Here is a 144,179-nt window from a genome sequence, read left to right as displayed (position 1 = left end):
ATTTTGCTAGAATCTTAACATCATTTGACAAAAGTGAAATCGGGCGGTAAGACTCAGGGTACAACAAATCTTTCCCTGACTTAGGCAGCACCACCACTATTGCCTCTGCCATTGAAGGGGAAAGAGCGCCAATCTCACCCAGCTCGCTGAATGTATCCAACAACCTAGACACAAAAAAGGGCCGGTGTTTTTTATATAATTCAATTGGGATTCCATCTACTCCAAGGGCTTTACCATTAGGGAATGACATAATAGCTATATCAATCTCTTCAAGAGTAAAGGGTGAGTCCAAAAACTCCCTACTATCATCGGAGAGGACAGGAAGGGAGATACCATTCAAATACTGCTGTAACGTATCCATGTCATATCTGACCTGTGACTTATATGTATTTGTGTAATATTTATGAAATACCTCAACAATATCAGGCATCAGATACTTCTTAACCCCACTGTCATCACAGATAACCGATACTGCCGCATCCGCCCTCTCCACCCTTGTCAGATAAGCCAGGAAGCTACCATTTCTATCGTCCTCTGCATATCGTACATGCTTAGAAAACAGAAATTTACGTTTGGATTTCTCAAATACATACTCTACCCACTCTCTCTGGGCCAACTGCCATGTTCCCCTTGCAACCTCAGTTTTGTCCGCAATGTATTGTGCTTCTAAGGATTTACACTTTTTCTCTAATATCTGTTCTTTTTGTCTGGACGACTTTTTAATTTCAGCTATGCCAGCAATTAATGTCCCCCTTAGGAAAGCCTTAAAAGCGTCCCAAACTATAGGTGGCCTTGCTGTTACCAGATTATCTACAAAGAAGCCTTCCCACTGTGTCACCAAGGTCGCTCCTGTACCCATCAAGGAGAGCCAGAAGGGATTTAATTTCCAAAAGGACTGGCCTCTATCAATTGCAAAATCAATAGATAGGCAGAGGGGCGAGTGGTCAGAAATTCCCCTAGCCCTATATTCCACGCTCCTTACCAGCGGTACCAGAGAGTGTGACAGCAGAGCCAGATCAATTCTTGAAAATGCATTATGTGATGTAGAAAAGCAGGAGAATTGGACATCTTCTGAGTGCCTCAAACGCCATACATCTACTAACCCCATTTCCTCAACCAGAGCAGAAAAAGCCGACTTAGAGTTGCCAACTACAGCATTTTTCTTTCGCCATCTGTCCACCTCTCCATTTATCACATTATTAAAATCCCCTATACAAATGGCTGGAACATCTGGGAACAATGCCATGAATTCTCCACATTTCCTTAACACCTCACCATTATACGGTGGGGGTATATATACAGCTAACAGAATCACCGGAACCCAATTAATGACAGCCTTCATCAGTACAAACCTTCCCCCTGCATCCACTTGAATTTTTTCCAAGGAGAAGCAGAGACATTTATGTACCAATATAGAGACCCCTCGAGAATTAGTCGTGTACGTAGAGTGGTATGCCCTACCTACACATGCTTTTTTAAGGGCGAGTATTCTATCACCGTGTAAGTGAGTCTCCAATAGACAAACAATATCAGGATCATTTTTTCTAATTTGTCTTAGTACAAGAGAACGTTTCACAGCATTATTTAGGCCCCGCACATTCCAGGAGAGAATTTTCAGCTCCTTATCAGATGTACCAGAATACATATAATAGTAGTCCCTCTTATCTCACTACCCCGCATCCCACACCCCTGCAGAGCATACATTGACATACTTATAATCACATATAATCCTTGTCTATATATTTGCGATAACATTAAAACTACCCACAACTTAAATAACTTTAATACTAAACCCATACCCCCACCCTGTATACTCCACCCAACTTAAGTATACCTTAACCCTTAACTAAAATTACCTTAAGATATTCAGCAGGCCAGCACACTACCAAAAAAGGTCACCCGCCAACCCGCAAAATACCAGAAGATAGAGGAAGGAAAAGGAAGGAAGGAAAAGGGGCGAATTGAGACAAGAGAGGAAAAGAACGGCCTTAAAGCCATGGGCTCTCCAGCCCATTACATATTTTTTTTTTTTTTACAGTGGACCTTTCAATATTAGTTTGAAAATCACAGACCCCACCTGAGCGAAATACATTTTTTTTTTTTTTTTGTACCACAGAAGAGAAATTACAGTATGTATAGCAAATACCATGCATAATATCAATGACAAATCAGCAATGTCCAAAGGACTATCAGGAGAGACATAAAAAAGTACTCATCCAGTATCAGCGTCCAGCAGCAGCTAGGCGGTCCAACCAAATTGCAGCCTCTCGGGGAGTATCAAAAAAGGATGTACGGCCCTCCGAAACCACTCTCAACCGGGCAGGGAAAATCATGGCATATGGGATCTGTAAATCTCTCAATCTTCTCTTCACCGGAATGAATTGAGCCCTGTTCTTTTGTACATCCAGAGCGAAATCAGGATACATTGCTACTCGCTGACCATTGTATTCCACTGAACCTTTCTGCCTAGCCAAGCGTAGAATGGTATCTCGGTCACGATAGTGCAACAATTTGGCTATGAAGGTGCGTGGGGGGGCTCCAGGAGGGGGTGCTTGAGTTGGAATACGGTGGGCCCGCTCCACTGCGAATTGGGCTGTAAATGAATCTGTACCAAACAGTTGGATTAACCACTTTTCCAAGAAGGATTCTGGGGAGACACCTTCTGCCTTCTCGGGCAATCCAACCAACCGAATGTTGCTGCGACGCAAACGCCCCTCCATATCCGTAAGCTTTTGTTTAAACAGAGAGGCTTGCGACTCCAGACTCTCCAACCGGCCCGCAACTGGTGCAGAAGTGTCCTCCAATGTAGACACACGTGTCTCCACTTCACCCACTCTCTCCCTGATTTTTTGCAAGTCTTGCCGGAGAAGAGAGAGGTCCACCTGCACCTCTCCGATTTTATTCGTAACACGCTTTTCAGATGCCCCAATGGCCTGCAGGACCTGCTGTAATGTAACTTCAGGGTCCGCCTGTGGAGCCGACAAAGGGGGGGTAACGGGATGTGATGCATCTCCTGAACCAGAGGCTGTAGTGGAGGAGCGAGCAAAGCGGTCCAATTTTCCCGCTGCGGTGGACTGGTTATGTTTGCCCATAATTTCACAGGAAAGATGGGATGATATATATCCTATAACCTTATATGCAACCCTGTAACCTGTATAGCTTTAATTACATATAGGTGTACAGCTCAGATTGTATTGCTAGCAGTGCATTGCAGCCAGTTATCTTCACAGAGAAAGGTATATCTCCTCCAACAACACTGATAATGATAATCAAATAAGTCCAGAGCCCAATTCAGTTACTCCTCACTTGTACAAGGATATAAATGTACCTGTATCAGATGGATATCACAGGCTGTGTTCACCTAGGCCAGTATGTGGTATTACAGAGGCGCTATATCCCAGCAGTCATCAACTGCCACAAACTGCCACAGACTGCCTGTAGTATTTCTCTACCCAGATGCTCAACTCTTTCTCTCCCAGTCTCGGGTAAAATGGCAAGAGCACTATCAAAACAGGTACATAATGTACAGCAACTATTTGGATGTACAGTTTTGGGTCCAAAAGTTTCTTTATTCCACTATAACGGAGATCAACAGGATATCTGGGATGGAGAGCTCATAACTGTGCTTGCTACTCCATGCTCGTCCAGGCCACCAACTATGTTACTATTTTACATTCCATCACTTCCAACATATCTAGTTATTATCCTTCCTCTGCTATAATATATTTGGTTTATTAATAAAGTATATTAGTATTACCCAAGGAACCGTGTTCTCTATATCTAAACAGAGGAGGGAAGAGGAGACACACTGAGCAGAATTAATTGATGTGGCAACATGTTGGTGAATTACACTCATTGTATAATGTCAGAATAGATATTTGTAGGTGGTTCTTTCTTTTAGGAGACATCTATCCATCATACTCTTTATCGATATAGGAGGTAGCTAGCTGTGGTATTACCAATGATAGAGGGCATATGAGACAGTACATGAGGGAGATTCTATCTATCTATAAAAACACAACACATTATGCGTTCGTCCTGCAATAAAATGTTTTTCTACTTGGGGAAGCACTACGCTCAACAGTCAGTTAGTGGTGGGTCAATGACAGTTCTAGGGACTATAGAATGTTTGGGATTTCCTGCCCTGGCAACCATTGTTAGTCACAGACAGACATTCCGGAATCAGAGCTCTAGGTGGCTTACTGAGGTCAGTAGAGCAGATAGTATTGATCGAGAGACGCTAACTCGGCCAGTTTGTGTGAGCAGAGAAGAGAAAACTGAGGATAATGGTGGACTTTTTAAAAGATCTACCTGTGTATGATGAGAGAAACTTTGGCAGATTTCAAGTAGACCCAAACAGAAGGCTTCCTGTTTACCTTGCCACAAGAGATCTTCCTTCTGACCAAACCATAGTGACAGATAACACGCATATACTTTTGCGTTCTGTACACCGAAAACAGGGTGAAAAGAAAGCTGGAAAGAAAAGGAGCTTGGAGCAGTCAGAAATATTCAAGACACCCGCTCCTCCAGAAAAGACTGCTCGGAGAGACAAGAACTGAATGAATAAGTGCCCTTGAGAACCGTCCATCACCCTTCCAGCTTCATCCTACAGCTTAGTTTCCTCCTCATGGCACAGGATCATTTTATACCAGGCCATAGAGCCAAATTTGTATTTATTTATTAATAAATCAATTATTTATTATTATATTATGTGGTTTGTTTATTTACAATGTACAAATGTGCTATAATGGGCTGCAACCAGATGCAGTAAAAATCACTTTAGTACTAATTTAGACTGATGAATGTAAATATTGGGTAGATTTCTATAGGTATTTTTGCCAGTTGAAGCATCTTAATAGAGAAGTATTCAACCCTTTCCCTGTGGAGTAAAGGAAATATATTTAGAGGTATTATCTCTCTCTCTCTCTCCTCTCTCCATAAATATATATATATATATATATATATATATACACACACACACACACATATATTTATATATATATATATATATATATATATATACACACACACACACACACATATATTTATATATATATATATATATATATATATATATATATACATATATATTTATATATATGTATATATATGTGTGTGTGTGTGTGTATATATATATATATATATATATATATATATTGTGGCAAGAGCCCGCTACTGCAGAAGCACACGCGTACAACTTCTTCCTTTTTATGATTCTTTATTGTCAGGATGGTAATAGTGTATATATATATATATATATTACTAGGTGAAATTGCACAACTAGGTCACATTTTAATTATGGGGGATTTTGATTATCCGGACATTGATTGGAGTATTGAGACCTGTGGTACAGCTAGGGGAAATAGGTTTCTGAGCACGCTAAAAAAACAATACATGTCCCATTTAGTAGAGGAACCAACTAGGAACCGGACTATACTGGACCTACTAATAACAAACAATGTAGACGTAATAGCAAATATTCAAGTAAGGGAGCACTTGGGAAACAGTGATCATAATATGGTCTCATTTGAAATTAGTTTCCAGAAGCAACGATATAAGGGATCAACTAGGACTTTAAACTTTAGAAAGGCAAATTTTAATATTCTAAAGGAGTCTATAAAGAGCATAGACTGGGACTAAGCCTTTGAAGGAAAAAATACAGAAAAAAAGTGGGTTCTCTTTAAAATGTTGTTAGAAACATACACGTATAAGTTCATTCCTATGGGAAATAAATGTAAAAGAATTAAGTCTAAACCAATGTGGCTAAATAAAAAGTTAAGGGAAGAAATGCAAAGGAAGAAGCGTGCATTTAAATTGTTTAAGTCTGAAGGGTCAGAGGAGTCCTTCCGTAGGTACAAGGAATGTAATAAAACATGCAAAAAGGAAATTAGATTGGCTAAATTAGAAAATGAAAGGCAAGTTGCAAAAGAAAGTAAGACAAACCCCAAAAAGTTTTTTAAGTATATAAATGGCAAAAGGATTAAAAAAGATAATATAGGACCCCTAAGAAGTGAGATGGGTGAATTGCTAAATGATACTTAGGAAAAAGCAGAGGTATTAAACACTTTCTTGTCTTCAGTATTTACTAGAGAGGAACAAATGCTAGGAGTAATACATAAAAATGGAAACGAAACCATACCATTAATTAACACTTGGTTGTCAGAGGAAGAAGTCCAAAGGCGACTGAAGAATATTAAGATAAATAAAGCTCCAGGTCCAGATGGCATACACCCAAGGGTTCTTATGGAGTTAAACTCGGAAATAGCTAAACCGCTATTCTTAATTTTCAGAGATTCAATCCCATCAGGCTCAGTACCAAGGGATTGGCAAATAGTAGATGTGGTGCCGTTGTTTAAAAAGGGGACGAGATCACAACCAGGGAATTATAGACCTGTAAGTCTGACATCAATAGTGGGGAAACTACTGGAAGGTATTTTAAGGCATAGTCTTCAGGATTACTTGGTGCGCAATAAAGTTATTAGTGGGAATCAACATGGATTTGTGAGGGATAGGTCATGTCAAACTAATCTAATTAGTTTCTATGAGGAGGTCAGTGGGAATTTAGACCAGGGCAGCACAGTAGATGTGCTATACTTAGATTTTTGCAAAGGCCTTTGATACAGTGCCACACAAGAGGTTGGTTTACAAAATAAGGGAACTGGGTCTAGAAATCAACATTTGTACTTGGATAGAAAACTGGTTAGAGAATAGGGAACAGAGAATTGTGATAAATGGAACATTTTCTAATTGGTCAAAAGTTTTAAGTGGAGTACCTCAAGGTTCTGTGCTGGAGCCACTCATTTTTAATATATTTATTAATGACCTTGGTGATGGTTTAGAGAGTAAAGTTTCTATTTTTGCAGATGACACTAAACTTTGTAAGGTAATAAAATCAGAGCAAGATGTAGCTTCTCTGCAGAGGGACTTAAATAAACTAGAGGATTGGGCGGCCAAATGGAATATGAGGTTTAACATAGATAAATGTAAGGTTATGCATTTAGGGATCAAAAACAAGAATGCAATCTATAAATTAAATGGAATTAATTTAGGAGAATCTATAATGGAAACGGATTTGTGAGTGCTTGTAGACAGTAGACTTAGCAATAGTGCTCAATGACAAGCAGCAGCTGCAAGGGCAAACAAAGTATTAGCATTCATAAAAAGGGGCATAGATGCAATGGAAGATAGCGTAATTTTGCCACTGTATAAATCGTTGGTAAGACCTCATCTTGAATATGCAGTACAGTTCTGGACACCACTCTTAAAAAAGATATTCTGGAATTAGAAAGGGTTCAGAGAAGGGCGACAAAATTGATAAAGGGTATGGAGTCATTAAATTATGAGGAAAGGTTAGCCAGTTTATGCATGTTTACTTTAGAAAAGAGGCGTCTAAGGGGAGATATGATTACTATGTACAAATACATTAAGGGTCAATACAGAGAACTTTCATTGAAACTTTTTACCACAAGGATTATACACAGGACACGCAGTCACCCCCTAAGGTTAGAGGAGAGGAAATTTCACAACCAGCAAACAAAGGGGTTCTTTACAGTAAGGGCAGTCAATATATGGAATTCATTGCCAGGGAAGGTTGTGATGGCAGATTCAATAGATATGTTTAAGAAAGGGTTAGACAAATTTTTAGCGGAAAAGGGTATCCAGGGATACGACCGTTAATTAAAATGAAGGATAGTAGTGGATATAGGGTAAAAATAGGACTGCAATTTTGGGTCTGGGGGGATTTTCACAATTGAAACAGATTGGCAGTTGCTTACTCTGGATTAATTTCAAATATAAGTGCAGGATCGCAGGAGATCCTAAATAGGTTGAACTTGATGGACTGGTTTCTTTTTTCAACCTCACCAACTATGTTACTATTTTACATTCCATCACTTCCAACATATCTAGTTATTATCCTTCCTCTGCTATAATATATTTGGTTTATTAATAAAGTATATTAGTATTACCCAAGGAACAGTGTTCTCTATATCTAAACAGAGGAGGGAAGAGGAGACACACTGAGCAGAATTAATTGATGTGGCAACATATTGGTGAATTATACTCATTGTATAATGTCAGAATAGATATTTGTAGGTGGTTCTTTCTTTTAGGAGACATCTATCCATCATACTCTCTATCGATATAGGAGGTAGCTAGCTGTGGTATTACCAATGATAGAGGGCATATGAGACAGTAGATGAGGGAGATTCTATCTATCTATCTATAAAAACACAACACATTATGCATTCGTCCTGCAATAAAATGTTTTTCTACTTGGGGAAGCACTACGCTCAACAGTCAGTTAGTGGTGGGTCAATGACAGTTCTATGGACTATAGAATGTTTGGGATTTCCTGCCCCTCAACCATTGTTAGTCACAGACAGACATTCCGGAATCAGAACTCTAGGTGGCTTACTGAGGTTAGTAGAGCAGAACTTCGCTTACAGGCTGCACACATCGTTCTGTGAGAGACGGTATTGATCGAGAGACGCTAACTCGGCCAGTTTGTGTGAGCAGAGAAGAGAAAACTGAGGATAATGGCGGACTTTTTAAAAGATCTACCTGTGTATGATGAGAGAAACTTTGGCAGATTTCAAGTAGACCCAAACAGAAGGCTTCCTGTTTACCTTGCCACAAGAGATCTTCCTTCTGACCAAACCATAGTGACAGATAACACGCATATACTTTTGCGTTCTGTACACCGAAAACAGGGTGAAAAGAAAGCTGGAAAGAAAAGGAGCTTGGAGCAGACAGAAATATTCAAGACACTCGCTCCTCCAGAAAAGACTGCTCGGAGAGACAAGAACTGAATGAATAAGTGCCCTTGAGAACCGTCCATCACCCTTCCAGCTTCATCCTACAGCTTAGTTTCCTCCTCATGGCACAGGATCATTTTATACCAGGCCATAGAGCCAAATTTGTATTTATTTATGAATAAATCAATTATTTATTATTATATTATGTGGTTTGTTTATTTACAATGTACAAATGTGCTATAATGGGCTGCAACCAAATGCAGTAAATATCACGTTAGTACTAATTTAGACTGATGAATGTAAATATTAGGTAAATTTCTATAGGTATTTGTGCCAGTTGTAGCATCTTAATAAAGAAGTATTAAATACACCGCAACCCTTTCCCTGTGGAGTAAAGGAAATATATTTAGAGGTTGTCTCTCTCTCTCTCTCTCTCTCTCTCTCCACACATATACACATACACACACATATATGTATATATATATATATATATATATATATATATATTTATGTATATATATTTATATATACACACACATATGTATGTATATATATATATATATATAATCAGTTATATATATGTACATATATATACACACATACATACATACATATATATATATATATATATATATATATATATATATACACACACATATATATATATATATATATATATATATATATATATATATAAATATACACACACACATATATATATATATATATATATATATATATATATATATATACAGACACATATATATATATATATATATATATATATATGTGCAAACACATGTATGTATATATATATATATATATATATATATATTTATTGTGGCAAGAGCCCGCTACTGCTGAAGCACACGCAAACAACTTCTTCTTTTTTATGTCGTTTTATTGTCAGGATGTTAAATGTTTTGACACCGTACAGATTTCAGAGCAATTCTTAGAGACCCTAAATGCTAGCTAGACATAGTTCAGCTCTCATAAGAACAGCCAGCTTCCCCAGCGTTGGTCTCCGTGCACAAATGATACAAACAAGCTTTTATACCTGATACTCCTCCCCCCAGTCTTAGCTTGATGGACAGGTGCCACACCCACCTTCTCTTTAAGATAAAACGCCCAGCCCTCGCTCTGTTTACACTAACAGACACACCCTGTCTGTTTTCTGAGAGGAAGGATTTTTAAATCATGTAAGTTTAACCAACTTTAAACTATTGCTTTTCATACATAAGTCTTTACAGTCAATCTAGGTGCATTACTGCACAAATGTTTTACTCTACTTCCCTGCTCTCTCTGCATATTGCCAGCTAAATGCCTCTTTTTGTTACAATATATATATATATATATATATATATATATATATATATATACACACACATATATGTATGTATAATTAATGCTGTACCAAGTACTGTTCTATATTAAAAAGAAGGAATGTTAGTTCCACATATTGCAATATATGTTAAGCTGACCAACTCACGTTGTTTGGAGAGTGCAGAATTTTCCTGTTTTCTTGTCTATACAATGTAGGCAACCCCCTCTAGCACCCCAGTCTGTACATGGTGAGTGCAGAGGATCTATGTTTTTGTTTATACAATGTAAGTCCCGTGACTCTTGCACCCCATTCTTTACATTAATTAATTCCAACCTGTGTCAGATGAGTCCCAGGTCTCCCATGGCTGCTAGTGCTAGCAAAAGACTTGCCTTTAAAAGCTGTGTGCAGGTAAGCCTTAAGCCCAGATAAAATAGCATAGCATTTGATCATGTTAGGACTGACCAGAATGGGAAGACTTTGGCGTGAGTTGGTCAGCTTAGCATATATTGCAATATGTGTAACTAACATTCCTTGTTTTTAATATATAACAGTAATTGGTACACCATTAATTATGTGTTTGGAGAGTGCAGAGTATCCCTATTTTCTTGTCTATGCAATGTGGGCAACCCCCTCTTGCACCCCAGTCTGTACATGGTGAGTGCAGAGGATCTATGTCTGTTTATGTCTGTTTTTGTTTTTATATATATATATATATATATATATATATATATATATATAGTAAGATATATATGGTGAAGGGCGGCGCCTTCAGGTGTATACAATGTATATAAACATATAAGCATATAAGCACAGATGTACACAAAGTAGTCCAGAGGAGTTAGAACAGGACGGTGTCTGAATAAATGCACCGCAGGTGACTCATAAATACTGTAGTGCAGGATAAAGTTGATCTGTAATTGATCATGCAGAATAATAATAGGTGGTGTGCGTACCAGATATATAAAATCAAACCGCTTATCTGTAAAGTAGCTCCTTAGAAATCCCGGAGTATGATCTGCAACCAATTTTCCTTAACGATGGATAAAATGTATGTTCTAAAACACCTGGGACACCAAACTTATCCGCTCATCATAAAAATAAATATATAAGAAGCCATATGGTATAGTATTTTATATAAACATTTTATTCAAGTATAGCATTTAGAGTGCAAACTCACAATATATATGCTTTAAATAGGCTTATCTGTAAGCAGCTCAAAGCTGCTGAATTCCAGCCTCGATCGTTCATTGACTGAATGAAACGCGTTGAGCCCCTATACCATATCTGGAAGACTACTGGCTATACTGCTATACCCTGAGACACATACCATTAGAATATCCTGCACCGAGCTTCTGTGTGGAGCCTGCTGAGAGATTTCTACTACCTAAGGGGATGAGACTGCAGACCAGTCACTTACAGATAAGCCTATTTAAAGCATATATATTGTGAGTTTGCACTCTAAATGCTATACTTGAATAAAATGTTTATATAAAATACTACACCATATGGCTTCTTATATATTTCCTTTTATGATGAGCGGATAAGTTTGGTGTCGCGGTTGTTTTAGAACATACATTTTATCCATCGTTAGGGAGAATTGGTTGCAGATCATACTCCGGGATTTCTAAGGAGCTACTATACAGATAAGCGGTTTGATTTTATATATCTGGTACGCACGCCACTTTTATTATTCTGCACGATCAATTACAGATCAACTTTATCCTGCACTACAGTATTTATGAGTCACCTGCGGTGCATTTATTCAGACACCGTCCTGTTCTAACTCCTCTGGACTACTTTGTGTACATCTGTGCTTATATGCTTATATGTTTATATACATTGTATACACCTAAAGTCGCCGCCCTTCACCATATATATCTTACTATGTTTATCGGACTAACCATCCGTTTTTGAGGTTGGCTGCCACACGCACGTTGTGGAGGTGTTACTGTTACTATTATATTTATTTATTCATTTATTTATTTATATTATATACGTATATGCAATTTTGTATTTGTGCTACCATCCATACATTGGGTAAGCGCCACCTGTAGATATCTGGTTTGTTTTTTCTACCATATATATATATATATATATATATATATATATATATATATATATACACACACACATATATATGTATATATATATATATATATATATATATATATATATATACTAGAGATGGGAGGGCTTGGTCCCCCGAGATCCGACTCCATCTGAATTTTGCCACAGGCTATATCAGCGCAGGGACAGAGCAATAATTGGACACATTATTGTTTCTATTCTATACAATTCTAATATTAATACCAATTGTTAGAGCAGTAAGAGAGGAGGATAGAGGAGGTTTTTTTTTCTGGCACTCCAAGTGCTTTTGGGGTGTCACTTATTCCCCAGTGTGAAACACTAATTTTTCTGGCTGTCAAAAGTCATATCTGTCAGCAGTATCTAAAACAATATTTTGCACTACAAGTGCTTTTGGGGTCTCCCATATTCCCCAGTGTTTTACAGTAATTTTTCTGGCTGTCAAAAGTCATATTTGTCAGCAGTATCTACAACAATATTTTGCACTACAAGTGCTTTTGGGGTGTCCCATATTCCCCAGTGTTTTACAGTAATTTTTCTGGCTGTCAAAAGTCATATTTGTCAGCAGTATCTAAAACAATATTTTGCACAAGTGCTTTTGGGGTGTCCCATATTCCTCAGTGTTTTACAGAAATTTTTCTGGCTGTCAAAAGTCATATTTGTCAGCAATATCTTAAACAACATTTTGCACTCCAAGTGCTTTCGGGGTCTCCCATATTCCCCAGTGTTTTAAAGTAGTTCATCTGGCTGTCAAAAGTCATATTTATCTAATACAATTTTGGCAATACAAGTGCTTTGGTCTCATTAAAATGGATTCAAAGCAGTCCACATATGAACAGAATCAGCAACTCGGTTCTGTGACCAGTCCTGATGGTAGTGTTCCCAGTACGTCATCTGGGAAAGGCGATGTCAAAGTACATAGTCTTTTTAAATCAGGGAAAAAAACAAACACCAAAAAAAAAAATTACCGTGTTCAAGCGAAAAAGAAGTGTAACTGAGGAAAAGTTAAGTGCCGATAAAAAAAAATTGCCAACATGCCATTCTACACACGCAGTGGCAAAGAGAGAATGAGGCCTTCGCCTTCCTCTATTAGTGACAGATCTAAAAATGTTACCGAGCCTTCTTCTTGTACGGTCACTCGTGACCAAGCAAGACCAAGTAATTTTGAGTCTAAAAGTGGTGCACAACTACTGTTACGCGTCAAAGCCGAGCTGCAAGAAAACAGTAAGGCAGTAATGGATAATGTATGCTCTGAATCAGAAATGACAACAATCCCTGTGGAGAGTCCATCCACCAGTGGTATGTCTAATCGTGAGCATTCTGATAATGTACCCATAAAGAAGGGCCCTTTCAGCAGTTCTGCTGATGTGTGCCTGAACAGCCCGAGTGTAGCCAGTGATACAACAAGTCAGGATGACACTTTGGAATTAGAAGAGGATGAGGGGGAGATTTGGGTAGCCGAGGAGGGCGCTGATGAGGATGCTGTTGATTGTGTAAGTCCTGTACCAGTGGCAGCAGGGTGGCACCAGTGACAGCAGTTCTGGCACGTGAGGTTCTGGCACCAATTTGCACTTTCAAAACACAAGCAGGGATGACGCAGGTGGCAGACCACAACAGTTTGACATCTGGGCTGGTTTGAAGGATTTGACAAAAAAATGTGTGACCTTGCCCATAACTGCAACCAATCCTACTATTAACATGCAAAGAATGGTGGAGGGCCTAGCAGGGATTAAACTGTATTTTTCCTAATTTGCACTAAAACGGTTTGGGTGTAATATACACCCAAAGTCGAGTGCTCAATTGCTTAGAGTCATTGATAAAGAGGAGGACAAGCAGGCTTGTCTGTAGAATTTGCAGGCAAATTCTACTGCGTTATATAGGTAACACCCAAAGAGAAGAGCTCCATTGCTCCATTGCTAATTGTAATTGCTGAAATAGAAATAATAGGGCTGACAGTCTTGGTCTAAATCTGCAGTTACATTTTATTGTACCATAGCTCACTCAGAAACAGGAGAGGTGGCAGGGTTCAGTGCTAATCTTCCTCAAACAATACTAATTCATCCCACCATCATAGAAGTCTGTGTACTATGATGTAATTGCCGATAATGGCCTTCCAAATGGAATTAGTAGTTCATTTTAGGGCAGAGCTGTCACGATTTTTGGCCAATTCTTTTACAGCAGAGCAAATATCAAAATGTTGTGCGGAATCATCTACATCACCTCTGGGTGTCTTGGGAAAGCAATTTTTTGTACAACAAGCAGTTGCCAGAGAAACTGAAGGAGAAGACGTGTAAACAAGATGTTGATAGGTCTTGGATCCTTGCGAAGCAAATTAAGTATTTGTCTACAATTAAAATATAGTTAGCACATTTACTTTGTTTTATTTCACATGTTAAATTTCTGTAGATCCTTGTCAAAATGTATTATTAAGGCAATCACTTGACTCAAGCTAACCGTGTCTGCACTCTCTTCACAGGTGACAACTTCGCTGGACTAAAATACATTCCCCTCAAATGCTAGTCTTCTTGCAGCTGTTGCATTCTCCTAAATGTTTCCGGACACAAACAGCATCTCCTGCATGTCATTTTTTAAAAGTTCTGTAACACCAAGTTGATTGTGTGTGCAAAACAGGAAATGTGATGGAATTCAACCCCGCTGTAATGCTTGAACAATATTGGGGTCGTCATCAGAAATGACATATCCTCAGGAGAGTCCAAGCAGGATTAGCCATCTTTCAATGACATCCCTTAATTTTTGGAACAGATTGTCAGCTGTATGCCTCTTAGTGAAGCTGCTGATACGTGGAATAGCCTATTTCTGAAAAATGTGACGTACTTGGGTACATGCTGCTGCTGTCCCTGCTGGTGAAGGCGAATGACCAACCCAGTGGGCTGTCACAGTCATATAATCTTTAGTTTTCCCACTTCCGCTTGCCCACATATCTGTGGTTAATTGTACAGTGGGTAGAATGGCAATTTGTAGCCCAATGTTTACATTTTCATGAACTTTCTGGTAGAGGTGAGGAATAGCTTTTCTAGTAAAATGGTGTCATGATGGAATTTGGTAATAGGGACAGAAGACCTCAAGTAACTGTCTAAAACCAGCTGCATTAATAATGGACATTGGATGTAGATCTAATACTAGCATAGTCCTTATGATGTCTGTGATCCGCTTTGCGACTGGGTGACAGATTTCATACTTGCTTCCTCTTGCAAAGGATTGTTTAACTGTAAATTATTGGTTCTGGGGATATTGATGATGAAGGTGTTGGGGGGGGGGGTAGATTCCAGGTGTTGGGATGTAGATGAGAGAAGGGAGGTAGATGATGCTGGACTGCTTGTTGTTATTTTTTTTAACCTAAGTTTCTGATTTTCCCAACAGCTTTCCAAGAATTCGCTGAAAAAAGAAGTAACATGGATGAGGATCCCAGATGGTTAAGGTCCCTACCTCTACTGAGTGTGGCTTTAAAAACGCTACAAATGGCTAGACAACTGTTGTCAGGATTTCTGTAAAAATATTTCCACACTTAAGAGGTGAATTTTTGGTCTTATGCCCAGGCATGACAATGGCCTTTTTCTTATCACTGGCAAGAACTGCAGCAATTTTTCTTTGAAAGTGTATGAAAATCATATTGTAACCTAGGAGGTGGTCAAAATTGAATGTAAATGACTGGAAATTAGTGTTAGTGAGGTTAATTATAATGTAGGTACAAAATAATACCTAAATTATGTTATTTTAGCCCCAAAAAATGTAATTTTTTTTAACAAATTGCAAAACAAAACCAAAACCAAAACCAAAACACGCAATGGCGGTTTGGCAAAACCAAAACACGACGGTAATCCAGATCCAAAACCAAAACCAAAACACGGGGGTCAGTGAGAATCTCTAGTTAAACCTCATCACTATTGTCACGAGCCGCGGCGATACGCAGCATCCTGGCATGAACTAGCAGCCGGGCGTGTTTTTTAGTTTCTGTGGTCTGTTATTATCCTTGTGGCTTAGATGTAGGAGGGTGTAGGGACAGCCTCATATGATTTAAACTGGTTCGCTTATATTTTTATACATGCTTCCTGGTTATGTTATTACCTATGCTAGTTCTAGCTAGTAATTAATTAGCTGCCTCCTGAGGCTGATTGTCAGCCCTATCCTCCTCTGTCCTGATTGGCTCTTAGTACTATTTAAGGCAGTGAGATCTGAGCCTCACTGCCGGTTATAGCGTCCTGTTTCAGTACTGCTGCCTGCTCCTTTGTCCCTGTGTTTGGTGTTTAACCTAAGATTGATTCTCTGTGTATGACCCTTGCCTGTTCCTGGATTCTGAACCTGTGCCTCTGACCCTGATCTACTGCCTGAACCCGGATTCTGATTCTCTGCTAGTGACCCTGATCTTTCGCCTGTCCCTGGATTCTGAACCTGTGCCTGTGACCTCTGACCTTGGTTTGTTCTGTGGATAAACTTTCTGCTGCCGGCACCGACTCTGCCTGGACCCCACGCTGCTGTCCGCCATAACACCCTATTCCTGGGTTTTCCTTAGCCAGTACACAACTCTCGACCATCTGTTAGTCTGCGGCCAAGTCTGTCCCCACCACTAGGGGCTCCAGTGAACACCAGGCTTTCGGAGCAGACTCCGGGTTTTGTTGTACCGGCTGGAGGGGTTCCTAACAACTATAACTTTCTTAGAGAAACAATTGATCATTCTGCAATCACTACGGGCATCTCTCAATGGCTTCCTCACTTCCCATCACTTACACTACCAACCCTTATATGTACACTGACAACTTTCTGTAAGCTTTTAACACAAGCACCTAGAATGAGCTATTTATAAATGTATTCCGTAAAATCTCACACCACATAAGATATTTCTTATGGGTCTCTCGCCATCTCATTTCTGCCCCAAATGTAATCAAAGTAGGACAGACCTCTATAACTGTCTCTGGGATTGTCCCATTGTTTGATACTTTTGGCTGAAAGTGAAGACTCATGCACAATCTTATTTAGTTAATTATGTGCCATTTACACCAGAATGGACACTGTTACTAACTAAAGGAAGATAACTAAAGGGGGATGGAAATGCCTGTGGCTATAAGTGTAGCTTCCAAAAATGCAATCCTTCAAAATTGGATTCACACCAGCCCTGCTTCATTCTCTTTTTTATAAGGAAAAACTGTTTTCCATTTTCTCAATGGATTGGGTGATTATGTTTTAAAAGGAAAAATACGCGGAACGCTTCTTTGAAGTATGGGAAAGTTATATTGAGATCCTCCTTGTTCATTTCCAATCTCAGTTCCAAAACTGCGGATCCTTCATTTAATCCTTAGGAGTTCACCTTACCTCACCCTCTGGGCATACTACATATATTGCGTTCTTTCAGTTTAAGAAATATTTTACATGTAATTATTATAATATTAAAATGCTTTGTGGACCAATATTGTAAATTTTTGTCTGAATGAAAAGTCTGTAATGTTGGATTTGTATACATTTTTATTAGAATTGAATAACTGTTACAATATAATGTTTTATGCTTCAATAAAAATATAGTAAAACAAAATAATCTTACATTTGTCTTTAAAATAACTAACAAATGGCTCATAATTTATTACATTTACAAGTCATGTGAACTATTTGCCTCTATCTGTCATAAAACTTCCTCTTCTGCTCAATATTGTGAAATCCAGTAAGCTGGTACAGTTTATCCTTAAATGGAAAAATCTGACCATAGGGTATTTATGAGATATTTAGAATAGAGATGATAATTAGTTGATTTTGGCTACTGTAAAAAAATCTGTTTCTACTTTATAGTTTGATTTAGCAGTCATTTCCATATAATATTTTCCTGACAAAAGTCAAACTATCAACAATATGGAAAAAGCAATTACACATTTGAGTAGGTAAGCCTTATCTCAAGCTTAAACGACATTTCCACTATCTAACATGTTCTTTGAAAAATAAATATCCCCAATGTCTGTAAAATTGTTCCTTTATAAAAAGGGAAACTCGGCTGTCAGAGAGGGTCTTTTGAGGTCAATCATATCATCCTGCTCTATCAGCAAAAGGATATTTCAAAATCCAACCCCAACAGTGACCATGCTTGGGCTTTTTTTTTATTATTTCTTTTAAACATCATTAGTTTAGAAATTATATAAGTTGCTGTTAAAAGTGACTTTGTCTGCCTCTGAATTTGTTGGAGATTTTTAAAACTATTGACTCTGAGAGAACACCTTTCCCATACTTTAACAATGACTTTACTACAGTCATCCCCAAACCAGGAAGGGACCACCAACTAGTCACATCCTTCCTAACTAGTCACATCCAATCACCTTATTAAATTCCGACTTCAAGCTGATGGCCAAGATACTGGCTGACCTCTTGCAAGATATCCTTCCCGCGTTATTAACTGACCATCAGTTGAGCTTTGTGAAGAGGTGCCACTCCATCCTGGGAATCCGGGCGTCCTTGGCAGTGGTTATATCTGCATCTCAACACGTAGCCACTTCTAATATTTTGTTAAGTTTAGACACCAATAAAGCCTTTGATATGGTGTTCTGGTCCCATATTTAAGTAGTTCTGAAGGCTAGGGACTTTGACTCTACTTTTGTCCAAATGATTGAATATTTTTGTACTAAGCCCACAACAGCCATTTTGTTGAATGGTTCCAAAAGTGCGGTGGTCACCATGAAAATGGGTACTCGTCAAGGTTGCCCTTTATTGTTGTTACTCTTCAATCTAGCTTTTAACCCTCTCCTTCAAATATTACAACACTGTAATACTTCTCAAGGCATACTGATAGGCACCAAACAAGTCAGAATTTGGGCATTTGATGATGATTTACTTCTTTATATATCCAACCCACAAAATACACTTACCCCAGTCCTGGAGAGAGTTGAGGAATTTGGCTGAGTATCAGGTTATCAAGTAAACATGGATAAATCCAAAGCCCTGTATCTCAAAGTAAGAGTTGGTTGCCACTCCTGGGGTCATTCAGCCAGACTTCGGTAGGCAGCCCATCAATTTATGTATTCAGGAATACAAATCCCTGAACTACTGATGCGCCTTTATAAGGATAACTTTTCTAAGGCAATTAGGGATGTGGAGCTTGATCTGGAGAGTTGGATTCGTCTCCCTCTGTCTTATACTGGAAGGGCAAATTTAATCCCAGATTCTTTGTTTCCCCCAAATTTTTTTATCTTATTCAGTACTTGCCATTACTATTAACACAAAGAGATTGGACACATTTGAATTTTCTATACCGCAAACTTATTTGGAAGTGCAAGAGACCTAGAATTAGCTTACAGAACCTTCAACAATATAGAACTAAAGGAGGTATTAAGTTTCCGAATGTAGCCTCGTACAACCAGGCAGCTATCCTCTGATATCTGGGAGATTGGTTATGTGACCAGAATGTATGCGCTAACACCCACCTAGAATGTCCATTTATCCCTACCATTGACTTAAAAGCCCTATTGCACCTACCTGATCAAGAAGTCCTGTTTGAGTTCAAGGATAATCCACTGTTATGGACTACTCATAAAATGTGGCACATCCTTCTTAATAAACATGGTAAAAATGCATATAAATCACTTCATTTACCCTTGCTACATAATGCAGACATTTATAGGGTATGGCAAATTACTCATTTACAATCTGGCAGGCTGCAGAAATTACCACTATTTCACATTTGGTTAACAAATGAGAACAGAGACCAATGACATTTTTAGAGGCCTCCAGCAAATATGAAGCTATGCGGGCCTATGTCGTGCCTGGTGTCTCTGCAGGCACGACACTATGTTACTGGTGTCCTTCGGACGTTCTCAGATGCAGATTGGGGCAACCCTTTGGATCCCATACTTTCTTCCCCTTCTCCTACATGCCAGGCAATAACTACTGTGACCGGAAAAGCTTACTTCGCCATATGGTCTGTAAGGGGAAGAGGAAAGGAGGGATGTTCTTTCTGTACAGTTTATCTTGGTTTCCTTCTCACTGTAAGTAACCAACTGTTTCTGACCACTCCTACCGGTGTCACCTGCCACCAGATACTTGAATGCCAACTGTGCAATAGTTGTAAAAGAAATCGACCGCCACCACTGGGCACCTTTGCGGTGCCCAAAACCGCTTACTAATGGGTTATCTATAATAGCTGCTACAGTGCTTCTTTGCTGTACGCTGGCTGGTACCTCCAGACTGCTTACTACAGATCGGTACTGCTGTGTAGCCAACAGAGTGTTGACACAGAGACGCTGGGTTTAACACAAGAGAGCTGGGAAATGGATTAGAGTGTAAGCTCTTATCTGTTCTTCACAGGAAACAGCAGGTAATACTTGCAGGCAGAATCTTCAAGCAGTTTTTTTTTAGCTTAAGAGCCCTGTCAAGGACTTTTACATACTAGTTTGAGGTCCTACAAATTCTCCAGAAGTTACAGATGGAATGATAGATTATATGATCAAACAGTGCTTTTTTTATACAGTTTGGAGCCCTAGCCTGGCAGGAGGTAACCCTGCCAAGCTAGGGCCCATTTCAAAAGTTTAATGCGTAAGTGCTTGTCTACAAAAGAACGACCAGGAGGAGGAGTTTTGAAGGAGGAGTTCGTCAAAGCCAGAATTTTTAAAGGGTTGATAATGGGTTTAGCAGTAACAGAAGACGTGACATCAGATGAATCGAAGGATCTGGATAAAGCATCGGCACGAAAATTCTTAGTACCGGGCCGGAAGGTCAATATCAGTTGGAATCTGTTGAAGAATAACTACCAACGGGCTTGTTGAGGGTTCAGACACTGTGCAGACTGCAAGTAAGATTCTTGTGCTCTGTAAAAACTGTGATAGGAAAGCGAGCCCCTTCCAATAGGTACCGCCATTCTTCTAATGCAGTCTTAATGGCAAGGAGTTCTTTGTCGCCAATCCCATAATTGGCCTGGGAGTTCAGCAGCTAAGGTCCGGAATTGCACCGCATATTGACAAGCCGTGAGAGAACCCTAACGCATTCCAAGGAGTCCAGAAGCGGCAGAGGAAACCCGTCCGGGTTCATCAAACACTTTACGAAGCATAAAGACCACAGAATTCTGAAGCGAGGGATCATCCCGCTCCCATAACGGAGAGGCCCAGGCTAGGGCTTGTCCGGAGAAAAGAGAAATCAGGTATGCCACTTTGGCCCTTTCAGAAGTGAAATTCTCTGGTGCAAGTTCGAATTGTATAGCCCATTGGTTCAGAAAACCGCAACACTTCTGGGGATCACCATCATATTTCTCAGGGGAGGGATGCGTAGGCCTCTGGCGGCTACCGTGCTGTAAGAGGTAGAGGGAGCAACAGTAGTAGTTGTGGGTGTAAGAGCTGCTGTGCGCGCAGGTAGAGACCCTTGTAGGGAATCCAGATGAGAGACAACCCTTTGGATACATTGCAGTAACTGGGCTTGATTGGATTCTTGCTGTTACACTCTCTGTGCCAGATGTAATAATAGATCACGGGCCAAAGGTTCGTCCGGTCCGCTCATGGCCAGAGTAGTCTGTCACATTATCACAGGAATTCCTACCAACTGATGTTAGGCTACTAAACTATTGGATTCCCCGTGTACGGACCCTGCTATTCCCTTGACGATTCTACAATCTTCCTTTAGCTCCGGACTCAACCTTGCCACAGGTACTATTGACTGTTTACTTATATCACTGTGTGCCTATATTGTAGTTACCCCTGGCAACCGACTAGGAACTGTTTTCCTCCAATCTACAGACTCTCACCGGTACTGTGGGTTGCAGTTACCCCTGGCAACCGCCTAAGAACTATTTCCCTAAAATCTCCGGACTCTGACCGGTACTGTGGGTTGTAGTTACCCTTGGCTACTGCCTACGTTCCGTTTCTCATCTTTACCTATCACTGCAAATTCCGTTCCTTTCTGGAAAAGCACCTGTACGGAAGTCGCTGTGTATCAGGGGACTTCTCTATCAACTGTTCCTTATTTATTCCAGTGGCCACGAGTGATATATCAGTCTTGACAGTGCACAGCTCACGACCCTCTGTTTGTCTGCAGCCAAGTCTGTCCCCACCACTAGGGGCAACAGTGAACACCAGACGTTCGGAGCAGACTCCGGGTTTTGCTGTACTGGCTGAGGGGTTCCTAACACCAGTAAAGCTAAGGAATTGCTGTTTGGGAGAAATAGAATCGAGATAGAATTTGGTAGCACTGTGGACACATGACTTCAACTAATCTGCTAATAACCTGATGCATTGATGGCGGAAATTGGATGCACATCCATTGCTAACATAGGTTATGGCTTTAGTGAACCACTGTGCAACAGGATATTGGCTGTCTTACTTGGTTCCTCTTGTAAATGCTTGCTTCACAGACAATTGTTGTTTAAAACTATGCTTACACTTCTAGCTCACATTCTGTATAGAAGTATCACCCCCAGCAGAAGCAGCAGCTGTAGCATGCAAAGATGCCTCTTGGGAATCATGGATTGCATTAGGGTAGTCAGTTTGCATTTGAAAATTGGATTCTGGACTACGTACTAATAATGAGGAGGTTGATGATTAAGGTGTTGAGGGTGAAGATTGAAGTGTCTAATCATTCTGCTACTAGCTGATGCTGGACTTCTTGTTTCTATACACAATCTTCCATCTTTTTATAAACTACTGGAATGACGTAACAGGGTGCAGGTGACTAGATGATTAACGTCTCTACCTATACTTATGACGTCACAACGGCTACAAATGCCTTGGCAAATGTTGTCTGAGTTGGAATAAAAATATTTTCAAACACAAGAGGTGCCTTTTTTGTTGTTATGCCTTGCCATGACAATGTGCTTATCATGGGCATGAGGTGGTAACACTGGTGACTGCCTTACTTGGACACAATCATCATTATACTCCTCATTTTCTTGTTCAAGTACAACAAATTCATTATTTTCATACTCACAATTATCACCTCATCCTGTTGCACATTAGTAAGTAATAAAGTAATATCCTTACCTTCTATGTCTAAATCATCATCATTACAACTAATCCTCACATTTTCAAATGTCTTAGAAATTTGGAAAGGAAGCTGCTCCATAATTACAGTGTCAGAACTGACACGTCACACTCACATATAGCAATCATGGATACTCTTAGATCGTCCTTTGGATTCTGTGAGTGTCCAAGTTGTTCTCCAGCCTCAGGGATCTTTACATGCATTTATGTGGCTGTTTTAGAGGTGACAGACCTACACTCAGAGCGAGAAGGTGGTGCATAGGTGGTGCAAGGCAAGGTAATGAAGACTATGCTGGGTACTCTCTTTTGCATTAGCCAATCTAGTATGTGCAACAGCAGTAGCAGGACCACTACTTGCAAAAATTGGGCATGGTCCAAGCCTTTTCTTGCTACTGTGGGTGGTGTTTGGAATGTTAACTATTTTCATGGTTTTTGACAAATCACCACACTCATTAGAAATTTTTCCCCTAATCCTTACATCCAGGACTGATGTTTTCTTTGAGATTGACAAACAGTGTTTGGATTTTGAGCATGCATACTTCTTTCATTTCTTCTTTCTTTTTTCACTTTCTTCCAACATGACATTTTTTTACTAGTAGAGATTGAAAAAGTACTACTACCGCCAGAACTGGTAGAAGGATGCTCCTGATCTGGAGACATAACCATGGTTGACAAGAGAAGTAAATCTACTGGAAGTTGGAGTTACGAGCTACTTGTAGCTGCCACCACACCAGGTGAATGCCCAATGAGATATGGAAAGGAGGAAATGTTCCCTTACAATTCTTCTGACACTGCTCCACAATATAATTCAAATGTATACAATTGGTTCTTAAAATGTTTTTGATTTTTTTGTGGAGTGTGCTGCTCTTTTTCTGTATTTAAATCCTCACCATTGCGCCCACCACCAAGGTCTGCCAGGATCAGACACAGTGCTATTCAGCACTGGGCTGGACCGCCCTGGAGGGGGGCTACACGTGTTTGATCACTTGCTGACCAGTTTGGGGCTGGTATCACATTATGACTGGAGGAAGACTGGGAAGACTCAGAACTCTGGCAGTGAATATACAGGGGTGGCAACCTCCTGAACAGAATAAGCCTGGAACTGGCCCTGGACAACTCACAACTCAGAACCTGAGTAACATCTCTGTAGGTCTCTCTGTTATACTGTGATCACTTTATTATATCCTGCAAATTTGCTTAATCCAAAGAAAGGAGATCAGCAAAGATATTCATAGAGTCAGAGAGTATTCTGATAAAGGTTTGTATAGTAGGCAGACCAGAAGATGCAGGTTTCTTATAACTTAGTTACAAGTGCATCATATGGAAAGAATGAAGATTGTACTTCCAAGAATTAAGGTATACAAAGTATATCATTCTTCTTTTGAAAATGATAAAATAAACCTCCTCAAGTGGCATGCTAAAATCAGACTCATATGGCTTTGTTTAGAAAATAGTCATTAAAATGAATGGGAGTTTATAATAGCTTACACTTAACACCACCGCATAGCATGCCTTAGCAAAGAAATACCTACGCGTAAAAATAACTGTCAGTCCTTATAATGGACTTAGCAAGAGTATATTAAATCACTAATGGACTTCCGAGTTCTGTACTTGTTTGCATTAATGTGTGTAATATACTTTTTTAGGAAGTTTGTTATACTATATCCCATAGCAATCAATTAGACATTTCCTCCCATTAGTCTATGGTCCTAGACTAAATAAAGTAAACATTGATTGTAGAGATTAGGAAAGCTGCTATTACATTTCTTGTGAATGTAGTTTTGCAATAGCACAGACCATTTCACAGAGGTGCCGAGAACTAGTAATATAGGGCCTGATTCATTAAGAAAAGTAAAGCAAAAAAAATGAGTAACTTTTCACCTGGGCAGAACCATGTCGCATTGGAGAGGGAGATAAATTAAAAATGTGGGGACAGATTTATAATTGGGGTAGGACATGTCCGAAATCAACTTTAAATGTCAGTGTAAAAATAAAGCTATCAAGTATTTATGGCCCACATGAAAAAACAGCCAGTATTTTCCTTGTGTGCAAAATAATAAACTAATTTGCGCCCCTTGAATTGTAACATGATTTTGTCTAGGAGAAAACTTACTCATTTTTTGCCTTACTTTCTTTAATGAAAGAGGCCCATAATCTTCAGGATCCGCTTTTATTTCCACACTGTAGGCCTGAGTCATTAACAAGAGCAAAGCATAAAAAGGAGTAACTTTGCACCTGGGCAAAACCATATTGCATTGGACAAGGAGATAAATATAAAATGTGGGGACAGATTTATAGTTGGGGTAGGGCATGTCCTAGATCTACTTTACATTTCAGTGTAAAAATAAAGCCATCAAGTATGTGTGTGCTACATGAAATAATAGCCAGTGTTAACTTATGTGCACAATAATAAACTAATTTGCACCGCTTGCATTGCAACATAGTTTTTCTCAGAGAACATTTACTCCTTTTTTTGCCTTACTTTCCTTAATGACTCAGGTCCTGCGTCTGTAAATTCCCCATTTTGCGGAATTTATAGCATTTAAATGGGGGTGACGATGGTGTAATTTCATTCTGCTCTGTGGTGTGGTATGGGAGAAGTCCTAGTGGAACAGAAATGACAAACTTAACGGAAGACTAAACTTTAATTTTGAGCCAGTACAGAGTTGGCGGTCTTTGGACATTGTCCATTACTTTTAATGGGACCTGTTTAGCGCCTCCATGATGCACTGCAGTGGAAAAGCATATCTCCAGGTACACTCAGAGTAATGTAATAAAAAGCTTCACATACACAACATTGCCACATGTAAACAGAGTAATATCTTAGGAGAAAGACTGAAAATTTTATTTATTGAAAGAGGTGGTACTAAAGTGGTTGGCGGTTGGACTTTGATGTGACATTTGATCCTTTTCATAGTATGGAGCTTAATATTTTTCTGCCCATCCACACACCTAGGCGCTCTTCTAAATTGGGGAGGCATCTACCAAGAGCAGAGGGTAGCCTTATATTTTGATGTGCACTTGAAGGACCACTCAAATGCAGTGGTGAAAAATTAAGGTGATTTCACCGGCTGCTTTGTAAATAACCTCCAATGAGTTCAGTCAAAAGATGACAGCTCACATAGTCAGATCCGGTCATAGTCCCAATCAGAGGTTGACGTGGGTTTATAGTATTGTTGTGGCTCACACATGCTATAATATGTGGCCAATTAAGTCTAAAGCCACAAAATTAGTCAGCAGAACCTCAGCACAGATGAACACCTTTATGCCTAGAAATTCCATACATGCTGGTTTTCTGATGGCCCACAAATCAATTTGCTTAGGAGCCAACCCTGACTATCAGATGTCAATCATGATTGATGGAAAATAAGTGCATAGAGTGTCATTGTCCAACCACACCTGGTCTTCCTATTCCACACAATTGCCAAACAGCCATATATTTTCAATTTGGCCGGACTTGTCCAATGTGGACACAGATATGGCCTTGTATGGATACTTTCAAAGACAAAAATCGGATTAAAATCTTCCCCACAATTACAACTTTATCACTGTTATTCTGATAAGCTATAAATTCCTTTAGTGTTTTTATATTCTTGACAGTTATTTACATAAGGTAACATGTAATTTAGTTTATTAATCCCTTTGAACAGCACAAAACACGCTCCGGGCTTTCGTAACTTTGAGGTGTTTGCTGTATAAGGTTACACACAATTCCAGCACTCAGCCTCTCTACCTATCACACAGGTTATAGACCTGCTGAATCGCACCCCAGCAGCGCTCTCACAGCCCCACACATTTCAGGTTTGCCACCAGAGCCCACAACCAATCAAAGGGTTTTAATGCGAGCACACACTATACTTGTTAGTCAAATGTATTACCAAATCACACACTGGCCTTCAAAGGGTTAACTTGGTCAAGCTATATTCTTCTTAACAAGATAATTGATTCCTTAGAGTATCAAGGACGTCACTAATATACAAAGGTACAGGGCATTCAGAAATAAAAAAACAATTAATAAACACATGACATAACAAACACAAGCAAAACAGTTTAAAATAAAAGGGATTTAATTCAGAGTATAACTTACATGAGTTGTACAATCTGTGCCATGGGAAATTGGCTATAGAAGATGAACAGCTTATCAATGTGGATTGATTTTCCCAAAAGACTGACCATTTGCCCCTTCCCTACACAGACTTTTTAAGCAAGATGAAATGGCACAGCCTTCACAGGGGCAGTGTTAATACTAATAGGGGAACATGGATATCACCTGGGTGTCACTATAGCTTGCTCACAAATATTCCAAAAGTTCTGACTTTTGGTAACTCTTCACAGATATATCCCAGAGACATAACTCCCTCTTTAATAAACCGGTCATAATCTCCCGCACATTCAAATACCAAACATGATGGAATTATGACAATGTGACATACCTTTCCCAAAGACATGTGATAATAGCTGTTCCCTGATACTGCCAGTACCTGTCATTCACAACCCTGGTGTGATTTCTGGTCCTCAGTATGGAGTACACACGGATTTCCCAAAATATGAACAATGAAGTAATTTTCTTTGAAGTTCATATTTCTATATACCTGTATAGGCAAACTTCAAATGATGATTTTGTTTGCAAGGGTGTCAAGTTGTGAACAGCCTCACAAAGTCTATTCAGGTGTCCAAAAAAACTAACTTGTGTCAGGATATAGCTCACTGCAGGGCCCTTTGAAGCTGCTACAGGTGACACTGCTATCTTCTTACAATGGGATGTGCAGAGCCACCAAATAAATATACAACAGACTCTCTGGCTTCACATTTTACACTGCAGTTATGATTTAGGCCTTGTTCCATTATGTGATGGGTTAACCCTTATAAATAACTGTAGGTTCTCTATGTTCACGACACACAGAAAATTGTATTTCACCCATTTAGGACAAATTGAAAGGGGATGTGCACTGTTAGACTAGTTCCTGCTACTTCACCTGATTCCCCCACCCCTAACCCCATGTAGCAAATCACTCTATAGAGTCTTTGGCTCCAAGTAGCTTCTGACTTTAGGTAATGGATGTAGGGGTACCCAGAGGGTACATTTTCTACATGGGAGAGTTGCAGTTAGGATAGCAGTGATTTGTCAAAAAAAATGCCTTTCAACCTTAAAGTAAACATGAAAAAAGTTCAGTTGAGCCATGAAAATCACATTTAATTAGCATTTCATGTAATTATTCTTTTAACTGTCTTCTTTATAACTAGAGCTGGGTTATCTGCATATATAAGCACAGATTCCTGCCCACACTTGGAAACTTGTTAACCACTTCTTTACCGGAGGGTTTCACCCCTTCATGACCAAGCTAAATGTTTTAAATTAGTTTTAATAAGGCTACATTAGGGAAAATGTATAGAGTATAAAAATACTAAATGTGCATTTTATTTAAATGCAATCAGGCTGTAAATGTAAACTGTGGAACTTATTTAAGACGCACACTGGATGGCCTCATTTAGACATAGGCGCAAAGCAAAAGGACAAACCATTTTGTTCCTAACTCTATGGACCTGATTCATCAAGACACGTATTCTGAGTGCAACTCGCGCTTAGTATTATATGTACGCATTTAGGCTTTGTGTATTCTCAAATTCATCAAGGCATGGATCTCAAGATACATGTGCTTTTGAAATCGGGGGCAGTTCTGCTGTGCTCTACTACACAAGACGCTGCAGGATACGACCAATACTTATGTGGATTATAAATTCGCTAAAAAAAGCACAGGGAAAAAAAAATACTGAATTAAAGTCACCTGTTATTAACATAGGCATTAATGATAAAACAGGTTAAAATATGTTTTTCTTCAATGAAATTTATCAATTGGATGCTATCAAATTGACCCTAGTCTCTCTCAATGTATGTTAGGGAATTTAGACTGTAAGCTCCAATGGGGCAGGGACTGATGTGAGTGAGTTCTCTATACATCGCTGCGGAATTAGTGGAGCTATATAAATAGTTGCTGCTGATGATTTATTAGAATGGTTTTAACATCTACTGAGCCTAAAATAAGTTTTTACAGGCGCTCGTGATCGCAAACACATGTTAAAGCATGTATACAAGACTGTCATCACTACTGATTAGGACTTAGACTAGCCCTGCATCTGGAGCAAGAGATACAGCAAAAAAACAAGTAACTTTGAGATGGCCAGAGCTGGATTTGAACGTGGCTGTGTGCATTTGAGTTTGGCACGCCCCTGCAGTAATTTCACAGCAGCTAAACGCCCCTTCAGCCCAGTTTACTCCTTGAAATCGTAGGCTGTAGTAAGTGTCCTTTGTGTTCGAAGATGCAGCAGAGTTGAGTTCATGGCTGCATCTCCCGGTTTTTTGCCGGAAACCTCCAGAGAATAGAACTGGTATTATGGGGAGACAGAATATCTGTGAACAGTTGAACTGTGCAAAAGTGTAAACTGCACATCCAAGTGCATCCACCTATCATTCTAGAACCACCCCTTTCATTAAGTAAGAAAAATCAGTTTTTCCCATAAAATATTTACTGAATTAGCCTAATTTATGCCTTAAATTAATTATGACAGTAAGGGGACATCAGGCCTGCTTTTAATACATTTGATACTTTGTGTTTGAAGCTTGTCAGTTTTTCAACCTCACTCGGAACTGAAATTCTCTGCCGTTAATCTGGCTGGAGTTGTGGGCCCCCACAACTTGAAAGTGTGTAAAAGTGTGTCATCTTCTCCAACGTTTCCATTCCTGTTATTAGTAGGGGTGTGCACCGGCCACTTTTAGTGTTTTGGGTTTTGGGTTCTGATTAGCTTGAGGTTTTGGGTTCTGATTTGTTTTGCCAAAACACCCAACGAAAGGTTTTGGTTCTGATTTAGGATTTTGGGTTCTGATTTATTTTTAAAAAAGCATAAAAAGTGCTAAAATCCATTTTTTTGTTTTTTTTCACTCCTACGCTATTATTAACCTCAATAACATTCAATAACAATCATTTCCACTAATTTCCAGTCTATTCTGAACACCTCACACCTCACAATATTGTTTTTAGGCCAAAAGGTTGCACCGAGGTAGCTGGATTACTAAGCTAAGCGACACAAGTGGGAGGCACAAACACGTGGCAGGATCAGTGGACTTAAACAGCAGTACCACTGGACTTATACGGCAGGATCAGTGCATTGCTTGCAGTCTCCTAGGTAATGCAAATAATCTGTACAAATATGCACACAGGGGCATGGCCAGTAAAATATGGAACACATACTTTATGGATAAACAATGTCACTACACTTCATGCCGAGAAGCTAACCAAATAGTTTTCTCCAAACAAGATACTCCCAACTATTCACTGAAATACCTAGCTTTTATCACCACGTAAATGAACTCAGCAGTCAGATCCATAATAAAGTGTGTCATCACACAAGTCAGGTTCGGGATAGACTCATCACAGTTCAGGTAAATTTAACATGTCCAAACAGATCATTGTGTATCTGTAGTTCTGTCTTGTTTTTAATGTGATTTTTGTGTTTATTAAGCCATGAATTGAACATGACAAGTGTATATGTGCGAATGAGCCCTAAAATCACATATAAAGAGATTACAGATCTGTGTTTAAAGCTTCCCTACAATCTTACATTACAAGAGCAGTGTTATGGTTAGGATTTGGATTTCACAAATGCTTTCCTTTAAGTAAATTTACCTCCTTTAAATGTAGTGCTAAAATGACATTGCTTTTATAACCTGTTTGTGTAAAATGTTGTTTTAAGAAAATAAAAAAGGGTTTCTAACCTTCTCGTAGCTTCACATTTATATCATTTGTTTGGTTTTTTTTGCAGGTTTTTTTCTTTTGCAGGATTATTTATTCTCATTAAGAGCCGTGCCTATGGGACCCCCTTGCCCGTGGGGCCCCTGGGCAGCTGCCCATCGTGCCCAATGGAAAAGATGGCCCTGCCATCTTGGGATCTCCACCCGGCAGCAGTACGTTCCTTCATCCTCCTCAGTCACCCCAGTGATGGTCAGGGACACGTCCCCCTGTGATATGCTCCCCAATAACTGGTATCTGTCAGATTTCCTCCAGGTCACCCTGCTGCCGTCTGTTCAGATGATCACATTGTTACACTTAGAGGATCTGTAATACTGTCTCAGCAGTTGTAAGGTCTGTGGCGCTGTCTCTGTAGCTGTAGTCTTTGCATTATTGTCATAGACTAAATCTCCTTACTGTGATCTGCACTATTTTTCCTATTATTTATGCTAATTCCTAGCAACAAAAACTTAGTTTGCAGAATTATTCCACTAACACATTCTCTCTCTCTCTCTTAGGCTACTCTTTTTATGAGTAGACCTTTTTCCCAGTGGATCTTCCTTTGTCACAAATCATCACACTATTTATCACTCAGTCACCTTTCCCAAATGTTTGCCCTCATTGTTCCTTCAAAACTTCCTTCCTTTTCCAAGTCTCGCGAGATCCGACGCGAGACTTGGATGTCAGAGCCTCATTTTGAGTTCGTTTTTCCGCGGGAAATACCCGAACAGTGCTCGGATCCCGTCGGATCCTCACTGTTCGGGTGGGCTCGGATTAGCGCAATCCGAGCCCGCTCATCTCTAGTTATTGGTTACGAGAAATTTTGCCTGTCCTGAACCTGTTGATGGAGTGAATTGAACAAGGGAGAGCTCCAGCTACATAAAGCAATCTTACAGATAAGCGCTCTATTATATATATTTCTGGTACGCACAAGCTAAGGTGGCTGGGCATATATTGGCTCTACTTGTTTGATGTTATTGAATTATTGGTTTTTCTTCTCTCCGCATGAGTATACAAGACTGGAGTGGATCCATATGATATAGTGAAGTACCCAGACTTCGTGTACTGATGAGCATGTTTGCAAGTATATATTCGGTACGCATATGCACACACTTTGGATTTTGGGATTATATCTCCTAAAATACTACACCATAGGCGCCTTTTCCCCTCTGTTTTACTTTGTAGGTTTCCTTATCGGCTTTACCATCAAAACTTTGAAGGGAGGCTGCCACTTTGCATGAAGGAGGTGTCCGGGTGTGATTAAAGATTAAAAATCAAACTATTACCTATACAATCTTGAATTGAGCGCCAGGAGTATTGTGATTGGTCTTTTGATGAATATATTAATATTTGCATTAGACAAATAAATAGGGTAAATAAAATATATAGGGTTAGTGATCCTTTAATCTGTAATAGTGTTTTTTAGGGACCATATACCAGTGTTCTTGCCTGAAAAAATAAGTGTGTGTTACATCAAAGTTATGGTCTTTTCAAATAAGTTCACTAAAATTGCAAAGCAAAAATATTTGGAATTTATTTCCCCGAATGTTCTCAAATGCAGAGTACTGTTTTCTAGCTTTTTTTTCGCAGGCCCATCCCTTGTATTCTGCAGGTAGTGATGGTAAAATAAAGCAGATTTGCATCACAGGTGGTCGGAATTAAATAGAACAGCCAATGCCTCCCACTCTACCCTCCTATCTTTATTTACTACAGAGACAGGATCATGGGGGAGGAAGGAACATAGCAGTCTTTCCATGAGAGATATTTCACAATTAACATGTTTTGATAGTGAGATCAACTGTTTCCAAGTCAACCCGCAATATGTATTATCTGGCAGAAAAGGCTTTTCTTTGTGTTACAATTGGTAAGTTCACTCCTTCTATGGAAAAATCCTCCCTGATTACAACAGAAGTATTTCGTCTCACCGCTCATGGCCTCTCGAATTTTATTACTAAGTGCTGAGATCTGTTTAAGAGTTACAGAATTCTTAACCGTAAAAGTAAATACACAGGCGTAATCCTGCATTAAAAACCGTTTGTGAAAATATGTCTAACTTCCGCATCTGGAAGACAAATCTAATTTCTATAATTAGAGTTTGAGAGTTTTGAGTCATTGTGCTCTGACCTCTTGTATTATTATAAGTATTCATGTTGTACTATTTTATTTATACCTGCAGCATAGAGAAGTACTAAAGACATAGTGTTGGGAGTTAAAATCATTATTATCATCAGCAGCAGAAGCAGCAGCTATTTATAAATAAAAATCCAAAGAACTCCTTGCTTGTGCCATTTTCATATAGAGAAGTGTAGCATGTGACTGTTAGAAGAAACGGCAGGCTGGGCTGGGGGGGCATTTCCCCCCAGGCCGGGCCCATAGTGGGCTACCTTGGGCTAGGTCACTGGGCCATCTGCATTTTCTTACTTTAAAATGTTCTTAATAGGCTGCTTTGTCAAGTTTTTCCCCCCGGGCTAATATTTGCCATCCCTTCCCTGGTTGCATGCATTGTGTACCATAGAGGATTTTATAAACAGTCAAAGGAAAATTAAATGGGCTTTTGTTTTTGATTGTAACTCCTACATTTCCACACAAATGCAGTTGATGTGCACTGCAAAACGTCTTCGCTTTTTACTGCTGTACTTAAACGGTCTGCCCAGGGCACATCACGGTCACACATACCATTTGCTTTCGAGAGATGTGTCTGGCTGTCTGGATAGGTTGAAAAATCAGAAGAGTCTTTCTGTGCAAATCGTCACATGCAGTCCAACATTCTGCAACTTTAGAAACACTATGTTTAGCAAGAAAAATCTTTCAGGTTTTTTCCTCCTAAAATACTGTTTTTTCCAGCCACATTGGCTTAAATGAATACTGACAGTCAGGGGCCTAGTGTCTTTATAATACATAGTCATTTTGTGTGTTTAAAGCTGTGTTTTACATTGGGCACAGTGGACCGAACAATGTGCTTCTCCAAGGAAGTGCACCTGAATGGCAGGAAATGTGTTCCATTAAAAATATAGGGTGAGCCCCAATCTTATCCAATTTAGAGATGGCGCAAACTCAAGTCCTTTTGTGGAGAGGATGTGGTTGTGAGCCCTATCGCGCAGCAAGGAATACGCCTAAAAAAGGTCCCTCTCCATTCCTTTGTCCCTGACCACTTCAACCTCTTCCACTCTGGCCTTCCTCTTTCCTGCCTCTCCCCACTTCAATACATCCTTATGAACGCTGCTCAACTTATTGTCCTCCCCTGTCACTCTGCATCAGCCTCCCCTCTCTGCCAGGAGTTACACTGGCTCCCTTTCCCATGCAGAATTCAGTTTAAACTTCTCCTCCTCACCTGTAAAGCCTCACCCAATCTTCTTCCACTACATCTCCAACCTCATCTCACTCCACACTCCTCTCTTCCATGGTCATTATCTCCTCTCTCACTCCCGCCTCCAAGACTTCTCCCACGCTGTTCTCCACTTCTGGAACTTACTCTCTCGTCCAATCAGGTTCTACATTACTCTCCAAGGCTTCAAATGGCCCTCTAATCTAATTTCTTCATCAAAGCCCGTAAGCTCTACTCCTAACTCATCCTTACTGCCCCCACATTGACTCACCCCCTCTGTGTCACCCCACTTTTTCCATCCTTCCCCTGTAGATTATATGATCTTATGAGCAGGACCCTCTTCCCTCAGAACGTCCTCCTTTTATTACCTCCATCATCAGCACACCTCCTCCCTGGGCTCTCAGGATATTTAAGCACACAACGCTACCAAAAAAGATATTGCGCTGCACCTCAGCCATTTTGTAATTTTTAAATGAAGTTTTCATTCTGTTTCATTGACCAGCTGAGCTGCTCAGACAGAAACCTAGTTTAGCCTCTAAATCACCAGGGGACAGGAAACATCAGACTTTCCGCACCCTTCCAGCGTGTTTCTAATGAAGGACAAAAGGGGCATTAAAACTGGACTCACTAGAAGAGGGGGGCAATCAATACACTTTGCAGTAACATAATATGGGTAAGCGCCTGGATAGTAGATGCCCTAGAACAGCGTATATAGCAACCTGTTTCCTAAACCAGGAACCCTTGATTAAAAGAGGGAGAATCTCTTATATCCATCCTCCCTCAGCATAAATTGAAAATAAAGAAAAAAATATTTTTTCATGTACAGCTCTCTGAATAAACTTGATATAGTCTATTCTTATTGTTTTAGAGACAGATAGTTTTCAGCCTGACTCTTCATTAAACATTATTTGAATGAATGTTCTCATGCATAAATATTTGTTGTCTTATGCAGTAAAAAGAGATTTTTTGCATGTCCATAAAAACATTTAGAGGTTCAATCCAGAAAGATAAGGGATTTTTTCACTCACACCAATATACCACACAAATTTCAACTTATTGCACCTGATGTTTCACCCAATGCAATTGAATTACCTGTGTTGGGTTTGACAAGCAGAAAAGCTGGACACAAAACTAAAAGTTTCCAAATGTGAGGAGTGCTGATTCCCCGGGTCTTTTTGTCTCAACAATTGAGGAACTGCACCACATTCTCCAGCATGCACTGGCAGTCATTGATTGGAAGCGTCATGTCTGTTGAACCAAGTTGCCATAGAGCACTTTTGTGGGGTCTTGTTGTATTGGACATGGATTAGTGGGGATGTAGAGCCACTAAAAAACTCACAGAGTAAGCCACAAGCAGGTGTCTAAACAAGTTTAGAACAAGCCCTACAGTCTTGAACCACGTTTTATGCTATCTTACACATTGTCTAATATCTATTTATTATTCTTACATTATATTTATTTTTAATTTGTATTATTTATTACTGTGTATTCCTCATTTTATATTAATTATATATATTTATTATTTCATTTTTTTTCCTTTTATAATTTTTAATTTTATATTCCTTTATTTTAATTTCATTTCATGTTATATACCCTATGAATATTGCTTTCTAGTTATTGTTTTAATACATCGTGACCTGTTTATTATTCACTATTATTTTACTCTATTCACTGTCACTTGTGTTACTACTGTCATTCCTTCATTTACTCCCTAGCACTACCTTTAGCCACAAGATGCAACACTACAAAGTTATCAGACAAGACATATCTACCCCCTTATATACTGTCACTCACTACCTCTTAACCATAATCTTTAACCCCAACTTGGCCTACACACCTACCTTATACACAGAGCCGGATTTAGACCTCATGGGGCCCTAGGCAAGATTCTGGTTTGGGACCCCCTCCCTGAAAAAATCCATAGCACTATAGTTTGTTAGCATAACATATACCCCTATTCAGTGGCTGGCTGGCAGACTTTAGCCCGGGGGGGCAAGCATATAGCACTGGCCCATAAGTATCAGCCCATTTTTAAAGGGTGGTCTCACTGCCGGCCCTGGGAGGACCCTCCGGGGACCACTGGGCCCTAGGCAATTGCTTAGATTGCCTAGTGGTAAATCCGGCCCTGCTTATACAGTAAGGGCATGTTTGAGCAATTGCATACGGGTTCAGACTGGGATGTAGTCACAGATACAACTGAAGAAGTGGTTTTATTACAGATGGTCAGAGGCAGGTGTAAGCAGGGTCGGACTGGTCCGCTGGGGGACCGGGCTATCCCCCGGTAGGCCCCGACCCTGTTTGCTCCCCTCTTTGTTGGTGGGGGGAGCGGAAAACATTAAAAAAAATACTCACGTGACCGCGGCGCCCCTCCTCTCTGCTCCGTTCGCACTGAATGTTGGGCGTGACATCATCACGCCCTACGTTTAGTGAGGAGTGTCGCAGAGAGGAGTCGGCAAGAAGACAGAAGACAGAAGAGAGAAGAGGGGGGAGCAAAAGCAGCATGGCACAGGGTGATGAAGGGGAGGCAGGAGAAGGGGGGGCAAAAGCAGCAGGGAGGGCGCAGTGTGATCATAAGGAGGCACAGCAGGGTGATTAAGAGGTACAGTAATGTGTGTGTGATGGCACAGCGGGCTTGTGGCAATGTAAAGTGTGTGTGGTAGGTGGTGACTAAATAATGGTTGCTATTTTGTTTGTAGGGTGAAGGTGGGGCAATTTAATTTTATAGTGGGGAATATTAATTTAAGATGGGGTAGTTTGGGGGCTATTAATTGAATGTGGGGCTGAGTTTGAGGAGCATGAGGTCTATTTATTAAATGTAAATATGAATTATTTAATGGCAGTGACGTTTGCAGGAAATAGGTATATTTATTATACATAAATGCAATTAATTTATTGCAGGGACTGTCTGAAGGGAGGGAAATAGGTTTATTAAATGGGAATACTATTACTTTAATGTTGGGGCTGGAGGAAGGCCTAAGTACTATTGATTTAAAGCCGGGGCTTGTTGGAATTTTCTAAATGTACCCAATTTTTTTTCAAATAGGGCCCCCAACATTCCAGGATCCAGACAAGCCGCAACTAAAGAAACCAGCAGCCACAGGTGGTAAAAGTGACAAGAACAGGTAGGACAGTCTGTCAAATGTTCTGAGTCTAGTGCAGGCTTGGCTAACCTGTGGCACTCCAGGTTTTGTGAAACTACAAGTCCCAGCATACCCTTCCAGCAATAAGCTGCTATATATTGGCAAAGCATGCTGGGGCTTGTAGTTTCACAACACTTGGAGTGTCACAGGTTAGCCAAGCCTGGTCTAGTGGGACAATCCCGATTTTTGGTGACTGTTCTGCCCAATCTAAGGGACAGGTCAACACTGTGTACTCTTTATACACACACTGCATTCTTTATATACTACACTATGGTGCTAGTTGTCCTTCGTGGGCTGACCCCTCCCCCTCTAGTGTCCCCTCCGCCTCTAGTGTCTGGTTTCGCCTCTATGATGGCTGGCCACACCCCCTCTGGTGGGCCCCAAGCGTTGCAGTCTCCCGGTGGGCCCGTCATGCCCCAGTCCGACACTGGGTGTAAGTAACAGATGATGGTGACAACAAACTCCCAAACTACTGAACTACTTGTAATTAGATCTTTGTGAACGATTCCAAGAGGTTTATTGAGACTTTAATTGTCAATCTGCCACAGATTTGCAGAGGTGTATTGGAGTAAAGATATTTTTTATTTTTCCGTACTCATGTCGGGAAGTTGCTCCTGCTTTATTAGCTAGGTTATTCAAGTTTAAAAGATGCTTGATAACATTTGTGTGCATAACATGTAAATAAAAAGTTTTTGTACAGAAATTAGACATAAGGGCCTGAGGGGTGTCAAGTGGATGTATCTGCTACTTATTCAGACCTGAGCGCATCTTCAACTCTGATTACATACACATTCACTTCCGTGAGACTTTTTCAATAACAAGTTACGCTTGCTCTTGCATTCCACTCTGTATCAGACTCTTAGGGGGGAATTCAATTTTCTGCGATGTTCTGAGGAACATCGCGGCCGCAAGATTTTTACAAATATCTCAGCTGATTTTTCTTCGCACCTCTATGGGGGCGGAGATTTTACCGTAGTTACAGCAAAAATGCGCAGCCATGATGTTCTTTAGAACATTGCGGCTAATTGAATTCCCCCCTTAGTGTACAGTTATATCGTCATTTATAAGGGCTTTTCTCCCATTGGATTCAAAGACAGAGGAATTTCACATTGTTTTGAAAAGACAGAAAATGTTCCCATTGAATAAGAATAACATAATAAGAGAATAACAGAATAAGAACAAAGACAATTTTATTTTCAAAATAAACTGGGGAAGGGGGTATTGGGGAGTGTTTAGTTAAAATAAACTTGTGTCTGCGTCTATATTTATTTACTATTTTGGTGTAATGGATAAGGGTCTTAAGGATCATATGGAGATTGATCCATTCTCCATTATGCTGGGATCACTGGTGACAATTCAAGGGTCTTAATCTTGGGATAGGCTGGTAGTTTCTGAGAGGGGAGTACACTGTTTTTCACACACCCCTCCATAAATCCTTCACCTTGGTGCTTGTTTGCACTATTGCATGGGGACCCCATGCTTGTTGTCCCCTTGTTATAGTGTGAACTAACCCAAGCTGTCCAGCACAACTTTTGGTTATAGATTTTGTTTTTGGGTGGGGAGACGGGACGGGACACACTCATTATTAAATTATTTGTTTATAATTATTTACTAGGAGAATTCACTAGCCCATTCAGTGAGGTTTCTTGCACACTGGAAAACCTACTGGAGCTTGCATCTAGACACAATTCACACAACACAAGCGAACTCATCCAACGCATATGAACCATGGGATTATTGCATGCGAACCGCATAACAAATTATAGTACTTATGTGTCTTTTTATATGCAGTTTGTATTTGCTTTGTTGACTCAAACACTTTGACAGTGGGCAACTGGCCTAAAAGACCTACACTGAAAAAAAAAATGATTTAATCAATAAATCATTTGTTTCAAAGTTCTCTTCTATTACTACTATCCAGAGATTGCACCCTAATTCTCAATAAAACGTTTAAATATATATCACATCTCAGCAGCATATTTTATCATTTATTATTGTTTATTTATATAGGCATTAACAAATGTAATTGTATGGTTGTAGGTGTTTTTTTAGAATTTATGGTCCTTTATGAAAGACAAACAAAAGCATTTGTCAACTTGGTCCATTATGTTAAGTAACATCATAATTTACCTTCTATGTAAACAGCTTAGTTTGTTAGGCTTAGTATACACAATGGCAGTCAACCAGTGTTGTGATTAACGTGATGATCTATATATATATAAGCTTTTCTTTTTTTTTTAAAGGAGGAATGTTTATGGAAAGATTCCTTCACACAGAATGATTTCATAATTGCCAATTCATTTCACTGGTGTATACAGGGAAATTCCCCTGCCCACATTCACAAATTCTTCAGAAGCCCATGACATTGTTCAGATGAAAAGCTTCAATGAACAACCAGGATTTTTTTGAAGGAGCGTAGAGTTAATTTTCCAGCAGAGAATAGAGTAATATAATGGCTATCAATGGGTAAATATATATATATATATGTACATACATTCATGTATATACACAGCATAGGCAGTTCCGAAGCCCAAACAAGCCCACAATGCACACATGCTGGCACCCGAGCATGCTCAGAATGATGAAGAGAAGTGCTACACTCCGTCTCAGTAGTCCCTGGTGGTTTAAGTACCAGAAGTGGGGCGCTGTCAGGTTCCGTCTGGCTTGACCTACTGTTCAGAGGATTCTCTTGTAGTTCCCGGCTCTCTCTGTGTGACATCCGGCTGAAACAACACAGTGACTGTGCTGCATAGGGGGCACATAGCTAAGTATTTAGCCAACTGTTTTTTCATGTAGCACACAAATACTTGATAGCTTATTTGTACACTGAAATTTAAAGTTGATATTTGTGTGCTACATGAAAAAACAGTCAGTATTTAACTTATGTGCAAAACAGAAAACTAGTTTGCACCCCTTGCATTGTAACATGGAGACTGAAATAAGATACCTCTTCATTTAAGATCCTTAATGAATCAGGCCCCTGCAGAGTAAATGATCTTTTGTGTGGTCATGTGCTCCTTCTTAAATTAATGTGCTAAATTTTGCACATAAAACATACTTGGAATTTGCACATGAAAGGGACAGTGCCTGCAGAAGTGCAGCATTTAGCATGATCTGATGGGAACAGCTGTGCGGATCGGGCCATTGAAAACAAAATGAGCAGACACGTGCAACTCATGGTACCTCTATATGCAAAAAAGAAGAGATAATAAAGTTATATTTAGAAGGTGGAAAGGATGCCTTTACGGGGGCATTGAATAATTTGTAGGTGGACAGAGAGCTTTTTTCTGGTGCGCAAATGGAGAGGGAGAGGGTTGTTGGTTAGAAAATAGAACCTAACCACAGAAGGGCAACAATGCTAACCATTGTGCCACCCAAACATAAATACATCATACATAAATATAACAGGAAGGTAAATGCATTGTTCTGTCTTACCCTGACTTTTATTGTATCTGCTCTAAAAAGTGAACATTTTCAATCGCACTAAATAACAGTAAATCTCAATTGTAAAGAATATTAGTTATACCTGCAGTGACATCATCATTCACCAAGCCCCACAGCAAAGTCTGGGTGCAGGGCCTGTCAATGACGCTCCATCCTCCAGCCACCCAGCCCTGCTCAGCATGGGCTAACGAATGCCCAGTGATTATTTATATATGTTATTTAATACAGTTAGACATGGACTCATATATCAACTAATGCCCACTAGTGGAGGCATGTGCTAGGTTATTTTGAAGGTCTAGGTCAGGGTTGTCCAACCAGCATGCCTGTTAATGTGGCCCAGAAGGAGTTTTGGTTGTGGCAAGGGGGCAGCACTGTTAATGGAAAAAAAAAAATCCTGCAAAAAAAGAAAAGAAAATACTTACCTTGTGGTCACGTCAGCTGGTACTCCGGCTCCCTCCCTTGTCTCCTCCTCCGTGAGGTGCTCGCAGTGAATGTCGGGCGTGATGTCATCACGCCCAACATCCATTGCGGAGCGCAGCACAGAGGAGTCACCCACGCGAGAAGAACAATCAGCAGCACAGAATTGGAGAAAAGAAGAGAAGAGGACAGGAGAACAAGCCGATTAAAAGGTAAGTTAAGGGGAATTTTTTATTATTATTTCAAGGGACGCTGACCAGTGAATAAAAGTCACCTGGTCCTGGAGCATCATAGACCTTATCTCCCTGCTACATACTTCTACTTGTAATACTAATGGGGCATTATATATTATTCTCTTTGGCCCATTATAAGTTGTTATCCCTTAACTAACATAGTCGTGTAATTAGCAAAACAGGTCACAACTTGGGGTCACAGTGATGTTTATGTCAGGTACTGCAGGCCTGGTCAGGGCACCCTGATATACAATGCCTGGCTTAAATGCACTTTATTGATATTGCATCGAAACAATACAAAAAGTGATTATAGTATAATAACTAGAGAGGATTTTTTGAACAGGGCGATTGAAAGGTAAGTATAGGGGTATTTGAAAAAAAAGTGATATATATATCAATCACTTTTTTTCTCATATATATGTTAACTATGTTTTCTATGGTTTTTTGGATGATCAGCTATCGTTATTGTTAGTGTATCTTATGTGCGGCCCAAACCAACTCGTCGTCTTCCAATGTGGCCCAGGGAAGCTAAAAGGTTGGACACCCCTGGTCTAGGTTATGATGTTTTATCATTGTTTACTATAAAATAATCTTTTCTTAAAGTTTTACTAAATTTTTTTACATATTGGAACTGACTATGAAAAACCTTTATTGAAACATCATTTAAGATGCAATTATTAATACCTTTGAAAGTCTTGAGACAGTAAAATGAATTTTTGCCCTGATCTCTCCCATATACATGGAAAATCATAAAACCTCAATTGTTGTCTTGCACAAAAAATTGAAAGAGACTCAAAATTTGTTTGTTTAGAACAATTATTTGGAAGCCCACACTTTGCGATTTGGTTTAACTGGACCCATATGAGTACAACTTAACTCTTCCCTAGAAAAGTGCTGTGCATTGTAACATACAGTATACTGAATTGGATCATATAAGAGCAGGAATGTTCAGTTAATCATTTATTTCCTGAGTGACCAAAGCTGTTTTGACAGCTCACAATATTGTTTTGTGTTAGCTCCACCTTAAAACATCTTTATTTTCATGATTACAAATAGAAAGCACAAAATGATCTTTGTACGCTAGCTTTTATTGCCTAGAGATTATACGGTTTGTTTCTCTGCATCCTTTGTAGGATGTAATAAGACAATAATAAATATGCATAAAAATAACCACATGTGAGATAGGAGTATGAAACTGCATATTTTTGAAGAGACCTTCCCTTATATTTAGATTCCATTCACTGTCAGAAAGGCCTGTGTTGTACTACAGGACAAGCCCATGCAGGCTTTCTGGTAGTGTGGACCCATATATGTGACACAAGACTCCCTGTATTCAACAGTACAGTTCCTGCAGTGTACAGACTTTGCATAGACCAAATACTGGAGATTGGGAAAAATACTGGGACTGTCTTTTGCATAGCAATGGTGATCCATCTGTACGTGGCTTATCTGGTGTAATATGTAAATCTCGTTAAGGATGACCTCCTGAAAGGTGTCCTTCTTAACTGATTCGGACTTGATTTAATCCATAAGATTAAGGGCACCATCTGTATCTGCATTCATCCACTTTCCGTTTCAGGTGTCATGAGGGATGTAATGTGCCGGACCTGTGTTATTTTCTTCACTGCTGTTTTCAGAAGTCGCTTTAAATCTCGGAAGGCTGCCTCATCCCTGCAAACACAACATAAAGTAAATTACATCAATGGGATCTGCAGTTGTTTCCAGTAGACCAAGGCACACAAACACACACACATATATATATATATATATATATATATATATATATATATATATATATATGATCAATGAAATATCATATACCATTAAAATATTTTCCTGCAGAGATTTTTCTGACTTCAGAGTAGTTTTTGCAAGTGCCAATAGCTTTTTATGTGTAGTTGCTTATAGGTGGTTTTATGTTTCCTTAGATGGATAGTAAATGCTATAACAGAGAGCATGCTTTCTATATATATATATATATATATATATATATGTATATATATATATATATACACAAGCACACAGTATCATCTGCAGGATCATAATAATGGAAATTAATCACTTTTTTAGACAACAGAAAAAATGTACTTATGGTAGATAGTAAAACAACTAGTTGTTGTGCTGATAAGGATATTCCAGATTCAGCCATACTTAAAATTAGACAGTGGAATATCCCTACCATGTGCATATGTAAGGATGTTATGGATGTATACAGTATATCATTGACATAACCAATATGGCTTTATATTGGAATTATTCTGTTTGCTCACAGCCCTGTGCCAAAAACTCTGCACCAATGATTTAGTAGCAAATACAAAAAGATACCAATACTTTTATAGCTGTCTGAACATTGAACACTATAGAACACTGGTTCATGGTATTTTGTCAAACTACCTCTTTACCCACAATACACAAAGTTAGAATTTTATACCAAATAAGAGCATCATAAAATCATAAAAAAATCACAGTCCTGAAACTAATAATTACTATATATCACTATTATGCCTTTAAGAAATAAGACATTTTGGGGTTTGTTTTCTACAGCTGTATGCAGCTGTTTTGGAAATATACAAAGAATTGCAACTTTTCAATAATTCTTTGAAAAAAATTGTTTTTTATTGTTGATTTCTGTGGTTAATACCGTTTCATTTAATTTGATTGAGTAGCACAGGGTACACTATATCGTAAGAAGAGGCATGGCAAGGGAAAGAACTAGAGATGAATTTAATGGCGAGTCATTCAAACAGCCTCTAGTGTAGAGGTATGCAACCTATGGCTTGTGTCCCAGAAACTGTATTTGAGGTTCCTATTTATCAGATATTCAATATATTCCCAGAACAATAGCACAACTGACACTTTTGGTTCCATCTTAATAAAACGGTTGAACACCATTGCTCTAGTGTAAGCTCCCCACAACCTAGGAGAATTTAGTTAGGAGCTAGAGCAATGTACTAATTAGAGGTAGAGAATAATTATAGAAATATTTCTCCTTCCTCCCATTCAGTGGTATGGTACTCATGAACGCTCAATGTTATCACAAGGGCAAGGTTGTGATGATGCAAGGGCTGGGTTGTTCATGAATATTGACTGCATTATAAAGATATATACCTGAGGTGTTTAGGTTTAGGTTAATACTATTACTATTACTATTTAAACACTGGCATTGTAATTCTGTGTTTAAGATGCATTTCTATGCAAGTTAAGTGCGTGTATGTGAAAATAAACTAACTGAACAAAATGAGACCATATTTACAGGGTGGTCCATAAGTGTGGAAACATCCTTTTAAAATGCAAACGAGTAAGGAAATATTAATCTAGTGTCTACACATATGATCTGGAATCTGATGATGATCTGATGATGGAAAACGACCCTAAAACGTATTACACCACACCCACACCCAGATCGTATGTGTAGATGTGTAGACACTGGATTAATATTTCTTTACTCATTTTCACACTTATGGACCACCCTGTATTTCCCTTTTTATTGGTGCATTGTACTGCAGTGTGTTTTCAGCTCTTACATTCATCTCAATAGGAACACACAGTGAATGCAATGAGATGCGGTTAGGAAGCATTAAATAAACATTTCCACATTTGGCTGGCTTCAACATGTTAACAATTTCCTGCTTTGCACATGTTTAAAAAACATAGATTGAACACATTTGTAAATGCATCTAATTACATATAAAATGCTTATTAAATGCATGCATGAAACTGAGCAGAGTGGTTTATATGTGTTTTTACTTGCAAATTCCAATGTGTTGCAGCCAAAGGTAGTTTAGAGCACACATTACTAGATTAGGTTAGTAAATTAGGACTTGTCAATGGGGAAGGTTATATTTATTAATATTATAGTCCGTATTAATATTTCTAGGTAGGATTCACTGTGTATGATCATGTTTTTGAACAAAAGACACTTCACTTTTAAACAAAACCTCCAACCTATCACCACTAAATTTTTGTGACAAGGTCACTGGTGCAGTGATATTATGTTAATATGTCAATCAGTTTTATACTATGACAATAAGTAATACAGTGCATAGGTTCTGAAACGTGTGAGTCCATTGTAACAGACACATTAAATGATTCAGAATGCCTTATCTGTCAGAGGTCCCGTACATAACCAGAAATTACACTACATGGCAATTGTCAGAGGAAAAATGTATGCCCTTATGACAAAATGAATAAATATTGTATGTCCCTTATTTAGAAAGTCACTGCATTGACATATAAAGTTGTATTTGTGTAATAAAAAGTAAGTACTAAGGACTAATCCAGCTTTCTTTCCTAAAGCAATGTTCATTTTGTTCATTTTTCATAGTAATCAATAAGCCATACTGCCATTATTTAATTTGCAACCAGCTGAGGATAACGAAATAAAGTTACACACATTTTATTTAGTCAGAGCAATCTCTGTGTACTTATCCAGAACAGGGGGATTTAGGAACACAGAACAACAATTTGTGATCCCAACAGGACCAAAGAAAGGATGTGTCCCAAACAGACCATCTCAAGATGGGTCAGAGAAGTCATTATACTAGTATACAAGAGAAGTGGACATAATGTGCCACTCAACAAGTGCAGTGGTAACTTCTTTGGTAAGTAGGGCTTCCATATATTCATTCATACCTTCACCAGACATTATCTCTTGGACATAATATCATCTGCCTGAGAAACATATCCTCCACATGGTATCTCTACCAAGAAGCATCATCACAAGGTAAAGTACTCATTGTTATTTAATACCTGGAGCACTAGGCGATATAATTACTTGTTCAATGTTGGCCATAGCATTATTTGGAGGGACTGACTTTAGTGAAATTTTCACCAGATTTCCATTCAATTATTTTATAATGTATGTATCATAGGCTCTCTGGATTGACACAATCCACCATTATATGTATTTTAAAACCAGAAATGCATAAACATATGAGATAAAACAATAAGACAGTTAACCAACCTAAAGAAGGACAACTATGGTTTAAAAATATGCCTAAATCCTGATTATTTAACATAACATATGGGATAGCCTTTACAGATAGATACAATTCAACTTGGGCTGCCTTACATTATAATTATTATCATTATGATGTGACCTACCAGAGACATTCTAAGAACAATTGTTTCTCCAGAGAACAAAAGCAAAAGTATATTTTAGAACATTTCCCAGTAGTGACACCATTCAATAAGATATTTCCTGATGCCAAATTCCACTCACTCCCCCACTCTACCCACCTTTACCTACACTCCCCAATCCACCCTTAATTCATTCTCTTCAGTAACTGAAGATGAAGTCTCTGCACTCCTCTCTTCATCTCATCCTACCACCTGTCCCCTCGACCCTATTCCCTCCCAACTTCTCCGCTCCATCTCCTCCACTGCATGCCCACCTCTATCTCACCTCTTCAACTCCAGGGGCACATTTGACTCTACCCTCTGTTTTATTCCTCGCATCCAGACTCTTTCCTAGTCCTGTCAACTACACCTTAAAAACTTTGCCAAAATACGCTCTTTTCTTACTCAACATGCTACCAAAACTCTTATGCATTCTATCATCATCTCCCGTCTTGACTATTGCAACCTCCTGCTCTCTGGCATTCCTGACACCGATATATCCACACTTCAATCCATCCTAAATGCTGCTGCGAGACTGACCTTCCTCTCTCACCCCTCCACATCTTCTGCACCACTTTGCAATCCCTACACTGGCTCCCTGGGGGGAATTCAATTCCCCCTGAATTAGCGCGGCGTTAAATGTATTACCGTTGTTACGGTCATTTTAACCTGGCTTTCTGCTCGCAGCTCAGGCAGTATGTCCCTGTTCTATGTATGTACTGTTTTCCCTACTGTACGGCGATGCAGAGCACTGTGGCTCCTTAGAAATCTACGATAATAATAATGGTATACTGTGCAAAAACATACATACATAATTCCATTGGTAAGTGTAATAATTAATAAACAGTGGACACAAAATGAAAGACCTGGGTAAATGACCCCAAGAATTCTGAAAGCAAAGGCTTCCAGACATGTGTGACTCATAATTAAGCAAATAACATGATGAGGGTCCTGTTTGCCTATACCTTTTGAAAGCAATGCTGCAAGAGTGACTTTGAAAGAAGGATTATACTTGGGGTGCATTTATCAGGAGCTATAATGACCAAAACAACTGAACTTGCAAATATTTCACAAGCAGCCGTGTCTAAGATGATGTCATGGAACTCAGAGCAAAAAAAATATCATCACAGGAAAACAGTAGGTAGAAGCGTGTTCTCCAGGGTCATGATATCATGGCATTAATTTGAACTCCACAGAGCAGGATGTAGTAGTCGAGTTACAGTGCCTAAACAACTCTTCACATCTAGCAATGTATGTTTGCGAGTTCAGGGTTCAATGAGCATAGGCAATAGAGTATTGGAGGAAGGTGACACGGTTGGATGAATCATCCTTCCTTTTCTCAAAAAACAGATGAGGACACATGTGGTGCCAATCTCAGAATTCTAAAGGCCTGAGTATTTGTTTCCATCAGTGAATGGTCCTGGTGGTTGCATAATATTGGGGGAAGGTGCTTTTTCTTGGCATGGTTTAGGTGCAGTCATTCCCTTAAGGCTTCTCAATAGTACTGGATGATCATCTTCACCTCATGCTGCAACATTTCTTTCCCAGCAGGAGGAGTGTCTTCCAGGATGACATCCACAGCACATGTGAGGTAACCCAATGGTTATCCATGTGTCATGGACCTCTCGGTCACCAGATCTGAACCCAAGTTGAGCACTTCTGTTATATTCTGGAGCAACGCCACCAGCAACTTAACGTCAGTTGAATGACTTTCTTGTGGAGGAACGGTGCTGCATCTATCCTGCACAACCTCAGAAATTGGTAGATTCAATGGCACAGTCTATTTTTTTGTCCGCTAGCTTGATGTTCACTTGAAACATTTTCAGGTACATTAATTACAATGTCTGATGAATTTCATGTTAACAGGTCAATGTGCTCATACAGACACTAGACAAGTGGTCAGAATCTGTGCTGTATGTCTTTGGTTGTTCTGGCAATATACAATTGTCCCAGGTAACATCTGTAAAGTTATAGAATCTTGTATGGTGTTTTGTTATAAGAACAAAACCTCTATTGATACCAGGCACATCAGAAATACTCTGGAGAGCAATATCTTGCTTTAGAACTGTGCAGTAATCAGAATTTTTACCTATAATGCCGAATAAGAAAATTGTTTGTTTGAACATAAATTTAGATCTTATGTATGGATAATACAATAAGTGCTGCTTATAATTCCATTTAGCATCTTCACAAGTACCAAACTCATATGAGTATTGTTAACAATTCGGCTGTTTAACATATTATTGTCAGACAGTATACTGACTGTTATTGCATCCTAAAAAATGATGCATATTTCATAGTACAAATAATAAATGTGTTTCATATATGTACAAGTTCAGTATTATTAATGATATTTTAAACATTCCTTATATATAAAATGTGATAGAGCGCTGGGTATTGAAATTATTTTGTATTGTTGAAAGGCTGGTTACCTACCACCCAAAGCAACCATCACATTTCAACACCTGAGATTCTTAGAGCACTGGTATTGGAAATTTACTGTTTGCTGCAGGATGGGCCTGCAACATTGCAATATCCTCAAAGTTTATAACCTTCCTGTACCCAGATATAGATCATACTCATGTATTTAAAATGTTTGGGTTTCTATCCTTTGTAAACACAAATATCTAATGCTTTAAAATGCCTCTCTCAATTTAATGGATACATATGTTCAAATATGAGATACAGATAATTTCAGTACTTCAGGGGGTAAATGTATCAAGCTGAGTGTTTTCCGGCGGGTTTGAAAAACCAATCAGATTCTAGCTATCATTTATTTAGTGCATTCTACAAAATGATAGCTAGAATCTGATTGGTTGCTGAAGGCAACATCTCCACTTTTCAAACTCTCAGCTTGATACATTTACCCCCAGGAATGTATGCATGATCTTGACAGAGATTCACACCTTGATAATCTCAATATAAGAAACGCTATGATATAAGTGTTGCACATTGGAATCAATTACCTTCTTTTCAGGACCATCTAAACTGACTAACCTTCACTGTAATATAACAAACAGCAATTAAACTTTCCCAATCTAAAATCTTCTCCTTGGTAGCTTAGGAAGCTCATGGAAAGTACTGTAAATTAAGCAGGTACTGGATGCTTTCCCGATTTAAAATATGCCTTCACAATAGGGTTATGAGAAATAGGTGTACAGGTACGTGAAACTGAAGAAACTTGATTGGCCAAAAGTCTCAATGCTTTTGATCGTTGTCCACTATGCCTTAGATCAGTACAGAATCTGCTCCTCTGTTCTTTTCTCAGCTAGCCGCATCTGCAAAAGCTGAGCAAACAACAAGAGATATTGTGGACAGTCAGTTAAAGCACCAGCTCCTCTTGCTCAGTTTCTCAGACACATACAATTTATATTGAACATACCATCATTCGTTTTTTCCCGTTTTCTGTTCATCAGTGAAAGGAGATCTCAAAACATTAGTTAATTGCGTTTTTTTAACTTGTAAAGTGAGCTAAAACTTAGTGGATAGAGTAACCGTGGGGATGATCAAAAGACAAATTAGCCAAGTTAGGTTTCTAGGTTTGGTGTTTGAACTTGGTAGGTCATAATGACTCAAAGTCTTTACTTACGTAATAATAATAATAATGCAGATTTATTTTGAATGGGCTTGTTTCAGAGTCTGGTGCCTTAAGAAAAATAATGGTTATCCTTACTTTTGTCATTACATTTCATACTATTGACCTGTTTGGCAGAATTGTCTTTTGGCCAACAAGAAGACAAAGGCCACAATAGAACTTTTGCATTGAGAACCTCCTGATTATTGCTAAGCAATTAGGAGAAAAGGTGTCATTAGACTGCAGGAGCATTTGACACAGATAGCATGTAATGTTATACATTTTCATGCATAACATTACCTCAGATATTCTTCCTTGCAAGTTGCTTTTCTGCTTTTCTTCTTTTGAAAGCGGTTATCTCATCCTGCAGCAAACCATGACCCATTTGCCTGTGAACGATATCAAAATAGTGACGACAAAAATAAAAAAAAGAACAGTTAGGTGGACAGCAAGAGGATATCCTGCCCCTGGACTACATGGTCTCTCCGCTTACCCTGACTTGATCACTGGTGGGACAGGTAACGGTTTTCTAAAACCTTCTTTTCCAACCAGCCAGAATGTCTCTTCAATACCTTTACCCTTATCCAAAAGAGACAAAGGACATAATTACCAGGTGGCTTTGGAAGACGCCCGGTGTTCCACCAAAGTTGGGCTAAAGAAGCCTTCAGTCCAGTTTAAGAGATATAAAAAAAGAACAAAATCTAGTATTTTAGAGCAAACTGTCAATTTCGAACTATGGTATCCACTGCATATCAGGAAAGGGATATGTATATGTAAGAGCCTAACCTACGAAATCAGTGAATTATGTTCAATCCTGATATATGAGCTTATTTATATAATCTAACATCCTTCATCTTAATTTTAATATGCCCATGAAGTGGATACATGTAAATGACTCCCCCTATACACCAGTGTGATATGATAACTTTATATGACTATAATAAAGTTCCCATAACAACATAATTGGAAACATGTATGAATATTAGAGCACAGATAACTGTCCATGAGCCAATAATGAAGGCACCTGCGTTTGGTTTACTTTCTATAGAACTTTATAAGTGGTGCACTTCTTACTTGGCTCTTCAAAAAAAATGCTATGTTGGGTCCCAGAGTTGCTCAACAGGCTATTAAATTCCATATCTGTTGGTCCACCCTTACCATAATATGATATTACCCATAATGGGGCAGCAGGGTGGATAAGTGGTTAGCACTTCTGCCTTACAGAACTGGGGTCATGAGTTCAATTCCCGACCATGGCCTTATCTGTGAGGAGTTTGTATCGTCTCCCCATATTTGCGTGGGTTTCCTCCGGCTGCTCCGGTTTCCTCCCACACTAGGTTAATTGGCTGCTAGCAAAATTGACCCTAGTCTGTGTGTGTCTGTGTGTGTGTTAGGGAATTTAGACTGTGAGCCCCAATGGGGCAGGGACTGGTGTGTGAGTTCTCTGTACAGCACTGCGGAATTAGTGGTGCTACATAAATAAATGATGATGATGATAAGAGACCTGAAAGGATCCATGTACATTTCTCAATATGTTGTCAACGCTGTGAGTTGTGATTTACTTGATAAAAGTACTATTCCCCCTAACTTTCTTGATTAGGTTTTTGCCGCCCAAACAGGTGACAGGCACCAGCCAAATGTGCTAAAATATGTAGAAAAACAAGATCAGTGGCCCAGAAAACCACTGAATTTCTAGATGTGAGCTGATGTAAGCTGATGATGGACTTTGTGGTGGGAAGGACTGTGCTGGGAAGAGCCTTCGTATGGGTTAAAGTACAGCTCTTATTAGACCAAAAAAATCAGTATATAGCAGTTTTTAAAATGTACTGCTTTCATTTGCTTGTTTGTGGCAACATAGCGGCAGCTGTCCTTTACATTGTATGCTGAGCTTTGTATTGCCGTTATGAAGAGAACAGTGTGTTTCTCTAAACTACAAGATGTAAATGAACAATAGAGGTTTTCCTAATGGCTCCAGCATAAAGCAAGTTATATATAATAAAGCAAAAGTACAGTGGACATGGTTAACGTCAGAATATAATGGGATGGATATTATGAAAAGATTGTTTACAAATATAAGTTTGAGACTAAAAACAAGAAATATAAGAAAACAATATAATACATTTTCGTACATAATAAATAAAACATAACAACAACACTGAAGCCATTTTGAAAAACAGGAATAATAGTATAAGACTGAATTGTGTACATCAATGACTGTGTCACAAATATTACAATATTTAACATTCCTGAGCGCCATTCCATTCTGCTATACGTATAATTGTATTTCATATATGCATAATATTAATAAAAATATTTAATAAGTTATCTAAGAAACAAGAAAATTAGATAGAACATATTAAATCTAATTTATATTACATGTGTAAAATACATGCTGGATATTTGGGGAGAATTCAATTGACTGCTCGGGTTTACGGTATAACGAAGCGCTTATTTTTGCTCGCACCTCTTTGGGGCGTGGGCAAAAATGAGGGATATTTCTGTGAAAAAAAATCTGCGCAAGGCGTCTCGCGCCCGTTAAGGAGACACCTCGCGCAGATTTTTTTAGAATCGAATCTCCCCCTTGGAGTATAAAATCTTGGTTGTGGTCAGCAAATCAGTGGCTCATTGGAATAATTATCAGAGTCCTCCTGTGAATTAACAGGACGATTCGGCCACATGGCCTATACTATGAAAGAGCCTTTAGATCACTGTATGAACAAGTATTATAGACACTAGGGGCCTGATTCATTAAGGATCTTATCGGTTAATTCCTAGAACTTCCCTCAGAAATGACCTCAGCAATAAATCTGAACAAATAACGTATGTGATGTCTTACAGGGAACAGCGTGCATGATACAGAGAAACAGGCCACTTACCTTCAGCTCTGTCCTTCCTCTTAATTCCAAAAGATATCCCTCATTTAAAGATCTAAGTGTTTTGACAGTGCTCTGATTGACATGGATTCGATAGGCTGGAAAGGAAAACAAGCATTAACCAACTCTGTGACGGTTAGAAATACACAACGTAAGTGGTATATTATTTTTTTTTCTTCTGATAATATAAGCTAGTGATTGCTGACAACCTAATGAGGACTGTTTATTGGACATGAAGGCAAGTTGACAAGTGAAGCATCACATCAAATATTTTGTCAGGTTTTCTGTCATTATGATTCAGATTCAAAAATACAGAAACATCTGACTCACCTAGCTTAAATGAGGGTAAAACACTTCTGTTTAACACTTAGAAGACATATTTGCTTTTCAATGGAAATACAATGGATATTAAAAGAGCCCCAGAATATGTCAATCTCTTTAATCCACTTGCTAAATACATTACTTGGACAAAAGTTCAATAAATTCCAATAAAATTCAATAAAATCTGTTTTATAACATCGTGCCTACCAGTACTGAAAATAAAGACACGTAAAACATAAGATAAATGTCATTTTTCAGTTGGCATCTGGAATAAAGTTGTGCTGATGAGCTGCACAGGATGATTAGAGTGTCTGCATCATTTCTCTACTCACGTAACCCAGTTGATTCCATGCGGGAAGCAGTATTCACTGTATCCCCAAAGAGGCAGTACCTTGGCATTGTTAGGCCCACTACACCAGCAACCACAGACCCTAGGGGTGGAAGTGTCAAAACTCTTAATTAATAAAATCATCTGGTAGAATATTATACAATGTGGGCCTGATTCATTAAGAAACGCAAAAACAAACGCAATGTGCCTTTTTTAATAACACACGTACACCGGGTAAGCGCACATATGTTTTCAGCAAGGAGCGGATGTAAAGATACATCTGTTGATAAATACAGGTTTAGGTCCAATCTGACTACGGGCATACGCCCCATCCCCCCTCGGTTCCACCCATCAAATCATAGGCTGCAGTAAGGGCCCTTTGCGCTTGAAGATTAATTGAATGTTTCCACATTCTGTGTATGGTGCAGTTCTGGGCATGCGCAGAGTCATTGTCCACATTATACGCAACATATAATTTACGCTCCTAATTGAATCAGGCCCTGTAACAGCGCTTTGTTGTTTTATAATCATCTGACTGACAGATACATTTTAATAACCCATTTTATATATCTACTCCATGAGGTTCATGTAGAGTTGGACATATATCTGTTTTGTTTTCGTGTTTTTAAATATGCATTTCCTTACTGCATGTACACTGCAAAAATGTGTATGCCTATGTCTGTAATCAGATTTTGGAACACCTTACACTTATGACTCTTTGGGGCATATTCAATTGTTAGCGAGACGGGGGAAAATCCCGCGCTCGGAAAAAAAACAAAACCTGCGCTCGTTTTTTCCTGTTCGAGCGCTCGTTTTAAAAAAAACCGCTCAATTCAATTGTTAACATTGCATCCACCCCCTCGCGCTCTATTATTGGTCCTAGCGAGTTTGAAATGAGGAGTGGTTAAGGCAGTCATTTTAGTATAAAAAATTAATGCAAATTAATACAATCAAGAAGGGCCCCAGCACTGCAAAGGAGATTGGGCCCCTACACTGCAATCAAGAAGGGCCCCAGCACTGCACAAGAGAATGGGCCCCCACACTGCAATCAAGAAGGGCCCCAGCACTGCACAAGAGAATGGGCCCCCACACTGCAATCAAGAAGGGCCCCAGCACTGCAAGCAACAATGCCCTCCCCCCCCTGGACAGCAGATTTAAAGATTTTACAAGCAGGTAAATTTTTTGCCATTCACAAACATTTCTTGAACACTGGCCAAGCATGGACATTTGCAAGGTACAAATATTTGTGGGACAGTGGGCAAACTGGACATTTCTTCGAAGGTACAAATATTTGTTGGGACTTTGCGTAAATGAGTGTGTGTAGGTAAAGCATCAGAAAACTGAGGATTTCGTCCATGGTGAGTATTTTGTTTTTTTTTGTTTTTAATAAAAATCTATGGTGTACATAAGGGTGTTTACTGTATTTCTTGGGGTTTTATTATTTTTAATAAAGATTTGTGGTTGGAATGAGGGTGTTGTGCATTTATTTAACATTTTGCTTTGTGGAACTACAGATCACAGCCAGCCGTGGGTGTAAGAGCATGTTGGCACTTGTTTTTCTACAAGTGCAAACATGCCCTGGGTGCCATGGGTACGCTGGTGCTTGTAGTTAGACATGTAGCAGTATGCCCACACTATTTAGGCCAACATGGCTGGCTGGGACATGTAGTTCCACAAATCAAAATATATATTTTTTGGTTTTTTTTTAATACAAAATCCCCATTTATTACCCTACTACCCACAGCCCAGGGGTAGTAGGAAGAGCCCTAGTGCTATCGGCTGGGTGTCCCTAGGGGGGTGGCCCGCTTACATTTTTCAGTGGACCACACTCCCTAGGGAATCCAGGCCAGCGCTGAACAGTCTGTGGGTGTTTAGTCATTATGGCCGTGGGACCCAAACTGCATTTCCTCCCCTGCCTGCTATAGTGCCTATCACCCCGGCTGGTTTGCCTAGTGCTGGTCCAATTAAAATAGGGGGAACCCTAAGCAAAATTTTTCAAAGATTTTAAACACACACAGCAATAGCCTGCCAGCACTAGGGTTAAGACTAAATAGAGTGGGGAGCAAACACTTTTGGTTTTAAAAAATAAATAAATAACATGCTACTTTTCACAATTTTGATGAGAGCTGACTGAGGTCAGGCACAACCACCCCCACCCCCACCCCCTCCCCCCCTACCCCCCCTACCCCTAAAAAAAAAAAAAAAAAAAAAAAAAAAGTTTAAATACATGCACCACTAATGGATTTTTTTAAAGGGGGAACTTTGAAAAAATTATTAATTATTACACTGTTATTTGTTTTAAAAAATAGTACTTTTCAGTTTTCAGGTTATTTTAATGAACCTTTACACCTATTTTTTCAGTTTAATTTATATTTTTCTTAACTTTAAAATTTATTTTTTTCTTTGAGCAGACCAAGGAGGTGCAAGATGAACAGCAGATTTGCCTGTTTCACCCACAGCGTTAAAAAACAATTAAATAGCTTTTTCCGCTGAGGGTTCGCATCCAGCCTATACTTTAACCTTGACAAACGTTTGGAGCGCGATAAGACCGTTTCGGTAAAAAAAAAAAAAAAAAGATTAGATTTGCGGGAGAAGTTTCCGCGCTTGAAAATAATAATAAAAAAAAAAAAAGACTTAACTCGCTCGAAATTACAAACTCGCTGACAATTGAATACCCCCCTTTATGACTGAAGAGACGGAATGGGGAAAGGGGCGGGGACTTGTAAGCTTAGTATAGCTTGTACAGGTAATTGTGACTGAGGTAGACCTGGACACATAGACACAATTCAGGGGGCTTAAGTCTTGCAGGTACTGGAGGGCTGGTGCAACAGGGCACAATGAGGATGATGATGATCGGCAGCACTCTGATTGGCTGATGGATGGTGTCTTGACCCCTACCACTATAGTAGTGGTAGTACTTAATTCAGTAGTGTGGATATTATAATATAGGAAGTATTGTCTGTCTATTTTTATTACTTAATTGATATTTCCATTTGGTCTGCAGCAGGAAAGAAGATTTCCATTTGATTTGTTAAAGGGAAAACAACAGTTGTTTGTATTTTATTGAATTTAATTGTTGTTTTTATTTTTTATTGTGCATTTGTAATTTTTTATTGTGCATTTGTATTTTTTTATTGTGTATTTGTAATTATATTTTATATGGTAAATGCAGCTTTTCATTTATTAATAACACTGTCCAGAAATTATTCTCTCTCATGCATATGACACTTCACAATATTAGATTGTGTGCAAATAGGGTCATGCGACTTTAGCTTTTAATAATACTAATACTAATACTGTCAAGCCCTACACTATCCCTAGACTTTCTGTACGCTGTTGTGGTGCGTAAGCTTACACACTTGTTACTCCAGCTACTGACGTATAGCTGGTGGTACTGCAGGATGCGTCCAACTGAACATATACATGTAAATGTGCTTTTTTCATGCGTATGTCTCTTGCTTACATTCAGGGAGCAAATGCTGCATGAGTCGCCATATGTTTTAGGCAGTAACTAAAATGATATACACATTTAAAATAAATTAGATAGACTAACTTTTAATTCATACTTGCCAACTCTCCCGGAAATTCACACCATTTTGGAGGGTGGGAGGGGGCGAGGCGAGGCCAATCGCATTTTGGCCCCGCCCCCTGCGCCGTACAGTACAGTTTTGCGTGGGGCGGGGCCAAAATGACGCCCCCTCCCGCCCTCCAGTCACGCCCCCAACTCCCGGAAGCAAGTTTCCGGGAGTTGGCAAGTATGTTTTAATTTAATGAATCAATTGTTAAGATATGCCCTAAGCTGGTGTTTTTTTATTTTGTTTTGCCACTAGCACATAGCAAATATATAAACTGTATTCCTATGACCATAAAATGGCTGCCGCCATTGTGTGTATTCATGAACTTTAAAGGGGAGGAGAGTTACAGACTAAATTAAAATCAGTTATATTAAATTTTAAATAAAAAAAAAGAAGAAAAAAATCCATACATAGAAAAATGTAAGACAAATGTATCCGTGAAATTTAGACATGAGATCGGTGGTGCTCTTGTTGGTAGCGTGTTCTATGTATGTTTGGACAGCAGTAGCTACTAATATGATGCTAGAGAATTTAACAGGATGTAAACAATGATATGTTTGCTTTTGATCCATGAGGAAAGCATATTACCTGAATGGAGGCCTATACGAATCCTGACAGGGACATCAGGCATGTGTCTCATTTTGAAAGATCCCACCGAGCTGAGAATATCCAGGGACATGTTAGCGATCTCTGCTGCGTGCCTATTGCCATTCCTCTTAGGAAGGCCTGATGCAACCATGTAGGCATCTCCTATTGTCTCTACCTGTCATCACAAAACCCAGAAAACAAACCTTACATATTGCTAAGACCAACAACATGAAAACAGTCATGTAATAAAAGGAATAATACATACAGTATGTCAGGTAAAAATAATGGCCTAACCATATTTTATAACAGAGAAAATTCTGGGGGTACAATCAGGAATGGACCTGACCTACCTAACAACTGATGTGGTTCCCTTATCGTGCCTTACATAAACTATCATATAAAATTGTATTAGTGCAGTGTACAAGTACTCTCAGATGATTCATTATACCATTTACCATAAAGCTAGAAAACACTAATTTCCAACTATGCATTTTTTCATTTTATCCCCAACATTTTCCTGACCCAATATCACGCGCCGGGTGATCGGGCTGAGCACCCGACACCCGGCAGACTTACCTGTCTCCGGCGCTCCGCTTCGTGCTGGGCGCCGCCATCTTGGATCCGGGTCTGCGCATTCGCAGACCCGACAGCTGTGATAACTCCTCTCTCTCCCTCTCATTGGTCCATAACTTTGGCGGCCAGTTTAAAAGGCACCTCCTCACTACCTTCGGTGCCTGTTCTTTGAGTCACCTCCTGGTGATAGAAGTGGCTTCCCTGCGTGTCCAAACTACTCTTGTCTACAGAGCTGACGCTCATCTCCTGCATCTACCCTACACTTGTCTGCAGAGCTGATGCTCCATCTGCTGGATCCATTATATCATTGTCTGCAGAGCTGACGCTCCACCTGCTGCATTTATTATCCTTGTCTGCAGAACTGACGCTCCATCTGCTGCATCCATTATAGCATTGTCTGCAGAGCTGACGCTCCACCTGCTACATTTATTATCCTTGTCTGCAGAGCTGACGCTCCATCTGCTGCATCTATTGTATTACTGTCTGCAGAGCTGACGCTCCATCTGCTGCATCTGTTATACCATTATCTGCAGGGCTGACACTCCACCTGCTGCATTTATTGTCCTTGTCTGCAGAGCTGATGCTTTATCTGCTGCATCTATTACATTATTGTCTGCAGAGCTGACGCCCCACCTGCTGCATCTATTACATCATTGTCTGCAGAGCTGACGCTCCACCTGCTGCATCTATTACATTATTGTCTGCAGAGCTGACGCCCCACCTGCTGCATCTATTACATCATTGTCTGCAGAGCTCACGCTCCATCTCCTGTTGCTGGGTGTCTACCCTGCTGTCAAGACCACTACTCCTCCTTCGGTTCTTTCTCCTCCAGCCTTCCCAAGGGCTTCCGTTCAGTACTTCTAGTGGGGGCTGTGACCTGCGAGGCAGACGCAGCTAAGACCATACTGCTTTGCAGCGGTTCCTGGTGAACACCGTCTCCTCGTTAGACTCCGCGCCCTGCTAGAGTAGTGCAAAACTGTACGAACCCTAGGATTCGCTTCATTGGCTTGATAACTCCTGAAAAACCGTGACACCCAAATGCTGTTGCCTGAGACAGCTGCCAGTGTCAGTCTCACTAAGGCCCATTCCTGGGTACAGTGTGAGCATTTTATTTATTTCTTATCTATAACTAACAATTGTTATATAATATTTTATCCCAACCTATTCCATATTACATTTTTTAAAACCTTCTGGAGGTTGTCAAGTCCCACTCATGCTTTTCATTTGCTAGATCTAGCCCTATGGCTATATACCTATTAGTGAAGGATCACTTTGGGTCATAGTTGATGTTGACAACGAAAGTAGTGTAGTTAAACTGTGAATGAATGATAGTGACATATTTTTTCAATGCTAAGAGTAGGTTACAGATTTAGGGCCTTGTGAAGAGTTGGACACAAATCATTTGCATAATGTAAAATAAGAATTTCACTACTACATATGCACACAAAAAAGACGTACGCTTGAGTCTGTATGCACTATGCAGAGAGTAAAGATTATATATAATAAATCATTTTCCATCCGGAGTATTAGCCATTATCAAAGAGAAACTATTTTCTCTGGACAATCTCCTGCCCCACTTTATATGGCAGGATACTAACATTTATCTAAAGAGATCTATAAAGCCAAATAGATTTACATTTGAATAGACAGCTTCCTATCATGTATATCAGCCACTCCCACAGAGGCTGTGTAATTAACTTTTCTTAAGACAAAGGCCGTTTTAGAGAAGGCTGCTCAGAGACAGAAACACAATGTTCCTCCTCATGTCAATCTCCTTAAACTTTGGTATGATGAGGACACCCCTCCTCGGGTAGTAATTACTGTTATTGACGTACCCATAGAGCCAGCTTTGTCTATTAAGCAGGAACAACATACTGAGGAAATTATACATCGGAACAGGGGTGTCTTCTCTTCCGTTCCTGAGTGCACTACCTTAATTGAACACAACATTATCACCCCGCCAGGAATTGTTGTAAAGTAGAAGTCGTACCACATTCCAGAAGCCAGACGGGTTGCCGTGAGAAAGAAAATTGAGAAAATGGACCCACTGGAAGTATTTGAGGAATCTACTAGTGAGTGGAACAGCCCTATTGTGCTAGTTACGAAGCCCAATGGGAGTATTAGGTTCTCCAATGACTTTAGGCAATTAAAGAGGGTATCCCAGTTTGATGCCTACCCAATGCCATGTGTGGATGAACTGTTAGAAAATCTAGTAGGTAGTAACTAGCTAACTACTCTTGACTTAACCAAGGGTTATTGGAAAGTTCCCCTTACTTACTCAGCGAAGCCAAAGAGTGCATTTTCCACCCCTGATGGTCTTTTCTAACATAAAGTCCTACCCTTTGGGTTGCATGGGGCACCTGCCACTGTCCAAAGGGCCATGAATAAGTTGCTATGGCCCCATGCGGCTTATGCAGCTGCTTATTTAGATACAGTCAAGTCCATAAATATTGGGACATCAACACAATTCTCATATTTTGGGCTCTATACACCACCACAATGGATTTGAAATGAAACTAACAAGATGTGCTTTAAAGTAATGGGACAAACTAAACAATCCTACATCAAACTTTCACTTTTAAATACTTTGTTGCAAAACCTTTGCAGTCAATTACAGCCTGAAGTCTGGAACGCATTGACAGCACCAGACGCTGGGTTTCATCCCTGGTGATGCTCTGCCAGGCCTCTACTACAAATGTCTTCAGTTCCTGCTTGTTCTTGGGGCATTTTCCCTTCAGTTTTGTCTTCATCAAGTGAAATGCATGCTCAATCGGATTCAGGTCATGTGATTGACTTGGCCACTGCATAACATTCCACTTGTTAGCTTAAAAAAACTCTTTGGTTGCTGTTGCAGTATTCTTCGGGTCATTGTCCATCTGCACTGATTAGCGCCGTCCAATGAGTTCTGAAGCATTTGACTGAATATGAGCAAATAATATTGCCCGAAAAACTTCAGAATTCATCCTGCTGCTTTTGTCAGCAGTCACATCATCAATAAATACAAGGGAACCAGTTCCATTGGCAGCCATACATGCCCACGCCATGACACTACCACCACCATGCTTCACTGATGAGGTAGTATGTTTTGGATCATGAGCATTTCCTTTCCTTCTCCATACTCTTCTCTTTCCATCACTCTGGTACAAGTTGATCTTTGTCTCATCTGTCCATAGGATGTTGTTCCAGAATTGTATTGGCTTTTTTAGATGTTGTTTGGCAAACTCTAATCTGGTCTTCCTGTTTTTGTGGCTCACAAATGTTTTACATCTTGTGGTGAACCCTCTTTATTCACTCTTGTGAAGTCTTCTCTTGATTGTTGACTTTGACACATATACACCTACCTCCTGGAGAGTGTTCTTGATTTGGCCAACTGTTGTGAAGGGGTTGTTCTTCACCAGGGAAAAAATTCTTCTGTCATCCACCACCGTTGTTTTCCGTGGTCTTCCCGGTCTTTTGGTGTTGCTGAGCTCTCCGGTGCGTTCTTTCTTTTTAAGAATGTTCCAAACAGTTGATTTGGCAACACCTAATGTTTTTGCTATCTCTCTGATGGGTTTATTTTGATTTTTCAGCCTAATGATGGCTTGCTTCACTGATAGAGACAGCTCTTTGGATCTCATATTGAGAGTCGACAGATTCCAAATGCTAATGTCACACCTAGAGTCAACTCCAGACCTTTTACCTGCTTAATTAATGAAATAACGAGGGAATAGCCCACACATGTCCATGAAATAGCTTTTGAGACGATTGTCCCATTACTTTGGGTCCCTTAAAAAGTGTGAGGCACATATAGAAACCGTTGTACCCATCTTAACAACATTATGGGCCCCCGGGCAAAGCAGTGCACCGGGGCCCCTAACTGTATATATATATATATATATATATATATATATATATATATATATCACTTTTTTTTTTAAATGTGCTCGCTCATTGATCCTTGAAGTACAGAGCAAGTAAAAAATCAAATCCCCCTTCACTTACCTTTCAATCGCCTTGTTCTCCGATTGTACCCCTTTCTTCTCTTCATTTTTCTTATTCTGTGTCTTCTGTTTCCTTAAATCCTTGCTGCCTCTTCTCCATTGCTTCTCGCGTCGTGGCTCCTCCCTGCTGCGCTCCTCAATGAAAATTTCTGGCTCGACATTCAGTGCTAGCGTAGCACGGAGGAGGGAAACAGGGAGGGAGCCGGATCACCACCTGACCTGACCGCGTGACCGCAAAATGTAAGTATTTGGTTTTTTTGCAGGCATTTTCATTTTGGAGGATTATTTATTCTAAGTAAGAGCCCTGCCTATGGGGCCCCCTTGCCTGTGGGGGCCCCCGGGCACCTGCCCATCGTGCCCAATGAAAAAGATGGCCCTGGTTGTACTTCCTACACTGTTCACCTGATTTGGATGTAAATACCCTCAAATTAAAGCTGAAAGTCTGCAGTTAAAGCACATCTTGTTAGTTTCATTTCAAATCCTATGTGGTGGTGTACAGAGCCCAAAATATGAGAATTGTGTCAATGTCCCAATATTTATAGACTTGACTGTAATATAGTGATTTATACCCCTGACTAGAAAACCCATCAGGCCAAAGTCGAGGCGATCTTAGTTTCATTAAGGTCTGCAGGACTAACAGCTAATCCAGAAAAATGTACCATGGCAATGAGAGAAGCCAAGTATTTGGGGTACGTTGTGGGGCGAGGGTGAATAAAACCCCAACTAGAAAAAGTGGAGGTAATCAAAAAGTGTCCAAGGTCAGAAAAGACATCGCAGTTAAAAACCTTCCTAGGTTTAGTAAGTTACTGCAGCCATTTTGCCACTAAAGCTGCTCCACCTACAGACACGTTAATAAAGACGTAAACACTGGTTCTTTTGCACAGTCAGTTGCATCTTGTTCATACGACTTCTTGTGCTTATAGAGGCAGATTGGGTGCTGCAAGTATAGGCCAAGTATAGTAAGGACATGTTGAAGTAAATGCAACTGACATAGACCTGAACTCAGACGTAGATACACCTATCAGAAATTGTATCTGTTGCAAGTGCTATACCCCTGTTGTAATATACAAACTGAAAATGATGACAATCATCTGAGATGCATCTGACTCAGCAAACTATGAAGAATGTGTCTATTTTTGGATGCAATTTATCCATGTTTTATAGTTACATTCACCTCTACATAAGGTCCTTAGTAGTTGTTCTAGTAAGTGTAAAAGAATGTCACTGTCCAATAGTACTGAAGACGTAGAAATCCAATCACATGTATTTACACATGTCCTTTATGTGTTGATTCAGTTTTTTGAGTATTTTATAAGAATGTTGTTTTATGTATGAGTAAGAGGAAGGCTGGATTTGGGGAAAGACAACACATGTTAGTGCCTATGGTGGCCGGTCTTGAGGGGCAACATAAATATGTCTTTTGAAGCTCGGTTTAAAATGAAAATACTTAACAAATAACAAACACTACTAATACACCATTAAACAAACACCTCCCCTTTAATTCAGGTATTTTTTTTCCTGAATAAAATATGATATTGTTAAACATCTAACTCTATTTAATATTTATTAAGGTCAACAGATCAATTTGGATGACAGTATTCCACTTTAGTGTATACCTGAACTACTGTGGGAAATAATAGATGAAGTGATTAATAAGTACTTAAACAACGGTTGTATTCTGTTTGGAGCAGGTGATGTGCTTGTCCCTATGTAACTACTAGAAAATTATCTAATTAAAAAAAAAGTTTTTGACCTTGATACAGCATATATTCAGCACAGCAAATAACTTACCTTATAAACATCATGATTTCCTATCACAGCATCAAACAATGTGTATAAGTCATTGAGAAGGTCTACCACTTCAATGGGCTCACTCATGGCTGATATGGTAGTAAAACCCACTATATCGCTAAAGTATAACGTAACCTCATCAAACCCCTCTGGTTCCACTGTGCAGCCCATTTTTAGCGCTTCTGCAACAGATCTGAAAATCAAGCAGAGAATATAGTATCAGAAATTACAGTAAAATATAGCCTTCCGATACAAAACCCTGAAACTTGAAAGAGGACTTCTGCCTGAAATCGCCTGCTGGAAGTTCTGATGCTGCCATTTCACAGATAGATTGTGAATAACTGACCTACCTTACCAACATCTGTAAAAATGAAAACAAACCTAACCTAATTGTTTCCATGGTTGCTAAGGATGGTCAATTATTTGCAGCCAAATGCAACAAGGCTTTCTGAGTATTCAGCAGACAATTTCAAGGAGAATTCCTATTTCAAGTATCAGGAGTTAAGTACATTGAGTAGTATTAGATGTAGTAGCCAGCATAGTTATTTTAATATGACAATACTATTTTTGAGTGAAGGAATCATTTAAATCTACTCTCCACAACAATGCACAGGCAAGTGCATAGAATATTGAATAGACCTTTTGAAAAACATATTAAGCTATTCATAAAGTGCATAGGCTGGAAGAACAGTCTGGAGCTTAAGCCTGATTTAGAGAGAGTATGGGGGTCATTTATGACTAGAAAAAATGTAAACAAGCAATTATTTTTTGTTTGTGGAAATGTGCACATTTGTCAACCATAAGTATTGCATGTGCCAGAAAAAAATAAATTATTACTGCATAGTACTACACAATATTTGTTTCAGATCCCCTTTTGATTAAATATATTTTCCATTTTCCTACCATATTATTCACTTGGAACCTCATTTATGTCTTAATTAAGTCATGAGAATAAATGGATATTGAAGTTGTCCTCATTTACTTTATGCCAAGGATGCAGTTGGTTAATTTGTGCATATAAATGCACTTTCCTATATAAAATGCACATGAATAGCACCAAACACATTTCATCAAATATAATGATCAACACATTACAAAATATGAAGTCTCCATCCAGATTAAATTATTTCGAAAAAATACATGTTTTTACATGATGGCAAGAAAACAGGTGCACTACTGCAGCAAGCTGGCATTAATCATGGCATGTCTCTATCTTCCTATGTATGGCCGGCCAGCTTCTTCCATCGATAGAAGCAAAACTTGTCTTCTCCCACAGTTGTAGCGGTGACCAATGCACGTACCTATAGAAACAGGCACAACTGCTCAAAGATAGATGCATGGTGTAACAAAAGAAGAATCAGCATTTGTGATGCTCTTCCGCTGTTTTCCACCCTCGTAAATGACCTTTCATGTAATATAGTCTTTTTACAGGAAATATGCCCATTGTTCACTGAATAAAAAGGAAAAAGAAAAGACTTACGGAGGCAACATTTGCGTTAAGAGCTTTTCTGTTTTCTGTTTTTCTATCTCTAGTTCCTCTGTTCTCTCCCGTATTAAGTCCTCCAGGTTGCTCGAGTATTGTTCCAACATACGCAGCATGGAATCAATAATGTTTGTTTTCTTCCCTTTATTGATATTTTTAAACTGCACATTGTAGAGATACAAAAATATTATACAGATAATACTTTAGCCTTGAAACCCTCACCTCATAAACGAACAAAACTTCTTCAATGACTGTTTTCATAAATGTTTTTCCACATTTCCCTGTCTCTGATGGGTGACGGAGTTTAGGGACGGGGTGGATACGATTTATCTTTTATAAATAACAGGTGGGGGGAGTAATTATAAATGTACATGTGCAGAGCAAAAATTATCATATCACAATGGACCAGAATGGTATAATGGATTTTGTTTAGTGGTTTGTTTTGCAGATATGCTAATGTGGGCCAACACATATGTACAGAATAGGGTTCAATGGTCCTTACATTAACACAAAGAGGATCAGATTTAAAAAGGTTCGCAAAACAAACATATTGGGCTAGATTTACTAAGCTGCGGGTTTGAAAAAGTGGGGATATTGCCTATAGCAACCAATCAGATTCTAGCTATCATTTTGTAGAAGGTACTAAATAAATGAAAGCTAGAATCTGATTGGTTGCTATAGGCAACATCCCCACTTTTTCAAACCCGCAGCTTAGTAAATCTAGCCCCTTGTGTGTTTTTAAAAAAGAAAAATGTACATAAATCGGGCATATGCACATCTGTAATTCAGGTAGAAGCAGCTCTTAAGAAATGTCTCTTGTTGAATATGGGTCTAGGTGTGGTCTGCTCTGACAGACACAATACACTGCAGTAAACGTCCAACGCATATGTAAAAAATAAAGTGCCAGCAGAACACACACAAAGAAATTTCAATTAATGTCACCTGTTAATAATATAGGGCCTGATTCATTAAGGATCTTAAAAGAAGAGGTATCTTATTTCAGTCTCCTGGACAAAACCATGTTACAATGCAAGGGGTGCAAACTAGTTTTCTGTTTTGCACATAAGTTAAATACTGACTGTTTTTTCATGTAGCACACAAATATCAACTTTAAATTTCAGTGTACAAATAAGCTATCAAGTATTTGTGTGCTACACTGGTATTGACGCTGCTGAACTAGGGGGCACGGAGTCTAACGCGCCTCTGGTCTTCTCGCAAGGAGGTATGGTTTTTGCTGCAAGAGACAAGCAGGTCGCGGTTCTCCAAACCAGCTACCAATGAAGTAGCAGGTGAACAGGCGTAATCGTACAGTCTGAAGTCAAACCGTGCAGGTTGAGAGGTACCTGAGGTTGAACCAAAAGCGTAGTCAGGAAGCTGGGTGTCAGATGCCAGTAGAGAATAATACAGCCCAAGGGAATATCCAAAATCAGAGTCAAGAATAGCCAAGCCAGGAGATTAGTCAGAATGCAGGAGCAAAACCTGGAGCACTGGAGCATGAGGAGACCTGATACTCCTTGATATAAAGAATGGGAATAGATCTTCGATATCGATCTGCATTGCGTTTGTAGCGCAGAGAGGATTTGACTAAGCTCTCCTTGGTCAGAGTTCAAATAAGAGAAAAATCTTGCACAAGCGAATCTGCTGCAGGAACAGAAGAAGCGGAGTAGGGGGATGAGGGATCAGGTAGGATGGATGGGTATCAAAGACAGTAAAGAAGGGAGAGGTTCCAGAGGAGTCGTGAACATGATTATTTTGTGAAAATTAAGCCCAGTGAGTAAGTTGCACCAATTGGACTGATCCTCAGAGGAGAAACAACGTAGAAACAGTTTAATATCTTGGTTAAAACGTTCTGTCTGACCGTTCGTTTGGAGACGATATCCTGCAGAAAACTTTAGATCAATGCCTAAATCCTTGCAAAATGATTACCAGAAACGGGACACAAATTGAGTACCCTGATCCGAGATGATCTCCAATGGGCATCCGTGGAGGCGAAAGATCTCCTTAATGAAGATGTGACCTAATCTGGAAGCCCAGGGTAGACTTTTCAAAGGAACAAAGTGAACCATTTTAGAAAATCTATTCACAACTACTCATATGGTGTTAAACCCATTGCTGGGAGGTAGGTCAATAATAAAGTCCTTTGAGATACGGGTCCAAGGGCTTTCCGGAATAGGAAGTGGGCAAAGAAGGCCTAAAGGAGGGCATCTAAGAGTCTTATGCTAAGCACAGACTACACAGGATGAGACAAATTTGCAAACATCTGGGCGGAGAGTATGCCACCAATATCGCTGGGAGAGGAGCACATAGGTTTTCTTGAATCCAGCATATCCTGCGAACTTTGTAGAGTGAGCCCAGTGTAAAGCTTTGAGATGAAGGTGAGGATCCAAATATGAACACCCAACCAGCGGAGTCTTGACAGAAGTCTTGGTCAGGGCCAATATTCTGGTAGGATCCAAGATGGACTGTGGCTCAGGATTGTGAAGCAAGTCTGTATCATCAAAGGAGCAAGATAGGGCATCTGCCCGAGTATTCTTGGCCCCCGGACAAAAGGTAAGTTTCAGGTTAAAACACATCAACCTCCAGGAAAAAAGGTCTATTTTGGTCAGGTTGGGCAAGGACAGGAGAGGATGAGAATGCTTTTTTTAAGAAAACAAAACCTGAAATGGCTTCAGGAGGCCAAGATTTGGGATTAACAGACCTTTGGGTAAGGGCGGTGATGGGTGCAATTAAGGTGGAAAAGTGTTTGATGAACTGCCGGTAATAGTTGTCGAATCCGATGAAACACTGCACTGCTTTCAACCCATGAGGTTGAGGGCAGTTCATGATTGCAGTCACCTTCTCTGGATTCATTTGTATTCCTAAGCCCAATACTAAATATCCCAGGAATGGAGCTTGAGAGACTTCGAATACCCACTTTTCTAGTTTGCAATATAATCAGCTCTGGCATAGATGGGTGAGTACTTCCTACATATGTGAGCGGTGAGAAGTAATTTCAAGAGAGAAGATCAGAATGTCATCTAAATATACTACCACCAAGCTGTATAACAGGTCCAGGGAGATCTCATTGTCAGGCGCCGTCTCCGCACTGACACTTGGTGCAGGAGACGGACGCCTGCACCTTCCAAGCAACCACGTCCTGTTGCCTAGCAGCAGGACGCTATCTCTGCTCACCTGTCTGCAGCCAGCATGTGTTACCGCCAAAATCTCCCTAACCCTATCAGGAGGCACCTTAGGGTATATAAAGCAGCCTCTGACACATGTCTAGTGCCAGAGTATTTGGTCTTCAGCCTTGCTCCAGCATTTGTTCCTGTGTTGCTGTTACTTGGATTCTGACCCGGCTTGTTCCTGACTTCTCCTTCGGTTCCTGATTTTGGCTTAGACTGATATTTGGTATTGACCCGGCTTCCTGACCATTCTCCTGCTTCTGATTTGGCTATATCCTTTCCTCTGGTTGTGACCCGGCTTGTTGACTACTCTTCCATCCTGCATCCTGGTGGGCTGTCACCGCTGCCTCAATTATTACCTCGCCAGCTGACTGATACTGAGGGCCACGACCTGCGCGTCCCTTGCAGCGAAGTCCATACCTCCTTGCGGGGGTTCCTGGTGAAAACCAGGGGCATGTTAGACTCCGCGCCTCAGTACTCAGTAGCGCCAACTGCTGGCAGGTATCATCAATTCCACAGAGTAATTCTGACACTCATAATAACAAAGGACTGGAATATCACAGGAGCATTACTGAGACCGAATGGCATTACTAAATGCTCGTAATGTCCGTCGCGAGTAGTAAAGGCTGTCTTCCACTCATCCGCTTCTTGGATATGGATTAAATGATATGCCCCACGAAGGTCAAGTTTAGAAAAAATCTTTGAGCCACTAATTTGGTCTAATAATTTGGATACCTATTCCTAATGGTAACAGCATTCAGTTGGTGGTAGTCGATGCGCAAAGATCCATCTTTTTTCTTAACGAAAAAGAATTCTGCACCAGCACGGGAAGTAGATCTTCTAATAAACCTGCGCTGGAGATTCTCAGAAATATATTGCGACATGGCCTTGAGTGGAATCCCAGTTAAATTGGTGAGCGTGGATTCTCTGACTTGGGGGATGTACATGGAGTGGAAATTTGAACTCCTAGGTTGGCCTCTCTAACACCGGCTAGGAAGAAGGGTTTCCCGGTCTCTTAGGGCATGTAGAAAGGAGATGACCAGGTTCACCGCAGTATAAACATAGGTTCTGCATGAACCGCTTCTCACGTTCCTCGGGAGACAAACGAGATGGACCAATCTGCATAGGCTCCTCCGTTGATGGCACTGGATTCTGGAAGCGGGGGCAAGATGCATAGTGAATCACCTAGTAGAGGTCTCCCGCATACACTCTGTGAAATGCAGATACATCCTGGATGAGATAATCAAGGTCAGAAGGAATTTCAAGGGACACTAGTTCATCTTTAATATGATCCGCCAGGCCCTTCCAGAAGGTGGCCACTAGTGCCTTGTTGTTCCACTTTAACTCTGAAGAAAATGTTGCGGAATTAAAATGCATTTTGTCCTATGGACTGGGAGACTCAGATTCAGGAGGCTGGAGGCTGCAGAGGTAATTCGGCCCAACTCGTCAAAAATGTAGCGAAATACCTCGATGAAGGATGAGGAATTCTGTAGAAGTGGATAATTTCTCTCCCACAGGGATGATGCCCAGGCGAGCGCCTGACCGGTGAGCAGAGAGACAATGAAGGCCACCTTAGTTTGCTCAGAGGGAAAAGCACCAGGGTTGCACTCAAACTGAATGGCACATTGGTTCAAGAACCCTCGGCATTTCTTCGGGTCACTGTCAAATTTATTAGGAGGAGGAATGCGCAGAGTGGATGAGGCTGCAGCCGCAGGAGGTGAAGAGGGTATGGTCACCCCAGCGGTAGTAATGGTCACAGATAGGGACACTGCTAATGAAGCATGTTGTGAATCTAGGCAAGAAACAACCTCCGAACCCATTGTAACAACTGTGCCTGGTCCGACTCTTGCTGTTCAACGCAGTGGGCAAGATGGAGTAACAGATCATGAGCAGAGGGTTCACCCATACCATCAGTGGACATGGTCAGAGTATGCTGTCACGGACTGGTTAAACTGATGACTACTTGCTAGTGTTGACGCTGCTGAACTAGGAGGCACGGAGTCTAACGCGCCTTTGGTCTTCTCCAGGGACCCCCGCAAGGAGGTATGGTTTTTGCTAATGATGCGCAGATCGCGGTTCTCCAAGTCAGCTACCAATGAAGTAGCAGGTGAACAGGCGTAGTCATACAGTCTGAAGTCAAGCCGTGTGGGAAGCGAGGTACCTGAGGTTAAACCAAAAGTGTAGTCAGGAAGCTGGGTGTCAGATGCCAGTAGTGAATAATGAAGCCCAAGGGAATATCCAAAATCAGAGTCGGGAATAGCCAAGTCAGAAGCCGGGAGATCAGTCAAAATGCAGGAGCAAAACCTGGAGTGCTGGAGCATGAGGGACCTGATACTCTGGCACCCTAGTGGTGCCAGAGCCTCCTATAAATAGAGGAAATATGGCACTGATTGGCCACCGGTGGTTTCGACGGTTAGTGCTCAGCTGTTCGCCAATAATACAATCTAATAGTTACCGCGCATGTGCCCGCCAGGTGCCGGCCTAAATAAAAGGGAAGGGTCCTGTTGCTAGACAACGGTACGACGATACGCGGCTTTCCAGAGAGTACAGGCGGCCTTCCTCGGCACCCAGTGGAAGTGCAGACGTCTGACAGACACGCACTTACTCTACATTGACTGCAGACATACATCTATTCCCCTCCCTATTCTGCCCATGAAATTGTAGGCTGTCGTAAGTGTAAGTGTCCTTAGCGCTCAATGATAAATTGGATATATTTGCGTTGACTGGCGTATAGTCCGTTTCTGGGAATGCTCAGTACAATTTAACGCGAAATATGTCACATTTCAGCATTTAAGTTCCTTAATAAGTCAGGTCCAGAATGTTCAATTCGGAATGTACTGGAGCTCAAAGGACCACTTACAGACTGAAGACACTATAGTGAACATTATCAGTAAACATAGGAAGGTGGAATTATTGGAGAACTACAAACAATTATAATTTATATGTGGAGCGTATTGAATATTTATACAAAGCTTAAAACATATCACTGACTACTTTTAATTTAGAAATAAGCTGCTCACTTGATCAAATATTTCATCGAAAGTAGGACGTCTGTCCGGCACTTCATTCCAGCACTGTTTCATGAGCACAATGCATTCCATAGGGGCATGGTCAGGAGAGACCACAGGGCGGCACAGAGGAGGGGGCTTTTTAATCTTTGGGATGATTTCTGAAAGACAAAGAGGAATATGTTGAATATCACTGGCATGTAATTAAAATGAAAAAAAATAAAAATTAATTTAGTATAAATCATGATATTTATTTTCTTGCAGATACATGGTGCCATCTACATAATAAATGCTCTGGCTAGATATCCATATACCATACATTAAATATAAAAGAATGGCAACTTCATTTACAATTCGTCATAGTATGGCATGACTACTATTATGCTAGTGTCACAGCATATACAAACAAAAAAGCATACTGAACCACATTAACCAGTGATATCGTCTGTCTGACTGCTCTTTGTCCATCAATATTACACTGCATTACACTGCAGAATTCACGTCTGATTCATTAACAAATGCGATTTTGAAGATACGCTCTAACAGACAAAACACTGCAGGATACATCCAATACATATGTCTAATATAAAGTCTCAAAACGGCACACATAAAAAAAAACTATTCATTTGATGTCACATGTTAATAATATAATCATTAATGACAATATATTAAAACATAGTAAATGTTTTTTTGTTCCATAAAATACATTTATTAGGATGTTATGTCCACATGCATTTTTACAGTTGCTCCTTACACACGTTCTAGCCTGCATACACACAGGTCCACTGCTGACCGCTGCGCTCCTCTTCCTGCGGACGCCATCTTGCGCTTGGGTCTGCGCATGCACCGCTGGACGCGCAGGCTCTATACTGTGTTAAAAAAATAGAATAAAAAAAATTGTTTGGGGTCCCCCCTTCTAACGATATTACCCCTTGTGCTGCCAGCCTAGTGCTGGTAGTCGCAAAATCGGGGGGGGGCGTGGGGTCCCCTGCAATTTTACAAAAACCAACATTAGGCAAGCCAGCTGGGGTTGGTGGCACTATAGCAGGGAAACCTGGCAGCCAGGGGTCCCCCTGCCAGAATGACACACAGCCCAAGGTTGTTCAGCGCAGGGCTAGATTCTGTGGGGAGTGGGGTCTGCAAACTAAATGTGCGGGTCCCCCTTCTAGGCATACTCAGCCCGTGCTAAAAGTGCTAGGGCTCTTCTCACATCCCTGGGCGGTGAATGTGGGGTAATAAAGTGTAAAAAATTATGTAAACACTATTTTAGTTTGTGGAACTACAGGTCCCAGTCTGGGCTGCAATTAACAGTCTGGGCATGCTGGCACATCTAGGGCCACCGAGGGGGGTAACCCCCCCCACACACACACACACACACACACACACACACACACACTGCCGACGATTTGTTTTTTTCCTTTTGTGGTTTTAATTATTATCTGTGCGGGGTGTAGTGGTGGCTCTGCCCCGTTTGTTGGTGGGGGGAACAGGGTAGTTAAAAAAAAACCAAAAAAAAAAACAACACATACTCATGTGATCGCGGCGCCGGAGTCCCTCCTCCTTTCTCTCTGCTCCGTTCACACTGAACGTGACGTCATCAAGTCACACAGGACATTCAGTGAGGAGTGGCGCAGAGAGGACCCAGACAGACGCAAGAAGAGAGAAGACAGAAGAAAAGTGTGATTGAAAAAGGGGGGGAGAAAGACACAGTGTGATTGAAAAAGGGGGGGAGAAAGGCACAGTGTGATTGAAAAAGGGGGGGAGAAAGGCACAGTGTGATTAAAAAGATGGGGGGAGCAGCATGGCACAGTATGATTGAAAAGAGGGGTGGAGCAGCATTGCTCACATACTTGCCAACTCTCCCGGAATGTCCGAAATTCGGGTCGGTCTCACGGACTCCCAGGAGAGCTGGCAAATCTCCCGCATCCCGCGACTGCCGTACCAAAATGACGCGATTCACAGTTAATCGCGTCGTTTTGAACACCCCCCCGCGACAAAACGTCATCTCCGTCGTGGGGGCGGGGCCAAATTGACGCGATTCACCGCGCCTCGCCCCCTCCCGCCCTTCAGTCACGCCCCTCTCCCGGAAATGAGTTGCCGAAAGTAGGCAAGTATGATTGCTCAGTGTGATTGAAAAAGGGGGGGGCAGCAAGGCACGGTGTGATTGAAAAAGGGGGTGGAAGCGGCATTGTGCAGTGTGACTGAAAAAGGGGGTTGAAGCAGCATGGTACAGTGTGATTGAAAAAAGGGGAGGGCAGCATGGCACAGTGTTATGAAGGGGGGCCAGGCGAAGGGGGGAAAAGCAGCATGGAGGACGCAGTGTGATCATATGGGGGCAGAGCGTGGTGAGGATGAAGGGACACAGTAATGTGTGTGTGTGATAGCACAGGGGCCTTGTGGAAATGCAGTGTGTGTGAGGTAGGTGGTGGCTAATTAATGGGTTCTATTTTGTTTGCGGGGTGATGGTGTGGCAATTTAATAGTGGGAACTATTTATGTAAGATGGGATGGTTTGGGGGCTTTTGAATGTGGGGGTGAGTTTGGGGAGAATGTGGTCTCTTCATTAAATGTGACTATGAATTATTTAATGACAGTGGTGGTTGCGGGAAATAGGTATATTTCATACTTGCCAACTCTCCCGGAATGTCTGGGAGACTCCCGAAATCCGGGTCGGTCTCCCGCATCCCGCAAATCCCCGATGACAAAACATAATTTTCATTGCGGGGGGCGGTGCCAAAATGACGCGATTGACCGCGCCCGCCCCTTCTGCCCTCTAGTTACTCCTCTCTCCTCGACCGCACTGCCTGAAAGTAGGCAAGGATGGTATATTTATGAAATGTAAATACTATTAATTTATTGCTGGGGCTGTTTGCAGGGAGGGAAATAGGTTAATTTATTAAATGGAAATACTATTATTTTAATGTCAGGGCTGGAGGCCTAATTATTACTCGTGGGTGCTATTGATTTAACACCGTATCAAGGTATCATGGTCCGATTTTTTCAGCATGTTAAAATCGCGGCAAATCGCGGGTGTTAACCCGCAATTTTAGTCCAAAAGTCATCAAATGTATCAAGCTGCAATTTTTACCCTGATCTTCAAAATCGCTGGTCATCTCTGGCGATTTGCTGCGATGTCAAACACTCCCGTGTTTAGCTAACTCTCCTGTGTTGTAGCAGCGTGATTTACTAAAGCCATCACTGTTACACTGTTCTGCTATACAGCCGAAGGTCCGGCAGCTGTCAAAACTGTAAAAAATAGATTAAAGTTAAAAAAAAAAATGGCGCCGCGGCACCACAGAGAGCCAGGGTGCACAGTTTGGGAACCACTGTACTACACTATGATGCTAGATGTCCTGAAAGTCAGGAGTGCACAACATTGCAGTTTTTTTTGTGTAGGAGGGTGGCCTAGCGTTTTCACCTGCTAGCAACGCCCCAATGATGCATAGCCAAGCTCCCAATCTTTTGAACAAACCCACAGTCACCTTTGTGCCGCTGCTGTGCGGCAATGCACCATTTATTACCATGCTCAATTATAAGGGGGGCACCATGAAGTTGTTGTACTGGGGTCCTGAATTCCTCTTGGCAGTCCTGGGCATACCCAAGGCAGCCAAGACATGCTGGCACTTGGAGAACCACAAGTACCAGCCTGACCTGTCACTCAGGGCCCGCTGAGCCATGTAGTACCACAAATTAAAATTTAAATAAAACACACACCTCTTTGAAATCATAATATTTTAATACAAATTGAAAAAAACTAAATTGAAAATAAATCACACACCCATTTAAACCACATAATTTTATTAAAAATAATAAAAACTCAGATAGCCATCTGTTTTCTTCTTCTGTAATGGATCCAGTCTTGTAAGCTTTTAATCCTTAGGGTTTGAGTCCATAATAGAAACCAAAACATTCCAAGGTCCTGGCTTGCCTAGCCCTGGTTTTCGCAAAATCAGGGGGACTCTGCGCTTTTTTTCCCTGCACTTTTGCGAATATCAGAACTAAGCTGGCAGCACAAGGGTTAATTTCATTGGGAGGGGGGGACCCCACACATTTTCTTTTTAATTCTTTCTTCTAGCAAAGTATAGAGCCTGCGGGACCCGGCGGCTGAACTAAGACTAGCCCTAGAGCTGGTGCAAGAGATACGTCAAAAAAACAAGTAGCTTCAACGGCACTAGAGTTGGATACGGCCGTGGTTGAGTGAGCTTGAGTTTGCCACGCCCCTACTGTAAAATGGCTACAGCAAAATGCCCCTTCCCCACCCATGTCACTCCCCGAACTCGGACACTGTAGTAAGTGTCCTTTGCCCTGGTTCTGGGCATGCGCAGAGTGAATTTGCGTTTGGTGCGCTCACAATTGGCAGATACGTGCCTTGATGAATCAGGCCCTAATCATTTGTTGTCAGCCTGTTTGCTTGCATGTGCTTGCATTGTTCCTATGATATGTGCTTTTATTTCTGTTTTCCTCTGGGCAGCTGAAGCTCCCATGAAGCACTTTCTTTAACAACCACGGCTTGTCAGTTATGGAGTTCTCTATTTAGACATGTTAGATGCAATTTAAACTACCGCCACACCTGATCACTATTATAAACATAAACCCAAGTATGTTAGGATCTTATTTGCAAGCAGCACATGAGACTCTACAGAATTAGAAGAACATTTATGAACCAGAAAAAAAATAGTCTCATTAAACTATGCACAAATTTTCCACTTAGCACATACATAGGTGAATGCTCACATTCAGCCCCTGTAATAACACAATGCATATCCATTTGCAGGATTGTGGTTCCAGATGGAAAGAGTAAAAATGTCCAGGCTATTAGTACTTCAGACCATACTTACCAACTTTCTGTTGGTGAAATCCGGGAGCCTGCAGAGGAGGTGGGCGTGACAGGGGGGCGGGGCTCCAAGTGACGTCATTTTGGACCTGCCCCCATGACGTGATGACGCAAAATGCGTCATTTGACAGCGGGGGGCGGGGCCAAACGCCGCGATTCACCGGGAATCGCGGCGTTTGGGACTTAATTCTGCCCACTTCACTAGGAAGTGGGCAGAATTATCCAGATGCGGGGGATTGCCACACTCGCCCGGGAGTCCGGGAGACTCTCGCAAAATGCGGGAGTCTCCCGGATATTTCGGGAGAGTTGGCAAGTCTGCTTCAGACACACTCCATTTATTCATTGCAACCTTTCATTTCTTTCCTAAAATACCAGTTTAATCTTATGATTCAAAATAATCATGAAAGTGAGGGAACATCAGAACTGTCTTTATGCCATGTCTCTGTATTGAATATTTTAATGTTTTTGTTACATTAGTAGAAATGCACCAATGAAACAGTTTTCCCATAAAAAACATATTTAGATGAGGCAATTATTGTCCAATTGGGAGGATACGCCAAGCCCGATGTCAGTGATGGATCTCTCACTCTCTCTATTGCTTGATACTCATTTAAATATCTTGTTGCACAGACACAAATCATAGTCAAATAAATGGGCCTAACCCACATTCAACTAGAAAATATGATACACCTAGTTCCAACCCATTAGAATAAAAAAAAACTTTGCACCCCTGCAGTCACTGCCATCTTTACCTGCTCAGCCATGAGCAATTGTGCAAAAATAAGTGTATGACATTACAAATTGTTATCTGTGCAGTACACCCAAATGTTTGCAGCTTTTTAATTACTTTTCCTTGTATTTTCCACATTTTTATTAGACAAAATGCTATTTCAACTATTTGCAGTCTGTTTTCAGTAGCTCTCTTTCAGTCACTATCTGAATAATTATTAGAAACTTAGTGCACAAGAGGTCAGTGGTGAACTTTGGCTTCTATTGCACAAAAAGTCAACCAAACATTAACAATAAAAAAACCTTGAAACAGGCAATGGCAGTAAACATTAATCCTCACAAACAAGTTCTTCCAAATGTTTTGTTACCTTCAGCAGTCTGTTCCAAAGTACAAAACGGGGGTCCACGCACCACTACCTCCTGCATAATGATGGAAAAGCTGTAAACATCTCCAGAGAAAGAGCCGTGCAATGCTGCATGTGAATCCCTCAATAGCTCTGGTGCTGTCCAAAGTAACTCTACATAAATAGAGCAATACATAACAGATAACATTAAATTGCAAACCTAACAGGATTAACACATGTCTAATACATAGTTGCCTACTCTCCCACAATGTCTGGGAGACTCACGAATTTCTGGGAGTCCTCCCGGAATCTCGGGAGAGCAGGGCAACCTCCGGGATCTTGGCCACTGCGTTTAGTTAATTGGTGGGGGTGGGGCTTAGAACGTGATTCACGCGTCATCGTGGCCCTGTCCCCTGCAGTTATAGGCTATAATTGATTATGTAAGTTTAGAGGTGTGGCTTACTTTGAACTTTACTTAACAACTTAGATTGGTTTGATATTTTAGGTCATTGTATAGCGCTATGGAATATGCTGGTGCTACATAAATAAATGTTAATAATAATAATGTTAATAATATTATTATTAATAATAATAATAATAATAATTGTAATTAGGTGCATTCTAAATAAAACTGTTAGTAACTACTTAAATTAACATCCTGCATTAGGCATTCACCTGTACTATACACGCTGCACATTCACTCTCTGTGAACTGCAGTATCTGTCAGCTTTAGAGGTTGCATAGTTTGATAGTAATTTCCAGGGACATAATATGATAGACAAGTACATTGAACTATGCTAATCATTTGCAAGTCACCATGCCTTCCTGGAGGACAGAGGAATATTACACTACCATAAAATGACTACAGGACCTAATCTTAAGGCTAATACGAGCATTTTTTCCCCCAAAAAAATCTTCATTTTGCACCAAAGAAAAGTATAATGATTACATTTACCATGTGCAGAAGGTTCTTCATGTGGAATCCTTTGCGTCTGTAAAACTTCATTATATCCATAATCGGTCACTTTCAGCACAAAGCGTCCATCTACCACACAGTTCCGGGATTTCAGCCGACCATGGATAAACTTTCTGTGGTGTAAATATTTCATGCCCTGTGCAAAACATGTGTATAAAATATTTTTTTCTCTTTTACAAAAAACATTAAAAAACAATATATAAATATATAATTCTTACTAAATGAATAAGTCTCTAATTGTTATTACATGTATAATTATTATTGTCTTTATTTATAAAATGGCTAACATGTTCCATAGTGCTGTCCCATGTGGATACAACACAGACACATATTGGTTACAGTACAGGAATATAACTTTACACCAGCTCTTATAGATGAATGGTTTACAAGGAGCACAAGAGCATTGTTGGACCAATGGTTGAGCCACTTATGAAAATATAGGGGTGTAAAATTTCTAAGTGTTTGGGAATTCTAAACAGATCTATCCAGCAGATAAGGATCAGCCAGTATCACAGGAATTAGTAGATAGGCCAAATAGTAGAGAAATATAGTGGAGTCATTATATACAGAGAAGATAAAGGAAAAACAGCATTCCTGAGTATAAATGCAACACAGGGAAATGGGATGTGATAGCAAGAGATGAAGAAAGATATAAGTACTGAGTACTTATATTAAAGGTGAATTAAAGAGCACAAATAGGAATGTGTAAGAGACAAGAGAAGAGAGACGGGCAAGGGCATCAATGCAGAAGGCTTTGAATGTGGAAACAGGATCAGAATTAAATCCTGGTGAAAACCATTACAGTGCCTAGGAAGTGTTTCCAGCACGGGCAGGCTGGGGGGGGGGGGGGGCAGGGGGGCATCTGCCATCCGGACTGGTCCCTTAGTGGGTTATCTTGGGCTGGGTACTGAGCCACTTGCATTTTGTTCCTTTAAAATGTTCCTAATAGGCTGCTGAGTCAAGTCTTGCCCCCTGGGCTAAAATTTGCCAGTCTTCCCTTTTTTTGCAGCATTAGTAAAATGATTAGTAAGAAAAATGAGCTGATTTCAGAAGGACCAGTAAACATGTTTTAATATACTTACATTTCATTTGCACCCTTCCTGAAATGTCCCCTTTGTCATATCCTTGTGGCCCAGCTTGTAAACAACAAGGAGTACGGTGCTTACCATACAGATGTAGGAGGAGGTAAGTGGTGATCCAATAATTCACCACATGCCATCTCCTGTATCTCTGTAGCAAGTGGAGGGCAGCACATTAATGGACGTACTATTTACAGCCCAGGTTGAATGTACGTAAACTGGCCAAAAAAATAAACTTTTTTTGCCCTCACTGTTGTTCCCTATAGTCTGCTGCCCTTAACTGGAGCAGATTTAAAGGTTTGGTTGTATTGTGATATGGTAGAAATTAAGAATATGTGTGAGAGTGAAGTGCTAACACAGTTATAATATAATTGAAAAAAATCCACAATCTTTCAAGTACATGGCTTTCGCTGGCTTGCTCACCTTAATAAGATCCAATAGAAGGGAAGATTTAAACATCCAGTCAAGTTTTACATCTTCATTTCGGAGGAGATCCTCCAAGCTGCCTCGGGAACAAAACTCTGTGACAATGGCGAAGACCCCGCAGTCATGGAAGAACCCTAGGAAGGGGTTGACATTTTCATGACGCATGTCCTTCATCTGTCCACAAGAATAAGTCAAGCAGCAAAATAAGCATGAGATAGAGCAAACAAAAGGCTAAAAATATACAGTTGCAATGATGACGTAACATACCATTTCAAAGACATCACTTGTTCCAGGCTTAAGGTCTCCAAAATCGCCAGAAGGGAATTTTTTCATCCACACCCAATCACCCTTGGAAGAAAAGTAGTATTTAGTATGGGCAAGACTTGGTATATAATAATAATAATAATAATAATAATAATAATAATAATAATATATTTTTGAAGTTAAGAAACAATATGAGTTTTCAATTTAAAGTAAAATTCTATATTCAGTGGATGTAGATCATTAATATGTGAAATTATGTCACTGCACAATAATCAGTGTAACTGTCCTTTACCAAAGAAAATGGTCACTTATTGCACCACAAGATTAGTTTGCCTAATATACAAGCCAGGAAATGTGAAAATGATCCACGGGTCCGAGCCTAGGGCAGCAATAGTACAAGGGCAGCACTCTACAACCTTGCAAGTCAACAATAATGTATTATATTTCCTTTAGGATGGAAGCTCTCACCAGGAGGGGCCTCTTTCCTCGTGTTCTCCTTCTACTATTCCAATACCCTCTGTACCTCTACACCTGCTTCTCTAGCCCTGTTTTCTTGAGCCCAGACCTACTTCACGTTGGACATAATCATCAGTCTTACTCACTGTCCTGTAAATAACTTGAGAACTGGAGAACTTAGTAGATGTCTGGTCTTTGCATAATTATGTTTACTTTCATAAAGTATTTTGTAATCTATTAAGGATCGTTGCTGTCTGTGTATTTGTATATTACTGCAAATTTCATGTACAACGCTGCAGAATGCCTTATAAATAAAAACTAATAATATTAATATTTGCATATTATATACATTTATCAATGGGCTGAATTAATTTCATTTAATACAATAGGATGTCATATGGACTGGTACAATGGAATGCTCTGGTGGTGATAATGGGCTGGGGTTCAGAAAGTATCTTTAGGGGGGTAAAATGTTAGTCAGAACTTGGTTATGTACATAAGGGTATTTTGAGTGACCTCACCTTGTTCTCAAAACATGTTAGTGTGATAGAAACATTATATAGAAAATCAGTGAAAACAAAATACACAAAGACATGAGCATCACCTCATACAACCTTGTTAGAAGTGTTAAAATATCTTAGCTTACATTATGTTACATGAAGGTGATCACACAATCCTCCATGTTTGACATGATAATAGAAAAAAAGCAGTCTCCAATGACTTTGGGTTCAGAGCATGGTTTAGGTATGAGCATGGTTTGGGTTCAGAGCATGGTTTAGGTATGAGCATGGTTTGGGTTCAGGGCATGGTTTGGGTTCAGGGCATGGTTTGGGTTCAGGGCATGGTTTGGATTTAGGGCATGGTTTGGGTTCAGGGCATGGTTTGGATTTAGGGCATGGTTTGGGTTCATGACATGGTTTGGATTTAGGGCATGGTTTGGGTTCAGGGCATGGTTTGGGGTTTGAGCATGGTTTGGGTTCAGAGCATGGTTTGGGTTCAGGGCATGGTTTGGGTTCAGAGCATGGTTTGGGTTCAGGGAATGGTTTGGGTTCAGGGCATGGTTTGGGTTCAGAGCATGGTTTGGGTTCAGGGCATGGTTTGGGTTCAGAGCATGGTTTGGGTTCAGGGAATGGTTTGGGTTCAGGGCATGGTTTGGATTTAGGGCATGGTTTGGGTTCATGGCATGGTTTGGATTTAGGGCATGTTTTGGGTTCAGGGCATGGTTTGGGTTCAGAGAATGTTTTAGGTATGAGCATGGTTTGGGTTCAAAGCATGGTTTGGGTTCATGGCATGGTTTGGATTTAGGGCATGGTTTGGGTTCAGGGCATGGTTTGGGGTTTGAGCATGGTTTGGGTTCAGAGCATGGTTTGGGTTCAGAGCATGGTTTGGGTTCAGGGCATGGTTTGGGTTCAGGGCATGGTTTGGGTTCAGGGCATGGTTTGGGTTCAGGGCATGGTTTAGGTACAGAGCATGGTTTGGGTTCATGGCATGGTTTCGGTTCAGAGTATAGTTTTGGTCTGAGCACAGTTTGGGTTAAGAGCATGATTTGGGTTCAGAGCATGGTTTGGGTCAGGGCATGGTTTGGGTTCCGGGCATGGTTTAGGTTCCAGGCATGGTTTAGGTTCAGAGCATGGTTTGGGTTCAGAACATGGTTTGGGTTCAGGGCATGGTTTGGGTCAGAGCATGGTTTGGGTTCAGAGCATGGTTTGGGTTCAGGGCATGCTTTGGGTTCAGGGCATGCTTTGGGTTCAGGGCATGCTTTGGGTTCAGGGCATGGTTTGGGTCAGAGCATGGTTTGGGTTCAGAGCATGGTTTGGGTTAAAAGGATCATTTTGGTTCAGGGCATGGTTTGGGTTCAGGGCATGGTTTGGGTAAGGGCATGGTTCGGGGTCAGGGCATGAATCGGGTTGAGGGCATGAATCGGGTTGAGGGCATGGATCGGATTCAAGGCATGGTTTGGGTTCAGGGCATGGTTCAGGGTATGGTTTGGGTTCAGGGCATAGTTTGAATAGAAATTTCTGTGAGGAGCAGTGCATTGTTCAAGTTTATGTCTAACTTCAAATCTTTGGGAACAGGCAAACCTTGGCTTTTTGTGACACTGCAACCGAAAAGAGGTTAATATCTCTGGGAACAAGATATTCTGTGCTTTGTTTAGTTATTTTTATTTTAAAACATCACCTACCTCATAAACAGCGACATTGGAATTCTCATAGGTAGCCGGGGTTAGACTTTTAATGGAACCAGACCTCATTGGTGACTTCATACTCCTGGTATCTGACATAAGCTGTCCACTGTCACTGGTGCGACTGCCATCATTGCTCATTTTCTGAAAAATAATGTTAATTTAATAGGTTAATTGCAGGCAAGTTATCAACCTGGTAACACCAATAACAATCTAGAAGACAAGAATCGTTTTTTTTACAACAAATTGTTTTAGATAAATAAAAAGGAAAAATGTAAGCCGTGCAGAATTACAATATATGCATACAAGGCATAAAAAGGAATACAGGATGCAGGTGTAAGGAAAACATGTTTAAAAGTAAGAGAATCGGACTTGTCAAGCTATCAGGAACCCCAAGAACTCCCATAACGGCTCTGTAACCAAGGCTCTCAGACAAGATGACACTTTAAACAATGTTCCTGAGAACTAAGAACACCGTGAGACAAATATGCTGGTCTGGCAAACTGCTTCAGCCCAACATGACCTATTTATTGCCAGAAAGGACCACAAAATTACATTAAAGCAGAATATAAACTTTTTAGTGTCTCCGCATGCATCTCTTACAAAAATGAAACGTTTTACAGTGTTCCACATGGATTTGCGTGCCAAGACGTTGGAATGGTCAGGGGTAAAAACATTTGCATTGGCCAATGGGAGCAGTAATATGGATAAGGGGTGTTCCTTGCTGTATTTGTAATTTGTTTTTGTTCTGTTCTCTGGAAAAACGGATCATGTCTTGTCCTACATTTTTAATGGAGTGACTTTTGCATCTCACACTGATACACCTTCTCAACTGTCCCAATCTCCACCTCATTTGCTCTTATTGTCTCACATCTGTTGTTTTCCCAGTAGGCTCTCCATACCCTTTATTTTCGCATTTGCATATTTTGTCTACCTTGCACGTCCCTGTTTTATTCATGCCCTGTCTTCTCAACAATCCAGCGCCTTCCAAATCAATGACAATAATAATAAGTAAGTTAGAGTTCCTGCAGCTGAAGTTCTTACAACTATTGTGAACAGGATTATGTAAAACCCCAAAACTACACACCTGGGGGTAAATGTATCAATATGCGGGTTCTTCAACACCCGCGTGTTCAGCCTCTTCCGCGATTAAATTTCAAGCGGCGCTGCATTGTAAAGGGTTAACTTCCCTTTACAATGCAGCGCCGCTTGAAATTTAATCGCGGAAGAGGCTGAACACGCGGGTGTTGAAGAACCCGCATATTGATACAATTACCCCCTGGTGTACACCAGTAATCATTTATACTAACAGAGGAGTAGATTAATTTTGGTTCAAAACAAACACAGTAATAATGTGGTATATTGATCACAGTCACTAATTGTAATTGAATTGAATACTGATTTTATTGAGGGTTGTCATGGAGTCATTTCTGCTAAATATGTTAATTTTATTGTGCATTATGTAGTAGAGATAATTCAGATAAACATATTTTTTAACATGCCTTATTTAGAAAGGAGGTGTTGTGATAAACCATGCCCTTAAACGCACTTTAAATCCTGTAGTGATGTTGTTTCTATTGCAAGTCTATGTATATTTTATTGTCTTACATCATAAGAGACAATTATTAGGGAAGTTTCAAATATAAAAATAACTAAGAAAAAACACTCAGCAGAGATATGTCCTCTGCACACAGTAAGACTGTGAATGTGTTTTACAGTACAGGCTACTTGTAAATTTATAAATGAAGCCTCAGACACAAAGTGATACAGTAACAGCAGCATCTTCATATAGAGTTTAGTAAAGTTGGAAAAAAAGATCCAAGTCCATCAAGCTTATCCTTTAATAAAGCATAATTGTTGATCTAGAGAAACACAAAATAGAACCCCCAGTGCAACTGTTCCCAATTTAGAGTCAATGGTGGGGTTATTTTGGATCAATCATTCCTATCATTTTCTTTACAAATTCTAGTTAATAAAAAGACATGCAATCCATTTATAAACTATGTAATTGTATATAGGGCTTATGTTCAGAGGGATATTTTGGGAGAAGATCCTAGATAACAAAGTTTGAACAATTGGCCAATATCTCTGGGAGATATTTGAACAGTCCCAGCAGCTGTGGAAAAACAATTTCTCCAATATTGTTGGATAGTAGACACAACAGTTTAGGTGATTTTGTATTAACTAGATTCCAGCAATGTAGCAATTTGAATGGATTTCTTTTTTTATATTTTGCAAACTGGCTAGTCCTGGCAGCTTCCGATATATCAGACTACTTCTCCGTATCAATTTCCTCTCCAAATTATTTTCCCCACTTTAACATATAGCTCGCTTTGGTAGTCGATGACAAATGTAGGGCTTGCAATATAGCTACTATAATAACTTTTTAAATATTACTACTAAGACAAAATCTTTCAATGGCTGTTGTATTAGGAAATTCTTGAGAGAGAATTAGTAACAATAAAAAGACAATAAAAATGTTCACTATAATGAAGATTATATCTACATTATATCAAGATAGGAGAACATAAAATGTGAGTATTTTATTCCAGATGAGGAAATCGTTTAGTTAGGATAAGTTAGGATCAAAATGAGAAGAGACTAACTGGAAAGAAATCTGGAATTCTAAGAATTGGAGTTGTGAATATTTCAATTTAAATTTTTTCTAGAGAGAAGGTTTCGGCTATTATCAGATTGGTCCATTGAATAGTTGCCCATTTAGTTCTTATGATCCATAATATTTAGTTAATCTCCAGATCTCTAATGTCTGAACATTCTATATCCAGTAATATAAGTGTTTTATTTGAGGAGATAAATGCAGATTGACTAAGTGATGTGGTTGTGCTACTGGATAATATTTAAGAAATTCAGGAACTGCCAGACCTTTTGCAGAAGTATGGTAGATTAATAAAGAGTGTTTAATACAGTGATGGGCAACAGGTTCCCACCAAGCCTATACCTGCAGCCCCTAGCAGTTTATCCCGATCTGATTTATTCTTTGTCTTCTAAATCATGTGACCGTCTCTGAACAATGCATGGAACTGTTTAGAGTTAGGACCACCCTATTAGCAAAAGCGCCATGAAGTAGCAGGTGGCTTAAACACACATTTGCAAATGTGTGCAACTGAGACTTTTGCATTTGTATGTACAAGTAAAAATGATAGCTCCTTTGCTGGTTATAGCACTGTGCTGGGGGATTTTTCTCTGTGTTTGTTCCTTTCAGGATAACCCCACCCTTTCAAGCACCTGCTATGATCCTATAAATTGATTGACAAACTTCCTCTTCTGTAAGGTTTTGGCTAATATCAGATTGGCCCATTGAATATTTGCCCATTTAGCTTTTAGGATCCATAATATTTAGTTAATCTCCAAGGGCCTGATTCATTAGTGATCTTATCTGCCGTTGTTTGCTTATCTTAAGCAAATCCACTCTGTGCATGCTCAGAAAAGGGAAATAAGTAGCAAAATCCACTGCGTAAGTGAAGAATTTCTTAAGTTAAGATGAAAATCCATCTTAACTTCACTCTTATCTCCCTGTTTCTTCTTAAAATAAGCATCTTAACTTTTGCACAAGATAAGATCACTAATGAATCAGGCCCCAAATCTCTAATGTCTGAACATTCTATATCCACCAAGTGTTTTACTTGAGGAGATAAATGCATATTGACTAAGTGATGTGGTTGTGCTACTGGATAATATTTAAGAAATTCAGGAACTGCCAGACCTTTTGCAGAAGTATGGTAGATTGATAAAGAGTTTTTAATACAGTGATGGGCAACAGGTTCCCACCAAGTTTATACCCGCAGCCCCTAGCAGTTTATCCCAATCTGACTTCTGAATCATGTGACCGCCTCTGAACAATCCATGGAAGTCACTTAACATACCAGAGGAGGAGAAGGTATTGCACTGCGGTCTGCACTGCATGCTCTGTGTGAGAGGCATGTGGGGGAGGGTGATACACATGTGGTGGAGATGTGAGAGGTATGTCCAGGAGGTCTGATGGCACATGAGTAGGCCTGAAGGGCACGTGAGGAGATCTGATGGGGATGTTGGTGGTCTGATGGGCATGTAAGGGGCATTTGGAGAAGTCTGATAGATTAGAACACACAGAAAGAAAATTAAATTAATGTCACCTATTAATAATATAGGAATTAATGACAAAACATTAAATTACATTTCTTAGGATGTTATGAATGTCTACTGTACATAAAATGCATTTTTACATTTGCTCCTGAGTGCAAGCATATGTTCTAGCATCCATACGCATCCTGACCTGTAGCTGGTGCAAGAAAAACACATACTTTTGAGATGTCCAAATCTCGAATTGGACGTTGAAGAACATGCTTGACCTTGGCATGCTCTTACTGTACATTAACTACACACATGTTCCTGGTCTCCTCCCCATTCAAATAATTCTTGAGTTGAGTATTCACGGTGTAGTCTTCAACACCTGAATTGAATTTACTTAACACAACATTTTCTTGAACTAAGTGCTGTGCTAAATTGAATGTTTACACCACCTTCAATTGCCTGTTAATGATAAATAAGTTACCATTTGCTGACAGATAATATAGATCAGTTGTTTCTGATCCATGAAGTTAAGTTATTCAGTATAATGTAGCTCTTCAACCAAGTAATTTGCCATTCTGTTTTGTGCAAAAGAAAAGTGTATTTATTTATGTACAATCGGTTTTATAATAATTCTATTTGTGCTATCAAGTATTGATACAGGATATGCTTTGGGCATCCTGTTTAGATACTATTTATACACAGGTTTATGCGAATATGCCACAGTCCCTTTTCCTGTTGAGTAATGTCTACCCACAATATCTTATTTACTAAAGCACAGCTTTACTGACACATCAACTAGCCACTACACATGGTACAAAACATTCTCCCACCACTGTGCCCAAGGAGAAAAGTATTACATTTATTTGACTCATCTGTCTGTCTAGGCCATCCACAAGGTCATTAATAAAAAGATTGTCTTCAATCCTTCAACGAGTTCTCTAACCCCGTAAATACTCCCCCTCCCTCCCCTTCTCATATTATGTACCAGACTGTTGTATGGAACAATATCAAACGCTTTCACAAAATCCAAATATAGCATATCAACTGCACTGCCAAGATCTAGTAAATATAAAAACAAATCATGTTTGTATTGCATGAACGGTCTTTCATGAAACCACGCTGACACTGTGTTATCAAATAAGTTTCTTCAATATATTTCAGAATTGCATCCATCAGAATCCCTTCAAATAATTTACTCACAACTAAAGTCCAAATCCAAGTACATAATATCCAGTTTCTGATTTTGCTCCCTTTGTAAGGATTGGCCACATCTTATTGTGGGATTACACTTGCTTTCTTTAGAAATACATTTCTCAGTTTCAAGCCTTTCTAACCTGATTTGTGGATGGCAGTTAGAGTTAGCTTTACATTAGCTCAGCTCCCTATCCCTATTTTTTCTTGTTCTCACAAACATTATGCATCAGAAAATGTGTGGAAACTGCTGACAAATGTCACTGTAGTGCTGAGGAGTGTCATCACACCAAAAACAAGACTGTTTTAAGAATCTACTTAACTACCATATTAATTCAGCTGCTGGACTCAGAGGGCCTGATTCAATAAGGAAAATAAGGCAAGAAAATAAGTAAATGTTCTCCAGGACCAACCATGTTACAATTCAAGGAGTGCAAATTAGTTTATTACTTTGCACATAAGTTAAATACTGGCTGTTTTTTCATATAGCACACAAATACTTTATAGCTTTCTTTTTACACTGAAATTTAAAGCTGATCTAGGACATGCCCTACCCAAACTATAACTATGTCCCTATATTTTAAATGTACCTCCAACTCCAATGCAACATGGTTTTGCCCAGGAGCAAAATTACTCCTTTTTTATGCTTTGCTCTCCTTAATGACTCAAGTCCGGAGTGTTCAACTTTCACCATATATGTTTAACTGCCTCTTGAGCTCCACTGTGATTGCTGTTGCCACATCTGTTAAGCCATTGAACACACTGAGACCGACTGCCCTAGACCAAATGTCCAAGCTGCAGAGACTGCATACTCGATTACTCAAGTCAAGGGACAGAAAAGGAGCCTCCACCCCCTTCATTGCCCTGCACCTCCATCCCCTTTATTGTCCTGCGCAACTTGAATCACTTGTTCCTCCCCTTTCTCTTAAGAATTACCCTAGCTACTCCAGATCCAGCCACATCTCTCACATCACTTCACCGGCTCAATTTACGTTATCTCTTTCTCCTACTCACTTTCGTAACATTTCTCTTCAGACAACTCTTCGTACATCCTACTTCTTCCCTCTTTGCTTGTCTGCACCCAAGAACTGTTTTGCTTCCTGCACCAACCACACTCACCAGACCACATAAGCAAAATCACAATTCATACACTCAAATCATACTTGCATGTCCTCTTTTCCACCCTGCTCCTTCTCATGGCTGCTAACAACATCTCACTGCCTGGCTCACTTATTTCTTATCCTTTGATCTGCCTACTTCTGTACTAGGTGATTTCAACATTCTCATTGACAACCCCACTGTCTCTGCTGCCACAAGATTCCTTTAATCTCTCCCACAAATTGTGGTGGATACCCCCTTGACCTTGTTTTCACCCACTTCTGCTCTCTCTCTCTTATTTCTCCAACTTGGACTTCCCACTCTCTGACAACAACCTGTTTCCCTTCAGCCTCACCTTACCTCATTCTCCCCACCGCATACCCCCAAATCCACACACACAACACCTAAATAGGTCCACTTCCCATTATCACTACAATATCTACTCTCTCCTTTAACTACCCTGCCCTACCCTGATCAGGCTGCCCCTTTCTTCAACAAAACACACACTTAAGCCCTACATGAACAGACCCACCACCTGCAAAAGAGCTCCTAGCCAATATAGAAAATTTCAATTGAAAGCCAACTTCTTCTACTATAAGTTCAAACTTTAATCTTATAATGTTGCATTTTCACTAGAGATGCTAAGGCTCAGTTCCCCGAGAACCGAACATACCGAACTTAGCAGATCCAAGAATCAAACCAAGCCGGCTCTGTACTTTCTGTTACGACTCTGCCTATTCCTTGTATGTAGCAGCAATACCTCAAAACCACCAGAGGTGCTGCTGCTCTGTTCCTGAACTTTTCACCATGAATGTAGGAGTAAATCCCCTTGTCTTATGCCTGATTAGAATTGAACCTGTTCCACAGCTTGAAATACCTGCCTCAAGCTCTGCTCTGTGCAGTTCACCTTTAACCCCTGGCTGCTGTTGGTTCCTCCCTGTTCCAGTGTTTGTGCTTCTGCTGTTGATCTCTCATTGTGACCCTCTGCCTGATTCCTGGACCCTGCTTGTTTGCCTGTTGCCCCGATCACGGCTTGATTACTGGACCATGCTATTTCGCTTATGACCCCGACCTCTGCCCGGCTATTGGATTCTGCTTAACCTGATCTCTGCTTGATCACTAGACTCAGTTTGTCTGCTCCTCTGGACAGCCTCATGCCTCCTGGACTGGGGTAACTCATAATACTTGTCCCTGCTATTTATCTGTATCAGTCATTACTTGGAACCTGTTGCGCTGTGGACTTTTTTTGCCCTTTATCTCACCTGTTCATATCTGTGGATCTGAGTTAAACCTGTTTATACTGCAACCTGGAAATCTGCATATCCCATGTACAGAATCCTTGTTTAAGTTTGTGCCTGAATAAAGTCATTTGGTTTATCATACTTCTGTTGCTGCTTCCTGACTGTACTAGGAATCATAACACTTTCGCGAGCCCTCAGAATTGAAAACAAGTCAAAACATCTTCGTTACGTCATCGGATCTCTCGAGTTTTGGATTCTATAAGTATCGCCCTCCATGGCGATCCAGCGCCATTTCACAGAGGGACACAGAAGGGGTAGCCCATTTCTTGGCAGTCTGTAGAGCAGTTGGGCAGCGTTATAGGTAGAATAGAAAGAGGAGGGGTAGCAGTGTTCTTCAAAGTCTCCAGTGACATGCAGAAGAGCTCCATTGCTCCATTGCTAATTGTCATTGCTGAAATAGAATTAATAGGTCTGGCAGGCATGGTCTTCTAAATCTGCAGTCACATAATGTACTGTGTTATATAGGTAACACACAAAGAGGAGAGCTCCATTGCTCCATTGCTATTTGCCATTGCTGAAATAGAAATACTAGGGCTGGCAGGCTTGGTCTTCTGAATTGGCAGTCAAATTGTATGGTGTTATATAGGTTACACACAAAGAGGAGAGCTCCATTGCTAGTTGTCATTGCTGAAATAGAAATACTAGGGCTGGCAGGCTTGGTCTAAATCTGTAGTTACATTTTACTGTACTGTGCTCACTCAGAAACAGGAAAGGTGACAGGGTTCAGTGCTGAAACAGAAATTGTAATAATAGGGCTGTCAGTGTTCTTAAAAGTCTCCAGTGACATTCTATCGTGCCATAGCTCATACAGAAACATGAGGGGTGGCAGTGTTCTTGTCACTATACAGTCTCAGTCATGATGATACTAATCCATCTACCTCATGAGCTAAAGTCTATGTTCAAGTGCATAGTGGTTATAAGTCAGGGAAACAAAAATGTAAGTAAAAAGCTTGTACCTTTTTAAAGAAAAAAACACCTCTCTAATAAAGGTGAAAGTTTACTGTAGAAAAACATAAAATTGCCAACATGCCATCCTACCCAAAATATTACCAAGCATACCAGCATCACCTAGCTCTCTTCTCTCAGCTAGATCTCAGCACTTGCAATCTACACTGTCATCATATTAATGCTCATCAGTGTGTACATCATCCTCAAACAATACCAATTCATCCCTGCTGGAATCCACCATCACAGAAGTCCGTGTACTTTGATGTAGGCCGGTAATGGTCTATATCATGTAATTTGTAGTCCATTTTGCGGAAGCGTTGTCACGATATTTGGGCAATTCTTTTAGACCAGACCAAATGTCAAAATGTTGTGCAGACTCATCTGTATCACCACTGGGTGTCTTTGGAAAGCTACGTTTTTTCCTAGCAGTTATTTCCAGAGAAACTGAAGGAGGAGACGTCATTGTGTCATGTACCACTTGAGCTGTCAGCTTGCTGACCAGGAGCTCATTGCATCTCTTGAGATCTGGGTCAGTTGGAAAGAAAGAAAGGACATACCGTATTTCCCCATGTATAAGACGCACCTTTTTCCCCAAAATTTTGGGTCTAAAAACTGGGTGCGTCTTATACAGGAGTAGTAGCACTTACCCCATCAGATGATTCCTCTGTCCGGTAAAGTCTTTTTTCTTCTGTCCGTCTGATCCTGATGCTGGAAAGTCGCTTAAGGTCCTTTTTGCGATGACCGGATGTGGCGCGTGAACCGCAGGTGGAACGCACACTTCCGGTTTCTGCATTTGGTGTTTTTCCAATCAGGACCTTGTAAAGGTCCTAAAAGGACATCCGGACATCGCGAAGAGGACGGTAAGCGGCTTTCCAGCATCTTGATCAGACAGAGAGAAGACAGAAGACTTTACCAGACAGAGGAATCATCTGACAGGGTAAGTCAGAATCCACTATAGCGTTGTCTCTCCTCTGTATAAGCTGCACAAATACTCTGTGAAAAAATTGAGGATAATGTTTAACCTCAATTTTTTCACATGATTTATATAGGTGCGTCTTATACAGTGGAGCGTCATATACATGGGGAAATACGGTAGCTCTTAAATCTATAATCAAGCACAGTTACCAAAATGTAATGATCCGATTTCAAGATGTTGATAGCTCTTGGATCCTGGTGAAGCGAATAAAGTACTTAATCTACAAGTCCAACAATTTCTCTTGCTGCTTTTCAAAAAGTCGAATCAGGTTAATCACTTGACTCAAGCTAACAGTGTTTGCACTCTCTTCACAGGTGACTACTTTGAGTGGTTTCAGCACCTTACACAACACGGAAAGAATCCTCCACTGCGCTGAACAAAAGTACATTCCCTCTAAATTCTATTCTTCTTACAGCTGCTGCATTCTCCTACATGCTGTTGCAGAATCCCAAAAATGACCCTAAATATTTCGGGACACAGACAACATCGCCTGCATGTCATTGTCATTTTTAAAAAAAATCTGTACCACCAAGTTGATTGTGTGAGCAAAACAGGGAATGTGATGGAATTCCCCTCTGCTGTAATGCTCCAACAATATTGGTGGCGTTATCAGAAATCACATATCCTCAGGAGAGTCCAAGCAGGATAAGCCATTTTGCAATGACATCCCTTAGTTTTTCAAACAGGTTGTCAGCGGTATGATCTCTGACCTGCGCCTTGTCTCATCTCTGATAACCACCTCTCACTCCCGCCTTCAAGACTTCACCCAAGCTGCTCCCCACTTATGGAATTCCCTACCACGCTCAATCAGACTTTCCCACAGCCTTCAAACCTTTAGATGCTCTTTGAAAACCCATCTCTTTTTTTTACAAGTGACCTTATCCTCGATAACACTATTTATACTAATGCACCCTCACAACTATCCCAATTTCCACTCTGAACCACTCTTGCTCTCTTCCCTTTAGAATGTAAGCTCTCTAATGAGCAGGGTCCTTCAAACCCTTTGTTTTCATGTCTCCATTCATTCTGTCTGCCTTGTCTGTTCTTGTTTTACATATGTCTTGTTTTATGTATGTCCTTGTCTTCCCTACTGTATGGCGCTTTGTAGCACTGTGGTGCCTTACAAATCTACGATAATAATAATAATAATAATAATAATAATAATATACCTTTTAGTGAAGCAGATTATATACAGAGAAGCCTACCTCTGAAAAATGTGACTTGGGTACATGCTGCTGCTGGTCCTGCTGGTGAAGCGAATCACCATCCCAGTGGGCTGTCACAGTCATATAATCTTTAGTTTGCCCAGTTCCGCTTGTTCACATATCTGTGGTTAAGTGTACAGTGTGTAGAATGGCATTTTGTAATATTTCTAGTAAAATAGTGTTGTGATGGAATTTGGTAACGGGGACACAAGACCTCAAGTAATTGTCTAACACCAGCTGCATTAATAGTGGATACTGGACGCAGATCTAATACTAGCAGTGGCGGATCCAAGGGGGGGCGATCGGGGCGATCGCCCCCTCTACCAGGGGCTTACTGCCGACAGCTGCACACTGTGCAGGTCCGTTCAGCAGTGACAGTATGCTGCCCGGCTGCTCTGATTGTGTTTTAAACACAATCAGAGCAGCGGGACAGCACACTTTCACTGCTGAACGGACCTGCACATACTGTGCAGCCGCCGGCACCCTTAGAACACAGAAAGGGGGCGGGGCCTAAATCCCCCCCCCCCCTAAAATCGCCCGGGGTAGGACAAATGTCTGGGTCCGCCCCTGAATACTAGCATAGTCACCATGGCGTTTGTGATCCGCTTTGCGACTGGGTGACAGCTTTAATACTTGCTAATGATTATTTAACAGTCAATTGTTGTAATCTACTAGTGGTCTTCTTCTTGATCTGCTTCTTGGTTGAAGATCCACCCCCAACAGCAGCAGCAGCAGCAGTGGGCCCAACGCTCAAGGATTTTTCTGAAGAGTCCTGGATAGGGGAGGAGTCATCTCGCATTAGCAACTTGGATGCAGGACTAACTCCGATCACTTGTGAGGATATTGATGATAAAGGTGTTGGAGGTGTAGATTGCAGGTTCTTGGATCTAGATGAGAGAAGGGAGGTAGCTGATGCTAGACTGCTTGTTGTTATTTTTTTAGCATAAGTGTCTGAATTTCCCAAGAGCTTTCCATGAACTCGCTTCAAATGGCTTAACATGGATGAGGATCCTAGATGGTTAAGGTCCCTACCTCCACTGACTTTGGCTTTACAATACTACAAATGGCTAGACAACTGTTGTCAGAATTTGGGTAAAAATAATTCCACACATAAGAGGTGGATTTTTTGGTCTTATGCCTAGGCATGACAATGGCCTTCTTATCATTGGCAAGAACTGCTGAAGTCTTTGTTTGAAAGTGTATGAAAATAATATTGTGACCTGTGAGGTGGTCAAAATTGACTGAAAATGACTTGAAATTAGTGTTATTGAGGTTAAAAATAATGTAGGAACAAAAAACAAGCAAAATTATGTGATTTTAGCATATTTTAGCTATTTTTCTAAAAAATACAGATCCAAAACCAAAACCAAAACACACAAGGGCAGTTTTGCCAAAACCAAAATACGAAGTTAATCCAGATCCAAACCAAAACCAGAGCAAACATACTTCACTTCTTTATTAACCATCCAGTCTTCTCAGTTCCCATGACTCTTTGCTTATCTGTCCACCTGCACCTCCTTCCCATTCCTCCCACACACCACATTATTTCCCTCCTACTTCAAAGATAATAAGACACTTCTTGCAAAATCTTGCACATTCCACCAACATTATCTTATACTCCCCAGTTCACCCTCACTTCATTCTCTCCAGTAACCAAGGATGTAGTCTCTGCACTCATCTTATCATCTGCTCTCTCAAACCTATTCCTTCTCAGCTTCTCCACTAACTCTCCTCTACTGCATGCCCACCACTAAGTCACCTCTCCTACTTTCTCTTTTTGCTGGCACATTTCTATACTCCTTTAAACACATGCTCATCTCACCAATCTGAACTAAAGAAACCATCTCTCAACCCAGCCTCAAACTACTGTCCCGTTTCTCTATTCCCCTTTGCATCCAAACTACTTGAGCAACTTGTACACAACCGCCTATCTCAATTTTTCTCTCTTACTCTTGTCTCGATTCTCTGCAATCAGACCCAAACATTCCCCTTAGACAGCCCTCCCAAAAGTGACAAATGATCTACTTACAGCAAATTCTAAGGATCCCGGCTCTATACTCATCCTCCTGGACTTCTCTACTGCTTTTGATACTGTTATTCATCATCTTCTCCCGTGCACCCTTCACTACATTGGTCTTCGTGACACTGTCCTTTCCAGTTTCCTACCTATTGAACTACTTCTTTAGTGTCTCTACATCTCACACATCCTCTCCCCACTCCCAACATCTTTTGGAGTCCTATAAGGCTTTCTTCTTGGCAGTCTGCTTTTATCATTGTACACTTCTTATCTTGGTAAACTAATTAGCTGATTTGTGTTCCAGTACCACCTCTATGATGATGACACATAAATCTACCTCTGCTTGTCTCACGTCCCCCTTCTGTCTTATCTCATGTAACCAACTATCCCTCTGCTACCTCCACATGGATGTGCCAACACTATTCAAAGCTTCACATGTCCAAAACAAAGCATATCATGTTCCCTCCTCTCAGAGTCACCACCTCTGCCCAAATCCTTCTCACCGTAAATAACAGCACAATTTTCTTTGTCTTCTAAGCCCACAGTCTTGGTATCACACTTAACCCCTCCTCTGCTTTGTTCCTCATATGCAGTTTATCTGCCAGTCCTGTCCCCTCCACATTGGAAACTTTGCTAGAATATGCCTTTTTCTTACCCAAGATGCTACCAAATATCCATCTTCAGTCTCTCATTATTTCCCACCTTTACTACAGCAACCTCCTTCTATCAGAAACCATCATACACGCACTCATCATCTCCCGCCTGGATTACTGCAACCTCCTCCTCACCGGCCTCCCCCACTCCCGTCTCTCCCCCCTCAGCTCTATACTCAATGCAGCCGCAAAACTCATCTACCTCTCACGCTGCTCCTCCTCTGCCTCCCCTCTCTGCCTTGCCCTACACTGGCTCCCCTTCCCCTACAGAATTATTTTCAAACTCCTCACCACCACTTACAAGGCTCTCTCCCACTCTACTGCCCCTTATATCTCTAACCTCCTCTCCATTCACACTCCCACCCGCTCCCTGCGCTCGGCCAATGACCGCCGCCTCTCCTCCACTCTGATCACCTCTTCCCATTCCAGAATCCAAGACTTTTCCCGTGCAGCCCCCCTTCACTGGAATGACCTCTCTCGCTCCATCCGCCTCTCTCCTACTCTGTGCTCCTTCAAACGTGCACTCAAAACTCACCTCTTTCTCAAAGCCTACCAACCATCCACTTAACCCCCATCTCCTCCACTCATTCTCCCCTCTCTCCCATTCCCTCAACTGGCTCCTCTTGTGCCTGGTCTGTTTAACCCTCCCTTAGGATGTAAGCTCGCTTGAACAGGGCCCTCTTCCCTCCTGTCTCCTTACCCGTTCTTCTGCTCCGTGTCTATTGCATCTGCCTGCCTGGAGTTTCTGAAGTATTGGTACTTTTGTTTATTGTTCTGTACTGTTATACCCTGTATAGTCTACTGTTTGTACTATGTGCGGCGCTGCGGAAACCTTGTGGAGCCTAACAAATAAATGATAATAATAATAATAATAATAATAATAATAATAATAATAATATCAGGCATTCCCCTTACCCATCTATCCCCACTTCAATTCTTTTTAAATACCGCAGCAAGACTAATCTTTCTCTCTTGTAGCTCAACTCTACAGATCCCTACACTGACTCCCTCTGTCCTCTAGAATCCAATCCAAATTTGTAACCTACAAAGCTCTCTGAAACACCACCCCTTCATACATTTCAAATCTCATCTCAAATACTTTCAATCACATAGTTTGATCTACCTTTGACCTGCACCTAGACTCATCTGTGGTAACCACCTCTCTTTTCTGCAATGACTCATGTGCTGCTACCCACTTGTAGAATTCCCTACCACAGCCAATCAGACTCATCAATAGCATTCAAATCTTTAAATGCTCTTTATAAGCTAATACATTCTAAAAAATCATAGTTTTAGTCAGTAGAATTGTATTACAGCTGGCAACCTTTTACTTTACATTTTATTTCCCGTAATAGAAATATGGACTGCAGATTCAAGAGGATGGTGCCTTGTTATTTCAGCTTCGATATGCAAGAGAATGTTTATTTTATCACACCCATAAAGTGCTAGACCATAAGTAACAGTGGGGGCAATACCCTGCCATGAAATGAATGTAGAGACAGGACATACAGAAATGTCAGCAAACACAAAAGACAAGACACAGTAGGGATAGACCGTTTAACAAATAGTTTAACAGTAGAACATTTTTAAAAGATTGCTTCTTTACTATACCACCATATACATCAGAGGGGTTACCGACAGGCAGTACATTTTGATGAGTTTCGTGGGTGAAGACATGGGGCCCCCCATTTAACAAGGGTCTGATTAATCATTCTGGCCACCCAAGACTAATATGCTTGTAGTGGCCCCTCAGCTTCCACACCAGTCTAAATAATCAAGGAACGTTTCTCGTAACATATAGGAGCAGGTACTATAATATAATTTCATTACAGAAAAGGGCAGTGGGTCTGTCTTTCTCAGCATACATAGAAGATAGAATCAAGCACATTTGCAAGATTCCTTTCATGCTGTTGAGTATACTTACGTTGTTGAGTATCCATATGACTTATCCTATAATATCTAATACATATGATATACAGATCATGAATAAAGCAAATACAAGAATACTGCATTTTATAATGTCAGCTAACATATATGTGTGGAATTTAGCTCACTCATTTGGGGATCATGTGTTTCTTACTTTGATGCTGATTTGTGGATTAATGAACGTGACATCATCCAGAGTCAATAGAATTTTGTTAGGTCCTCTAACTAATTTAATTTTATTAATCCGACGTCTGTAAAACACAAGAACATAGATCTTTGGGTTACATAATGAATTGGATTGTCAGCAAGAAAATGAAAATCAATGGTGAGATTTTCAAACATTAAATAGTAGGGAATGACAATGATGTAGATTGTGAAGAAAGGTAATTATTATATTTATTATACATTGTGATCATATAGCTAATGGTTAATGAGTCTCATTAATGATTTAATGAGTTTGGACTATTTTGACAATGTTGAATGTGCTTGAAATGTGGTCAGTAGTGGTCTGCAATATTTTACTGATAGCTCTACACAATTCTTGTATAATCTTGGGGCAACCAATCAGCTTTCATCTGTTTATAGTAAAATAATTTACTCTAAGGGGTATATTTACTAAACTGCGGGTTTAGAAAAGTGGATATGTTGCCTATAGCATCCAATAAGATTCAAGCTGTCATTTTGTAGAATGTACTAAATAAATGATAACTAGAATCTGACTTGTTGCTATAGGCAACATCTCCACTTTTTCAAACCTGCAGTTTAGTAAATCTGGCCCTAAGAGTGGGAAAATGAAAGGTACAACAAAATTAAATGGCGATCCCAAAATACACACACTTACTTCAAGTTTTTAAACCTTTTATCCCTAAGTGCATTGCTTACTGCCACTCTGGCCTTTGCTCCAGTTACTAATACATTCACCTCTGGTAATTATTGTTCTCATTTCTTACTGTCATTGGCCTCATGTGTTCATTCTTTATTGCCCTCAATTCATATGGTCTAACCCTTGGAGCAGCAATCTTACTTCTGTACCCAAATCTTCCTGTCCCTTGTTCCTATAATTTGTCCCTTTTTGTTGACTTCTACATAAACATATCTGGAAAAAAAAACAGTATGGATCCAAATACTTATATTTGCCATACTCTGATATCTTTTGTATATGTATCTGAATTTGTTGTGGTAACATAGACCATGACACATACCAATATCAGTCTTACACTAATCATGCTCTTGATTTCCAGTGGATATACAAAGTCTACACACCCTTATTGAAATTGCAGGTACTTGGGATATAAAGCCTGAAATGAATATAGATCATGTCAGATCCTTTTCTAATGTAACCAACAAAGTTCAAGTAAAACTTCCACCAAATGTTCAGTACCCCAATTGCATAAGTGTGCATACCCTAACCTAATACATTGTATAAGCACCTTTTGCGTTTACTATTGCATTTAGTGTTTTTGAATAAGTCTTTATCTCCATCACACACCTGGACGTTGCAATTCTATCCCACCCTTCCCTGCAAAAAAGTTCAAGACCCATTTAGATTGCGAGGAGTTTTTCTGTAGCTTTCTTTAGGTCATTCCACAGGTTTTTAATGGGTTTAAGGTCTGCGATTTGACTGGACATCTTCCATTTTTTAAGTCATTCTTCATTTGACTTGGATGTGTGCTTTGGATCATTATCATATAGGAAGGTGAAATTCCTCTTTATCTTCAGCTTTCTCACAGAAGCTAGCAGGTTATATGCCATGATATCTTGATATTTGGAGGTATTCATTTTGCTCCCTACCCTGACTAGAGCCCCTGTACCAGCTGAAGAGAAGTAGCCCCAAAGCATGGTGTTGCCATCACCAAATTGGTAAGGAGTTCCTTGGGTGATGAGTGGTGGTATTTTTGCACCAAAGATATCTTTTAGAAATTAAGGCCAAAAAGTTCACCACTTGGTCCCATCAGACCATAAGACATTTTCCTGCATGATTTGGGGTGAATAAATGCCTTTTGCTTTGCAAAACTTAGATAGGTTGTATGTTATTTTTTCATTTTTCTTCCTGCTCATGTTATTATAGGCCTCTTGGTAGCCTACAAGAAATACAATGGGAGCTAAAAAAAAACCTTTCTAATAAACAGTGCTTGTCTCAGCTGCAGCTCTCTCTAACAGTAACATCCCAACAATAGCAAACGAAACAGGAGAGCGCTAAGCTTAAATAAAATGCAGATATAAATTTATTAAAATAGATTAATAAAAAATATAAAACATTAACTGCATTACTCGTGGAGTCTGGTCAATAAGATCTTAAGGTGCATCAAAATAAATTGTAAACATCTCAGAAACTGTATGAATCACAGTCCAGGTATCTAAATATTGCACATCATAGTACTGAAAATCAAAGCGCAACCATCCAGAGGAAAAGTCATGTATAATCATCACTAATTTGGAGTACTAGATTGTAAAGTTCTCCTAGGCTGAAATAACAATTGTCTCACAGCTACGTGTGAAACCATTAAATGGCGACATAGCATAATATGCTTAGAGTAGATTTTGCAGATAACAAGGATGATACTCATCAGCTTCTTCAGCCAACAGGATGATACTCATCAGCTTCTCCAGCCAACAGGATGATACTTATCAGCGTCTTCAGCCAACAGGATGATACTCATCAGCTTCTCCAGCCAACAGGATGATACTTATCAGCGTCTTCAGCCAACAGGATGATACTCATAAGCTACTCCAGCCAACAGGATGATACTCATCAGCGTCTCCAGCCAACAGGATGATACTCATCAGCGTCTCCAGCCAACAGGATGATACTCATCAGCTTCTCCAGCCAACAGGATGATACTTATCAGCTTCTTCAGCCAACAGGATGATACTCATCAGCTTCTCCAGCCAACAGGATGATACTTATCAGCGTCTTCAGCCAACAGGATGATACTCATCAGCGTCTCCAGCCAACAGGATGATACTCATCAGCGTCTCCAGCCAACAGGATGATACTCATCAGCGTCTCCAGCCAACAGGATGATACTTATCAGCTTCTTCAGCCAACAGGATGATACTCATAAGCTACTCCAGCCAACAGGATGATACTCATCAGCGTCTCCAGCCAACAGATGTAGGGAGAACGTGTAGAAATCAGTCCTACAATAGATCCAGTGACGTATGGCGTGAACCTCCTGGTAGCAAATAAAGAATTAACCCCGGGGTTTGAATGCTCCATGTTCCATAGTGTTCTGCCCCTCTCGTGATTGGTACATTTCAACAATGATATCCTGTAGATGTTTTGAAAGCTTCTTGCAGATCATGATTAACCCAGTAGGTGCAACCAAGAAAATTGCAAGATAAACTTACAGGAACAACTGATCTTTATTTGGGGTTAATCACACTTACTTTAATTGCTGACATGTGTATGCTAATTACCTTTAAACATGATTTTGAATGTGATTGGTTAACTCTAACCACAGCTACAGTCCCATTATGAAAGGATGTGCACATTTATGCATCCAGTGCATTGTAGGTTTCATATTTCACTTATTTTTACTACAAATTGTCTATTTCTTTTTATTACTTGAATTTTTTGCTTGCAAAACCATTTTAACATAATTTGTCTTGACTTCAGACTTTAAATCACAAACATGTGCCATTTAAATAAGAGTGTGTAGAGTTTTCATATCCACTGTAACACAGACAAGACTATTTACTCTAGGCACTACAAACTTGTCATAGGTTTGTATTTTCTATTCTGTATTAGTTCATATTTTAATATGACCCACAGTCATGACAACAATTTATGGATCCATAAATAGGTGGTAAATGGCATGTGACCCAGATAAGTGTATAGTGATATATTCAGGCTAATCATATTAGGTGTCTCATAAAATACCTTATAACATAAGCAAGTCCATTTATGGAGATGATGGCAACAAGTATGCACAGAAACACCATTAAAGCAAAGGCAGGATCAATACCTGTAAAAGGAAAAGACTTAAGGTTAGAAATAAATGTACCTCCTTTATCATCACATTTACATAATCAACACAGTAACAGTGATAGAGAACAGTTTTCCAAACATGCAGTTAACATTTATCTTGTATATTTAGAATGCATAAATTGTCCATAACAAATAGCTTACAATAGAGGGCATTATATTTATTAGGTACACTTCCCACGTAATCAACTACTCAAACAGGAACAGCATTAAAAGTGCGGAGATGTATGCATGGGCAATTCAGTAGAGTGGTCCAGACAGGATTGAAGTGATTACTAACACTGTGTGTCAGGCAGCATCAGATACATTGGCATAAGAATATCAGGAATACCAGTACTAGTACACAATCAGTCACCAAGCTGAATACCACAGCCGTGCAGAGAGAGGAACAGCAGAATAGTATAGCATTGTGTAGTATTATATGAGTTGTTGATCACGTACATTCCATCATAGCAGTCAATCTATCTGCAAATGGGCATTTTAACAAGAGATTGCTCCATAACATAATGCTAGGAAAAATCTGTAATCATTCCAGGCACAATTCAACTTTATGTAGGGGCTTCCTCAGTCGTCAGATCTAAATGTAATCAGCTATCTGTGGGGGGATATTGAGCAAATCATTTAGAGCAGAGATCCACCAACAGTTAATCTTCACCAACTAAAACGTATTTTACCGCTCCGACCGTCAGAGCGGTGGTACCTGCTATCTTCTGGGACCTATTTGTACTAACAATTGGGAGGATCGTGTACCCGGGTAATCCACTCTACTCCCTTGTTATGTGCATTGGACTAAAGATAACTTTTGGTACGCATATAGGAGGACACTAGCTCCTGCTTTTAGTTGGTTTTTAAACATCTTTGATGTTATTCATTTAATAAATGGTATTATGCTATGCCTGTTTCATATCTTCATTTCATATGTGATGAGCGTTGGAGATTTCCAGCAGGCGCGGGCTGGGAGAGGGAAGCCCGGGGCGCACACAGGCGGCCACATCCCCTGTCATGTGATGCGGCCGCCTGTGCGCTGACGCGGCCGCATCTGATGGAAAGTGTTGAATTTTGCATCCGGGGGGCGGCCGGCCAGGCCTACACCCCCGGCCCGAGTAGCGGTCTGACCGAGCTGCCCCCCTGCCCCCCGGGCCAGCCCGCCCCTGGTTTCCAGGAGCCGGCAGTATGCACTCATGATTTGATGCGCTTTATTTCATGAGCAATATTGTAAGCAGACTCCCTTAGGGGACCCCTTCACATGGTTCATCATTTTTAGAAGGCCATTCAGATAATATTCACCTGGAAGAAGGGTCTATCCCCATGTGACATTATATAATTAATTTGGTAGGTCATTGTTATTGTTGCAATACTACTCTATGTATGTGTAATTTCACAGTTTTGTTTTAGTATTCCTCCTGCAGACATGTATCCACTGTGAGGTATTGTGAGGTATCGTGTTTGTTCTTGATTCACTTAGTGCCATAAGGTATATATTGTTTATTGTGTATTTGCTCTTTTGAGAAGTTGGTGTCTTTTCCTGTATATCTCGGGCAGCTTTGTGTATTGCATTAGCGCCCATTCCTGTTTTTGTTTTATCTTTGCTATTAATTTATACAATACTTTGCAGCACATTTTGTTGAGTAATTTGTTGAGTAATTTTCACGCAATCATATCTGGCTGATTTTTTTTGGTTACCAAAATATTGTATGGTGTATCAATGCAAAGCATTGTGTCTCAGTTGAATCTGAATATTTTCTGTGTGCTCAGTCTCGTTTCCCCTCCATATAGTGGAGAATGTTCTGATTGAGAGAGGACCATCAGTGACAAATGCAACACCCGTAACCAGGGCCAGTGCGATCATTAGGCGAACTTAGGCAGTCGCCTAGGGTACCAGTAGTTAAGGGGTGCCTCAAACACTATCCCCACCGGCCACTGACATGGAGGAGAAGCAACCAGCAGCTTCTTACTTGTGAATGTGCCAGCAGTTGCTCCTCCATGTCTCTGATGGGCTGGTAGTCTGGCATTCTGCTATGATGTCTCAAAAAATGCCACACTCTCTCATTGAGGAGCAGAGGATGCCGCCCCACCCCTGATGGTAAGAAGCAGCGATGGAGGGGGGCACAATGATAGAGGTGGCCATTTCTGACAGGGCAGGTGCACGCCTAGGGCCAGAGCCTAGACCAGAACTATACAACAAACAGCAAGTGCTTACAATCATATTTTAATGCTTTTCTATGGCAGCAGCTTCTCTATGAACCGCCATGGTCTATATTCTACTGTATGACATGTTAAGAATCACAGACAAACATAATTTTTACATACGAGGACCACCAGCATGGAATAATTGAACATTACTGGCATAAAAATTAGAACCCTGGCTTTACTTTTTACTCTTTATGATCTGTGTATTAGATTGCTCCTTATTGTTGCAAATAACCCACCCTACGCTCTTATGTCAAGCTTCAAATTTCTTACATTTCAAATACATAAAATAAATGAAACTAAAACAACAGGGCTCATTTACTAACACTGAATTCACGTACAAAATTTGCACTGAACCACAGCAACCAGCCAGCAATTCCATTCCATCTGTCTAGGGCAAGTTCAACAGAGAAAGTGTGAGTCTAATAGGATGCTACGGTTTACTGAAAATTTCACACCTAAACACAATGTTAGCAGGTCCTTGATAAGCAGCAAATCGCGCTATTATGGCACATCCCCAGACTCTTTGCAGGAAGGCATGGCCTAGTCTTCCGGGAGAATTACCCAGATATTTTGGGAGAGAAGGCAGGTTTGCCCTACAGTATGTACACTACCTTTAAACAGCATCTTCCATTTCTAATAGATATTAAGACCTGTGTTATGCACAGAGTAGGCAGGTTACCAGATTGATGACTTTTCCACTTCAATAGTCATGGCATACAACTGGTGGAATCCCTAATTATCTACAATCCTTTCTGAGATAGTAATGTCATCTTTTCAAACCCGTTTGTGAATACCAATTTCCCAGACTTCTCATGTTTTTTCGCCTTTTCCTGTAGAGTAAGATATGCTTACTGGTACTCTGTTGCCCGTATTGGCCCCAGGATAAAAATATTGGTGCGTATTATTCAGGAAAGAATATAGACAACATATATATATAGACAACAGAGGAGAAGGGAAACAAACCAAAACAGTAATGGCAGAACAAAACCAGTAGGCAAAGACATGGTCAAAGTCAAGCCCGATGAATGACAATCAATGTCAATGGCAAATATATATAAATAAGTGTCATGCACCTGTTATAGAGCATGAATGGGCCATGTTACTATACGCTGAGACAGATGCACCACACAACATTTTTGTGCATGCTCACTTAGACGCAATGCCCAGCGAAGAACATAGGTGACAACCAAACAGACAAGCACAAATAATCCAATGTACAGGGAAGAACCTTTACATATATATAATTAAAATTAAATAGCATTGACATGGATGATTTTGAAAAAAATGTGCAAATGTTCTAATGTCACAGCAAAACCGCTTAGTCAACGTGTAATTTGCTCTTTGAAAATGGGTAATGTGTTAAAGTAGAATAAAAAACACAACTTACATTTTTTTTAGTAACAATAAATCTATCTGTACCTTTGAAGGTGACCGACTGGAAGTAAGTACTGATATACGCAGCCCTATTATCTCAGCCTTTGTGATCTCATGATGCTATCATCATCGTCATCATCATCACCATTTATTTATATAGCTCCACTAATTCCGCAGCGCTGTACAGAGAACTCACTCACATCAGTTCCTACCATGGCCATATCTGTGTGGAGTTTGTGTGTTTTCCCTATGTTTGCGTGGGCTTCCTCCGCGTATAACATACTAGTAAGTTAATTGGCTTCCAACAAAAATCACTGTCTCATTCTCTGTAACAATGTAAAGTGCTTTACGTTCTATTGGGAGAAAGGCGCTATATGAATAAAGAATAATTATAATTAATAATGGTATGTGAAAGCACTAGCATACTGGATTGCCCACAAAACGTTGGCATTATACATGCAACGCATATGTTTTTTGGTTAAGTTTTACACAGTATAATGACATGCGGAATTGATATGCAGTTCTATTACAACACAAGATTTTTTTCTAAATGATTGGCAGGCAAACTATTGAACATTACATTATAACATTACCAGGTTACAAGCACATAAAACTCCTTAGCAAATGAATACATATTCAATCATCCACCTCTTAGGAAATCAATTCAAATGATAGCCTATTTAGCTTATTTCATCACTCATATTCTAGAATGATTGCATGCTTCAGGTAAGAATGGGATAGCAAAAGAAAATAATAGGTTCTACAGTATATTAACCCAGATACAAATGCTGCACAGATTAGATGTGATCAGAGACAAACAATACCAGAAAACTGAACTGTGAAGATTTACAATATTTGGAATCAATGCACAAATCTGTTAATATCAATTAAAACAAAAACATTGCTTAAGTGCACAATTTAAAGGATAATGTCACTTAAAATGTATTTTTAACTAACCCCCTCCCCCCTCCCTTTCCCTTCCTTACCCAAACTAGCAGAATTGTAAGGGTTCCATTTCAGGCACCCCCTAGCTCAGGAGAACTCACCCTCATCAGTGCACCAAAAGCTACTTGTTCCCACGTTGACTCCTGAGAAGGGTCAAACTCAAACCACTCGGTATCAGTCTCTAATACAGGTGCTGATCAGAGACAGGGCTCTAACGTGTCCACATTTACATTACAGATTCAGAGATGTGTTGGCCTCTTCTTCTCCCAATATTTAACATGAAACCTCAAACGTTGTACAAGTTCACAGTTTGCCAAACCATGTGCTCCTCATCTCTAGTACTGCCCGAGGCTGAAACTTTACTAGTATAGTTCACTGTATAGTATAGTCAGGGCCGGTGCTACCATTAGGAGACTTTAGGCAGTCATCTAGGGCACCAGATTTTAGTGACTGCCTAAAATACTGATTCAGTGGGGGGAATTCAATTCCCCCCAGAATACCGCCACGGTAAACCTATTACCATTAATATGGTAATTTTAACTCAGATTTCTGCTCGCGGCTTAGGGAGTCGCAAGCAAAAAGCCAGCATGGAAATTACCGTATGAACGGTAATTATGTGCACTATTACCGTAATATCGGTAATAGTGCCCAGGCCGCGTTACTTTATACAGTAACGCGGCCAATTGAATTCCCCCCAGTGTATCTAATTTCCCAGCGGCACCTCTTTTTAGCTGTAAAGTTGCCAGCTGCTGCTCCTCCGTGTCAGTGATGGGCTAGAGCAGTGGATTCCAAACTTTTTCAGTTTGAGGCACCCTTAGGGTCTCCAAAGTTTTTTCAAGGCACCCTTAAGCCAAAATAATTACCAAGTAGTCCCCCGCCTTGCTTACCACTGGCCCTGGCCGAGGCACCCCTGTGAGATCTCCAAGGCACCCCAGGGAGCCTAGGTGCACAGTTTGGGAACCACTGGGCTAGAGTGTGGTGTTGGGCTGTGACATTATAGCCCAGTGTCACACACTTTGTCTGAAACAGCACAAGGTGCCAGCCGGCGATCCTCCCATCCTGGGGGGAAGCTGGCACAATGACTGAGGGGGCACCTAAAGGGGAGGGCACCTAGGGTGCCCAGAACACTCACATCAGCTTAGTTTCTCTAAAACACAGCACACAAATAAGCCACTCAAAACAGACAATAGACCTCTTCAATTAGAGGGAAGTCCTTGAGTCAAAACTGTGCCCACTGAGGTTCCAGAGAAGGACACATGCATGTGCTAATTGATTGTTTGATTGGACTTCAAAGCGCTACAAAGGAAGCCTCACTATAATGATATAAGGTACAGTCCAGGGACAGTATGCAAAAGTCACTTACAAAAAAAAGAATAGGCTACTAGATAGTGCCATTACATTCCTCTTTAGCAGCATAAAAAGTCTAAAGTCACTCAACAGATCAGTAGGGGGCAACAGGCGACCCGCAGGCTATCAGCGACCCTGCAAGACTTCACCTGCAGCTCCTAGCTCTATGGTCTACTCTGACATGTTGTCTGCTTTCTTATAAAGTAGTGAATAAGACTAAGCCTCCAATCGGTTTTATTCTCTGCTTTATAAGAACACAAAGAATAAGTCAGACTGGCTTCCACATCATGTGACCTTCTCTGTACACTGCAGGGAGGTCACGCAGCACATCCAATCGTTGGAGGAGGAGTGCATTCTGCACCATATGCTCTCCCTCCTTCTTTTAGTCAAAAGTATTTTGACTAAAGGCCACTTTAGATAGTGAGTGGGGAGGTTTCAGTGGCATTTGGGAGGGTCTGGATTGTATGTCAGGGGGTCTGAGTGGTATGTGGGCGGCACCTGGGGAGGTATAAGCATATATAAACACATATATTCTAAATATATATATATATATATATATATATATATATATATATATATGTACACATACACTTAATAACATTTCTACACATGTATGGACAGGTATATACACCGACCATCCACAATATTAAAACCACTGACAAGTGAAGTGAATAACATTGATGGACTCGTTACAATGGCACTTGTCAAGGGATGGGACATATTAGGTGGCAAGTGAACAGTCCGTTGTTCGTTGATGTGTTGGAAGCAGGAGAAATGGGCAAGCGTAAGGATCTGAGTGACTATGACCAGGGCCAAATTGTGATAGCTAGATGACTGGTGAGAACATATCCAAAATGGCAGGTCTTGTGGGGTGTTCCCAGTATGTGGTGGTTAGTACCTATCAAAAGTGGTCCCGGGAAGGACAACTGGTGAACCGGAAACAGGGTCATGGGCGCCCAAGTCTCATTGATGCGCATGGGTGGTGATTGCCCAATCCCGCATAAGAGCTACTATAGCTCAAATTGCTGAAAAAGTTAGTGCTGGCTATGTTAGAAAGTTGCTACAAACAGAATGCTAACCATACCAGGTGTTATACTGATTAATAGCAAAATATTTAAAAACATAGTGCTAAAGTGCAAAACTGTTGCAAACATGATTTAAAATCGCAGTGTTAAACTGCCCTGCCCTATCAATTTTGCTTGTCTATTTAATTCTAATTATTAATAATAATGAAGCTCAAAATATTTATTGTATAAATATGAATAATAGTTATATAAAGATTGTAACTACAACATTAGAATCAGTGTAGGGAATCTAATAGTTCCCTAGAAGGGATAAGCTAATATAAAACTCTTATAAATGAACAAATTGATGGTCAGCCAGTAGCATAATTGTAGTTTATTAGTGTGTCACAAAAGATCTATTTTACTGCTACCAGTAGATTCTGATGTCCCAAATGTAATGAAATAGCTCTAGTTAGTGGCTAAATCTCCTGCCTATATAACAGGCCCAATTTTATCTGAAAATATATTAATACTGAATAGCTATCAATAGGTGTATATATTATCAGATAACACCAATTTATTAAACATTATTGATAGAACCCTGTTTGTAGTGACTTGTTCAAGGAAGTGTATACTTGATAGACATAGGAATGAGCACAGTATCACTATACCCATACTTTCAGTACACACAAATTGCTAGCTGATCTCCTGCCTAAATGGCAGATTCTTGTCTCTATGTATGGGGTCATTCATTCAATAAAAGTATATTATTAATGAGCAAAACAATTGATAGGGCAAAAACGCGTGTTTTACTATACAGACTTTCCCTGGGCCCTGAAAAACCCTGCAAAGTGAAACGCGTGTCGGCCAACAAGAGATCAAAGTGTTGACTTGGACTCCAAATTCCACAGATCTCATTCAGATCAAGCATCAGTGGGATGTGCTGGAAAAACAAGTCTGAGCCATGGAACCTCCACCTCGCAACTTACAGGACTTAAAGGATGTGCTGCTAACATCTTGGTGCCAGGTAACACAGGACACCTTCAGAGCTCTTGTGGTGTCCATGCCTCGATGGGTCAGAGCTGTTTTGGCAGCACGAGGGGGGTCTACACAATATTAGGCAGGTGGTTTCTATTGCTGAGGCTGATCAGTGTATATTACAAACAGAAATAAGTAAAACAATTCAGCATGGTTTGGAATTCAACAGATTTCGGCTATTTATAAATTCACGTATATGGGATTGTTTGTTATGTGAAATTCCTACAAAGTGGATATTAACATAGCACATTTAATAATAAACTCTTTAAAACATAAAACAACTGCAAAGTGAACAATTAATAAAAGTAATAATAATAATAATAATAATAATATGTTATAAATCACAGACTTACTTTCAAAATGAGTCCAAAGAATGTTTCATTTTCTGTTAGAATAAGAGGCTTGTAAAAATAGAGCTATTGGCCCAAGATTACAATAAAGTTGAAGAACCAAAGCACAGGAGGTAAGCTACACATCATACACATATACAAATGGAGAAGAAACAGGACTACAAATCACATGATAGAGCTTCCTAGACATTGTAGTACAAGTGTTTGTCATCATAATTTAAATCGCTCCTTTCTTGTCAAAAGGGTGATCTCAGACACCTGAAATCCTCCCAGGTTTTACCTCTTAATATGAAGCATTTCCATGAGTACTTCATGTTCATTTTGGATAAATCAATCTAGAGTGATTATGCAGAAAAATGTTTGCTCACCTCCAGTGCAGATTTTTCCATTTGCAAACCAGCAGTAAGAGTCTGACTTTGGGGAGACACCATTTGGGAAGTGAATGGGCCTTCCCATGTATCTGACCATATCTGTTTCCATATCTACAATATATGAACGGTAAAGCTCGCAGGTCTTTATGTCTGTGTCCAGAATGACGTAGCTAGTGAATCCATTTCCGCTCAGGTCTGTCCTTATCCACTGGTTAAACCCATAAAACTGCATGTTTTTGGAATACTTGACTAAGCTGGATCCGGAGACCCAGCTGTGGTGCCCCCTGCTGCTATTCATAGCATGTGCGGTGAAATAGATGGCATTGTATATGGTTCCAAATAAGGGAGATACCTAAATATTGAAGCAGAAAATAACAATAATTACTCAATTATAAATGGTACTTCTAAGCTACAGGAACTATGAGAACTATAGATAAACCAAAGTAGGTAGATATGCAAATACGAATCTTGTGCACAGTTTATTGTTTCCAAAGAACAAGATTTATTAGTAAAGCTCATGTTGATAAGTTTGCATAGGATTTATGTTAATAATGTGCATTATGAAATCAGGGCTGGTGCACTCCCTGGGGGAGACCACAGATGAAGCCCACCCAGACATTGTTATCGACCAACCTTCACGTTGAGCCCTACTCACGCTGCCATCATTTACTCTTAGAATTGGGAGTGTGGTCCTTGATTGTAACATCATAGGTAAGTGTCACACTCTCAGATTAACACAGACAATGAGGACAGGGCCGTAACAAGTGTGGTGCGATCACTCAGGGCAAAAGGACAAGGGGCACTACGGCTGCCTGCTATTTGCCCCAGGTCTACAGAGCAGCACTGCATTTCAGTATCAGCCCAGCTCCCAGGAGTGTTGTGATATCACAACACTATCAGTGCAGAGAAGTGAAGCCAGGAAGCCAGGAAGAAGTCAAAGAAGAAGCAGAAAAGCGGACAAGAAGAGAAAAGAAGCAAAAATGTAATTAGAATACTTCATAGAAAACAGAGGGAACAGAAAATGGGTGGAAAAGTGGTTGCAGAGAATAGGGGGGAGACTGGTTGCAAAGAACAGGGGAGCAGAAGTTGCTGCAGTTTGCAGAAAACTAAGGGGGAGAGGTTACTGCAGAGAACAGGTAGGGAGATGTGGCAGCAGAGAAAGGTGGGGGGCGGTGGCTGCAGAGAACAGGGGGGAGGTGGCTACAGAGAACAGATGGGGAGGTGGCTACAGAGAACAGTGGAAGGGAGAAGTGACTAGAGAGAACAGTGGAGGGGAGAAGTGGCTAGAGAGAACAGTGGAGGGGAGAAGTGGCTGGAGAGAACAGTGGAGGGAAGAAGTGGCTGGAGAGAACAGTGGAGGGGAGAAGTGGCTAGAGAGAACACTGGACGGGAGAAGTGGCTAGAGAGAACAGTGGAGGGGAGAAGTGGCTAGAGAGAACAGTGGAGGGGAGAAGTGGCTAGAGAGAACAGTGGAGGGGAGAAGTGGCTAGAGAGTACAGTGGAAGGAAGAAATGGCTAGAGAGAACAGTGGAGTAGAGAAGTGGCTAGAGAGAACAGTGGAAGGGAGAAGTGGCTGGAGAGAACAGTGAAGGGGAGAAGTGGCTTGAGAGAACAGTGGAGTAGAGAAGTGGCTAGAGAGAACAGTGGAGGGGAGAAGTGGCTGGAGAGAACAGTGAAGGGGAGAAGTGGCTAGAGAGAACAGTGGAGGGGAGAAGTGGCTGGAGAGAACAGTGGAGGGGAGAAGTGGCTAGAGAGAACAGAGAAGGGATGAAGTGGCTGGAGAGTACAGTGGAAGGGAGAAGTGACTAGAGAGAACAGTGGAGTAGAGAAGTGGCTAGAAAGAACAATGGAAGGGAGAAGTTGCTGGAGAGAACAGTGGAGGAGAGAAGTGGTTGGAGAGAACAGTGGAAGGGAGAAGTGGCTGGAGAGAACAGTGGAAAGGAGAAATGGCTGGAGAGAACAATGGAGGGGAGAAGTGGCTAGAGAGAACAGTGGAAGGGAGAAGTGGCTGGAGAGAACAGTGAAGGGGAGAAGTGGCTTGAGAGAACAGTGGAGTAGAGAAGTGGCTAGAAAGAACAATGGAAGGGAGAAGTGGCTGGAGAGAACAGTGGAGGAGAGAAGTGATTGGAGAGAACAGTGAAAGGGAGAAGTGGCTAGAGAGAACAGTGGAGTAGAGAAGTGGCTGGAGAGAACACTGGAGGGGAGAAGTGGCTAGAAAGAACACTGGAGTGGAAAAGTGGCTAGAGAGAACAGTGGAGGGGAGAAGTAGCTGCAGAGAACACTGGAGGGGAGAAGTGGCTAGAGAGAACAGTGGAGGGGAGAAGTGGCTGGAGAGAACAGTGGAGGGGAGAAGTGGCTAGAGAGAACAGTGGAGGGGAGAAGTGGCTGCAGAGAACACTGGAGGGGAGAAGTGGCTAGAGAGAACAGTGGAGGGGAGAAGTGGCTGGAGAGAACACTGGAGGGGAGAAGTGGCTAGAGAGAACAGTGGAGGGGAGAAGTGGCTAGAGAGAACAGTGGAGGGGAGAAGTGGCTGCAGAGAACACTGGAGGGGAGAAGTGGCTAGAGAGAACAGTGGAGGGGAGAAGTGGCTGGAAAGGACATTGGGGCTGGAAAGAAGAGAGGGTGATGAATGGACTGGCGAAAAAGGGGGTTAGTTGGAGAGGACAGGGGGAGAGATAGATGGAGAGAACATGGGGGTGGCTGGAAAGAACATAGGAAAGGGTGCTAGAAAGAACAAGTAGGAGGTTGTTGGACAGAAGTGGGGGATTTTCTTTGTGGTACATATATACCGTAAAAACATAATAAGGAATTAAATATAATTAGAAAAATATCAATCAGTATTCAAAAGGTGGTGATGTCTTTATTACCAATTATAGTCTCACTTAAATGTGAGAGAAATTTGCAGGATATTAATTTGATTTGGGGGCTGGTGGGGGAAATAGGCATTTTTGTAAAATGGGAATGTTAGAAATTTAACGTCAAATCTAGTGGAGGATATATATCTGTTTATTAAATGGGAATGCCATTAATTTAATGTGGAGGATGGGGGTGGGCACAGATCTACATAAATAGTGGGAATGTTATTAATTTAATGCTGAGGCTGGTTGGGAGGACAAAGGCTTATTTAGTAAACCTAAACAGTATTAATTTAATGTTAGGCTGGTTTGGGCGGAATTATTAAATGTGGGTGCTATTAATTTAATGTTGGGGATGTTTGAGGGGAAATATGCATATTTATCAAACATGAAAACTATTAATTCAATTCTGGGGCTCATTGGGTGGAACGTGGCTGGTTTTAGGGGAGGCAGGCATAAATATTCTCTCTTGCCCAGGGCTCTGAAATATCTAGTTATGACTCTGATTGAGGATCAGCAGCCAGCAACTCACATATAAGAAGTTGCTGGCTGCTTCTCTTTAATGTCAGTGGACGGTGCTCCATGTGGGGGCACCTTGGGGACATTAAAAACACTGGATAAGTGGCATTTTTGTCACTCATTTTAGGCACCCCTAATCATTGGCACTCTAGGTAACCATTTAGGTTTGCCTAATGGCCCGATCAAAGCACAAAGATGAATGAGCAGATTACAGAACCCAAGTACTTTCTGCAAGAAGAGCAGAAGTAGAAATTCTGAGTATAGTTTCACATGTACTGACAGTGAATAATGCTATATCATCCACTAACATATGTTTGGAATTTGCTGGAGTAAATGTGACCTTAGCAGGCCAGAAAGTCGTAATGACTGAAACACTAGGAGAGATGAGAAAAAGTTTAAATTAAAGAAGTAGAGCAAAAACTTGAAGTGTCATACAAACACATTGTTAGTGTACAGCTCCTGTTATTCCACTTTATAAAATAAAAATAAAAAAACATACAAGTACAGTATTAGTGTACTTGGGAATAATTTTGCTATGAGAAATTCTGCACTAACAGTCAATGAGAAGTTACATTTTATGGCAAATTAAGGTGTATATTATTTTACAAATTAGCTTGTTACATTGTTACACCTCATCAAATCAGCATAGATAGGTATGTATGTATATGTGTGTATATATATATATATATATATATATATCATCTGCTTCCATTGTCCTCAAATTACATGTAACAGATGAAATATTTTATTGTAATTTATTGGGGGGAATGTTACACTACGTACCTGTGTGGGGTTCACATTGGTAACAACCTCACCACTGTCCTTGGCTTCCTGGAAGGCTTGATAGAAGTGTTTTTGCTCTGACTCCACGGTGATCGTGAGTACAGCATCATAGGCAGCTCTGAGTTTGGAGTTGAGCCTCAGCATCTCATACGGAGTCTTATTGTAAGGTAAGCTATAGTAGAGAGTGTCGTATGGGATAAACACATAGGTGCCATCTGTCATTTTCATATCATGGGCTATCTCCAGAAGTAGCCTCTGTGCTTGGCCTCCGATAAGCACAGAATGCATGCACATTATGATCACTGCAATAAACAGACAGTATGCTTAAAAAAATTATGTTGCATAAAATATTTTGTATGGAGGCTACAAACAGCATGACTTGCCACAAGAGACGATAAACATTCTATATTGGCAGGACATTCTGGTGAGTCATGCGTGGTGACAATACCTCACAGAGATTCTTTATAATTTGCCAGTGCACCACAGCTCAATATCCAATAGTCCAACATATCTTCCATCTGCCTATGGGAGCCATGTGTATATCATTGTTCACTGAAATCCTGATGCGAGCCCCAGTTAGCTAGTTCATTGCCTGGTTACGGAAACTGTAAGGTGGGTCATGCTGCCCCTTTTTAAAAATCTCACCCAAAATATTAATATGGTTCATGAAGCAGCAGTGTTCATTTGCATTTAATATGTAAACAATTAATATGTGTAAATTACTGCTAAATTAAACCAATTTTGTGCGTCCACGTTCTTTCCTATTTCTGAAAGCCTATTTGGAGATATAGAAAGATGGATGATTTTTTAATGCAATTGTTTTTCTCAGTTGTGTAACTTAAATTAAGAGTTATCACGAATGCAGAACCGTAACAAGTTATTTTTCGCTAATCATGGTACAAATCGTGGTTGGCTATACAGATGGACATGGCAGTAAATCTATGTTTTGCAAGTCTCAAGGTTTTCTGTATTTTGGCTTGTGCCCAATATCGCACCATGACCAGCCCAAGATGCCGCCTGTGCTGAGAAGAAGCCCGAACATTTATTTATTTTCCTTTCACAAACAAAGAACTGCAGTAACAATATCAATTGAAACAATTTAACAGGCTAATTAATCTGTTATTAACATTGAACATTACAAGCATATGTTAGAGCATGTAAACAAATGCTCTAACACTAGGCACATCCTACTAGACACAAATCCCTCATGCACAGATGAAGGCAGCGTTTCCTATGAGACTGCTTTACCCATGTCTCTAGGAAGTGATCTGATTGCATTCTAGTTATGAGCTGGCTGCCGGCTGCCTGAGCAAGCAGTGGAAATGGGTGTCAGACATTGCAGGATTTATGGATCATTCTTAAATGTGGAACAGCCACTGCCATGTATTGCAGGTTTGAGGAAAAAATAACATTGCTACATTAGTGCTTATTTGCAATGTTAAGTTCTCCACACACATACCATTCCTGAGAATGCTCAATTATAGCTTTACATAAAACATAATAGGTTTTGTTTATTCCTTTGGGTAATAACTACCTCAGGGGTTATTCATTTTTTTCCCACCAGTTTTCTAATAACATAATATTTTTCCCAATAGGACTTCTCATCCCACCTGCTTTCCTTTTCATTTACAGATCTTTATGGAGCTATAATAGCCACAGGACCAGATATGGCCTACGGTTGCTAGGGGAAACCATCTCCTACTGCCCATAGAGACGGTCACCCTTTCACCTTCACTTCATCATGTCAGTCACTCAACATCCCTCTTTTCAAAGTAAATAAAAGCAACCAAGAGGTGGGGAGTTCCCTTTGGAAATATATCATTTACCTCATGGGGAATCTAATAAGAAAATGTTTATATTAACATTGCAATAAATGACAGATACAATTAGTGCCGCGATCATATTAGTAGTGTATAACTTTACAAAACAATCTATACAGCAATAGAACCTGATTTTGAGCAAAATACTGCTTGTCAAAAGGTGCATTGTCTCTATGCTTTACAAATGCCAACGTTTCTTATTTATGTAGTTCTCCAATGAAAACAGTACAAACAGAACGCAGTGAGAGGTAAGCATTACATTCATATTCAGGTTATGGGGTCTATCTATTAAAGGGCGAAAATTGGTGTTTTCACCAGTGTTAGGGATTTGCGCTATCCATCAAGGGGGTACTGTCAGCGATATGATTCTCCAGGTCTCGCCGCCAATAGCTTCCTTGTGAAATCGGCCTTCCCATGTTTTACATGGGGATCACGGCAGTAGTTGTACCCATGCTATCCTTGTTTAATAGGCTTTCCCATGTTTGCAAAGGGAAGCTATCCCCGGAGACACCCTGCAACTCTTATCGCCAACAGTGGTCTCTTCATCTCAGGTTGGCGATAACAGAAGAAAATGAATGAGCAAACTCTATATTAATTCTATGTTATTTGAATGACTTCTTTTGGGAATCATTTCTAAGTATATTTTTATTTATAATATAATTTTTTAAAAATTTTCATACTCTTAAAATATTTTTTACATTTTATATTTTTAGATCCCTGAGTGGAATTGATTGGTCAAGTCTGACTATTTCGGTCACATATACGCATATTCCCTGACTCTAGCCTGACGAAGAGGTAATTTGAGTCTTACTGCTACCGGTCAGTATTGCTGAGAGAGCTCACCAGGGGCGCACGCAGGATTGTCAGGGGGTTTCCCCCCCCTGACCAAAAAAAAAAACCCACGAGAGAGAGATGCTGTGCATGCGCCCGCGGCAGCACTGTCCTATACAGCAGCCGCGGCGCTGCCAAAGAAGCGTCCGCGGCGGTGCTGTATCAGCACCGTCGCGGACGCTTCTTTGGCAGCGCCGCGGCTGCTGTATAGGACAGTGCCGATATGGTGGGCACTAAGTTAGCGCAGGGGGGGTTTCTGGAGACTCAGAAACCCCCCCTGCGTGCGCCACTGCTCACTTAACTGCCCCAGTGATGTTTTACTGAACTAGAACATAGAATGTCGGAATATTGTGTAAACTTTAAGTACAATAACTTCAAAAAGGTATTTCATACTATTTAAATTAATCTTCCTAACAAGAAATCATTATAGTGTAAATGTAGTGAATATTTTATGCACAATAAATAATTACTTCTGGTAGTAACAATAGTAAACATCACTCTGCAATAAAAAAAACACTGACTATTATACAGTCCGCTGACTCATTTTGCCAATGATTTCCAGTAGGGTAAGCAAGAACAGATTTTAATTACTTGACAATTTAATGGGAAATGATGACAGAAATGAACACGGGAATCTGCTTCTTCCCCTGATGTGGGGACATCAACATTATCTAATTCACCAAACCATCTACAAACTTAAGGACATGTGTGACTACCACAACAGCAAGTGCGTATCAATGTTGCTTAAGAAGGAATTACTCACTGACATTTATGTCTATGTTATGATACTCCAGACTGAGGGAGGATTGCAAGTGATTTGTGTCTGCATGATATGTACACTTATTTATAGAGCTTGTGTCATCAGCTGTTTATTAGCAATATCTTATGTTAAATAGATTAAGACGACAAAATCACCAAAAGAATACATTGATAATTATTAATAAGTATAAAATCACCCAAGAGATACTAAATGTGATTCTTGTTTTCTGTACTTTGGGAACCACATTAAAAAGGCCAAGGAGAAGTGGTTTATCACTGTTGCATTAGTGCAATCAGCAGTGCACAGGCCCTGTGTTTTGGGTTATATTGGCTCATACTAGGGGGTATATGTATGAAACTGCAGGTCTGAAAAGTGGAGGTGTTGTCGATAGCAACCAATCATATTTTAGCTGTCATTTTGTAGAATGTACTAAATAAATTATAACTAAACTCTGGTTGCTAAAGGCAACATCCCCACCTTTTCAAACCCGCAGTTTAGTGAATATACCCCTAGAAGTCATACTTGCAAAGATTTCTTCACACGGCTTCTTTAGAGCAAATAGCCATAGAGCCCTAGCTCATTTATCCTACAGGAGGTCATAGCTTTGGAATTATCACCTCTGCATTCCTTCCCATGACTGCATACTGTATGTAGTGTATATCCCTCCAATGTAAGATGTTGTCATCTCTCTACTTGGTGTTAAACACTTTTGTTTTGGTTTTACCAACTCTGTGTTTTTCCCTTCTTATGATCTCTCCGTCACTCACTCTATCCCCCAACATCATGGCCCTTCTCTGCATTATCAATATTTTTCTCTGCTCTTTATTGTGTCAAAACACCAATTTTTTTTTATTCTCTCACGTTTGTTTTTGTACCTTTCCCTAACCCCTATTTATCTTCCTCCTATCTCATTTTCTTATTTTCTTGTTCTTTTCTAATTTAACAACTGTCATCCCACTTACACTGTTATGAGCTCATTTAGCATTTAGAGTTGGACATATGCTAATTTTTTAAACATTTTTAGCATAAGCTACAACTTTCCCCACTGTACATACAAACGAACAATGCTTACGTCCATAGGTTGTGCATCCTTGATTCATGTCCTCTTATGCCTGAGGAGGCAGAATAGGACCTGCAGCGGTGGCCAAGGGAAGGATGAGTACAGTAAGGGCAGTGTCCAAGTAACAATCAGAGGTATCCCCAGATACGCCTTTTAGGAAGAGTACGTGCAGGTACTAGGGGGCTGATATAACAATATGTAATTATGAAGATGACTATTATCAGCACTGTAAAGCAGCTTCTGCTTGGATGATTGCATATTGACGCCTCCAGTTGATAGTATTTGTATATTTAGCATCACAGCCATCTATTCTCATTATTTAATTGACATTTCCATATGGATAACTGCAGAAAAGAAGATTCCTATTTGATTTCTAAAGGAGTAAACAATAGAAGTGTTTGTATTTAATTAAATTTTATATTGAAAATGTAACCTTCACATTTATTAATAACTGGCAATATAATATTCTCTCTTTTGTATATGACACTTCAATATATTATTATTTTGTGTACAAACAGAGTAATGCGACTAGCATTTACTACTGTCTACGTTACTGTGGAACGTAAGTATGCACAATTGTACTCTTGACGTATATAGCAATGTTTATGTGCCTGACACATCTTGAGATGCAGCCGTCTCAACATATAAACATAAGTACACTTTTTTTGCATGTTCCTTTTCAAACGTATGTTTAGTGCGCAAATTTATCCAACTCAAAACGAGCCCCTCAACCACCATATTATCCACATATCTCTTTCCACTGCTTTTTTCCTCTCATTAACGCATAAATCCCATTTTTACAATTATAGTCTATTCCCCAAACCACTGAAATCTTACCTTAAACCTAATCTTCCAGTGTAGTGTGTTTGTACACTATACAGTCCTTGAGAACTCAGATGCACTTATAATACAAAGCACAATCAGCATCACATATGTATACAATGCATATTTGTTACATGTCTGCACTGTCCTTTTTGAGTTTCTATTACATCTTCTGTATAACCCATATATGTATGCTCTATTCTGCAAAAGCCAAATAGGATTTCACTGCAGAGACATTTTAATAATTAATCCTTATTTGCGCTGGATAATGTTATCACCAATGTTCTATTCTGTTTATTTAGATAACAGTCCTATTTCCATTTAAACAAGTTGTTTTGACCAGAAGACGCACGTGTGCAGCATGCAAAATGAGGATGAACACCGCCATCTGGATTGCTGATTGCTCTCCAACTTTTTTTTTTCAATGGAACAAAACTGAATTTCTGACACAGATATTTGAACATTTCAATCTGTTAGACCAATGAGAGTTTAGCCTCTAGTAAAAAAAGCCTCTTTGTACTATTCTTGGATGACAACACGATTATCTGTCGTGGTCTTACAGGGATAACTTTCCTTTCCTTTGAGACCCATACATCAAAAGGAAGTGGCGCATTTTCAGTATGTCCTATACCCAAGGGTTGACCAAATAATTAAATTTATGTGTGGACATCAACTTTAACTACAGTGCCAGTCTACCTATGAAAAGTATTCAGCTTATGAGGTCAAATGTGACATACAGTCAATAGAGGTCATTGCTTACATTACATTTAGGTGTAAAATGCACTAAACCATTGAATAAGACACTTGCATAATTTGGTTAATTTGCACTAGACAGATAAAAGTTAATTGCTTATTGATTGCTCTGGTTCAGTAAACATTTTGCACCTACATGCATTGTTGATAAATTAAAATTTTGTCCATTTCCACTATTACAGCTATTTTTGCTGATTTATGTTATGAATAAGACACTGCATATGTGGACTTGTCACACCTTTTCTTCTGTTAGCGCAGTAATTGCTATCTAGGATGGATAGTATGTATGCACAAATAGTTGCAAATTCATCAGTTACTATACAGATTTTTCTTTCGTGGTAAAGCTGGGTACACACTGCAGGGTTTTTGTCCAATAATCAGCTCAACCAGCCGACATACGACCGCTCGTTCGAAAGTCGGGTCAGTGTGTGTAGTGACACGATGGTCGAAAGTCTGCCCAAATAGATGATTATTTGGTTGGTCATACTGTTCAATTTTTTCCGATCAATCACCTAACGATCATGCAGTGTGTATGCACTCATGCTGGCGCTCTCCATAGAGTTTACAGAGTCGGGCTCTTTACAGCCGATGTTAGCACTGAATGTAAGAGTGAATAAGTGTAGAGTGTGCTGTAGAAGGAATAATTAATTTGTTCGTTCTGAGACCAGATGAAGAGCACAGATCTGAAGATAAATCGTGTCAGTGTGTATGCATGAATCGCCAGACTGATCGGACCTTCAGTCGTAGGTATAATCGTTTGAGATAGCACGTCGGTCTGAACAATTCTTCAGTGTGTACCCAGCTTAAGCAATAGATGGTGATAGGGTGACCCTTTATATCACACGATCATCTTGGGCTTTGTATAACATTAGGCGTACCTGTGATCTCATTGTGACAGCAGTGTGGATTACATAAACGTCAGAGTAGACAAGCTAAAAACGATGCAAACTTACAGCGTAGGTTGTCAACCTTGCGGACTTTTTCCAGAGCTTGCCGAATACTACTATTGTCCTCTCCCATTGACACAACAATTCCCACTGGCAAACCGTTACTTCGGAGGGCATTTGCCACTTTCCTGCCAGTGTCCCTCCAAATATCTTCATTGGATGATATGACCCCAACATGTGCCCACTGGAAATACTTCATTACATTAAAAATAACCCTGGTGGGGGAAGGTAACGTCCTGGCAAAGGTGGGGTAACTCTTCACATTGTCTAACTCATAGTTGATGCAGGCCCAAGAAAACACTGCCTTGTTCCAATTCTTTCCTAAGAGGGTAGCAGCATCACAGTATCCTGGATTGGAAGGACCAATGAAGCCTGACGCCGCCCCAGAGTATGAAAGGAACGTTGAAAAAGCCGTTGAAGTTTCACAATCTTCATCAAGTATCACATAGTTAAATGAAAGTCCCAGATCTAATGTAGCATCTTTGTTGATGTGCTCGATGGCCAACTTGGCAGCAAGATGTGGAAGAGCTTTGGCAAACAATGGGTCACATTTCCAAGGTCCAACAACACCTATTTTGTATGGTAGAGCGGTCACAAGGTGAGGGAAACAGACAATAATCACAAAAGACCAATAGATGAGAATCTTGGATGGAAAATATGAAAATGTAAGGTGTTCACTTTCAGTCCATTTCAGGTAACCAGTACATTTTAAGAGAAAGCTATGAAAAGACCAAGGCTCCTGTAGCATTGCACTCCTACACGTAACAGGCAATGAAGAGACTCTTCCAGCTTCACTTTACAAAGACCACGCAATGATTATGAATGCACATTGAGTGTGTATCTGTCAATAAAAATAATAAATGTCATTTTTACAGTATAATTAAAGCAATCTTCTAGGTTTTACATGTAAGAAAACATGAACATGAAAGGTCTAAATATACAGTATTAATATTTAAAGCTATTGCAGTAAAACTTGCTAATATCACTTACTGTATGTACAGAAAATATAGTTTTGAGACTAAAGGGGTATATTTACTAAACTGTGGGTTTGAAAAAGTGGAGATGTTGCCTATAGCAACCAATCAGATTCTAGCTGTCATTTTGTAGAATGTACTAAATACATGACAGCTAGAATCTGAATGGTTGTTATAGGCAACATCTCCACTTTTTCAAACCCGCATTTTAGTAAATATATCCCTAAGTCCTGTGCGATGTTTTGTCTTTTTATTATTATATATTTGTCATATGGCTATCTAATGATCATTTCAATGCAATCAAACGATTAATATGACCCAGTCTAACAAATAACACATAAAAATGGCACCTTGCACCTATTTAACAAAAAACAACATAAATCGATTTTTCTGTGGTGGAAAAAGTACATTCCCAGATTTATCATCACCTAAGTGGATTAAAATATTCATCAGGTGCACCAAAAAGATGAAAATGACTGGATAGTAATCAAATAGTAGCATCACAGGTTCAGTATTACAAAACGATGAAAATGTGGTCTGTTATGTTCCAATTCATACAGGTAGGTGGAAGCACATCAGGAATGCATGAATACAGTTTCATAGAGATCAATTTGTTCTGGACAGATGAATCAAACATAATATCATGTTTGGCACAAAGCAGAAGATCCGCATCCCAGCTGCAACACATGGTAACAGAAATATTATGTTTTGGGGATGCTTTGCTACTATAGGACCTGTGCAGCTCCCCATCAACCATGAATTTTACAATGTACCAGAGAATATTTAAGCAGAATATAGAATATGACCCATGTCAAAAAGCTGAAATTGAATCCAAAACTTGAACATGAACCAAAAACATATCTTGAAACAGGACAATGACCCAAGGGAATACTTAAAACACAATAGCTGACAGTTTTAGAATGGTCGTGTCAAAGACCATGTCTAGTTTCAATGGAAGTGATATGTGGTGGAAGGAGACTGGAAGCTAGTTGTATATGGAATCAAGTTCTCAAACATCACATAGATGAAGGAGTTCCACGTGGATGTTATGGCTAGCGGCTATTGACATAAGCTTGCAGAGCTAATGATAGAGGTCTTCACCTACAGCAGCCGCCTTTCCCGTAGAGCTTGTCGCGGTAACAGGTACTCAGGTGACCCCAAGTCTTAACTCTAGCGTAGTGTAAGCTTATGAGCAATACCGCAGCAAGGAAATAGGAGGTGATAGACAGGATGGTAGTGAATAATCAGTAGAAGGACGAGGTCAGGGCTCCGTAGCGGATAGAGAGGTCAGAAACCGGCAAAGGGTCAGGGCTGGCAGCAAGCAGGAAAATCCAAGGTACATATCCGAAGAACTCTAGCAGAGTCCAAAATAACAAGTCAGGGGTCACAACAGGAGGTCAATCAAGAGATTTCACAGGACATAAAGCAGACGAGATCAGCAATCCAACAGGAAAAACGCTATAGTCAGCAGGGAGGCTATGCCCTCCCTGCCGTAAATAGACACACTGACCAATGAGGAGTTAAGCCCCAGCGTATACTAATTATCCCCCAGGACAGTATTAATTAATCACCCTAAATGCGCACGCATCCGGCTGCCCATAATTGCCCAGACGCAGCACAGATTAGACAAGCGTCCCGGCCGTTGCCCTGGTGACGGCCAGGACAATGATGGGGGAAGTGAAGTTCCGATCGTCATAGCGATGGCCGAGCCATGGCCAGATTGTAAACACTAAGCCGCCGCGGCTCAAGCACCGTCGCGACTCCTAACAGTGGAGAAGTGGGCAAATTACAGCAAGTTACATTTTCTAAAAGGGCAATACCAACTATTGAAGTGCCCACTTTTCCATCCCAGGTAATTGAATTTTATGTCGGTTTTTGTTTAATAAATATAATATTATAACGTTCACTTTGTGTGTGTTACTTTTTAAATTGGGTGAAATATATTAAAAAGATAAAAAGTTTCAAGGTGTGTACTTACTCTTTGTTTGCAAGTGTTTCTATGGATGAATAATAAGCCATTCATTTGCAAGAGATACCACAATAGCCACAGAATTGAAATAACTCTATATAGAGAAAAGCAATAACGCCACCAACAGGCTAAAAAAAAATACTCTTGTAAATGTTACAAAATCCTCTTTCATTTAGGAGACATACATGTAAATCTTTACATATCCATCATTAATTTGTATCTGGCCTCTTCAGTGTTCCTACAAACTCAACTGACAAATGTGTCACTTGAAATATAATGTACAGTCATGGTATATGACAGGCAGAAGCGGTTCTGTCTACAAAAATCATTTCAAAGAGAATAATATTTTTATATGCATGTAGACTATTCTACAATTTAAATGACAAGAGAATGGAAAGTGTTATAAATTCCTTAACTCCTTTAAGTTGCACTCAAGATGCATTCAGCTCTGCATCAGTAGTATTTGTGCTTGTTTTTTATCAGGAGTAACAAAAGCATTGAGATAAGACCTGGCAGTGTTAGTTGTAAATGTTAAATTCACATGACCCAGTTTCTATACAATCTGTGTATTTTACACAAAACAAAGATCCATAGTTCCAATTCTACTGTACATGAGCCTCTTTATGCTCTTACAGACAGAGACTGAGTCATTAAGGAAAGCAAGGCAAAAAAAGGAGTAATTTTGCTACTGCACAAACCATGTTATAATGCAAGAGGTGCAAATTAGTTTATTATTTTGCACGTAAGAAAAATCCTGGCTGCTTTTTCATATAGCACACAAATACTTGATAGCTTTATTTTTACACTGAAATTTAAAGCTGATCTATGACATGCCCTATCCCAACCATAAATCTGTCCCCGCATTTTAAATTTACCTCTACCCTTCAGTACAACATGGTTTTGCCAAGGTGCAAAGTTACTCTTTTTTTTTTCCTTTGCCCTCCTTAATGACTCCAGAGTCTTCATCTACTATTTATTTGTACTGAACTCCTGAAAACACTTTTTCCCATGCACTAAATGTTATTACTTTCTAATTCATTTGTATCATTATTATTATTAAAGTTATCATGGAATAAAAATAGTAAATTTTATTATAAAAATCTAATAATATAAAACTTTGCTAAAGTAATTATTATTTCAATTTACGAAGATGTAGATGTTTAAATTGACACTAGAAAGGGATCTAATGATATAGTTATAACATTTATGCCTGGCCGTGATACCATAAAATTGGATACAAAGCTGTGTGCTTGATGAAGTTACGTTTAAGTGCATGGAACAGACCATACTAGAGTGAGCAGAAATGATGTTTAACAGACACATTATTCAGTTTAAAAAATAAAAATCGTCAACATTATCCCATTTCCTGAGTCTGCTGTGAAATAAAAATGCGTCAAGCACTAACAAAACTGCATAAATGTTGCCCTCTCGAATGTTTCATTAACAAGATTGTCTCAATTGTAGTTTTTAGAACTACATTTTTATACAATACACAAACTTTCTATATGTTATTACTGCCCTGCTAATACTGGCAACCAGATTAAATATTACCCATTATGCCTCAGTGCCTGTAGCTTGCTGTAATTTTCATAGACCTGTGGGCTCTTGTTTCATGTCTTCCCTATTTCTATCACTCTCCGTAAATTACTCCATGGGCTACAGTTCAGTTCTATTCATTAAAATCAGAATTATTCCATTAAAATGTAAATTTGTGTAGTACACAAACATGAAATCTCAGGCCTCTGGGTCACTGAACCTCTAAAGCATTATGGGTTTACGATGCAAAGTACACAACATAGGATTCACAACAGTTCTCGTTTGCTTAATCTGATCGTTTTAAGAACATTCAATCAGTATAACAAACAAATGCATTGCAATATTTCTAAACATAAACTCTTTAACTGCTTAGAGATAACTACCTATAATAGAGAACTATGAGCAAAATAAAACTTTTAGTATGGTGTAGTTAATATAAACAGACTGGTTTTTATTATAAAAATATTATGTTTTGATTTTGTTTGTTGTTTAGCGATGATGCTATTGAGCATATTTGATATTGTTTTCCTATAATCATTGTTGTTATCTATGAAGATATTTAGTTCTATTACATAAAATGACATGTCACCCATTTATAATTCATACCCCAAGTTGTTAATCACTATTATTAATTTCAATTTTATCTTCTAGTAGTAAGAAGCTAATATTAACATTCCTTTAACATATTTACTTATATGCTGGAAAATCAAAATCAATCAAAGTTAATTGAAAGTATACATGTCGAGTAGTTCAATTCCACCTTGTTCCTATTTCTAATATTAGAGAAGAAAGCATTCAATCGTATTTTAAATATAGTTTTTTACATTCTAAAAACTCACTACTCTAAAACACATTTTGATTAAAAAAAATGACCCTCTTTGCAGTGGTCGTCTCATTTTTCATGAACTTTCCCTTCCCCACCTACTCCAGAAGCATTTTATTTTATTGAAATCAGGTGTTTGCACCGGCACTGTACATAGAGCAATTCATAGGTCCTGCCACGCATATTCTGCCAACTCAGACTAGATTAGCTGGTCTGGGAAGGATTTCTTAAGAAGTTCTGTGAGTGGAGAAGTTCTCCTCAAGCCAGCAGTAGTATCCAACCAATCCAGGAAAAGTTGTCACTCAGGTCACTTTCTCTCTGGCAAAGGGCCAGTTTTAAAGGCTTCCACTTTATCACTTTGGATTTGAACTTCCTCCATTCAACTACATATCCCAGGTGTTTTGCCTCTGGCATGGCCAATGCACATTTGTCAGGATTGGCAGTAAGGTCGCGTGCCCTTAAAGACTGACTCCACTTTGGGAAGATTCCCAATACCGTGAGTAGATGACATTGTCATTCAGATATACAGTAACATATGCCTTGTGTAACTTTAAGAGCTTATCCATAGCCCTCTGAAAGGTGGCAGCTGATCCATGTAGCCCAAAAGGCAACACCTTATATTGGAACATGCCATCAGGTGTGGAGAATACAGTTTTGGGCTTGGCTGAGTCAGTAAATATCTGACCCCTTTGTGAGGTCTAAAGTGGCTAAATATTCACTTTTTTTTTTTACTTGTTGAATCATGTTTTCAACTTCACGCTCCACTGCAGCTCCTCTAGCCTCAGGTATACAGTAGGGCTGTTGTTTAAATACTACCCCAGGGGTGTGATTATGTCATGTTCTATAAGAGTGGTAAGCCCAGGCACATGCGAGATGTCCCTGTTTCGAAACACCATTTCCACATCTCCTGCCGTAGAGGCAGTGTCAAGGAGGACACAATGGACACCTCACAGTCCTCTGTTTTAATGGCTAGCATTCAAAGACACAGGATTTTCCTCATGGCAAGATTTTACTAAACTGACATTATAAATATGTTCTTTCCACCTATCTACTCTATAGTTTACTGACCCAACCATGTCTATGACCTCATAAGGTCCTTGCCAGTATGCAAAGAGTTTACTTTCCTGGTTCAGTAAAAGTACTAACATTTTGTTGCTTGGTTTGAAAGTGCAGACTACTTCCGAGTGTCATAATGCCTGTTCTGACGCTCCTGGGTATACTCTAAGTGTTGTTTAATCAAAGGACCTATTTGTCTCAGCCTCTTACTGTGCAACAAATTGAACTACTTTTGGCTCCTTGGATTTTTATTGCTCCCAACCCTCCTTGACGATCTTCAAAATGCCCCTAGCCTGCTAAACCCAGTTGAGGCTTGTGGAACTTCCCATACAGTGAACATTAGAAAAGGGAGGAGAGTATCCCAGTCTTTTCTTTCTTGTGCCACCTCCCTCCTAATAAACTGCTTTAAAGTACGTTTAAAGTGCTCCACCAGCCCATCCGTTTGCGGGTGATAGACCGAGGCTTTTATCCCAAGTAATTGTCTTAAGTCTTTTATTAACCTTGACATGAAAGGAGTGCCCTTGTCAGCTAGGATTTCTTTCAGAATTCTCAACTGCATATAAAGAAGTAGCAAGTCCTTGGCTATAGCACTTGACTTGATATTATGCAATGGAATGGCATCTGAATAGCGCATGGCATAATCAAGAGTCAGTAAGACATAATGGTGCCCCTGATATGGTTTTTCCAACGAACCCACTAGGTCTATACCTATCCGTTCAAAGGGGACTATAACAAATAGGAATCAATGGGGCCCTGTAATTGGGTTTTAGAGGAGTTGTCTGATATACTGGACAAGACTGGCAGCACCTTTTTACTGCCATTCATATTCCCAGACAGTAAACTGTTGTAATACTCTTACAAGGGTCTTATTTTCTCCCAAATGTCCCCCACAAAGATGATATGTGCAGCTTTCAAATCTAAAGTACCTGCAGTATCAACACTTGATCAACATTTTTCTCTTTAACAACCCCCGCTCTATGCAATAAATCCCCCTAAACAAAAATATACGGTACACCTTCTGTCAGACTGGCATCTTTCACTACAACAGTAACTTCAACAACCGATTTAAATGCATTTTTAGGGTAGCACCATTAAGCTGATCCCTAGCAAATTTTTGTAATGAAATGAGCTTTGGAATTGGGGAGCAGTCCTCAGCTTCATCTGGTGGCACCAAAGTCTCCACAACAGTGTCACCAACCAGTGACTGATACTTGGGATGGGTAGCAGTCGTGGACCTGTAGTCAAAATCCAACAATGAAAGTTCTGTTGTCTCTTTTCCCAAGTCCATTGAGAGTTGGACAAGTTCCTTTAAGGTTGGACTTTCAACTGGTATATCAGTTGCTCACATGTCCAGCCTCTTCCGATCAGCAAGAATCTCTGGGGAAATGTCTCGCTCTAGGATGAGGGGGTAAGGCAGTTTTGGGACTATGGCAGCCACTACCTTAATTGTTTAGCCTTTAAGAGTAAGCGGAAGGCAAGTCCACTCATATTCCTATCAAAACTCTTTCACCTTAGGCAATCTTTCCATTACCTCTTTTGGAACAACAAAACTGGAGACCAACATTAGTTCCTTTAAGGTTGGACTTTCAGCTGGTATATCAGTTGCTCACATGTCCAGCCTCTTCCGATCAGCAAGAATCTCTGGGGAACAACAAAACTGGAGACCAACGTTAGCTCACTTTCAGAGTCCACCACGGCCAAAACAGCAGGTTGGTAGATAAAGACAGTCACCCAAAAAAGCAACAATCTCCCCATGGAGACATGGTGCAACAACTAGGAAGGGCACGACCCAGCCAAGCAAGTGAACAATCCATTGGCTCCTGACAGCTTTGATATTCAGCACAGGAATGCCCAGGTATGCCACATTCAAAGCATTTAGGTGGAGAGACTTTACTTACCTGCTCTGCTGGCAGTAGTGTCCACTTTCGTCTAGGCAATGGCTGGACTCCCAGCTGGAGCCTTTGACATGTGCTGTAGTGCCAAAAATGGGTCAATCACAACAGCAAGCTCCTCGTAAGACTGCGGATCCACTTGTAGCACCCATCTCTGTAAGCTCCAGACAAGCCCACGGACACAATGATCAATTGCTAGAATCACCACCATAGAGCCTGCTGAGATGGAATCTGCCTACAACCAGTACCTTATCCCTTTGGAGAGCTCTGCTAAGCTGTGAACTAACTGATTTATCTTTGACAAAATGCTATCATGGAAGTGCTGAGCTCTCCAAAATCCTGTCACCCCTGTCCAGACCAAAATTTCAGCCTTTACTGGTTAATAATCGGAAGCTTGCTCATCAGACAAATCAACATAAGCCTTGTCAGATGAGGGTCCCAAATAAAATATGAAATGTCAGGCTCACAAGATAAATATTAAACTGATAAATAGAAAGGTACATGACTTTCCCTCAGATAAAAGTATTTGGTCAATTAGCCCAGGGGAGGTAATTAGGTTCAGCAGACAATCTGTCAAGAAGCTACCTTAACATATGCAGATCACAGCCATGCATCGCCTTTGATCATGTATGTCATTTCCTACTTAGGGTAGACTTCCTTTCAATAGGTATTGTAAAAACAAAGTGCCCCCTAGGTGAGAACTTTGCAGGCAAATGCAAAAGATGAAGGCTATCCAGTTATATAGAAATATTAACTTCCCAAAACATGTCTTCATATTTCATATTCCGGAAAAAATTTATATATAGTAGGATATCAAATTATATCTAGTATGCAATTGGAGCAAAATATCTGTAAACAAATGTTACTACATTTACTATGTAGTGCTGATGCAATCCACTTTTGCGTGTAATGAACACATTTTGTACAGTTAAGGAGCGTATTCATATGGAGTTGGTTTATAAGTATAAAACCCAGTCTCAACTGGAGTACTATGAAATCTCTCCATTGGACTTAGACAAGTGCACTGCTTAAACATCTACCCATCCTGTTAAAGGTCTTGGAACTTTTTAAGTGTATGTCCCGGGTTTTCCTGTACGGGTTCTGGACAATTATTACTGTTTGATAACTTGCAACAGAAGTTACGTAAACAATCTAACTCTTTAATAATTATACCTGTGTGCTATTATTCCTTCTCTGAGTTAGCATTTCATGATTGTAATGCTGAAGCTCAGTTTAGGTGGAACTGAAACATTCACTTTTAACAAAGTTGGCGCTGCAAGCAGGGTATATCCTGTGGTTTGTGGCAGCACAGATTGAACAAAGGGAACAAGAAACTACCTTTGGGATTTTGGTCAAAGCAATTCAGTCCAGCCCAAAGAATTACCCCCTTTAAAAAACAACCTTTGTCAGCATATACAGCCCTCACTCAGACACGTGGAAAACACAACCAAAGGACAACCAGGACGAGTACTGACATGCCAATTGCTGTGTCAGTCAGATAGGAAAGACTAGCTGCACATACCTATGTAGCACAAAAAACAGACTTTGATGACAGTGTAGTTGTACTTACAAGAGAGAACACGCATGGAAGTCCCTCAAAAACTATCACAACAATGTGAAGGGTTTCGCTTGAATCAATGTTACCAGAAGTACCAGTACTGCTTGAATGAAAGTCCCCCAGGAGTGAAGCTCCATTGTGGGAGGAATTATCACCTGATGAGAGAGAACAGTGCTGGTTTAATGATGGTTCCACCACACTAGCATCTAAAGAAGTGTGGATTTGTGCAACGATACATCAAGTTTTACAGACTGTCATAGAGAGAGAGGATGCAGTCAATTTGCTGAACTAATAGCTGTTTTCCAAGTCATTAATACAACTACAGTTACTTTAATTCTCTGCACTAATAGTTGGGCCTTGTTTTAAGATCTTTGCTGATGTCCTTCTGGAAATATGACCACTGGGCAATTAACTACAAACCCATTTGAGATGATGCAGAAATGTGAGAAAAAATATGAAATGTTGACAGGGTCCATGTGGGACATGTCAATGCAAATACACCATTAATTTGTCTAATCACCAAGATTAACTAACTAAAGCAAACATGTTTGCAAATGACCACAGATAAGGAAGCACTGATGGTTAAGGACACTGGGTGTAACGATACTGGTGGTATTATCTGAAGCCCAATAGCCAAATAGATATCCAGAGAGTAGTCAGACGTTTGCCGGGTCGGTACACGAGAGGGTAGTCAGACGTTTGCCGGGTCGGTACACAAGAGGGTAGTCAGACGTTTGCCGGGTCGGTACACAAGCAGGTAGTCACAGATGCAAGGTAGAGCAGCAGGTAGCAGGAGCTGAGCAAGCAGAATACTCAAGCATATGTCTAAACCAGGAAGTGCCATTTATAGGCCCAAACAGGAAACAGGATCCAAGATGGTTTCTCTCTGATTCCAAACTGGCCATCTTGGATAAGGGCAAATCTAAGGGCAAGTTTGCAAATACAGAGACCTCTAGCGGTCGGAGGTGCAAATGTCAAGGTCATTTCCTTACACTGGGAGCCACAAGGGAGCGGAAGCTGCATTTCAACAAGCATGGAATAAAGGGATTGCTCTTATCCATATTATGGTCAGAGACATTGTAAAAAGTTGAACACCATTCCAACAACTGAAATCATGGCCTACATTACCTACCAAAGGCGAAGGATACAGTTGACATGGAACAAAAGCTGCATAAGTGGAGCAGTGTGATTTCATAGGCCCCTAGCAAGAGGTGGAGGAGTCCAATATTGTGCAACTGCAATATACACTTACACTGAAGTGATGATAGCGCAATCAGTGATTCATAAATGCCAAGAAACTAGTTTAAAGTTACTAAAAACACTTGTTCTATATCATGGGATGCCTATAGAAATTCAAGCAGACAACGGCACCCACTTCACTGTACAAAGTGTCTTCCATATATCTTACCATCCACAAGCTGCAGGTTTGATTGAGTGAATGGTTGTTAAAAGAGAGATACGTAATCTCACATCTACACACACACAGAGGAAGTCAGATAATGTGCTTACTCAGGCTCTGACATTCCTGAACAATAGGCCAGTTCATTCTACACTTCTTTTAATCCCCACCAAAGAGGTGCAGGAAGACAGGGATAAGGAGGCGCAATCAGAGAAAGATGATATAGGACAATATTGTGTTAAGTGCATTATTTAAAATGAGACTACTATTCCAGCAGATAACATCATTGGACATGTATGGTTCAGGCCTCATAAATGTCAGATTAGGTGGGAGATATTCAGAAAATAGGCAGGACAGGAAGGTATGGGTCATCCCATCCAGGAAGAACAGATGGTGGAAAGAGGTAGGCAGGCAAAAATAATAGCCTGGGGACCAGGTTATAATGTTGCTGTTTTGATGCAATTATCAGATATTTTCTTTTCCATGGATTGCTATTGGTCCTAGAGCCTAATAAATGCAGTCAAATGATAGCTACACACAGTTTTATGTGGTTATCTTCCAACCATATATTCCATCTGTACTAATTGGTTGGCTCATATAAGCTGTGATTTGTGGTCAATTAAGTTTAAAAATACATGACTGACTGTCAGAATCACAACACGAATGTGCCTTCATCCCTGTTCTACATTGTACTTCCGTCCTCTAACCTCTGATTCCTACTGGAATCCTCAAATATTGTTGAGGAGTGAATCAGATCTTTTTACATGATTCCAGATACGTGTCTGAAAATGACTTTAAACACTTGTCTATGCAAGACTCATTTAGTATTAATGATGCAATATCTAAGAAAAACTCCAATATAGAGCTGCATCAAAGATTGGGGTGGAGGGCAATGTAAACAAAATGGTAATTTCTTTTAACCATACAGAAATTTTAATAAAGGCCAATTAGAAAATTTTTAAATGTGATACATTCATGATAATTCCCTTTGTACCATTTTTTCTGATGGCTATGGAACTTTTATTGGAGAACATCATTCTTTAAATAAAAGCTTATTTTAGAAAAAGAATATCCAGTGTGTGTTCTTTTATTAGCTTTCAACGTGTTTCTCTTGATCCTACATGACACATATCCTTGAACAGTATATTGTTACAGTGATGTCACATGAGTCAGGGGCTATCAAAGAGAGTGAGCGTACTTCAAGGCTGTGCATGCTGTCAGTTAATAATATTGAATTGGACATTGATGCAAGCAGAGAAAAACATAAATAGCAAGGACAGAGTTTTGCAATTATTTCCATAGAAGAAGGAGTACATGGGGATGCTACCCAGAATGCTCTGTGCTACTTCTATTCTAGTTCCCCTTGCTGTTAAAGCTGGGGCTATCATGAACAGTCAGTTCTAATCATGCCTAATCCCATTGTGTGTTCTCGTCTTAGTTGTGCTCTGTCACTTTGGATAATAGCGACGATAAATAATAAGGAACCAGCATTTGGGAGGCCAATACTTACAGTTTTATAGTTAAAAGTAGCTGAAAAGAGGACTATATTTACTGTTTTATAGTTTAAAGGAGAATCAAAAAATTATCTGATGTTAGGTTAGATCGTGCTTTGAATATAAAAGCTCTCTACAGTAGGTAGGACAATAGTGGATTACTGTACAATTTCTTAACCCTAGTTTATTTGCTGCATATTTTTATCCCAAAAAAAAATCTACTTTGTAATCAAGTAAACATAAGCTGTCACACATTTACTCAATTATTGTTTTTAGGACTTTCCGGTAATAATTAAAAAACAAAATGTTTGTTTGCATTCAAGCAGGAATGTACACCTCCAGGATTTGTCGTACAGCCCAGCAGCGACATCAGACAAGAAGATTAAACGTGGTGAAATCATTATGCTGGTTTATGGTTCTTACAATTTTTTGCTTTGAAGGATCTAGCTGAGAAAGAGTCATACTTGCCAAGAGTGAATGAGATAAAACTTATTATTCATTTGTATTTTTTTTTTTCATTTTACAGTTTTTCTTTGTCCTGGGCGATGTTGATGATTCATGTCTCTCACTATGTTGATGCACAGACATCACTGGGATCCCATGGCGCATTTTCAAAGGCAGAAGCACGTTCACATTCTCCACACTCAGCACAATGATGATGTGCCAGAGGAATGCTTTCAGAGCCCACGGCACAGTGCACAACTAAACTAAATGCAGGAGATTTCATAATGTTTTACAAAGCCTACAAACATATTCCTGCCCGTGCATGCCTGAATTTAAAGGGGAAGTATTCATGTTTACTTGGCGTATACATTAGATCTGCCCTTTAGACAGGATTTTTTACAATCCGTGGTTTTTTTGACTAAATCCACGGATCCCAAAGTGTGCGCCGCGGCTCCCAGAGGTGCCGAGGCCAGGTAGAGAAAAAAAACCCAAGAAATTTACCAATCCGGCGGCGCCCGAGACCCAGCATCCTCCTCCCTCCTCACTGAATGTCGGCCATGACGTCATCACGCCCGACATTCAGTGACAAGCAGCAAGAGAGAGGATGCTGGACACCATCGAATTGGTAAGAAAACAGAAGAAAAGACACATGTAATAGAAGAAAGAAGGTCAAGTATGGTAAGTAAAGAAACTGAGGGGAATGGTGTTAGGAAATAGCAATGGAGGGGCAAAAGAATGAAGAAGGGGGCAGAGCGAGGATGCAGAGGGGGCAGAGTGAGTGGATGCAGAGGGGGCAGAGTGAGTGGATGCAGAGGGGCAGAGTTAGTGGATGGAGATGGGCAGAGTGAGTGGATGCAGGGGCACAGAGTGTGTGGATGAAGGGGGCACAGAGTGTGTGGATGAAGGGGGCACAGAGTGTGTGGATGTAGGGGCACAGAGTGTGTGGATGTAGAGTCAATTGGCAAGTGCAGTAGTGCTGCAAATCGTGTCATTTTGGCTCCGCCCTGTGGCAAAATCGTGAGATCATATCATTGTGCCATGGGTGGGTGCAAAATGGCACTATTCACAGCAGAAAAGGGGATGAGGCGCAATAGGGACGGGTAGATAAAAAGGGAATATTAAATATCAAACAATGCCTAAATGCCCAAAACTTGACGTCTCAAACTGATTTGTCACGCCCATCAGCATGACAAATCAGTTTGAGACATTGTCAAGTTTTGGACATTAGGACTCATGAGTATTATACCGTGAATACGATCATTTGATTTTATTTTGTTCAATTTTGTGTTATTTTGTATGAAACATCAACGCATGTTACCTTTGCATTTAGGCATTGTTTGATATTGAATATTCCCTTTTTATCTACCCGTCCTTATTGCGCCTCATCCCATTTTCTGTTTTATTGTTGCTATTTGGGGGAATCTAGTAGGTATTACCCAGGGTATTGAGGCTGCATTCCCTTTCCCTTCCCCGAACCTTAAGGAGCGCAGGAGGAACTACATATTTCACTATTCACAGCAAATCACATCATTGGGGCACTACCTACTTTGCTAGGATGTGGGCGGGGTCCAGGAGAAAGGCCTGCCCTCCTTGGGTCTGGGAGAATTAACCAAAATTTGGGAGTCTCCCAGATTCCCAGTAGGCAAGTATTTGATAAATTGTGTTTAAATGCACATTAATAGCTTTAGATAGTGAGTCACATTATCTCACACAAGCTAACCAATATTTTATTTTAAATTTAAAACATATAACAATAAGCAGAAATGTTCTGCGTCCTCGCAACAATCATTAGAAATTCACTCATCATTCTGTTCTAGTGAAAATCAGACTAATGAAAGCAGTTGACTTTGTTGCTATGGGTTACAGTACCTCTGACCATTTGCACCATGTTGTTAAATTGTATTGTTTTTATTCATGTATTGCACAAAATAAGGGGACTATTTATGAAACATTACATATTGCTCAGGTTAATTATCATTTCTTATTGTAATGATAAGAAAGGAATTAATGTGGCAATTTATTAAAATTGAATAGATGGGACAGAGACTCTGACAGGTTCCTGTCCCGGTGAATAATCTATAGTACAGTTTGAGATGGGGAGATGGATGAAACCTACCGGGGAGGGATTCCAAGATCCCTCTCCTGCGTTGCTCTCCCATTAGGATAGAATTGCTGACTCCATCTTCAGATAGTGTTAGCTGTCGGGGTCTTGATAAATAGGGCATAATTGAAGTACTAATAGACACCTGCATTTGCAATTGAAGAAGCTGGGACCATAACAAATCGATATCTGCAGTGATCCTCTAATACATAATAGCCTCTTTACTTTCAAATCGGGGGGGGGGGGGGGGCTGAAGTTTTCAGGGGATTTAAACCTTTTTGGAGGTTCAAAAATAGACCCTTACATGAGCCCTGTTTGTGTATAGATCACATCTTTATATCTTTATGAATCAGCAAGGTATATACATGGTAAATGCATACTTTTAGGTCAAAGATTTGAAACTAGAGTGCAATAAGAATATATTTAAAGAAACTAAGCCTTGCATATATGTAATAAAGTAATATTAAAGTTACTATGGAGTATAAATATATTGCTGTAGTTTAGCATGTGAACAATGTATAGCTTATGTGAATACCTTCTTTAGACTTTAAATATAATACTGTTAAATAGTGACTACAAATAGTGACAGTGTCACCATCTCTATGAGACATGTAAAGTACAACGTTTATACTAAAAATAACAAATAAAAAAATTACTTTACACAAATTGTCACCATTTGTATTCAGACAGATTATTAAAATACCTACTACCTAAACACACACATACAGACTTTGGGTAATTCTGGTGAGAATCCATTTAACCTACCAGTATGTTTTTGGACCATGGCAGGAAACCCATGTGAACACCAAGAGGACTCCTTGGCAATCATGCTAACCACCGAGCCACTATGTCACCCATACTTATGGACTGAAGTCCCCTAAATATTTCCTATAATTTAAAGCTGGTTCCTTAAATACACTAAAACACATACAAAGTATTCATTATTCTCCGTCAAGGAAAAAAAAAATATTTTTTCTGTGTGGCAAAACATTTAAGTTTAATGTTTTATCATAAACAATAAATATTTACACTTTGGTAATAGTGACAAATACACTTCAATTTGTTTTAATAATTAAACAGTGGAAGCTCATTGTTTTTTTCCAGTAGTACAGCATTTACATGCCACTTAGTCATAACATACTATTTATTATCTCTCCAAAGGGATTATTAAGAATTAATGGGAACAGTTTCTGAATTAACTATTTATGCATTTACAGCAGAGCAGCATTTGTCATGAAACAAAAATACTTACCGTTGTATATTCAAGATGCTTATTACTTGCCAGCCTCAGAGTTAGTAATGTAACCATTACAGTCTATATGCAACTGTCTTAAGAACTCCCAAAGGCCAAGTCCCCATTGTATACCTCTCACCATGAATTCATGCAGGGAGGTGGTATTGAAACATCTGTTACATTTTCTGCAAGCTGTCCTGGGGCTCTCAAACATTTGCAGCAAAGTAATGTCACTTGGTCAACATAATTGAGACGTGTCATAAACCTTTCAAATCACCATTCAGCATGTTGACCACAGGCACGGATTAAGACTTACATCGCAATGACGCCTTAAATCCTTTAAACTGATCTGTCCCCATCAGTATTAACTAACGACCTATATATGACCTGCAGTGGGATAAGCTTTTACAGTGTTCACAATTTATATATATTACATATTGAATTTAATAATTTATAGACACCCGTTATAGTCCACCATGGCTGGCTCCTTAGAGATCCTACAGCCCCCTGATGTAGTTGCTTTAAGAGACTATAGCACCTTTCTTATTATGGTGGGTTTAGTGGTTTATGGGCCTTTCCTGGTTTGGCATTAATATGTGTGGTTTTATTTAGACTGTTTGCAAAATATCCTTTTAATACTGAGACTATTACAAATTATTTAAAAATCAAATCCATTTTGCACCACCATTGTAAATGATCATATTAGAACATGTAATAATAGAATTTACCTTCCTAATCCCATAAACTATGTTTGACAGATCTACAGGGTTTTAGTAAAGCTCCCTGGTGGCTGGCAGGTGAAAAGCTGCCCGTCCCGTAAGATGGAGATATTCATCTAGTGGAAGTAGCCCGGCTGGCTGTAGTATTGGGAGAACAATGTACTGTTGCTGGACTGTAAAGCAAATTTGCCCATCTCCAATGACAACAGACTGGGGAAGCTTATCTAACCAGGATTGCGGTAGCAGGAGAAATTCAATTATTATTATAGAATCCCAAATTGGGAGCCAAATTTGGACAGTATCGCCAGGCAGCTGAGTGTCACTCAGCTGAGTATCACTCAACTGCCTTGGCGATGTTTTATTAGTAAAGTATTGTGATAGGAGATGTTATATTACTGGGATAAGCCGAGATAGAAAACAATTCCTACTCCATATTTAATAAATAGGCCCATGAGAAACGTTATCCAGAGAAAACTGTGAAAATCCTCTACCTCTCCTTCTACCAGTGAGTATATCTTGTGAGTAGATCTATGGAGACAAGCTACAGTGTCACCTGGTAAGGATGTTACTTGTGTTGTATCTTCACTATATGCACGCTTGCCGATGCCTGACGTAGCACATTCCTGCAGAGAATCTTGTTGAGTCTTATTTAGATTTTCTATCACTACACTCTTTTATCGGACACTTTATGTCACTGAGTCTGATTAGCTCCCCAGTGATACTGGCTGGCAGCGGTAAGAGGAGTCATACAGTTTACCAAGCCAGTCTTGTGAAATGCTTGACCTGGCATGCTAGCTTGGGCATGTGAACTTGAACTAGAAACCTGGACTTGGGCTTCCAATTCCAGATTTTACACCAAAAAAATATATTATAGAAAGAATAAATTTTTTAAAAAATATTATTTTTTTTAATCATTGTGGTCAACCCCTGCTACAGTGTGTTACCAATCAGGGAACAGCCGCGGTATTTGTACCACTGATGCCCTTGGTGAATAGGCTTCCCTATGCCTGGGGAAACATCAGAGAAGACCCCCAATGATGGGTACTCACCTGCAATAGCAGGTGATAACATTTACCGGCCGGGGGCTTTGGTAAATAGTATAAAGCCCTAAATTTAAACAAATAGACCCCTTAGTGCCTCTCGGTGAAAGCCTTTTGTCTGCCTTGGCAAGTGGGGCTTTTTTAAGGACATAAAAACAAAAAGTAAAAAGCAGTTAATAATAACTGCTTTTAATTATCATATTTTTCAGAAAGCAGATTTGCAAAAGGGTATTCCAGCGCTTGATAAAAGACTAATTCCTCGAGTCTTGGTGACTTTTTTCTTTTTTATAATGAACGGTTTGTGGATTCCTGGTACATAGGTTTTGCTCCCCAAAATATCATTATAAAACATTAGATCCATAATGGACAGCATTGTAACACTAGTGTCTGTCACGCCTGAGGATCTGTCTGTACCCAGTCTCTGGAGTTAGGCTGGTGACTAGGTACACAAAGCTGGGTGGCCTGATTATGAATAAAAACCAGACAGGAACTGAATTGCTGATCCCGGACCTTCAACTCTTTCATGAACACAAATAACCCAGGCTACTTGCCCTTTTCACCTATAGCAGATGCTCTTCCCTTAAAGTTAGGTATGCCCACCAGTATTCTTTGCCAATAGGACGTCTGCACAGAACTAATGGTGTTTATTATTCAGGTATTGAGAATAGAATGAATCAGGCCTAAAATGCATCCAGGATGCAAATCTTGGTCAGGTTACCAAGTGTTGCAATAGGTGCACCCTTTCAGCACATCCTGGGTGACCATGAACAAATTGCCAGAATATGCCCCTTTCTCACTCTGGGTATTATCAAAATCCTTATCAATTCTGTCTTTATCTCCCAGCTTGGCTGCTGCAACCTCCTGCTATTTGGACTTCCACTCACCCTTCTCTACCTTCTACAATCTGTTCTAAATAACATGGTGAGACTGATCTTCTGTCTCGCTGCTCAACATCTGCTGTATCAACTTTATATGTACGATATGCCATTCTGTTTCTCAGTCATTGCCCTGGTTTTCCGGTGCCTCACAAATAAAAAATGGAAACAGTGATGACCACCCACCAAAAGCATCATTGACGCACGCACCTAAGAAACTTTTACACAGGTAAAAAGCCTAACAGTCTATTGAAGATTCAAATCCACAGCCTGTTCAGAGACTAGTGCATCATAGACAGACCTAAGAAAAGGATTAATCCATCACAACTTTCCATTCTCGTTCATGCTGTATCGGGTACCTGTGTTAGGATTTTAAGCTTAGCTGCGAAAAGCAAAGCTTAATAAATACCTTCTTAGGTATCAACCACCACATGAAATGAAAAATAGTTTTCAATCCTTATTGCATTGATAAGGATTGAACTATTTTTTATATTTATGAAAAATCTACACAGGAACAGAAGTTCTGAAAAACTGCTGTTCCTGTGAAGTGCAAAACATACTTACCACTGCTTCTTCACTTCCGAAGAAGTATGAGATCTACGGGGGTCCTCTTCTCACTCCAGTGCGCATGCGCCAACTGAAAACCTTGGGCATGTGCACAAACATCCCTGCAAACATCCCTGCACTATATAGTGGCAGAGAGAGAGCGGTGTGTGACAGGGAGGGATCATGTGATCACTCCACACATGCGCTGTCCAACTCTGCTCTTCAGAGCAGAGCTGACAGCACTGAAACTTTTCAATTATGATAATGTACGCCAGCTTCAGCTGACGTACATTAACATGCCAAAAAAATAATATTTTTTTTTTATCGATCTTTAGTAAATAGCGATACTGAGCAGTGCCCATACACTGTTATGGGGACTGCTCAGTAAAACGAAGAGATATGCAAAGCAGCAGATAGCTATGGTATCTACTGCGATGCAGTGATAGTAAATAAGGATTTTGAGTTTAAAAAAGTGTGTTCAATCCCAGAAAGATTGAACACACTTTTTAGTTTCATAAATAGGCCCCATAGTCCCCATACTGACCTATGGACTCTGCGATATGCAACGTTAAATTGGTTGCGTTATTATTAATCTATGATTTCTCCTGCTTGGAACACTTGATAAATTATGCGCTGAGATGCTATGGCCATTTTACGCTTTTATGGCTGATCGCACCTTTGTAAATAGGCCCCATTGTTTGGTTGTCTTACATTAAATGTCTGCTTTTGCAGACTGCAGAACATAAATTTATTGAAGCTTTGCTAAAGTAACTAGTCCCGGCTGCATTCCCATGAAAATTGTTTTAGAGTTAGACAACAAAATTGCTGCTTACAATGTGTGTAGACTATGGTTGCATTTTCAACTTTAAAAATATATTTCCAAATTTCAATTTATTCCCAATAATAGTACTCTGTTGGGGGATCTCGTTCTAAAATGTGGACTTAATGGAAAAAATGTTTTTTTCAAATAAATAACTATAAGAGAAATGTTTATGTTTCCCTGATATTACCTCGTGCATACTGCAGTAGTATACTGTATACGGCTGTACTGCTGCTACTGTAGATAACGTGTTCCATGCTGAGCCCAGCAGCGCTATCTAGTGGTCACCGTGCATTCGGAACCAAATGTTCACGTTACTTGTTTTCCACAGGACTTCTTACAGTGCCGGACCGGAAGAGGCGAATATTTGTGTCGGCGCCGCACGGTGGGAAGTTAGGTCTTATGGCTACTACTGTAAGTATACTTTTCATTTTACTATGGTTATGTACAGCTATCCGTCTTTTACACATCCAGAGTCTGAGGTAATTGTAAGTGCACAGGAAAAAAAACTCCCCCACTATGTTCATTTTATTCCCTTCAATAATACGACCCTGAAATGTTGCCAATATATTGTGCTATAAAACCTTCATACATGCCAGTTCATGGTTCAGGTTTATTTTAACAAAGCATCATTCGAGCCCAGGACCCATTGAGATCAAGGGTGGATCTTGAATTGCAGACCTGGTCATTGGTCTGTGTGATTCCTACATATAATGTATGCTCCCATTAATATAATTCATGTCATTGTAGTTTTATTCATTCACAATTTTATTTTTTAAAAATTTATACACCCTATAACTAAAAACACATTGTATTTTCCTCATGACACCCCCCCCCCCCCCCCGTAGCTGTCACTGATTATAATTTCACTGTTAGAAGAAGTGTATTTTGATATGTTGATATTTTCATTGCTTTTACTGTGCCTGTCTAGTGTGTAATATTTGCACGTGTTCTTTATTGTCTGCAAGGATTTTCGGACAGATGCAGATCTGTCATGCAGGGCAGCGGAAGAATTTGTTAATCTTTATTATGAAACCATTGACAAAAGGCGAAGGGTAAGTTTTCTTTTTGTGTTTTCTATTTTATACTCAACCAAGAATATTACTGCAGCTGCACCACATCCTTTTGTTGTGGCTGGTAAGATAACGCACAATGTAACATTTTATATTTCACTATCTTCTGATGTAACATTTAAAAAAAAAAAGCAAACAAACACATTACATTGTTTTGCAACCTGCGGACACAATAAAAGAATGGGTCAGCACAGGGACTTCTGTCAAAAATGGACCTGTGTGTTTGGTGGGGAATGTAGACTAAAATCGCCAATGCGGAAAGGACTGATGTGAATGATTACATATTCTCTATACAGAGCTGCATAATATGAGAGGCGCTATATAAATTGCTGGCTCCTAACATATAGCCCTTGCTC

The 144,179-nt window shown here is 40.1% G+C and overlaps 2 protein-coding genes and 1 non-coding gene across 5 annotated transcripts in view; 1 reads left to right on the top strand and 2 right to left on the bottom strand.

Annotated features, from left to right (window-relative positions):
- Window positions 1–30,481: 30,481 nt before the first annotated feature.
- Window positions 30,482–30,553, bottom strand: LOC142102647 (small nucleolar RNA SNORD50). The gene has a single exon (XR_012679302.1). It is a non-coding gene; the product is annotated as a small nucleolar RNA SNORD50 (small nucleolar RNA).
- Window positions 30,554–42,532: 11,979 nt separating this feature from the next.
- GUCY2F (guanylate cyclase 2F, retinal) lies at window positions 42,533–138,980 on the bottom strand. 3 transcript variants are annotated; one of them, XM_075184339.1, is made up of 20 exons: window positions 138,769–138,979; window positions 122,278–123,112; window positions 115,279–115,580; window positions 111,119–111,473; window positions 102,395–102,479; window positions 98,666–98,762; window positions 83,126–83,269; window positions 80,491–80,571; window positions 80,221–80,397; window positions 78,698–78,854; window positions 77,767–77,916; window positions 71,849–71,997; window positions 65,662–65,825; window positions 64,182–64,374; window positions 57,838–58,012; window positions 53,679–53,777; window positions 53,029–53,123; window positions 50,646–50,731; window positions 50,453–50,541; window positions 42,533–43,131 (listed from the first exon to the last, which is right to left on the bottom strand). In XM_075184339.1, the coding sequence occupies exons 2-19, from the start codon at window positions 123,017–123,019 to the stop codon at window positions 50,454–50,456; spliced, it is 3,339 nt and encodes a 1,112-aa protein (XP_075040440.1). In that variant the 5' UTR covers window positions 123,020–123,112; window positions 138,769–138,979; the 3' UTR covers window positions 42,533–43,131; window position 50,453. The 3 variants fall into 3 exon arrangements, with proteins under 3 accessions (XP_075040440.1, XP_075040439.1, XP_075040441.1); XM_075184338.1 differs by lacking the exon at window positions 50,453–50,541; XM_075184340.1 differs by lacking the exons at window positions 50,453–50,541; window positions 50,646–50,731 and having other exon boundaries at window positions 43,002–43,131; window positions 138,769–138,980.
- A 4,081-nt stretch (window positions 138,981–143,061) lies between these two features.
- NXT2 (nuclear transport factor 2 like export factor 2) overlaps window positions 143,062–144,179 on the top strand; it is a 7,127-nt gene continuing 6,009 nt past the window's right edge. Inside the window, exons 1-2 of the mRNA XM_075184342.1 lie at window positions 143,062–143,164; window positions 143,719–143,805. Coding sequence (XP_075040443.1) covers window positions 143,153–143,164; window positions 143,719–143,805 — 99 coding nt within the window. The 5' untranslated portion in view covers window positions 143,062–143,152. The remainder of the gene's footprint in view (window positions 143,165–143,718; window positions 143,806–144,179) is intronic.

Source organism: Mixophyes fleayi, chromosome 9, assembly GCF_038048845.1.
Source record: "Mixophyes fleayi isolate aMixFle1 chromosome 9, aMixFle1.hap1, whole genome shotgun sequence".
Lineage (NCBI taxonomy): Eukaryota > Metazoa > Chordata > Amphibia > Anura > Limnodynastidae > Mixophyes > Mixophyes fleayi.
Note: the sequence above shows the minus strand (reverse complement) of the source record. Positions and strands in the feature narration are given on the sequence as shown.

What these genes read in the sequence shown, in the direction of transcription:
- GUCY2F (XM_075184338.1), bottom strand. Translation starts at nt 123,019, where the DNA reads ATGCTACAGGAGCCTTGGTCTTTTCATAGCTTTCTCTTAAAATGTACT. An exon ending in GGACTTGCTTATGTTATAAG is followed by an intron (nt 98,763 to 102,394) that starts GTATTTTATGAG and finishes TGTGTTTTACAG; the next exon opens with ACGTCGGATTAATAAAATTA. An exon ending in GAGGAAGGACAGAGCTGAAG is followed by an intron (nt 50,732 to 53,028) that starts GTAAGTGGCCTG and finishes CTTTTGGATAAG; the next exon opens with GGTAAAGGTATTGAAGAGAC.